This window comes from Budorcas taxicolor, chromosome 5, assembly GCF_023091745.1.
Source record: "Budorcas taxicolor isolate Tak-1 chromosome 5, Takin1.1, whole genome shotgun sequence".
In the NCBI taxonomy this organism is placed as follows: domain Eukaryota; kingdom Metazoa; phylum Chordata; class Mammalia; order Artiodactyla; family Bovidae; genus Budorcas; species Budorcas taxicolor.
Window position 1 is genome coordinate 89416689 of NC_068914.1, and position 101816 is coordinate 89518504.

The following is a 101816-nucleotide window of genomic DNA, read 5'->3' on the forward strand; positions in this document are numbered from 1 at the left end:
AACGCGTGTCCTCTGCATTGCCAGAAAAGATTCTTAACCACTGGACCACCAGAGAAGTCCAAAGACACTTTTTTAAAGAGCAGTTTTAGGTTCACAACAAGATCGAGAAGAAGGAGGTACAGGGATTTCCCATACAGTCTCTGCCCCTAAATGTGCATAACCTCTCCAGTGTCAGCATCTTTCACTAGAATAGTAAATTTTCTATCAAGAATGAACCTACACTGACACATCATAAACACCCAATCATCCATAGTTTACCTAAGGGTTCACTCTTGGTGTTGCATATTCTGTGGGTTTGAACAAATGCGTAATGATGTATATCCATCAGTATAATATCATACAGAGTATTTTTACTGCCCTAAAATCCTAGGTACTCTGTTTATTCATCCCCCACCCCTCCAAACCCTACCCTGGCAACCACTGATCTTTTTACTCTCTCCAAAGTTTGGCCTTTTCCAGAATGTCCTATAGTTTGAATCATATACTATGTGGCCTTTTCAGATTGGCTTCTTTCTCTTAGCAATGTGCGTTTAAAGCTCATCCGTGTCTTTTATGGCTAGACAGCTCATTTCTTTTTAGCACTGAATAATATTCCACTGTCTAAATGCACAATAGTCTATCCATTCACTTACTGAAGGACATCTTTGTTGCTTCCAAGTTTTGACAGTTATAAATAAAGCTGCTATAAACATCTCTGTGCAGTTTTTTGTGAGGCCATAAGTTTTCAACTCATTTGGGTAAATACCAAGGAGCAAGATTGCTGAATTGTATGGTAAGAATATATTAAGTTTTGTAAGAAAACACCAAACTGTCTTCTAAAGTGACTGTACCATTTTGCGCTCCCACCAGCGATGTATGAGAGTTCACAACCTCATCAGAATTTAGTATTATCGGTGATCCTGATTTTGCCCACTCTGACAAGTATGTAATGATATCTCAGTATTAAATTTACATTTCCATGATGACTTGTGATGTGGAGCATCATAAGTCATATTAAGCATAAACATATTATAAACATATTATAACATATTATAAACATATAAACATATTATATATAAACATATCATAAACATATTAAGCATCTCTTAATATGTTTATTTGCCATCTACATCCCTTCTCTTGCAAAGCATCTGTTAAGATCTTTGGCGCATTTTAAAATCAGATTGTCCCTTTCATTCTTTGCGGTTAGAGGAGCAAGGTCGTGAGGCAAGAAGCGGTAGTTTTGCAGCCGCCATTTCTTCCGCCTCCAGTCTCTGGATCTTTTGTAGGGCGTCCAACAACAGCGCTATGTTGGGACAGAGCATCCGGAGGTTCACAACCTCTGTGATTCGTCGGAGCCACTATGAGGAGGGTCCAGGGAAGAATATACCATTTTCAGTGGAAAACAAGTGGAGATTACTAGCTATGATGACTTTGTTCTTTGGGTCTGGATTTGCTGCACCTTTCTTTATAGTAAGACACCAACTGCTTAAAAAGTAATCCATGAGAAAGATAGGAAGAGGAGCATATTAAGAGGTGCAGTCTCTTAAAAGGATCAGTCCCTTGAACTCAGCATCCTAAATATGTTTGTAAATAAACTTATGGCATAAATCCTTAATGCCTCTTCTCTGAAATATGGAACATGATAATTGAACATGGGCTTACATTTTGTTTGGGTAATATTGCATTATTAGTTTCTTTATTAAATATGTATTTGATTTAGCTTGAAAAAATGAAAATAAAAAAATAAAATCAGATTGTTTACTTTATTATTGTTTTAAGAGTTCCTTGTATATTTTATATAACAGTCCTTTATCAGATGTGTCTTTTGCAAATAATTTTTCCCAGTCTGTGACTTGTCTTTTAGCTCTCTCGATATTGTCATTTTGCAGAGCAAAAGTCTTTAATTTTAAAGAAGTTCAGGTTATCAATTATTCTTTTTGTGATTCATGGCTTTGGTGTTGTGTTGGGGAGGAAGAAATTTTCCTCTATCCTTCTATCCTATTATTCTGTGTTTAGCCACTCAGTCATGTCTGACTCTTTACAACCCCATAGACTGTAGCCTATCAGGCTCCTCTGTCCGTGGGATTTCCCAGGCAAGAATAATGGAGTGGATTGCCATCTCCTCCTCCAGGGGATCTTCCTGACCCAAGGATGAAATCTGCATCTCCTGTGTTTCCCCGATTGCAGGAGAATTCTTTACTGCTGAGCCATCAGGGGAAGCCCTAGATTCTTCTGGCTGGTCTAAAAGTTAAATTGACGTGAGACACATTAACAGGAGAAAATCAAACCAAAGTTTAATGATGTGTATATGTGGAAGAGACCAGAGAAACTGAGCCACTTGCCAAATGGCTGAAGCCTCATCTTGAATACCTTCCTCAGTTACAGACAAAAGATGTTGAGGGTGGGAAGAGTCAGTTACAAGAGGTTACTGACAGGGATCCATTTGTTTAATCTTTCACCAGTACCTCACTGTCCTGATTATTGTAGCTTTATAGTAAGTCTCAAAGTTGGACTGTGTTAGTCCAGCTTTGTTATTCTCCTTTAAGTAATTGTGTTGGTCCTTCCTTATGCCATTTCAAATTTACTTTAGCCTCAGTGTGTTGATATCTACAAAATACTTGCTGGGACTTTAATTGATATTGCATTGAATCTACAGATCAAGTTAGGAAAAACCCACATCCTGACAGTATTGAATTTTTCTGTACATGGACGCCGAATCTCTCTCCATTTATTTAGTTCTTTGATTTTGTTCATCAGAGTTTTATAGTTTTCATCATATAGATCCTGTACATATTTTGTTAGATATATACCTAAGTATTTCTTTTGAGGGGATGCCAATGTAAATAGTGTTGGTCATTTAGTCACTAAGTCATGTCTGATTCTTGTGATCCTGTGGACTGTAGCCTGCCAGGCTCCTCTATCCATGGAATTCTCCAGGCAAGAATACTGGAGTGGGTTGCCATAATGGTATTATGTTTTAAATTTTAAATCCTACTTGTTAGTATGTAGGAAAGCATTTGATTTCTATATATTAACCTTGCCACCTGCAACCTTGCAACAATCACTTCTTAGTTCCAGGAGATGTTTTTGTTTGTTTTGTCAGCTCTTTCAGATTCTCTACACAGATAATCATGTCACTTGTGAAACAAAGACAGTTTTGCATCTTCCTTCCCAATTGTGTTTAATTTATACTTTTTTTTTTTTTTTGGCCTGATTTCATTAGCAAGGACAGTCAGTAAGATATTAAAAAATAGTGGCCAGAGGGGACATCCTTGCTTTGTTCCTGATCTTGAGGAAAACTTTACATCTCTTCTCATTAACTCTGATGTTAGCTGTAGGTTTTTTGTAGATAGTCTCTAGTAATTTGAGAATGTTCTCTTCTATTTCTAGTTTACTGGAAGTTTTTAATCAAGAATGAGGTTTGGGTTTTGTCAAATGCTTTTTCTGCATGTATTGATATGATCATGTGGTATTTCTTTTGTTAGTCTATTGACATAATAGTTTACCTTATTCAGTTTTCAAATGTTGAACCAGCCTTGTTTACCTGGCATAAATCCAACTTGGTCATGATATATAATTATTTTTATACTTTTTTTGGATTCAACCTGCTAATATTTTGTTGAGGACTTTTGCATCCATGTTCATGAGAGATAACAATCTGTAGTTTTCTTTTCTTGCAATATATTTGTCTGATTTTAATGCTGGCATCATAGAATAAGTTATGAAGTATTCCCTTTGCTTTCATACTCTAAAAGAGATTATGGCAAATTAGTAAAAATTCTTCCTTAAATATTTGGTGGAATTCACCAGTGATCCATTTGGGCCTGGTTCTGTTTATAGAAGGTTATTAGTTATTGATCAATTTCTTTAATAGATATAGACCCAAACTTGTGTTTAATAAAAAAGAAATTTAAATGTTAACTTGTAGAAAATTGGTAAGATGCTAATTTTTTTTTTAATGTAAGGAGGGCATGGCAACCCACTCCAGTATTCTTGCCTGGAGAATGCCCATGGACAGAGGAGCCTGGCAGGCTACAGTCCAGGGGGTTGCAAAGAGTTGGACACAACTGGGTGACTAAGCACGATTTATTTATTTATTTTTCATTGCACTGGGTCCTTGTTGCTGCGCATGGGCTTCCTCCAGGTGTGGCGAGCAAGTGTTACGCTCTAGTTTTGGTGCCCGGGCTTCTATTTGCAGTGGCTTCTTTTGTTGTGGAACATGGGCTCTAGGCAAGAGGGCTTCAGTAGTTGTGGTACACAGGCTTAGTTGTCCCAAGGCATGTGGAATCTTCCCAGACCAGGGACTGAACCCATGTCCCCAGGATTAGCAGGTGGATTCTTTACCACTGAACCACCAGGGAAGTTCCAGAGCTAATTTTTTTGTCTAAAAGAGATACAAATAATTTTTGTCCTTTATAGATGAAAATGATTTCTACTCTGTAGAGAAAGAAAGAAAGTGAAAGTGAAGTCACTCAGTCGTGTCCGACTCTTTGTGACCCCATGGACTGCAGCCTACCAGGCTCCTCCGTCCATGGGACTCTGCAGGCAAGAATACTGGAGTGGGTTGCCATTCCCTTCTCCAGGGGATCTTTCCAACCCAGGGATCGAACCCAGGTCTCCCACATTGCAGGCAGAGGCTTTAACCTCTGAGCCACCAGGGAAACCTTAGTACCAAAGGTTATAGTTTATTACTATGCAGGAATTTAATCAGATTTATATCTAGCAATAATTTAGAATGGTTTCAATATTCTTTTTTTCTTACACTGATATATATAAAATATTACTTCCCATATCTTTCTTTGAAACAGCTTTGTTTCCTGCTGACTTCTTCAATAATAAGCTAAAAGAAAAACTTGACCTAGGGCTTCCCTGGTGGCTCAGGGGTGGAGTCCACCTGCCAAGGCAGGAGACACAGGTTCTATCCCTGGTCTGGGAGGATCCTACATGTCGTGAAACAAACGAGGCCTGTGTGCCAAAACTACTGAGTCTGTGCTCTGGAGCCTGGGAGCCACAACTACTGACCCTGAGTGCCTGGAGCGTGTGCTCCGTAACAGAAGTCGCAGAAGTGAGAAGTCCCTGTACTGCAACCAGAGAACAGCCCACGTAGCAAAGAAGACCCAGCATAGCCAAGAATAAATAAATAAGTAAAATTATTTTTTTAAAAATAAAAACTTGACCTATGTTTTCTCTGTACTTTTACTCTGTGTGAGAATTTTTTGAACATTTTAAAATTATACTTTTGACATTTTATCAGAATACAGTTTGGCCAAATATTTAAAACTGCATGTCTAAGAATTGATCCTAAAGAAATAAGGATGTGCTCAAGAATTTAGTTCTAAGACCGTTTACTGTGTATAAGGGTAAAATATCAGAAGCAAGTATACTGCATTAGGGGACTACTTAATGCCTAAATATATTTTCAGAATTGTTGTTACTGGGTAAGTGGAATTTGTAGATTTTAAATATTTCTTTACCTTGTTCATATTTTCTTGTGACACTTTTGAAAGAAAGGAAAAGCAAGATTGAAGGTCACAAAGTCTAGTTTCACTGGTCTGCCCATTCTTGTTGACAGTTATTGTGGTATTTAACCCCTGACTATAGTCACTAGTCACCAGGCTTCCCTGGTGGCTTAGTGATAAAGAATATGCCTGCCAATGCAGGAGGCAGGGGTTCCATCCCTGGGTGGGGAAGATCCCCTGGAGAAGGAAATGATAACCCAGTCCAGTATTCTTCCCCAGGAAATCCCATGGACATAGGAGCCTAGTGGGCTACAGTCCATAGGGTTGCAAAAGAGTTGGACACGACCTAGTGACTAAACAACGACAGCAACAAAATATTCACTATAGTCTTCCCTTCTGCTCTGATTCCTGCCACTACCTTAGGGAATTTCAGAGTCCCATGACAGCATCATCCACCTGCTCCCCAAGCTTTTAAAATTCCTTAATATCCCATTTCCAATGTCCTTCTTCGCTTCTGTAATTCACTCCAAAGAAAGTTTAGACCTTGTCTTCATTGAGAATTGTCTATCTCTGACACTTCTGTGCTTTTTGCTCTTTCAGGTGAAAATGCCTTCATTGTTTTTCTGATGAAAAGAAGTAACACATGTATAACTGCAACTTGTTTTCAGAAAATACAGAAAGATTTTAAAAGAAAAATCAGAACCTTGCAACTCAAAGCTTACCACTCAGCAGTTTGTAACCCTTTAAACTTTTTGCTAGGAATAGTTCTGTTTGTTGGCTTGCTTTCCAAAGTGGGAATTGACTATTCATTTACTTTTACAATCTTCTTTTTGCCACTCAATAACTTATCTTTCCAAGCCAATAAATACAGACCCACATCATCAATATGACTGAAAAAATAATTTATTGTAAGGCTTCAAGGAGATCAAACCAGTCCATCCTAAAGGAAATCAGCTCTGAATATACATTGGAAGGACTGATGCTGAAGCTGAAACTTCAATACTTTGGCCACCTGACTCATTGGAAAAGACCCTGATGCTGAGAAAGATTGAAGGCAGGAGGAGAAGGGGACAACAGAGGATGAGATGGTTGGATGGCATCACTGACTTGATGGACACGAATTTGAGCAAGTTCCAGGAGTTGGTGATGGACAAGCAAGCCTGGCGTGTTGCAGTCCATGGGGGTGCAAAGAGCTAGACACGACTGAGCGACTGAACTGAAGGCTATAATATTCTTCATCTAACCCAAGGTCTCTCAGTCTCAACACCAGAATTTGGGGCTAGTAAATTCTTTGTTGTGGGAGGCTGTGTTGTCACCGAAGAATGTTTAGCAGCATTCCTGCCCTCTACCCACTAGATGCCAATAGCACTGTCCTCCTCCCCCACCCCAAGTCAATCAAAAATATTTCACACCTATTCCCAAATGTCACCTGTGGCCACTATTAACCCCCAGTTGAGAACCACTGATATAATCAACCTGCCATTGTTTATCTACTTTGTCACAGTTGAAAACAGGTGCTTTCACAAACTCGGCTCAATGTTATGCAGAAGCCTGGATGGGAGGGGAGTCTGGGGAGAATGGATACATGGATACATGTATATGTATGGGTGAGTCCCTTTGTTGTGAAATTATCACAACATTGTCAATCGGCTATACCCCAATACAAAGCAAAAAGTTAAAAAACAGTGGTGCTTATAAATATCCTAACATATAAATTTAACACTCCTCCAAACTACTTCTATAGCTTAAGTTTTTATCAAAGAAGAGCATATTTTAAATTTTTATGTCCATTCCCCAGATTTCCTCCCAGAAATATTGTAGCAATTTATAGTACCATTAAAATAGCAGGAATGTCATTTTCCCAGATCCTGTCCATTTCTAGGTACCATCAATTTTTTAATCTTTCTTGGTGATAAGCAAAACAAAGTATTACTTTGCCCTTCTAATGTGTAATTCTTTGATTGCTAAGCAGGTTAGTAACTTTTACTATGTTTATTGACCATTTGTATTACTTCTTTGGTGAACTGCCTATTAATGTCCTTGCCCTTTCTTGATTTTGTAAGGGCTATCAATTCTTCCAGTTTGCAATTTTTCTGGTAACCTTTGAGATTTCCTGAATAAAATGTATACATTTTTATGATGTGAAATTATCTGCCTTATTATGGTTTTACCTATAGTGGTGTCGTGCTTAGAAAGATCACCTGTGTTAACTGTAGTGTTTTAATCTTTTATGCCAACCTTATATACCTCCATATCTTTCACACTCTAACACTAAGCCTTTTTGACCTGTAGACCACTGCAAATAAAATTTGAATGTACATAAGGAAATGGCAATCCACTCCAGCACTCTTGCCTGGAAAATCCCATGGACGGAGGAGCCTGATAGGCTACAGTCCATGGGGTCACAAAGAGTCGGACACGACTGAGCAACTTCACTTCAGGGATCATCTGGAAATCTTATTTAAATGTACGCTCTGATTCAGTAGGTTTGGAGTGAAACAAAGGATTCTGCATTTCCAGCAAACTCCCAGGTGATGTCAATGTTGTCTGGACCATACTTTGAGTGGCTAGGTTCTGGACCTTCAGCCCTCAAATCCCTATTCTCCCTACCTCCTTTCTCTGATTGGCTTTCTCCTGAATTTGCTTCTCTTCCTACCGACTATGAACCCCAAGCACAGCAATTTCAACTATACCTCACTCCTTTGTTTATCTGGAATAAGAACCCTGGCAATCTCCATCCCAGTATGGACCAAGCTACATCTTCTCCAGTCTCCAGCCACGTCACCGCTAAAAGAAATCACATAACTGCCACTTGCTTCTGTACCAAATGTATGATTTTTAACATCAGATCAGGAATCCTTGACAGTTCCCTTCCCCATTCTTTACAATTATCTTGCCTAAATTTAATCTCCTCAACCCTATTCCACCTCCTTTCAGGACCCTGACGAATGAATGACAAAGAACTTCTTAAAGTCATACAGTAGAAATAATAGAAGAGTAACTGCTGCACACCTTTTTTTTTTGAGTCCGCTCAGCAACTCAACAACATCATCATAAGATTTTCCACCTCTTAGAAATTTTGCTTAAAGATGTATGAATTAAACTAGGTTATTTACTTAATAGACATCTCCCAGTTATTTAGGTAAGTACAATGATCATTTCCATCTTACAGACTAGGAAACTAAGGTACAGTGAGTTGACACAACCAATGAGTGTCAGAGCAAGGACAGAAACCCAGATGATGATGCTCTTAAACCTCTCTACTCTGCCTCCTGGGAAGGTTCCTAAATGCTTGGTCTATCTATCTATCACAAAGAAGAGTGACTAGCAATTTTCAACTCTGGAAGGCACATTCCATTCACATTCCCAGGCCTCAGAAATTCTGTTTAATTCGTCTGGGGTAGTGCCCTGGCACTACTGTTTTTAGTCTGTTAAAGGAGAATGTTATCCTAAATCAGTGCTTTTCAAACGTTTTACATTTACTGGGCCGTTGGCACAAGTTTCCTGTTACCCTGACAGATAATGCATAACAGGTGTGTGAGGTGTTTGCCCTCCCCACACACCCTCTCAGGTTTTGGTCAAGTCCTTGCTGTCGCTAGTGCAAACACAGACCATTCCATCCTTCCAGAAAGAAGCATTTTAGGCCCTGAAGCTGACCTGGGCAGCGTTGGTGGAGGAAGCGTCGACATTACAATGATGACTCTGATGCCTTCTCACACATGGTTTCCAGGTTGTCAGTGTTCAATTTAACTTTGATTTAGTCAAACTTCCCTGGTGGCTCAGCTGGTAAAGAATCTGCCAGCAGTGAGGGAGGCCTACTGGGTTGGGAAAAGCCCTTGGAGACGGCAACGGCTACAGACTCCTTTACTCTGGCTTGGAGAATCCCACGGACTGTATAGTGTCCATGGGGTCGCCAAGAGTCGGACAAGACTGAGCGACTTTCTCTTTCTTTCATACACTATAAATATTTGTCGGAAAATTTCCTGGACTCCACAAGATCCATTTAAAACTTCTGAACACACGTTCTGAAACGCCACGCGACCGCAGGGCTGGGGGCGCCTGGAGCGTCTGAGAGCGTGGCCCTGGCGAGTGGAAGAGCATAAGAGCCCGCCTGCAGCTGCGGCCGCCCGGGACTCACGGCTCATCGTGTGGCTCCAGGTGAGCCCCGGGCTTGCCGGCCCGCACCGCCCAACGCGAGCAGTCCCAGCCCTTGCTGCAGCTGTTGGGCGGAGCGCAGGGGATCCCTACATCGGACGGAGCCCTGGCCGAGGTGAGGATACTTTCAACCTAGGGCGCCAGCGAAAACTAAGACCGCGCAAGGTAACTCAGTTTCGGGAAGCTCTGCCGCGCCTCGGTACAAGCCGCCGCGCCCTGGAATCCTCGCGCCGCGTGGGCGCCGGGGGGGTCAGGTGAGAAGCAGGCAGAGGTGCCCGGGTCGCCAAGCTAGACCCCGCCCCGGAGTGCCTCGGGCGGTGTCTGAGTGGGCCAAAGCGACGTCAGTCAGATGTCGAGGGCGGGACCTGAGCGCGCCCGCCCCCCTGGCCCAGCTATAATGTCTGGTCTCGGGAAGCGGCCGCAGCCAGGCGGCGGTGTGCGCCTGGGCAGGGGTGAGGTTTGGGGCGTGCGGGGTCAGGCGCAGCTGCTGCGACTGACGGGCGATGGAGGGTGGTGGGGACTGGGGGAGGGGCTGGGTGGGCTACGGGATGGTGGGCACCTGGGGCTGCCGGTGCTCTGGGTACGCTAACTCCCGATGGTGTTGCTTCCAACTTTTACCTCTTTCGGAAGCAGCGAGCTTTAGTGTCGGGAGATCTGATACTAGAGAGCAGAGCGGGAGCTAGTAGCATTCACATTTTCCCTCCACCCCACTGCCTGCTTTATCTGCTCAGCTTTATTATTTTTATTCATCTCTAGAACATGGACTGCGCCCGCCTCTGGCTAGGGCTGCTGATGCCTGCGGTAGCTGCCCTGGACTTCAGCTACCACCACCAGCCAGAGATGGAAGCGTTTCTGAAGAATGTTGCCCAAAACTACAGTTCTATCACTCACTTACACAGTATCGGGAAATCTGTGCAAGGTAGGGTGTGTCTCCTGCACTTTTCAAAACCCCTAGTCCTCAGTTTCATTCATCAAATATACCTTAGCTTCCTGTCCCCTTTCTATGAAGCTACTCATAGGGGCTCCAGGCGAATCCATCACTGTCTTGCGCGTAGATTGTTTCTTCCTTTGTGTGTTGCGTTGCTTTTTGTCAGGGGAGTACTAAGATCTGAATTTTACTAAGTGTCTCCGCTGTCATTCGGTGTCATTGAATGCTTTGCGAGAATGGCGTTCTGATTTTGGATTTTGCAGACAGATTTCTTGGAATGAATATTTTAGCCTTTAGTTCTCTAGATAAACTTTTGCAAAGAAAGTCTGTTTACCCATCTCAAGTTTCCCTTTTTGATGGCTTCTTTAAATATGATTCAGACTGTTAGGATCCTGTCTTCAAGTCTCTTTTAAATCGAAATAGTGCAGTTCTATTGGTGAGATTTCTATATCGTGTATATATGGCTTAAAGTTATGTAAAAAATAAAGTGACTCTGGTACTGATTAAAAGGCTTTTAAAAATTATTCATTGGAATAAGACAATTGTTGAATAATAAGTGTACCATAGCAGTGACTGGTATTGCTCCTAGTATTTTCATGCTCATCATTTAAATATTTTAATTTGGAAGCCATATATTGAGTATAAACATTAAAATGTATATTATATTAATTCTTTTTTAGTAGATAGGAAAACTGAATCATAGTGAAATTAGTATCTTGCCCAAGAACACCCAGATCACGAGTTAGTTTTATAACCAGGATTGGCATTCAGATCATTCTGCTTCAAGGCTTAAATATTTGGGGGAAAAGGCAAATAATTTTACCACATATTATTAATCTTATATTGGTACTTCCCCCAAAACATACCAGTTGACTAAATACTTAAGTTTTGTCAAGTGTATGTAATTTGGATCTCAACTCTTCTTTTTTTTCCCACACCAGAATAATACTTTAACAATCTGCAAATCTGTTCTTTTGGTTTTAAGTCCTGCAAAATGAGTGGTAAATCAAAGATCTGTGCACGAGTCTCTTGGATCTCAACTCTTTATAAGGTGTGTTTCAACCCCAACTGAATTTTAGCTCTGTGTTTTTCAGCCAATTTGGCAGTCTCTTAAACACCATCTTCTGAAGTAATCATTTCCCAAAAACTTAAGGCCGTGGTTTATATTGTAAGCAGTGTTCCATAAGTTTGGTTATATGCAATGCAACAGAAAAATCCTAGGCTTGTGTGTAATGGCATCTTTGTTTTTAAACAGCATTGCTAAAGAGTTGGTGCCAGAATTATTCTATATTGCTCTATAATCCAAAATTATAGAGACTGAATGTATGAGAAAGCATATCTTGAATCAGCATATGTATATAGCCTTTTGAAATTGTTTTCCCCTAGGGGTAAAGAAGAGCAACTTTAAAAGATCTAAGAATACTAATTATATCAATAAAGGAAATACAGAGCACAGCTGACTTGAGTTATTGTTCAGTCATCATTTAAACCACAAGGCAATGTGAATGTTGTTAATTTTTAAGTACTAAATGAGTTAGCTTCTATTTTTTCAAGCACAAAGTGCTTGTGCAAGAAAATCAGGGACTCTCTCAATGTCAACCAGCTATTTTGATCTACCCTGCATGCTATCAGACTACAGCAATAATGAAAGCCAGCAAGCTTAACTGTTTTTACCTGTGTGCACTCTTGTAGTTAAAGGACTGGGGAATTATCATGTAAAAACTACAGTGATGCTAGTTTAGGTCAAAGGTTTGTATTGAGTATGCTCTGAATCATTACTCTGATTAAGAAAAATCCCAAATCTGCTATTGGGTTCCGAGCCAGAGGTTAAACTGTGCACTGGTAACTGGGAGCTGGTTGCCAGGGCACCCTTGTATGATTGTTGGTACTCTTTTTGCTAGATGGACAGTTTTCCCTGGCTGTCTTGCCCTCTGATGTAAGATGCTTACTTAGCAAACATGATTTACCATATGTGTTATTTATTTTTCTTTTTTTATTATGAATGTGGACAGCTTACCTAGAAGGGAAAGTAATATTTCTACCTTGCCAATTTATTTTTAGCTTTTGTAAATGCCTGTCACATGTATTTTCACTGCTGTGATCATGGATTATAGTCTGCTTTCTTTCTCCCAGTTCATATCATTTCATTATGTATTTCTATGAATTGAATGGTTTGCTAGTGTGAATTGGTTGCTGCTGCTGCTAAGTCACTTCAGTCGTGTCTGACTCTCTGTGACCCCATAGACGGCAGCCCACCAGGCTCCCCCATCCCTGGGATTCTCCAGGCAAGAACACTGGAGTGGGTTGCCATTTCCTTCTCCAATGCATGAAAGTGAAAGTGAAGTCGCTTAGTCGTGTCCGACTCTTCACGACCCCATGGACCACAGCCTACCAGGCTCCTCTGTCCATGGGATTTTCCAGGCAAGAGTACTGGAGTGGGGTGCCATCGCCTTCTCCGGAATTGGTTGCTAGATAATATTTTACATTGATTATATTAATTTCTTAGTCATTCATCTTTGAGCCATCTATATAGTTTCTGGTGGCCTCTGTTATAAAACAGTGATGCTAAAAAAATTGCATGTCATGATTAATGGCCTTCTATTATAGTTGATTATTTTTCCAGTTTTTAATTTTGAAATGTTGGAAACCTACACAAAAGCTCTGCATACAACATCATTCATTATTAGAGAAATGCAAATCAAAACCACAATGAGGTACCATCTCACACCAATCAGAATGGCCGTCATCAAAAAGTCTACAAACAATAAACACTGGAGAGGGTGTGCAGAAAAGGGAACCCTCTTACACTGTTGGTGGGAATGCAAACTGGTACAGCCACTGTGGAGAAGAGTGTGGAGAGTAGAACTACTGTATGACCCAGCAATCCCACTGCTGGGCATACACCCTGAGGAAACCAGAATTGAGACACATGTACCCCAGTGTTCATTGCAGCACTATTTACAATAGCTAGGACATGGAAGCAACCTAGATGTCCATCAGCAGATGAATGGATAAGCAAGCTGTGGCACATATACACAATGGAATATTACTCAGCTATTAAAAATAACACATTTGAGTCAACTTTAATGTGGTGGATGAAACTGGAGTCTATTATACAGAGTGAAGCAGGTCAGAAAGAGAAACACAGATACTATATATTAACACATATATTTGGAATTTAGAAAGATGGTAATGACAGTCCTACATACAGAGCAGCAAGAGACACAGATATAAAGAACAGACTTGGGCCCTGTAGGACAAGGAGAGGGTGGGATGATTTGAGAGAATGGTGTTGAAACACGTATATTACCATATGTAAAATAGATGACCAGTGCAAATTTGATTCATGAAGCAGGCCACCCGAAGCCAGTGCTCTGGGACAACCCAGAGGGACAGGGGTGGGGAGGGGGTAGAATCGGGGTTCAGAATGGGGGAACACATTATACCTGTGACTGATTCATGTTGATGTATGGCAAAAATCATCATCACAATACTGTAAGTATCTTCTATCTTTTTAATTATTCCTACTCCCTTTGTCGAGTGTGTTTGGCACATATTCAGTGATTTTTATGTTTGTTTAGTGGCTTGAATATTTGCCAGAGGAAAGTCTTCAAGCAGAAAAGTAGGCCATTTGTGTCCTGCCATCAGATAGCCCCCTTTAAAATACAAATGTATTTGTTGTATCAATAGACTCCCCAGCTTTTCTCTTCACGTCCCCTCAAATTAGTTCTAGGACCATTTAAAATAAGATTTCCTACATCTATTCTAAGAATCTTGTCTTTCCTCTTGCTAAGTCTAACCTTTATCTGAATAAGGAAGGTTGCAAAGATCAAGGATTAGATAACAATATGTTATAAAGTGCTTTCCACATATTGGGTGTTTTAATACGTTTTTTAAATCTCAACATCTCAAAGTAGGCATTAACATCATTTACGGAATGGGTCCAATGAGGTACAGATAAGTCAGTTAACTTGCTGAAGATCACACAGCTGACAAGTGTTAGGTCTCAAGCACTTCTTTCTCATCAAGGAAACAGTTCCACATAGATGTGGTTGCATGGAGATTGTGGTAGTTAGTGGAGAGTTTCAGAGTCATGTTTTGGGCACATTTGATCTGAAAATAAAGCTTCTGCCAAGATCCAACGCAGTAGTTAGTTGCCACTTGTCTATTGAGCAGTTGAAATGTGACCAGACCAAATTAAGACCAGCTAAAAGTGTCCCATGGACAGAGGAGCCTGGTAGGTGGCAGTCCATGGGATCGCTGAGGGTCGGACGCGACTGAGCGACTTCACTTTCCCTTTTCACTTTGATGCATTGGAGAAGGAAATGGCAACCCACTCCAGTGTTCTTGCCTGGAGAATCTAGGCAAGTGGGATGGGGGAACCTGGGGGGCTGCTGACTATGGGGTCGCACAGAGTCGGACACGACTGAAGTGACTTAGCAGCAGCAGCAGCAAAAGTGACTCTGAGGATTTTAGTTCCAAAAAGGAAAATAGTCCATTAATATTTTATATTGATTCCTTGTTAAAATGTAATATATTTTAAATATATAGGCGAAATAAGACATATTTAAAAATTAACTTCACCTGGTTTTAATTTTGTTAACATGGTTGTGGTTTCTAAAACATTTTAAATTACATATGACTTGCACTGCATTTTGGGCCATGCTGATCTGGACAGAAATTTGTTATGAGCAATCTTTTTTCTGAGTACAAAAGGAACTCAAGTTCATTTAGAAATTTGGGAAGTTATAACAAAGCACCAAGAAGAAAATTAAAATCTCACCATCCAAAGGAAACATGTAGTAAACTTGAAAGACTATATGCCCTTTGTGTCTTTCTCCCCTTCCACTGAGCCAAATGACTTGCTTGCCTGTGCAAACATATTTCTAAAACTTAACTTTTAATGCCTGCTATGTGTCCTATCAATGGATGTACTACTGTTTATTTAACTTAGACCCCACTGATGAACATTTCATTTGTTTCTAAACTTTTCCTGTTATTAAAAAAAAAATGGAGGCTCAAAAGGGAGGGGACATATGTATACCAATGGCTGATTCATGTTGATATATGGCAGAAACCAACACAATATTGTAAAGCAATTATCCTTCAATTAAAAATAAATTAATTAAAAAAAATTTTAATGCCATAGAGAACATCTTTGTAGCTAAGACAACTGAAGTTGTCAGAGTGCACACAGGCTTGGTAACCACAAGGCCCAAGTTCAAATTCTAGATTCTCTATTTTGTAGCAGTGTGACCCTGGGTGGTTAGAATAATTCCTGGAGCATGGTAAAGTATTACATAAGCACTGCCGTTCAGGATAAGACCTGCTATTGAGGATACATTTCTAAAAAGGAAATTACCAGCGCTTAAAGCAGTTTTATGTATTTGATACATGTAACCAAACTTATTTCCTAAAAGAGTGTATTGATTTGATAATCGCACAAGAAATGTATGCTTAACTCTTCTAAATCTTATATCAATGATAAATCAGGCATTAGTGGCTTTAAAGATTTCTGTAGTATTTACCAAAGGGTACAGAGTTTCGGTCATCAGGATGAATATGTCCTAGAGATCTACTGTATGGGGGAGTGCCTATAGTTAACAATATTGTTTACTTTAACATTTGCTAAGAAGGTAGATATGCTAAGTGTTTTGATGATGATGAAAGATAACTGTTTTCATGATTCTTTAAAGTATAAAGGAGAATTTATTTCTCATGCATTTACCTCACGAACTCTCACTGTCCTATATTCCTTCAACAGATATTTTATTGAATTTCTCTGCCAGGAATCTTCATAACATTGCATGTGCTTAAAAATCTTCCTAAAATTTGGCTTGGATTCCAGCCCCAAAGAGTTGCACTGTGTTTCCGTATATAGATCTCTCATTGTCTACTACCCTGGACTACTACTATCTCTATCTCTCATTGTCTACCATTGGCTAGCAATTTACCCTCAGAAAGGAACATTGTATTTGAGACTTTTGCCACCGTATTCAGTTTTCTGTCACTCTGTTCATTTCTCAGGTGTGATCGGACAGCCAGTGTGCTTGAGATCCTGCTTAAGATGCTTTTTGTGATGTAAATACTGACATATTGAGGACCAAATACCAAGAAGACCACTAAAATCTAGGAATTTCAGCTGTAATATACATGTTGTGGTTTCAGGTTACACTGAGTTCGCCTTTCTCCTTCTTTAACTTGAAATGTAAAGTCCTTTTCTGAAACATCTTAGGAATATCAGCCTTGTTTTATAACCACTCAGTTTGTTAACAACACTGCTTTTTTTTCTTACAATGAAATGATTTAGATTTCCACCATATTTGTAGGATGATGTTTGAAGAGGATGAGATAGAATTTCCAAAAAAATAACAGAATTTTACTCTGCTTCTTGCGTCTAGGAACAATTTTTGTTCCAAATGTCAAATATATCCAAACACCAATACTCTAGGGCCATTTGAAACTTAAAGGATAGTGACAGCCAACATTGATTGAATTTTACTCTTTACCTAGCACTTTACATATACACCTCACCTAATCACTCTAGTAAGAGTGTGAAATACCATTATTACCCTTCAGTTCACATGGGAAGAATTGAGATTGAATGAATCATCCATAGTCAGTAAATGACAGAGGAGTGATTGAAACCAAAGTCTGTCTTGCCCAATAGTGAACCCTTAAAAGCACTTTGCTGAAGTGAAAAGTTTCTCCCGTTACCTTTCTCTCTTTTTGTCCCTTCCCCTTACCCCACACATCCTTGCCTCTCCCCTTGCCCCGATCCCTATGATTCTGAAAAAGTTGACGAACATACTGTATCATCCAAGAAAAGGTCTGTTTTAAATGGTTTTTTATGTGCTGAGTGATAGTTTGTAGAATTCCTTGACCCCCTTTCAATATTTGCAATTTCATCCAAAGCAGTGTGAATTCCATATTTTGGTGTAGACTTAATTTTTTTCTTTATACCAAAACTGTTTGATTATGAGGCAAAAGGAGAAGTCTGAAGTTCTGGTTTGCACACTTTGGGGACACCCACCCACCTAAATGCCATCTCCGGAGTTGCTAATAGTGTTTCTCATTAAAAGCAGTACCGCCCCCTAGGGGGAATTTTGAAAATTGAGGGGCGGTTTAGGCCATAACTTGGACGTCTTTGGATGGGGGACCTTGCTGATAATGCATCCTCCTGGTGGTGTTAACAATACACAGAATTGTCATGCATAGTGAAAAATCGTCCCCCGTACTTTCTAATGTCTTCCATAAGTGAAAGACAAGCTTACCATCATCTGAACCTAGAACCAATTCTTTTATTTACAAATGCAAAATATTTTCCTTCACAATTTTAATATGTAACAAACTTTCCAGGGATGTAACTGTAGGTAAATTGAGGAAAATTTTATTATGTTTTTCTCTGAACTTGATTTTGAGATATTTCACATAAAATCCTGACACCAGTGGGCACACAGCTCTATCAGTCTACATTTGTAATAAATGCCTTCACTGTGGGTCTCAAGAATTGATATAAGCATCTTTTTCATTGTGTCTTTTAGTGGATGGTGCCCAAGTATTTACATATTGATAATGTTTTATTATAAATTGCTTTCTTTTTATTTTTCCTTGATATATAAATCTTTTTGAAATTACATAGGCAAATATTTTCTGTGAATTTTATGCCAGCATAGTAAATAAAGGAAGAGTTGCAAAATATTGGGTATGAAAAGAGGCATCAATTGATAGGGTTTAGAACTGTTTGTCTAAAACCACAGACGCAGAGAGCTGATAAGAACCCTCTTCCGATTTGTGTAGCCAGCATCCAAAAGGTATGTGGTTTCTGTTCTTAACCAAAAAGCTGTGTGTCTGGAGGTAACACCACAGTGACAAATAGAACCTAGAGTTGAGAACTAACTGCTGTTCACCCTGTTTCCTTCCTTTATTTTGTGCATTTAGAGTGTCCCTTTCTCAAAGAATACAAAGTCAGAAAGTAAGATAAGGATATTACAGTAAAAAAAAAATTGAAGTATAGTTGAGTTACAATATTGTATTTCAGGTGTGCAGCAAAGTGATTTAGTTTATATGTACATAAAATGTGTGTGTGTGTATATATATATTTCAGATTCTTTTCCCTTATAGGTTATTATAAAGTTAAATTTTTAAAGATTATGCCAAATACCAACATGCATTTGGGTTAATGGAAAGAAATTAAATTGGAACTTCCTATCTAATGATTTAAAGCAATTGGTATTCTTTCTAGCTCTGTAGTCATTCAATGCAAGATAAGATAGTAGCTTGCTGAGAGGGTAGGAAATCCTTATTTGAGTTTGTGTGCAAATAAACAGACATTAAATAAAAAATACAAAAAAAGACATAAGTTCCACATTAAAAGAGTTTTCCCATGCCTGTTTTGTAAGGACTGCTGCATGTCAGATGGTTAAAAAATGCACATTTTCTGGTCTGTGGCCTTTCACATACATAACTCTATCAACAGCTCAACTGGAGGTTTAGTCTCCATGGCATCACAAAAATGCCACCAACTTCAAACAAGTTGGCTTCAAACTGGCTCCTCAGACTTAGGCTCCTTAGGCTCCTGAACCTCCCCAGAGCTTCCTGAAGATAACAGCCTTCATGGTAGGGTATAAAGGCATTAACAACAGGGTAAACCCTTCAAATATGCAGGCACTGTCACAAAGTCTGGGAGAAGAAAGCAAACCTTCAATCTGTATAAACAAAGAGCTTTCAGTGAGTTGTTTACTCAGTTTTAAAAAATTGCTCTGATAGAAATCTCTCTGAGGAAACTAGAACCATACTAGGGAGCACAACCAAAGTCACCTGAGCTGACAGTCCTCCTGATACATAACTGGGCGCCCCTTTCCAACAGAGTGCACAGGAGTACTACGAATGTAGTCAGGTGAACGTTGAGCACACTGCCACATTTTCAGAGCAGGAATGGGTGTTGGGGACCACTTGATCATTTATTCCGTTGATTGAGCTGAATTCAAAGTGTCATCTCCTCCTGGAAGCGTTTTTCTAGACGCTTGGGCAGAGGCAGACTCTTCCTGAGCATCTTCCAGCCCCTCTGTCTTTATTGCACCTGGATGGCAGGGACCAGGCTTTGATCATCTGTGTATCATAGTCCCAAATATGTGCTGATTATATGTGACAGGCACCCTGAGGGTCACAGCTGAAGAGTTTTCCCATGCATTGTAAAGGAAACTTTAATGTAAATACATTTTTATACAGTATAGTATATAGTATGCTATGTGTATGTATATAAGATGTTTATTTTTATATATACTTTTATAGACATTTATGTAGTTACACATACTATATCTAACTTTGTGCAATGTTATGTAGTTACATACATAGTATGTACCCATAAGTGTCAAGAAAATGAAATTGTTTTCTGGCCATATAAAGTATTTTGCTCAAACTACAGTAAAATATTATGATAACTTGGAGTAGTGGTAATGGAGGACTCACAGAGAGTCACTGGCGTGTAGGAGGAGGCAATAGGGATGTTAGTGTCCTTCAGGCAGTAAAGGGGATAACTGAACTGTTCACTGTCAACTAAAGGGGTTTTATCCCCCTCTCCACTCAGCCCCCCAGACACTAACCAAACATGTGTTAAAAGAGTAAATACAAGAGATACACACAGAGAGACCCCCCCTTTCCATTAAGAAGAGTTTAAGTAAATATCCCTGGTTTTATTTGAACAGTGCAAAAATAATTCAAGTGTATTTAGAGAATGTAAAAAAGGAGAAAAGGACCATGTGATGAAGCCCTCTCCACCACCCACCCCCCCACACACACACACACAAATGTTAAGCAGGTACTTGGAATCCCTTAATTTTAAGAGTCTTTTTTTTCCTTCCAAACTCAGCAGTGCTTTACAGATTTAAGATGTACAGGTTTTGGAAATACAGAGGTAGACAGATTGAAGGTTGAAAGCATCTTTGATTTTTAATCCCTATTAAATATTCATTCCCTGTTCATTGTTCGTAACTCAGTCAAGCCCATCTATTAAAATTCTTTTAAGGGGACTGTTTACTCTTGTGAAAGTGTAGACACCTGGGGACGTGTGGAGAGTATAGATCATTTTAACATGGAGCCCTTCCATAGAAATTTCCCCATTATATTAATAATTAAATATATTTGCACCTTGGTAATAATACCAAATGGCAACCCACTCCAGTATTCTTGCCTGCAGAATCCCACGGACAGAGGAACCTCGAGGGCTATAGTCCATGGGATCGCAAGCATTGGACACAACTTAGCAACTAAACCACCAAGCCACCACCAATAATACCAAATGCATGTGGAGTTAAAGCTGAGATGCAGGTTGCTCAGTTGAGGAACATACTTACTCTTAGAGACTGAATAATCTTGCTGTCCTAGAGATAAGCCTGGCAGGGTTATCATTTGTTACCAGTAAAGTCCTTTCTGCTTATGAAAAAAAAGACAAATTTGGAAATACCACATTGTAGCCTTAACAAGCATTTAGTTGGGCCTGGTCATCTTCTGAGTTTTAGGAACGTATACTTCTAAATGTACAGAAGGTGCCTTCAGATTCAGCAGCATACTCTAGCTCACAGTGTAGGGGTGGGCAGAGAGGGAGGAAGTTTTGAGGGCAGGGGAGTCTACTGTATTCCAAGAACAGAAACAAGGCCAGTGGCACTGGAGCACAGAGAGCAGGGGTAGAATATTTTGGGTGTGGCTGGAGAGGGGTGCAGGGGACAGTCCATAGAGTGCCTGGTACACCGATTCAAAGAAGAGTTTGAATTCTCTTCTGATGATAACAGGAAACTACTGAATGGTTTTCATCAAAATGATGTCATCTGATGTGGGTTTAGAAAAATTGTGACTTTGGCTGCTGTTGATGTTCTCAGTCGCTAAGCCGTGTCTGACTCTTTGCGACCCCATGAACTAGGGCACGCCAGCCTTCCCTGTCTGTCACTATCTCCAGGAGTTTGCTCAGATTCATATCCATTGAGTCAGTGGTGCTATCTAACCATCTCATCCTCTGCTGCTCTCTGCTCCTTGGCTGATAAGTAGAGAGTTAATTAGAAAGAGGAAAGTATAGACGAAGGGAAAATAATTCAGTTGTAATAATCCAGGCACCGGTTAATGGTGGTATTTTGGATGAAGATGCTGTATTAGAAATGGTGAGAAGCGGAGGGATTCGAGATTTGCTTTGAAAATAAAACCAACAATACTTGCTAATGGATTGGAAGAGAGTGGGCAGGGATCAGGGAACAATAAAAAATTCAGGATGACTTTCAGTTTTCCAGCTTGGGCAGCTGAGTGTCTGAGGTTTTATTTACCAAGATAGAAAACACTAGAAAAGGACAAGTTTTGGTTGAAACAAAGAGCTCTGATTTAGACAGTTTTTAGAAATTTGAAATCCTTAAAAGATATCCAGTGAGAATGTCTAGTAGACAGGTGTATAGGTGGAGTCTGGAGGAAAGTTTTGACTATAGAAATAAACGAGAGTCATCAATATGTAGATGGCATTGAAACCTATATGATTAAAAAAAAAATCTAACGAGAGTAGAGATAGAAGAGGGCCAGAATAGAGCTGTAGGATACTGTAATCTTTTGAGTCTGATAGAAATAGAAGCCAGCAAAGGAGTTAGGAAAAAAATCAGCAATGAAGTAGGAAAAAGATGAAAAGCAGTATCATAGACATCTCAAGGGCAGCAGTTCAAGAAGTAGGCTGTCTTGGGGTCCCATGACCACCCACTAGTAAATTGCCAAAGGACCCGTGACTCTACAGAGTCTCATACAGACAAGATTAATGAAGCAAAGACACAGTGCAGGCACCGCAGAATAACGATACATTAGCAAAGACTAGAGAAGTCAGCATAGGCTTACCTGCTCTCAGTGAGGGTTGCACAGATGCATGCTTCTCTCCAACCTGAAGTCTGTCTCCACTCACAGAAGCCCACTCGAGTCTTGGAGGCCCAGAGTTCTTCACAGGAGCTAGTCACATGACTATCGTGACCAGCCAAGACACATACCCACACTAGGTATCAGGTACCCATTATGAATATTACTGTTTACTTTAGACAATGCTTTAGGCCTGGTATATACTGACCCTCTGTCTTGCAGGTACAGAATAGCATCATTAATTAGAGAACACTGAAGGAGTTTAGTGCTCAGAGTCTGGTTAAGGGCATTATGATAAGTTTAAGTGTTCCAGAGATAAGCAAGGAGGGAGTAAAGCAGGCCAGCTATGTTTCTTTCCTTGCAGAGGTCCTGCCCAACCATGTTGGGTGCAGTTATAAGTGAAGTTTCAGGGCCGTAAAGTGATAGATCCCAAAGTTGCATTAGCTAATCTCTATCTCTAGACAGATTCACTCAATTTATTCAGCAAACGTGTACCAAATGCTTAATATAGTTTGTGACATGTGCTGGCATAAAAATATAGAGGTAAAGAAGTCAAATGTGGCCCCTGCCCTGATAGAGCTGATGATCTGAGACGTGAATGGGAAGGAAGAGACATCCTAATGAATGCAGATAGGATTCACCTTGGGGGAGTAGATGGCAGGGGAACTGAAGGATAGAAGTGAGTTAGGTGAAAGGTGGAAGTTAAGGCTGTAAATAGTGTGTTCAAAGGTCTGGTGGTGAAGGGGCATATGGGCCTTGTGGAGCAAAAGTTGAATGTGGCTGGAGAGGAGAGAATGCAGGGGCGACAGGAGGCAAGATGAGCAGATTGTGGAAGACCTGGCCTACCTTGTGAAAGACTTCATGCTTCACCCAAAGGGAGTCGTCATCATCCTAGGGATTCCTGCCTGATAGGTTTGCTTTTTACGCAGAAAATTTCTGATTATTTTACAGTTCACTTTGCATTACGATAAAGATTCTCTTTAAGAAGTAAAGTGCAACAGCCATGTCTGGAATAAGAAAAATAGTGACAAAATATAAACAAGCCAGGGTCAATAAACCAGAACACCAACAAAGCATAATATTAAATCTACAAAAATAAGAATCAGTTCAGTTTAGTCGCTCAGTCATGTCCGACTCTTTGCGACCCCATGAATTGCAGCACGCCAGGCCTCCATGTCTATCACCAACTCCCAGAGTTCACTCAGACTCATGTCCAATGAGTCGGTGATGCCATCCAGCCATCTCATCCTCTGTCGTCCCCTTCTCCTCCTGCTCCCAATCTCTCCCAGCATCAAAGTCTTTTCCAATGAGTCAACTCTTCACATGAGGTCATCAAAGTACTGGAGTTTCAACTTTAGCATCATTTCTTCCAAAGAAATCCCAGGACTGATCTCCTTCAGAATGGACTGGTTGGATCTCCTTGCAGTCCAAGGGACTCTCAAGAGTCTTCTCCAACACCACAGTTCAAAAGCATCAATTCTTCGGCGCTCAGCTTTCTTCACAGTCCAACTCTCACATCCATACATGACCACAGGAAAAACCATAGCCTTGACTAGACGGACCTTAGTCGGCAAAGTAATGTCTCTGCTTTTGAATATGCTGTCTAGGTTGGTCATAACTTTTCTTCCAAGGAGTAAGCGTCTTTTAATTTTATGGCTGCAATCACCATCTACAGTGATTTTGGAGCCACAAAAAATAAAGTCTGACACTGCTTCCACTGTTTCCCCATCTATTTCCCATGAAGTGATGGGACCAGATGCCATGATCTTCGTTTTCTGAATGTTGAGCTTTAGGTCAACTTTTTCACTCTCCTCTTTCACTTTCATCAAGAGGCTTTTTAGTTCGTTTTCTCTTTCTGCCATAAGGGTGGTGTCATCTGCATATCTAAGGTTATTGATATTTCTCCCAGCAATCTTGATTCCAGCTTGTGTTTCTTCCAGTCCAGTGTTTCTTATGATGTACTCTGCATAGAAGTTAAATAAGCAGGGTGACAATATACAGCCTTGACATATTCCTTTTCCTATTTGAAACCAGTCTGTTGTTCCATGTCCAGTTCTAACTGTTGCTTCCTGACCTGCATACAGATTTCTGAAGAGGCAGGTCAGGTGCTCTGGTATTCCCATCTCTTTCAGAATTTTCCACAGTTTGTTGTGATCCACACAGTCAAAGGCTTTGACATAGTCAATAAAGCAGAAGTAGATGTCTTTCTGGAACTTTCTTGCTTTTTCCATGATCCAGCAGATGTTGGCAATTTGATCTCTGGCTCCTCTGCCTTTTCTAAAACCAGCTTTAACATCAGGAAGTTCATAGTTCATATATTGCTGAAGCCTAGCTTGAAGAATTTTGAGCATTACTTTACTAGCATGTGAGATGAGTGCAATTGTGCAGTAGTTTGAGCATTCTTTGGCATTGCCTTTCTTAGGAATTGGAATGAAAACTGAGCTTTTCCAGTCCTGTGGCCACTGCTGACTTTTCCAAATTTGCTGGCATATTGAGTGCAGCACTTTCATAGCATCATCTTTCAGGATTTGAAATAGCTCAACTGGAATCCCATCACCTCCACTAGCTTTGTTCATAGTGATGTTTTCTAAGGCCCACTTGACTTCACATTCCAGGATGTCTGGCTCTAGATGAGTGATCACACCATCGTGGTTATCTCAGTCGTGAAGATCTTTTCTGTACAGTTCTTCTGTATATTCTTGCCACCTCTTGTTAATATCTTCTGCTTCTGTTAGGTCCATACCATTTCTGTCCTTTATCGATACAGTCTTTGCATGAAATGTTCCCTTGGTATCTCTAATTTTCTTGAAGAGATCTCTAGTCTTTCCCATTCTGTTCTTTTCCTCTATTTCTTTGCATTGATTGCTGAAGAATGCTTCCTTATCTCTTGCTATTCTTTGGAACTCTACATTCAGATGCTTATATCTTTCCTTTTCTTCTTTGTTTTTCACCTCTCTCCTTTTCACATCTATTTGTAAGGCCTCCCCAGACAGTCATTTTGCTTTTTTGCATTTCTTTCCCATGGGGATGGTCTTGATCGCTGTCTTCTGGACAATGTCATGAACCTCATTCCATAGTTCGTCAGGCACTCTGTCTATCAGATCTAGGCCCTTAAATCTATTTCTCACTTCCACTGTATAATCATAGGGGATTTGATTTAGGTCATACCTGAATGGTCTAGCGGTTTTCCCTACTTTCTTCAAAAATAAGAATAGTTCATCAGAATTAATCAGCATAAAGAGTTCTGATTTAAATACCGTATTTGGGTCTGATTATTCATTTAAATCTAAAAGATCATTTATTTTTAATCATACAACTTAACTAGAAGCATTTTAATGATGCATTGCACATAGTGTCTTTTTTGCCCTCACAGAGCACAGATCACACAAAGATTTTTTTTTTAATCAGTCATTTTGGAGACAAATCATAGTTATGCCAGACTTATATACTGAAAGTATTTAATAATAATTAAATCTAGAATTCAGAGAGAAATGTTAGAGTACCTAGGAATAGATACTTAAAATTTTTTCCCAACTGTATTGAGATATAATTGGTGTATAATTTTATGTAAGTTTGAATTGTGTGATGTGATGATTTGATACACATGTACTGTAAAATCAGAAAAAGGTTGGTTAACATCTCCTCCTCCTCACGTTTATACTATTTTGTTTTGGTGGTGGTGAGAATATTTAAGTCTGGTCATTCATTCAGCAACTTCATATAATACAGTATTATTCACTATAGTTACTGTGTGTGTTAGTCACTGAGTTGTGTCTGACTCCTCTTGCAACCCCATGTGACTGTAACCTACCAGGTTCCTCTGTCTGTGGAACTTTCCAGGCAAGAATACTGGAGTGGGTTGCCATTTCCTACTCCAGGGCATCTTCCTGACCCAAGGATTGAACCCAGATCTCCTGTATTGCAGACAGATTCTTTATTGCTGAGCCATCGGAAAAGCCTGTAGTCATTGTACTGTCTATTAAGTCCCCAGAATTTATAACTGGAAGTTTGTTTCCCTTGATCAACACCTCCCCATTTCCCCTCCTTCCCAGCCTCTGGCAACTGCCAATCCACTCTGTTTCTGTGATTCCAGCTTTTTCAGATTCCACATATAAGTCAGATCATTGCTGTGTCTTAATTCACTTATCATAATGCCCTCATTTCCTCCATGCTGTCACAGGTGGCAAGATTTCCTTCTCTTTTATGGCTGAATAAAATTCCATTCTATGTGCATACCACATTTTCTCTATCATTCATCCATCTGTGGACGTTTAAGTTGTTTCCATGTTTCAGCTATTATGAATACTACTGTTTTGAACTTGGGGGTGAAGATACCTCTTCGAGATACTGATTCTGTTTCCTTCAAGTAAACACCCAGAAGTGGAATTGCTGGGTGATTCGGTAGTTACTGGGGCTTCCCTCTGGCTCAGACAGTACAGAATTTACCTGCAATGCAGGAGACCTGGGTTCAGTCCCTGGCTCGGGAAGACCCCCTGAAGAAGGGAATGGCAACCCACTCCAGTATTCTTGCCTGAAGAATCCCCACAAACAGAGGAGCCTCACAGGCTATAGCCCATGGGGTCACAAAAGAGTCGGACATGACTGAGTGAATAACACTTTCACTTTACTTTTTCTTCATGGTAGGTATAATTTTAAATTTTTGGGGGGAGGGGGGAACTCCGTATCATTTTTTACAGTGGCTGTACCAAGGTATATGCCTACCAACCATGCACAAGATAGAAAGTGTTTCTATTTTAAAACAATATTGGAGTTATCATGAAATACAGTTGACCCTTGAATATCATGAGCTTGAACTGCATGAGTCTGCTGTGGGTTTTTTTTTTAATAGTAAATACTACCGACTACATGATCTGCAGTTGGTTGAATCCTCTGAAGAGCCACAGATACAAAGGACTGACTAAGTTACAAACAAGACTTTTGATTGCTCAGAGGCTTGGCACCCCTGACCCCTGTGTTGTTTAAGAGTCGACTCTACAACCACTCAAACTTTTCAAGTGTTGTATAGCAGCACAGAGAGGGAACTTAATCTTGGTCTCATTTTCTAGCAAATTGTTGAGTAGGAGCAGCGAGGATGAGAAAATGAAAGACCTGCAGCTGCTGTTTACTGAGTACCTGTGATGTGCCAGGCGCTCTGCTAGGCCGTTTACAGATTTTCCTCACTTAAGCTATGCAAAAGCTCTAAGTTATCTACATGCCTATCTTAGAGCTGAGAACAAACAGATTTCATAGATGAAGGAACTGATCCAGAATTGTGTCTTGGTAACTGATAGATTTGGGTTAATAATCCAAATGTGTCTTCCAGTAATTCACTTATATACTCAGTCAACAATTGATTTATTGCCCTCCGGTTGTCTATCAGAACCTTGGCAGAAGGCTGCAAAGAACCTGGACCTTTCTTTTTAGGAACTAGGGCCAGGGACTTACACCTAGTCACCTTAATGGGAAAAGTACCATAACAGGGCTGTAAATGTTGAAAGGCCTGGTATCCAGGGTGCTTGGGAAAGTCGAGAAAGGTTTATCAGGGAAGCTGATAATTGGACAAAGCTTTGACTATTCCCAGGCAGACAGGTGACAGGGTAGGAATTCTTGGTAAAATGAATGGAGAAAATAGACTGGAGTAAGGGGCAGGGTGAGACTGTCCTGCAAACAGCATCTGGGGCACTGAATGCTGCCCTCATACACAGTGAAGGATAAAGAATTGACAGTGGTTTCCTGTTTTTTTTTCCCTTACTTTTTAAATTATTTTTTATTGGAGTATAGTTGCTTTACAATGTTGTGTTAGTCTCTGCTCTGCAGCAAAGTGAATCAGCTCTATGTATACATATATTCCCTCTTTTTTGATTTGCTTCCCATCTAGGTCACCACAGAGCGCTGAGTAGAGTTCCCTGTGCTAATACATTGGTATAAAAGTAATTGCAGTTCAGACCATGAATTTTAAATCATTACAACTAGGCTCAAACACATCTTTATTAATCAAAATAGGAACCATTACAATCAATACATTTTTGCCAATGAGAAATAAGTTTGTTTATTCCTGTAGCATAAAAACCTATGCTTTGGGATTCCATAAACTCTTAGAAAACATTTTCTGACTCCTGCTGCTTGTGATATTGTTTCCCTGCAAAAAGTTGTTGAGATGCTTGAAGAAGTGGTAGTTAGTTGGTGAGAGGTCAGATGAATATGGCAGATGAGGCAAAACATCGTAACCCAATTCATTAAACTTTTGAAGCACTGGTTGTGAGACATGCAGTTGGGCCCTGTTGTGGAGAATAATTGGACCCTTTCTGTTGACCAGAGCCAGCTACAGGCATTGCAGTTTTCAGTGTATCTCATCAACTTGCTGAGCATACTTCTCAGATGTAATGGTTTCACCAGGATTCAAAAAGCTGTAGGGGATCAGACCAGCAGCAGACCACTAAATAGTGACCATGACCTTTTTGGTGCAAGTTTGGCTTTGGGAAGTGCTTTGGAGCTTCTTCGTGGTCCAACCACTGAGCTGGTAATCACTAGTTGTCATATACATTCCACTATTCTTTACATATCACAATCCAATCGAGAAATGGTTCGTTATTGTGAGGAGTAAGAGGAAGATGACACTTCAAAAGAATGATTTTTTTGATTTGTGGTCAGCTCATGAAACATCCACTTATCGAGCTTTTTCACCTTTCCAATGTACTTCAAATGTCACATGACCGTAGAATGGTCGACATTGAGTTCTTCAGTATCTTCTCATATAGTTGGGAGAGGATCAGCTTCGATGATCCTCTCAATTGGTTGTTGTCAACGTCCGATGACCAGTCACTATGCATCTCACCTTCAAGACTCTCATCTCCTTTGCAGACTTCTTGACCCACCACTGCACTGTACATTTGTTAGCATTCCTGGATAAAATGCATTGTTGATGTTGTGAGTTGTCTCCACTGCTCTATGACCCATTTTGAACTCGTTTAAAAAAAAAAGTCGCTCAAATTTGCTTTTTGTCTAATTTCATTTCAATAGCCTAAAATAAATATAAAATAGAAAGTAATAAGTCCTTAGCAAAAAAAAAAAACAAAACAGAAAACGAGAAATGTGCATAAAAATGCTATATAACATAACCACATTATGCTTAAGAATGTATTCCAATATCTAACAGCAAATTTCAACAGTGCAAAACTGCAATTACTTTTGCACCAACCTAATATATAGTAGGTTCTCATTAGTTATCTATTTTATGCATAGCAGTGTGTTTATGTAGAATTGATGATTTCTAATATGTCTTAGCACCTAGGGTATCTTAGTTTGTGCTCACTGGAAAATACAAAATTTTAGGAAGATTGTGTCTTTGTGAGTTTGGTTATGGTTTTTTGGAAACAGATTGTTCAAAGAACAGTGATAAATAGGGAAAATATTTTGACTCACGTAACTCTTCACTAAAGTTGCATAGTTAGTAGCCCCTAGGGAACTGTGATTCCACAGAACATTCTGTTCTTTGTCCTTGGGAAAATATGCTTAAAAAGGAATAGGGACTCCCCTGGTGGTTAAGACGTCACCTTCCAATGCATGGGGCTTGCCTTCAGTCTCTGGTGGGGGAGCTAAGATCCCGCATGACTTGTGGCCAAAAAACCTAAACATAAAACGGGGGCAATATTGTAACAAATTCAACAATGACTTCAAAAATGGTCCACATTTTAAAAAAATCTAAAAAGGAATAAAAAGGGGTTTTTGAGCATTAAAGTTGTATATTTTATCGAATGCTTGCTACATACTAGCTACTTTCACATATTATTTTAAATCCTGATGTCAATCTGGGAACTAAGTAATGTTATCCCTGTTTTAGAAGCTTCCCAGCTGATGATATAGTGGTAAAGAACCTGTCTGCTGATACAGGAGATATTAGAAACAGGGGTTTGATCCCTAGGTTGGGAAGATCCTCCAGAGAAGGACATGGCAACCCACTCCTGTATTCTTGCCTGGAGAATTCCATGGACAGAGGAACCTGGCGGGCTACAGTCCATGGGGTTGCACCGAATCCAACATGACTGACACAACTTAGTATGCACGCATCCTCTTTTACAGATGGGAATCTGGGGCTTGGGGAATAGTTGCATAAGGCAGTTGAGCTGGTAGGCAGCAGAGCTAGGAACTCAAACCTAGGATCAAAGTTCCAGTTCCTGCAGTTTTCAAATGGTCTCTAGAACCAGGAAACTTCTGTCAAGGTGACTTGGCATACTTCAGGGGGTAGAAAGACAACAGGTTGGCTCCTTAAACCAGAGCAGTTCAGCTTAACTTCTTACACTAGATTTTTACATAAGAATCTATTGGAATAAAGGTTCGGTAACCCAGGGACAGGTAACATGAAAGCTACCACATTGACTATGGAACCTTTGCAAGGACAGACTGAGAAAGTGCCATAAGCAAGGCAAACACACCAGACTCTGTCAGGTGCCAAGGATGATTAATTCCTGCCATTTGGAACATTCTCTTCTAGTTGGACATATATGTGTGTGTGTGTGTGTGTGTGGACATATATATATGTGTGATGCTTTACAAAGGGGCTTTTCAGGACCTTCTGAAACTGATAAAAATAAGATTTTTAGAAAATACAGTATTTTGTATTCCATATGTTAAATATATTCTATCAATATCTTGGCTGATCACCTGTATGTTGAAGTAGGCAAAAAATCCCACTCTTGAGCCTCCACATGCCCACATCATTACTGTATTCTGGGCAGGCGTAGCCTCTCTTGTTGTTGTTCAGTTGCTAAGTCGTGTCCAACTCTGAGACCCCATGAAAAAACTGTTCAATTTTGAGGTGGAAACTCTTGGGAAATAAAGTAAGCTAATGAAACAGAATACTTTCCCAATATGAGAAAGTAATGACCAAGCATTTCATTTTCAAAACATCATATACTCATAGGAATCAGTGTGATCTTAGGGGCCATGAGTGACCAGTGAGAAGTTTAATAATGTCCTCTCTTAATATGCACTCTTTTTATAGCTGCCTTTAAAAACGTTCTCATTTGGCAGTCATTTAAAAAGATGTTTTAATGCTCGCTTCAGCAGCACATATACTTAAAAAGATTTTAAAATTAGGTAGTAGAGTGAAATTTGAATGTTCTATCAAAGTAATCTTAGTAAGATCTTGGTAAGAAAGGGTTGTTACTATCAGATATTGAAACTGGAGAGCTATCAGAATAGGGTGGGATACTGTATTTATATCCATACCAATAAATACAGATATTTGTAAATAACAATAACAGTTTAGGTAGTGGTTAAGAATATAGACCCTATAGAACAGAGATTGCCTGAATTCAAATCCTGGTTATGCTATTCACTAATTGTGATCTAGAATGAGTTTCTTACCTTCTGTGCCTGTTTCTTTTTTTTTTTTGTAAAATGTGAGTGATAATATTTGCCTCATACAGTGTTGAGAGGATTAAATAAGTTAATAGATGTTAAGTGCTCAGAATGTGATTTTGTTGTTGTTCAGTTACTGAGTCATATCTGACTCTTCGCAATTCCATGGGCTGCAGCACACCAGGCTCCTCTGCCCTCCACTGTCTCCTGGAGTTTGCTCAAATTTATGTCCATTGAGTCGGTGATGCTATCTAATCATCTCATCCTCTGTCTCCATGTTCTCCCTTTTCCTTTTGTCTTTGCAGGCATTGGGGTCTTTTCCAGTAAGTCAGCTCTTCGCACCAGGTGGCCAAAGTATTAGAGCTTCAGCATCAGCCCTTCCATTGAATATTCAGGATTGATTTCGTTTAGGATTGACTGAATGTGATTGCCGCATTATAAATGCTACAGAAGCATATTCTGTTATATAAGTTGGGGTATTTAGCTACTTGGAACCATGGCACTGACACATGTTTTGGTGTTTAAAACACTCAAAGCTACCCTTTATTGAAGGCATCTTTGATGTCAGGCACAAGGAGGCAGTATTTGTGCTTTATCTCATTAAATCGTCACAACACCCTGTAAGGTAAATACCAATTGACAGCTTTCAAGACTGACTTTCCAGCAGTTTAGTAACTTGCTCAGGGCCCCAAAACAAGTCACTGGCACATTCAGACCTGAGCTTTCAGTCTCTGGAGGTTGGCTCTGGCACACCTATGGCTTTAGGCTGACCTCATTCCTGCCAGCACAACCTTGTGACCTGGGCCATACAAGTGCTGGCGGCCAGGCTAGACCCTCCATTTTACAGAAGAGAGACACAAAACCATAGGATTATGTGAATTTCCAGAGGTCACCCTCTAATCAGACTGTGAAGTTCAGATTAGGAAACCTGATAAGGCTGTGTCCAGTGCAGGGTCCAGTGCTTGTGGTATGTTTGACCAAAAATTTCAGGATAAGCTGTCAGAGAGCAGATAACTGATTCCATTGTCTAGCATATGCATGTTCAGATACTGGGGGACAGACCATTCTTTGCTTTAACTGGCTTGTATTTATATACTTGACAACTTGAATGAACTTAAGATGCGGAGTTTTTTGTTTGTTTACTTCTGCATTTGCTTTGGAAAATCCCTTATCTCTCTCAGTTCGGTTCAGTTGCTCAGTCATGTCCAACTCTGCGACCCCATAGGCTGCAGCACGCCAGGCTTCTCTGTCCATCACCAACCCCGAAGCTTGCTCAAACTCATCCATCAAGTCAGTGATGCCATCCAACCATCTCATCCTCTGTCGTCGTCTCCTCCTGCCTTCAATCTTTCCCAGCATTAGGGTCTTTTCCAATGAGTCCGTTCTTTACATCAGATGGCCAAAGTATTGGAGTTTCTGCTTTAGCATCTGTCCTTCCAATTAATATTCAGGACTGATTTCCTTTAGGGTGGACTGGTTTGATCCCCTTGCAGTTCAAGGGACTCTCAAGAGTCTTCTCCAACAACACAGTTCAAAAGCATCAATTCTTCAACACTCAGTTTTCTTTATAGTCCAACTCTAACATCCCTACATGACTACTGGAAAAACCATAGCTTTGACTAGACAGACCTTTGTTGGTAAAGATCCTTATCTTTAAAGAGATAGAGTCCTTACCTTTTTAGAGGTTTAAAATCACATTTAACAATGATGTAGTAATCTTTGGAGAAGACTCACACATATTTCTATCACTGGTACTGAGCAGATGAGAGCTTTCTATCCTGTTGTTGTTTGGTCACTCAGTCATGTCCAACTCTTTGCAACCCCATGGACTGCAGCACACCAGGCTTCCATGTGCTTCACCATCTCCCAGAGCTTGCTCAAACTCATGTCCATCGAGTCAGTGATGCCATTCAACCATCTCATCCTCTGTCGTCCCTTTCTCCTCATGCCTTCAATCTTTCCCAGCATCAGAGTCTTTTCTAATGAGTCAGCTCTTCACATCAGGTGGCCAAAGTATTGGAGCTTCAGCTTTAGCATCAGTCATTCCAGTGAATATTCAGGATTGATTTCCTTTAGGATGGACTTGTTTGATCTTTCTGTAGTCCAAGGGACTCTCAAGGGTTTTCTCCAACACCATAGTTCAAAAGCATCACTTCTTTGGCACTCAGTCTTCTTTATGATCCAACTCTCATATCCATACATGGCTACTAGAAAAACCATAGTATTGGCAAAGTGATGTGTCTACTTTTTAATATACTGCCTATCCTGTAGAGGAACACATGTGCACAAAGAACGTATGAGGATGTATGTTTACAGAATTTATTTATAATAATAAAAGATAGTCATTTAATTAATGCTATTGAACTGTATACTTGAAATGGTTTAAATGACAGATTTTATGTTTTATCACAGTTTTTAAAACTTAATAATGAAAAAAAGAAAACTACAGGCCAATATCACTGATGAACATAGATGCAAAAATCCTTAACAAAATTCTAGCAATCAGAATCCAACAACACAGTAAAAAGATCATACACCATGACCAAGTGGGCTTTATCCCAGGGATGCAAGAATTCTTCAATATCTGCAAATCAATCAATGTAATTCACCACATTAACAAATTGAAAAATAAAAGCCATATGATTATCTCAATAGATGCAGAGAAAGCCTTTGACAAAATTCAATAGCCATTTATGATAAAAACTCTCCAGAAAACAGGAATAGAAGGAACATTCTTCAACATAATAAAAACTATATATGACAAACCCACAGCAAACATTATCCTCAATGGTGAAAAATTGAAAACATTTCCCCTAAAGTCAGGAACAAGACAAGGGTGCTCACTTTCACCACTACTATTCCGCATAGTTCTGGAAGTTTTGGCCACAGCAATCAGAGCAGAAAAAGAAATAAAAGGAATCCAAACTGGAAAAGAAGAAGTAAAACTCTCACTGTTTGCAGATGACATGATCCTCTACATAGGAAACCCTAAAGACTCCACCAGAAAATTAGTAGAGCTAATCAATGAATATAGTAAAGTTGCACGATATAAAATCAACACACAGAAATCCCTTGCATTCCTATACACTAATAATGAGTAAGTAGAAAAAGAAATTAAGGAAACAATTCCATTCACCATTGCAACAAAAAGAATAAAATACTTAGGAATATAACTACCTAAAGAAACTAAAGACCTATATATAGAAAACTATAAAACACTGGTGAAAAAATCAAAGAGGACCCTAATATATGGAGAAATATACCATGTTCATGGATCAGAAGAATCAATATAGTGAAAATGAGTATACTACCCAAAGCAATCTACAGATTCAATGCAATCCCTATCAAGCTACCAGCAGTATTTTTCACAGAGCTAGAACAAATAATTTCCCAATTTGTATGGAAATACAAAAAAGCTCAAATAGCCAAAGCAATCTTGAGAAAGAAGAATGGAACTGGAGGAATCAACTTGCCTGACTTCAGGCTCTACTACAAAGCCATAGTCATCAAGACAGTATGGTACTGGCACAAAGACAGAAATATAGATCAATGGAACAAAATAGAAAGCCCAGAGATAAATCCACACACCTATGGACACCTTATCTTCAACAAAGGATGCAAGAATATACAATGGATTAAAGACAATCTCTTTAACAAGTGGTGCTGGGAAAACTGGTCAACCACCTGTAAAAGAATGAAACTAGATCACTTTCTAACACCATATACAAAAATAAACTCAAAATGGATTAAAGATCTAAATGTAAGACCAGAAACTATAAAACTCCTAGAGGAGAACATAGGCAAAACACTCTCCTACATACATCACAGCAGGATCCTCTATGACCCACCTCCCAGAATACTGGAAATAAAAGCAAAAATAAACAAATGGGACCTAATTAAACTTAAAAGCTTCTGCACAACAAAGGAAAATAAAAGCAAGGTGAAAAGACAGCCTTCAGAATGGGAGAAAATAATAGCAAATGAAGCAACTGACAGACAACTAATCTCAAAAATACACAAGCAACTCCTGCAGTTCAATTCCAGAAAAATAAATGACCCAATCAAAAAATGGGCCAAAGAACTAAATAGACATTTCTCCAAAGAAGACATACAGATGGCTAACAAACACATGAAAAGATGCTCAACATCACTCATTATCAGAGAAATACAAATCAAAACCACAATGAGGTACCATTTCATGCCAGTCAGAATGGCTGTGATCCAAAAGTCTACAAGCAATAAATGCTGGAGAGGGTGTGGAGAAAAGAGAACCCTCTTACACTGTTGGTGGGAATGCAAACTAGTACAACCACTATGGAGAACAGTGTGGAGATTCCTTAAAAAACTGGAAATAGAACTGCCTTATGACCCAGCAATCCCACTGCTGGGCATACACACCGAGGAAACCAGAATTGAAAGAGACACATGTACCCCAATGTTCATCGCAGCACTGTTTATAATAGCCAGGACATGGAAACAACCTAGATGTCAATCAGCAGATGAATGGATAAGAAAGCTGTGGTACATTTACACAATGGGCTATTACTCAGCCATTAAAAAGAATACATTTGAATCAGTTCTAATGAGGTGGATGAAACTGGAGCCTATTATACAGAATGAAGTAAGCCAGAAAGAAAAACACCAATACAGTATACTAACACATATATATGGAATTTAGAAAGATGATAACGATAACCCTGTATGCGAGACAGCAAAAGAGACACAGATGTATAGAACAGTCTTTTGGACTCTGTGGGAGAGGGTAGGATGATTTGGGAGAATGGCATTGAAACATGTATAATATCATAGAAGAAATGAATTGCCAGTCTAGGTTTGATGCAGGATACAGGATGCTTGGGGCTGGTGCACTGGGATAGGGAGGGGGGTTCAGGATGGGGAACATGTGTACACCCATGGCAGATTCATGTTGATGTGTGGCAAAACCAATACAATATTGTAAAGTAAAAATAATAATAATAATAAATTTTTAAAAAATTAATGATGTAATATTCCAAAACCATTGAATTATATACTTTAAGTGGGTGAAATGTGTATTATGTGAATTATACTTGATAGAGCTGTTCAAGAACAACTGTACATTCATCAGTAGGGAATTGATTAGGTCATGCTATACCTGGTCAATGGAACATTCCACAACCTTTGTAGAAGAACAAGTTAGATTTTTTTCTTTTGACATGGGAAGATTCCAGAATATATATGAAGGAAAAGATGTCATATCCAAACTTTTTTCTATGCATTTATGTAGAGAACATCATATGCACATGTCTACAGTTTTGTTTTATGGGTATTATTTTGTTAATATTGTTATGCAGCTTGCCTTTTTTGGGCATGAGGCAGGCATGGATTGGTACCTGTAGTCATACCTCATTGTTTTAAACTACTCCATACTATTCATGGTTTGACTTTACCATAGCCTGTCACACAGAGTCAGACACGACTGAAGCAACTTAGCAGCAGCAGCAGCATTCGTCGCTTAACAACTTTCAGTTATCTCAAACAGTTCTGTGACTGATACCCTTTGAACGAGCACATGAGCTCAATAATTTCCTGAGGTTGGCATTGCCAGATCAAAAGGTATGTGCATTCTTGTACTTGGTAGATGCAGATGTCTATGGGGCTTCCCTGGTGGCTCAGTGGTAAAGAATCTGCCTGTCAATGTAGAAGTTGCAGTTAAGATCCCTTGGAGAAGAAAATGGCAACCTAGTCCAGCAGTCTTGCCTGGAAAATCCCATGGACAGAGGAACCTGGTGGAGTACAGTCATAGGGTTGCAAAAAGAGTTGGACATGACTTAACGACTAAACAACAAGAATGTATATTTTACACTTCCAGCACCACACAAGTGTGTACATTTCCCCACCTCCTAACCAAAACTGAAATTTTTTTCCAATCCAATGGGTAAAATATGTCTCCATTTAAAACTGTGATTTCATGATTGAAACTTAAAAGGAGCATGTTTTCACATTTTACTTCACATTAAATAAACATTAGGGTACTGCTCTAGATTCTGGAGACAGCAGTGAGCAAATTCCTGCTCCTATGGAATTTACATTCCAAGTTTATTGGCCATTTTTATTTTCTCATGCCTAATGCCTATTTTTCTACTTATGTGCAGGCCTTCTTAGATATTTAGGATAGTCTTTATTACACATGTGGCAAATATTTTCACCCATCTTGTGGCTTGTCTTTAAATGTTATTTTCAACATCTTTTGCCTTATAGAAGTTTTAAATTTTTATGAAGTCATATTCATCAATCTTTTTCTTTATGCTTTTTTGTTTTATGTCTCATTTTAAAAGGCTTTCTTTACCCCCAAGGTCATAAATATATTCTATACTTTTTCTAGTACTTTGTAGTTTTAGTTTTTACGTTTAGCACCTGAATCCATCTGGAATCTATTTTGGTGAATGGAGTGGTGTGTGGATGGATTTCACATCCTACAGTATATATTTTTAAATGTTCAATTTTTTAAACAGTCTGCATAATTTTTGTAAGCAAAAAGAGTAATGATGATTTTGAAAACATACTTATAAGTGGACTCCGGAGGAGGAAAGGTAAAGTGATGTGAAAAGAGGGCTGTGGCCTGTGGAGTGGATTTGGGTCATAATGAATCTAGATATGGACAGAAAGAAGAGCTCTGGCTGACCTTGTGTCCTGGGAGCTACAGAAACTCAGGAAATACATGAGTCATCTCAAATAAACACTATGTCAACTTCAGAACAGAAGAATGAGAAAACAAGCCAGAGTGAATCAGAGATTGGATTCTTCGGTGTTTCTAGTAGTAATATAATAGAATTTATTAACTCATCATCTGGGACAAAAATGAGTTTGGGATAATATCCTATTTAAAAATAATCCAACACTGCATGAATGATTCATTTCATTCCCATTAGTTGTGACTACCAGTGGTTAGTAAAAGTGGTATATTGATTAACACTCTTTTAGATATAAGAAAGCAAAAGTGGCAGAAATAGGGTAACAAATGAACAAAATTCAGGTAGATAATTCTTTAAAGCGGGGGACGGGTAGAGTGTGATCTAGTCTGGGCTAAGCCACGCAAAGCCACTTTGATACCCTTCTTCCCTTTGGCGTTAGATCCATATGATCCTTTAGCGTCTGTGTTACACTGATGAGTTTAAAAATACCAATCCATTCATCAAACATGTATGTTGATTGCTATGTGCCAGGCTCTGTTTAAGTGCTTTTCAAATATTAGCTCACATACCCCTCATAACAACCCCATTGAGATACAGAAATAAGCCTTATTTCACACATGAGAAAACAGGCTCCAGAGCTAAGGAGGGGCCCAGCGTTACAGAGGAAGTCACAGAATCACAGTCTGGACCTATGTGGTCTGGCTCCAGGTACACATAACTGCTCTGTGGCACATCCATGCAGGGCTGGTGTGCTGCATTCTGAAGGAAATGGTTCTCAATATGGTTTGCATCATAGGATGGGATACTACACAGCCCTGAGAAGGAGTTACATTTACATACAACAATATGAGTAAATCCACAGTTGGAAATGGAGAGTGTCTGGGAGTAGGCACAAGTGTGCTTCCACATGCTGGCTGGACATCTGTGTGTTCAGTTTGCAAAATCCACAGTGAGCTATAAAATGTATAGTGTCCTGTATGTATACTGTATTTTACCGAAGAGGTTTTTTTTTTTTAATGGTGTATATTATAGTCAGCTGAGGAATTAGGAAAAATGCAAAGTCCTGAACTTATATCTAGAGGTTCCCATTCTGGATGGGGCCCACAAGTTTACAGTTTTAACAAATACCCTGGATAACACTGCTGCAGGAAGCCCAGAGACCTGCTCATAAGAAACACAGTGATGCTACCAACCTACTCTGCTTTTGACCTACTTAACCCTGGCCAGCAACAAGACTATGCAAGATGAGCAAAAGAATTATTCATGGGACCTCCCTGGTGATCCAGTAATTAACATTCTGTACTTCCACTGCAGGGGCACAGGTTTGATCCCTGGTTGGGGAACTAAAATCTTACATGCCACAAGGCATTGGCAAAATAAAAATAAAAATTTTTTGAGAATGATTGAACTCACGCTATAGGATATAGGGTAGATAGAGATGTATCTTAATGACTTTAGAGTCACAAAAATGCAGAAACACTGTATAACATGCCCACAACAAGGTTTGTCTGAATCATTTTCATGCTGGCATGAGAGGTATCTAAAAATCCTCCCGTATGTTAATAGAATGAGAGTAAACTCCAAGCCTAGCTCTTTTCTATTCAAGTTTATCTCCTTTAGATAGAAGTCCTTTGTACACAACTATCACCATTCACATCCTCCACTACCTCTTCTTCCCCTTCTATCCAAATGCACATGCCTTGGTTAAAGCTGTTCTGCCCAGCTTCCCTGGTGGGCCCCTCGCATACTATTTCATGCCCACTTACATGTGGGTTAAGTGGGGAGGGCAGTTTGAAGAGCACGTAGTCACTGGCCTTCAAGAGTGCACCTGATTCTGAGAGGATGGTTGAGCACATCTCAAGGTGTTGCCCTATTAGTAATTCTGTGGCCCAGCTTGCTGGCTTGTTGAGCAATGAGAATTCCTGGCAAATCTTGTTGCCCATCCTTTCTTAAGAATCTGCCTCATGTGTAACAGCCCAATTATTTGACTGAGAGTACTGAAGTGAATTAGGTGACAGCTTGATTAAGGGCCCTGTCTCCAAACGTGTTAAACTCAACTAAAGTAAACACAGGCAGAGGGGATGAAGGCCAGCCACCATGATGATAAGTGCAGAGCTGTCCCTGTCCTAGGAGATGTGAGATGCACCAGGGCCACACTGACCCGTTGTAGGAAAGTGTCTAATATAGTCAAAAAAGGGGTTTCTGGAATGGCTCCTTACAACTATTGGGAGTTTTCACTAAGATTCTTGTGTCACAGTCCCTGAAAAAGAGGGTGCCTTTCAAGAGACCGGACGTGCATCATACACTTATGTGATTGATCATAGCTTTTGGACATGGCATCTGGCCCACTCTCTCTTGAGAATAGTTTGCCAGTGAGCCACGTGCTATGTGAGCAAGCTGCCTCATATCATTGTGAAATTGGAAAGGCATAATTGTTCATTAAATACACATAAACTAACAAAGATCAAGATAAGATGTCCTTTAGTGGGTGAGTAAACTTTGGTGGCTGATTAACAGCTGCATTTCCTCATGCTTCTTTAGAAATGGGCATTGCTCAACCCACATTTTAAGGTAGAAGCTGACCTGAGATACAAGATGATTATATAGTCCGGAGCAGAAAAGTTGGCTCTGGGAGATTTTCTGACCTTGAAGTGTTCAGTGGCAGCGATCCATGTAATCTTGGGTCTGCTCCAGCAGACAGCTCAGGGCCTGAGCATACGGTGTTGTTCCCTTGGACATATTGAGCCAAAGCTGCAGCTATAGGTACAAGATGGCATTGTTAAAGCTATGATCTTCAGCTTAAGAGTCATGACCAGTCAGTTGTACATACACAGCCAGAGAAACAGTTGGGAAGCTTAGCGACTTCCAAAATAAATGATCATTTCTTTGTCCATGTGGACGTAGGTCCACTTTGCAGATAACGTTGACTTTGAAGGGTAAGAAGGGTCTCACAACCTCTTCTAGACACCAAAGCACATTACACTCCCAAAGCTTCTTAATTAATGAGTCTAATGCCATTATTGGAGAAGTGACTTATTGAGAATTGCTTCTGTTGGGAGGGGAGAGTGATGTGGGAGATGAAGCTGTAGGTTTATTTTGGGAGTCAGATGCCTTATAGATTCAGGAGTTAGATGCCTCAAGTTCTTTGTCCCAAGGAGGAGAAACAACGATTGCATCTAAAATGGTAACAGAGGAAGTTCTACTTCATGTTGAAGGAGCAGTGTGGAGCAAACATTAATCTAGAGTAAAACAAAAAGCTAGTTTGACTCCAAGCCGTCAGAGCCTATTCTTTCAACTGTAAAATGAGCAAACTACTTGCCTTACCTATCTCATGGGGTTTTTGCTGAGGATTAAGTGATAAGATGACATGTGGAAGTATGTGAAACACTTTGGAAATTATGTAAAATATCAGGATTTTAAGCAGATATGGTTTCCTGAAATCTCTGAATTCTTCCTCAGATTCCTTGATTATGACATCATTTAAATACGCTACTCCCTCTGTCATCCTAATAATCAAATTCTTAGTGCAACACTAGAGAAGTCCCAAATCAATAGAAATTCCTACTAAAGCAGCTCACCTTCTAATGCCCCTCAGTGAGTGACAATTGTTGATGGGTCTGCTGAAAGCATCATTGCTGACTCTTGTAAGCTTGAGAAATCCATTAATAATTTCTGAAGGTTAATTTGCAGATAACACCCAGATAATTTCTGGGCGTTGCAGAGATGTGAATGCCAAAGCAATGATTCTTGTGGTTTTGTTTTGAAGTAAATATTTATATTTGTATTGACTTTGCAATGCATTTAACATGCTGCTTTGTTACAGAAGTTAATTAGCACCAGTTGATGGCTTAAATGATGTAGAACTATAATGTTAAATATACTCATATTCTTCTTGGCTATGTCAAAAATAAATAGAAACAGGGACTTGCCTGGTTGTCTAGTGGTTAAGACTCCATGCTGCCAATGCAGGGGGCATAGGTTTAATCCTTGGTTGGGGAACTAAGATCCCACATACCATGCAGCATAGTCAAAAGATAGAAAAAAAAATAAATCTCATACTCACCACTCTTGAAAGAGGTTGAGTGATTATCATGTAGCTTAAGTTTGTTGACAACAAATTTATGCTGTGATTTTGTCAAAGGATAAATGAAAGGACCCTTGAAAGCCAGAAACTTTCCAAGTTCACGTTCACAGTCTCTTTCTCATCCTTGCCTTCTCAGCAGCCGGGGCCTGTGCCTGCCTCCCCTCTGCTTACTCCCTGGTAACAGTCTTACTGCTCGTTCTACCCAAAGCCCGAACAGGAGTGGTGACCAAATTCAGGCAGAGAGAAAAGTTCCAGCCATCTACATCTTTTTTTCCCTGATCCAAAGCCCAATCCCGAGGAAGACACGAAACTCACGATTAATGAAGCCCACCAGCCAAGCTTCTTATTCTATGTTAATCACTTGACCTTTGCTAAGTTAATGACTTGGTGACCAGAAAACGCAGTGATCACATAAATCATGTGATTTAAAAATATTTCTTTAATTTTTTTCTGGTTGTAATAGAAATTTAGAAACATCCTTTAGTTAACGTTCACATTTGCATCGAGATGATTTTTCTTTGTCAATATATATGGAGACTTAATAAGCTATTGTGGGCTTTTCCCCCGTAGTCCAGTGGCTAAGACTCTGAGCTCACAATGCAGGGGTCCAAGTTTGGCCCCTGGTCAGGGAATTAGATTCCACAAGTCACAGCTAAGAGTTTGCATGCTGCAGCTAAGACCCAGTGCAGCCAAATAAATTTTTTAAAAAATAAGCTATTGTGTCTCGGTTTGGGATAGTTTACATAGTAACTTCTTAACCCCCTTTCTAGTATAGTTTTGTGTTTTCATCAGGAAGAGGCAACCTGTGAATTTCTCACCTTGGGGCCTCCATCCCCCACCTACCCATGACTTCAACTTTCAGGTGAATAACCCTGACCTCTTCTGACCCTGCATCTCACTTTGCAAACTACAGAAACCAGTGAATCAGGCTATGATTTTTTTTTTTTACCATTATCTTTTACAAATCCTGTCCCCCCCCCCAGCTTTTATTTTGAAATGTTTCAAACCTATAGAAATATAAAATGTTGCAAAAATATGAAATATTCAGTTTTCATTTATATGTCCACCAGCTGTTAATATTTTGCTACATTTGCTTTCTCTCTCTCATGAGCTCTCTCTATGGGTTTCAGTTAACTATTAGAAATGGTAAATAGCATGCTTACTCACAAACATCTAAGTATACACCATCTAAATATGACTTCTTCCTAACCACAGCACATCATTATTGAATTAAGAAAATAATTAGTCAATGAACAATATAGTCCATGTTCAAGTTCTCCAATGGCTCCAAGAATGCCTCTTATAACATTTTTTTCCCCTTAGAATCCAAACAAACACTGGAAACACACTGCCTATAGTGTTCTATCTCTTTAGTCTTGTAATCTGGGCCAGTCCCCCTGCCTTTTGTTGACATTGACCATCTCCCGTTGGACCAGTTTTTTGTCATTGACTGATTCCTAATGAACCAGTTCTTCATCTACAAGCACTGCGGTTGCCCGCCTACAGTGATGAGTTGCCATCTCTCCACGGCAGGACCAGACTGGGCATCTTAACATGATTTCCAGCCTCTGTCTCCTGGAGACTATTAAAACCTGAGTGATGGCTTCAATCACTTTGCCAACAGACCACGTAAGAACACATTGTGAAAGATGCTCTTACGTTTCAGCAGGGCTGGCCAAGGCAGCCTGCTTCCTCACTCTCCTTGTGGCAGTGCTGCTTTCAGGCTCAGCACCAGCCTCAGGCATTTTGCTCTGGGAGTTCTGAATGAGGTTCGGTTCTTGGGCTTAAGTAGATTCACCTGATGTCTGGTGGTATGACCATTCACGACAGTTTCCATGCTGTCATCATTGATTTTGAAGGACATGTTTTCTCAAGACAGCCTGTTCATTCTGTGAATCCACACTTCAGTTTTTGAAAAAACTGTAGCTGATTTTGGTCTACCTGAACTGATCTGCACATGTTCTAAAAGACACATTTTGGGGGCATGATGTTTCTGTCCATATGTTAGGGACACCGTTTACAGTTGAAATTTTTCTTTCATTGCTCTGACGCTGCATCATCTCCAGGGCCTGTAGTGGTGGTGGTGATGGTGGTATGGTCACTAAGCTGTGTCTGATTCTTTGCAACCCCATGGACTGTAGCCCACCAGGCTTCTCTGCCCATGGGATCCTCCAGGCAAGAATACTGTAGTAGGTTGCCATTTCCTTCTCCAGGAGATGTTCCTGACTCAGGGATCGAACCCAGGTCTCCTGCGTTGCAGGTGGATTCTTTACCAACTGAACCACCAGGGAAGTCCTTAGGGCCTGTAGTATCACCCGTCAATTCAACTCAAGGCCCTCAAACAAACATGTGCTCATCATGTTTCTGGCACTGTTTATAAAGTTTGTGAGGATTAAATGAGATAGAAATCCCATGAGGTACAGGTACCATCAATCCTATAACATAAAAACTAAATCCACTCAGCAAGACTGAGCAATTTACCCAATACTGTATGGGTAGTAAGCGGCAAAGCTGGGGGGTTTAAACCCTGGCAATTTGATTCTAAAACCTGCACAAGGCATCGTTACATAAGGTGCCACTGGAGGGACATTGCATATCTTTCAAGAGCTCTCAGATGCTATTTGGAGGCATATGTTGTGTTGAAATTCTGGTTTAGATGTACTTACTAAATTATTGACCCAACTGTGAAACTTAAATCTCAGAATGGTAAAACCAGCAAGAAAGGCTACTTTTGTTAATCCCACAAAAGCACCAATGGTCCTACTTTTAGGTCAAGTTTAGACCTTAAAGGAACCTCATTTTGGCAACTTTGGGGCTCCTCCCACTGTCAGAAATTCAGCATATTTCTGTCTGAACCCTGGCTTCCTTTACTGTCAAATGAAAGCCTTTTAGGTACAAATGCAACAAGTAGGATGACTGAGAGAAAAGGTCTTTGTTCTTCTAAACAGCTTATGAGAAAACTAGTAAAGAAATTGCCATTATTTCTTGCCACTGAAGGATGAGTTCTTATGGTAGCAATAAATAGGCAATTAGGATAAGCAGGCCTCCAACAAACTGGAGTTTGAGGGAGGGAGCATGGAGGAAAGGCCCAAATGGATCTGAATTGACCTCATTGTAAAACACAGCTGTGTGACACCTCCAGGAATGTATAAGAAGTAAAACCACCAACTGGGAAGAAAGAACCAAAACACGAACACTGAACCGGAATGCCCCTGGAAAACCTTAAAAGAGAACCCACCAGTGGACAATAAACCTAGAGCCAGCCATAATGATTGACCTTTTAAAATAGCATTTTTTAAAAATCTCAAGCACTTGTTTGTACTTTAAGATGATATTTAATTTGGCTGTTAAAACTGAGCCACTCTTCAAGAAGAAGATCTGATTTTGTTTGACCTCTCCCCTAAGGGACCAAAAGCGGAAGTTCGCTGCTTTTTATAGTATGAGGCCTCTAGAGATTTTCACTTTGGGGATTTAAAAAAAGTTTCCTGTCTATGAAAAAAAGACTAGAAGGGAACATAAAAAAATTAGGGCGGCTGGGACATGAGAATTATGACTAGCTTTTAAAACTTAATTTAAAAAAAAATTCTCTTAATTTTATAGCTTAAAAATTAAAAATTTTTAGAGGAAGTGCAACAGATTTATCGGCTTCTGACCTGGGAATAGAGTGGGAGGGATAGAGAAGGTAGAGTTGAAAGAGGAGGAAGGCAGAGGAATTTCCTGCCATCTTCTTGTTTGGGTTGATGGTTGGTGATTAATGAGACAAACACTCAGCTTCTCTGGGAATCATGACTAGTCTTGAAATTTAAAAAAAAAAAAGGAAGGAAGGAAAATGTCTTCCAATTCAATACAACTTCAGGTTTTTCCTCTCTCTCTTCAATTGAAAATGATAATGTCCCCAAGCAATCAGAAGAATTTCTGATTTAGAAATTGAAACCCCCAAACTTCCCTACTGACTTGTTCAGGAAGCAATAACATGAAACTAACATCTCCATTTCTCAGGTGTTGTTTCACAGCATTAGTGCCACGGGGACAAATAAGTAAGCAAATGAAATCCCATCTCCCCATGATGATGGAAGTCTAACCAGAAGCCAGATATTTTGTTTGGATCTCAGCAGTCTCTTGTATGGAAATATCCCCAAGAAGGTCTGAAAACCCTGGGATTGATCTAGAAATTTGGAGCTTTTTCAGAGCCCACCCCAGATAGTTCTCTAGACTAGCTGTAAGCCTTTTCTTCGGTCCTGGACCCTGGCTCCAACTGAACTTCTTTATTTGATCATTTTTCCAGCCATCCATTCATTTATCAACCATTTATGGGCCACCTACTACATCTTTGCCAGGCATGACACTAGCCACCGCAAGCACAGAGATGCACAATCCCTTGCCTGCAGGAAAACCTGTGGTTTTAGTGTTAGGAGAGGGGTTGCAGAAGCATGTGGGAGACATTCAAAAGAGAGAGCAACTCAGGCTGGTAAAATACAGGATCAAGGAAGAAGGGTAAGAAAGGTGGTAGATGGGAGGGGGCTTTTGGTTGAGCCTTGGAAAGGCAAGAGGAAGCTGGCCGCTTTGATCAGGCAGATAGAGGACTATTCATGCGGGAGCAAGAGCACACATTTATAGGCATCAAGGCTGATGGTAGCTCCCATTAGAAGCACACATGATTAAGGCTGCCTGGAGCACAGTGTAAGGAATTGTGGTAGGAGGCTAGAGGCAGCAAGGCCACAATCCATGAAAGGCTGCTTGCCATGCTGAGGGGCTTGGATTATACTTTGATGTCATGGGAGAAAAGGGGACCAAAACTCGGGGTCCTAGCTAGAACTTAGAACTGCCGGAGGCAAGAGGCAGCCCAGTCCCATGGCTGCTTTCAAGCAGAGCAGGGCACTTGCTCTTGTCACAGTAGCAGAAGGACCTCTAGGTCGCCTGATTTCTTTCTGCACCGCTGAACCCCTTCTTGACAAGTTCCTCCATTCAGGAGCAATGTCAGGAATTCCGAGCCCACTACACTGCTGCTGCTAAGTCACGTCAGTCGTGTCCGACTCTGTGCGACCCCATAGACGACAGCCCACCAGGCTCCCCCGTCCCTGGGGTTCTCCAGGCAAGAACACTGGAGTGGGTTGCCGTTTCCTTCTCCGATGCATGAAAGTGAAAAGTGAAAGTGAAGTTGCTCAGTCGTGTCCAACTCTTCACGACCCCATGGACTGCAGCCTACCAGGCTCCTCCATCCATGGGATTTTCCAGGCAAGATTACTGGAGTGGGGTGCCATCGCCCACTACACAGTAAATGGCATTAAAGCTCCAGAATGTCATGTGGCTGACTGGGGATTGGAATCATTGCATCTTACCAAGGATGGGTTCACAGCTTTGCATGTACAGAATCAGACAGACTGGGCATTCACATGGGCTGGCCAGACTTCTCAATTCAATGCAGAAGCCCCAGTGACTGCTGGGCCATTTGCCATGTTAGGAGAGTGTGTGTGTGATTTTTTTTTTTTGTCCCAGAAAAGGTCTGAGTAGAGCAGATGAGTTTTGTCCATGTCTTTCCTCCTATTGCTATTCCACCTACGCTATTTTTCAGCCTAGTCAGCTTAGCAGACAGATCTCAGAAGTAGAGCTGTCTCCAGATTCCACAGCTTTGGGGCAGAGCCTCTGAGGCTTACCAGTAACCCTTGAGTAGAGCAGTCTGGGGACAAGCTGGTAGCGCACTAGTTTGCAGACCAGCCTGAGATTTGCACCCTAAAGGAAGGAGATGATAGCTTTAACTTCTCAGACCATCCTCATAGGGTCCTCGACACCTCCTCCTCCCATTCCCAGTTCTCCAGAGGGGAGAAAGAAAAATCTCAACACCAGAAATGGCACATGGCAATTTATGGGCACAGGGTCACGTTTCTTTGATCTTTTCTGACCCCTAGGTGACTGGAACAGTGCAGCCTAATGGTTAAGAACAGAGCAGCCTCTGAATAGGCTATCCAGCTCCATCCTTGTTTACTATGGCTCTCAAGCTTTATGTATATCTTTAATTGAAGGATAATTGCTTTACAATATTGTTGTAGGGCAGAAACCAACACAATACCAATCAGCCATAATTATACATCTATCTCCTCCCTCCCCTCTCCCACCCCACCCCTCTAGGTTGTTATGGACTGCCAGGCCGGGCTCCCTATGCCATATAGCAGCTTCCCACTAGCTGCTTTACATGTGATAGTGTAAATACGTCAATGCTACTTTCCCAATTACGTCCTAGCCTCTCTGTCCCCCACCGTGTCCACAAGTCCGATCTCTGTGTCTGTGGTTCTCGGACTTTAGTGTGCACGAGGATGCCCTGGGGAGCTCCTTAAGACACAGACTGCAGGTCCTCCGCCCCAGGGTCTCTGACACAGTACTTAGGGGTGGAGTCTGAGAACGTGCATTTCTAACAAGTTCCCAGAGGACGTGATGATACTGGTCTTGGGACCACACGTGAGAACCATGGCCTTATGAGCTTCCCTAGGATAGCGCCTCCACCTGTGTGAAAGGATAATCTTTGTACCTACTGCTTATGGTTGTCAGGGCCAAGTGAGTATAGATAAAATTCTCTGAACTGTGAGTCATGCTGCCATGCAAACATAGCCATTCTGGAGACTTTGTCCCTGTTTTGTTTGCAGTTGTTTGTGTTGTTTGTCATAAACCACTTAGCAGAAACTTCCTCTTCCACTTCCAGGCCCGAGGTCACGGAGATTGCATGTTTAACCCGACCGAAGTTATGTGCTACTTTTCAGCTCCTCTGGGACATTATTTGATGCCGGGCTGTCACTGTGTGTGTAGTAATGGGAAAGAGCATAAGTGAGATTGAAGGTTTGGTGTTGGAGCATCGGCTTCTTTTTTAGGGAAAACAGGAGGAACTCGCCAGCAGTCTTGCCAATGGAGCTGTTGGTCCCTCTTACGTATGAAGACGCAAACTCATGCATCAAGCAAGGTCCCCTGAGCTTTGACTTAGGTCAAAGGGTAATTGTAAGGGCACAAAGAGAAATATTCTAGTCTGGGAAACAACTGATCCATCACCCTGGAGACTGGTGCCTCGTGGGTTGGACCTTGCATATCACCAGCCTTGTCATCACTGCAGGTCTGCTCCTGGGACCAGGCCAACCACACAGGGATTCCATTTCTCTCTGGGTGTGTGTCCAGAGAGTAGAGACACACTTGGAGTAGAGAGAATCTAATGGGGTCATTATGTCAACACCTAGTATGGACCATCCCTGTAGGGCAGCCCTAAGTTCAGGTGTATTGCTATGGCTCAATGGTCATAGACAGGTAGCATCCTGGAACTTGTTCCAGGGACAAATTATGGCAGTGTGATGCTGAAAGAACTGCTGGGGAACTATGCCCCCAGAGTGGGATTGGCCCTGACCTACCTATTACTTTCAGGAAGAGCCTGGAGTCATCAGAAGAGCTCAGATACTGGAATCAGACAGACCTGGGTTTGAATCCTGGTTCTACCACTTATATCAATGAATTGTGGGTATCACCCACCACACAGAGGTGTTGTAAAGATCAAGTATTATAAAGTGTAAAGATCAGGTATTATAAAGCTCAGCACACAGTATCTGAACTTAATAAATAATAAGATTTAGTGTTTTATTTTTAAAAACTAGAAAGATGGAAAAGTGAAAACAAAGTCTTGGTTTTAGAACCCTATCACCTAGCCCATTTTTACTGACAGTGTGCTGGTTTCAATTCTTATAGGGACTCATGAATCATTTCATTTAAGGCTTTATATGCTTTGGAGCTGTTTCATTCCATGGTATTTTGTTGGTGAATAGTCTGCTTTCAGTTCAGTTCAGTCACTCAGTCGTGTCCGGTTCTTTGCGACCCCATGAATCGCAGCACTCCAGGCCTCCCTGTCCATCACCAACTCCCGGAGTTCACTCAGACTCACATCCATCGAGTCAGTGATGCCATCCAGCCATCTCATCCTCTGTCGTCCCCTTCTCCTCCTGCCCCCAATCCCTCCCAGCATCAGAGTCTTTTCCAATGAGTCAACTCTTCGCATGAGGTCGCCAAAGTACTGGAGCTTCAGCTTTAGCATCATGCCTTCCAAAGAAATCCCAGGGCTGATCTCCTTCAGAATGGACTGGTTGGATCTCCTTGCAGTCCAAGGGACTCTCAAGAGTCTTCTCCAACACCACAGTTCAAAAGCATCAATTCTTCGGCGCTCAGCCTTCTTCACAGTCCAACTCTCACATCCATACATGACTACTGGAAAAACCATAGCCTTGACTAGACGGACCTTGGTCAGCAAAGTAATATGTCTGCTTTTGAATATACTATCTAGGTTGGTCATAACTTTTCTTCCAAGGAGTAAGCGTCTTTTAATTTCATGGCTGCAGTCACCATCAGCAGTGATTTTGGAGCCCCCCAAAATAAAGTCTGACACTGTTTCCACTGTTTCCCCATCTATTTCCCATGAAGTGATGGGACCAGATGCCATGATCTTCGTTTTCTGAATGTTGAGCTTTAAGCCAACTTTTTTACTCTCCACTTTACATGGTTGTAATTATATAGTTTTGTACTCTGATTTCTTTGCCATGGTAAAATATTTTACATTAAAAATTCTGTACATAATGTAAGTGGACATGCTGTAATTTACATAAATTATTTATAGTTGGACCCCTAACCATGGAGCATTGTTGAATGAATGATACCGCATTTGTGTAATAAAATATCAAACAGCCATTTTTTAAAATTTATTTATTTTGGACGCTGTGGAAGAGGGAGAGGGTGGGATGATTTGGGAGAATGGCATTGAAACATGTATAATATCATATAAGAAATGAACCACCAGTCCAGGTTCGATGCAAGATACAGGATGTTTGGGGCTGGTGCACTGGGATGACCCAGAGGGATGGTACGGGGAGGGAGGTGGGAGCAGGGTTCAAGATGGGGAACACGTGTATACCCGTGGCAGATTCATGTTGATGTATGTCAAACAGCCATTTTAAAAGGTGTAGTCAAAGTATATTTGTTAATATAGAAACATGTTCATGATTGTATGTAAAATGAGATGATTTTACCCCCCAAATCTATCTGGACATTCACTGCCTCAATCTGAGCAGCTTCCAAACTCTAATGGGCCTCAGAATCACCAAAGGAGACTGTGAAGTGCAGGTTGGGGGCCCTCCCCCTAGAGTGTGATTTAGGAGATGGGGCTCAGGGATTGGCGCTTTTCCAAGGATCCAGTGATTCTGGTAGAGGAATAACACTCTTCAGTTTCTCCCTGTTGACACTGTACGTCATTTTTCAAGCTTCTCCTCCTACTCTCTCCTGAATGCCTAGAGTCTTCAGTTTCCTTGCCTTGTGGATCTTTGTGAAGCCTTTTGAATGGTAACACTTTTCTGGTCCTACAAGCAAACCCAGTTAGGTGCCCAGTTGGGCACCATGTCACATCCCTGGGCTTGGGGTCAAGCCCAGAGAGGGTTCCTGGACATAGAATCTGACAATTTTGGAATCCAGGTTTTCTTTGTAGTGGAGAGAAAGTGGCTGAGCATTTCAGAGCTCTTGAGCACACCTGGTGCTCAAGAGTTCAAAGTTCAAAGTAGGTGCTCAAAGTTCAAAGCAGGAACTTGGAGGGATAAAGGCAGCCTGTCCAACCTTGATAGAAAAAAAAAAATCTTGTTTAAATTAGCCTCACTTGGCAATCAAGCTGTGAAAAGTCAATAGTCTGTCCTTTGTGCATTTACTCGAGTCTAAGCCAGAGATAACCAATGTTTATTGGAGAGGCTGGTTTAAAACTTTCAAGAGGCTTAGCTTTCCAAAAGCATTGGGTGAATATCTTCAGGTTTATGGGTTGGTTTTCATCCTCGGGCTTGGTGCCATGGAGGGTTATTCAAGGTAAGTTTCTCATTTTGCTGTTCACTTAGGAGCCATTCATGCTAAAACTGAGATTGAGTTACTACCAATATTTCTTCATTTAGATTTTATTGGTTTGATTTCGCTACTTCCTTGAACCAAATCATACACACACACACGCATGTATTTTTTTGGCTGTGCTGGGTCTTGTTACTGCATGTGGCTTTCTCTAGTCACAGTGTGTGGGTTTCTCATTGCCCTGGCTTCTCTTGTTGCGGAGCACCAGCTCTAGGGTGAGTGGCCTTCAGTAATTTTGGGCACACAGATTCTAGGGTGCAGGCTTAGTAGTTGCGGTGCTATGTGCTTAGTGGCTCTACAGTATGTGGACTCTTCCCAAACCGGGGATCAAACCAGTGTTCTCTGCATTGCAAGGCAGATTCTTAACCTCTGGACCACCAGGGAAGCCCTCAAATAATGTTGAATACCTATGTCAAGTCAGGTTTTTCTTGTCTTACACTATCCTTTATATTACAGGTCGGCTTTGCCAATGCAGAGTTAGAAAACAATTGAGGAACATTATGGCAAGGTGTGGGCTTCCCTGGTGGTTCAGTGGTAAAGAACCCGCCTGCAAATGCAGGAGACATGGTTTGATCCCTGGGTTGGAAAGATTCCTTAGAGAAGGAAATTGCAACCCACTCCAGTATTCTTGCCTGGGAAATCCCATGGACAGAGGAGCCCGATGGGGTATAGTCCATGGGGTAGCAAAAGAGTCAGACACGGCTTAGCAGCTGTAAACAACAACAATGTCAAGATGATGCTGAATATTTTTCCTTGCTTGTGAGGGGACCAGACCATATTCTATACAAATCTGTGGTTATTCTAGCCTTGAAAGCATTAATAGCTACAGAAAAGAATCCCCCAAAAGGAAACCACATTTAATAGAAAAAAGCTCTTATTTGCTTCACATGAAAAACAGTAACATGCTAAATTTGAAGCCCTAGGTGATCTGAGAATTGGTAATATGGGGGAATCAAAGATTCTGGTTAATAAAGTGGTTCTGGTGGGAAACCACCAAATGGATTGTACTGATACTTGCCCACATGGCTAACTTGGAGTCACTGTTCAGAACCCTGGTCAGAAGTCAGCTCTAAAACCCTATGTCTGTAAAGTTTTATGTGATCCCACTCGGAAAAGTTTCTTCCTTTATTCTACAGTCACACGAGTACCTTATACACACTCTGTGATCATATATGTCACAGTCCAGTGTAATGATGTTCTTGCATGCTGTTCTTCTCTAGATCAGAGACTCACTGGGTGTAGAGAGCATAACTATCTGTAGGGTTAAATGCCTGAATATAATAGTACTAAATAGATGGATGTGAATGAATGACCTGAGTAGTCAGCACTGAACAAGTGGCATCAGTCAGATAAGCTGCCCTTTGGGGATGTTTTTTGACAATCTCTGCAATTACTAAATTCAAAGCATTACCCTGTCGAGATGAATTGTCCTACAATTGTTATAATAAATTAAGAATTAATGGTAGAAAAGACAAGTCCACTATCTGCTTCTCCCTGAGTTCTTTATGGCAAGAGAGTATTCCCCCACTTATGAGATCCCCAGATTAAAGGAACTACACTAGAAATTCTGCAGAAACGGGCTCCACATTAGCCCACAGGCTGCTGTTAAATTCCTTTCCTGGCTTCTTTAATTCCACAGAAGGTTTAGCTATTACAGATGTGTGAACTTTGTATCTAGGTGCTAGATATCAAATATACATTTCCCCAATCTCTAGTTTTAAAGTGTATTTAAAAAAATGTGATTTCAGAATCGAAAGAAACCTCTTCATTTTGCTGATTAGGACACCAAGCTTCTTGAGTGACAGGCTGTTTTCATTAGTGTTAAGAGCTCTAGAATTGAGTCATTTGGGCCAGAATTCAGGTCTTGGTTCTGGGGCTCAAATCACAGCCTCTTCCTAGCTGTGTGATCTTAAGCAGTTTATTTATTTTTTGAAGGTCAGTGTTTTCATTTTGTAAAGTCTGGTTAAAAATCTATCTTACTGGCTCGGGACAAGGGATTGCCTGAGTTAATATAAACCAAAGATGCAATGGTAACATCTGCCCAGAGCGAATCTTCAATGATGTTTAGTCTCTGTCCAAATCTCACCATCCCTGGCAGAGTTAGGACTTACAAGTTTTCCTTGAGGCATTGTCAGCATTGTTTGTGGTTCCCAGCTTATACGACAGGACTCCGTGCTCATCAAGGACACTCACTGCTGAGAGCCTTTGTTACATGATCATTTGAATACAACAAGACTCAGGATTTACTGTAAAAACAGTCTCCCTTCTGAGTTTCATGTTTTCTTGCTGTTGGTTTTTTCATGTTCCTTGCACTGAGAGTTATGGCTCCCTCCCAGTCAACTATCAATTATTATTTCTGTGTTATTGTGTGAATTAGCAAGATCACTTCTATAAGGCACCAGGAACTCAGAGCACACTTTTTGGAAAAATAATTTTGGAAAAATCAGATCTATGTAACCTACTAAGTCTACTAAACATTTTGGAAGAATAAGATCTATGTAACATACTAAGCCTTCAATTTTTAAGTCACATTCTAGAATACAAAGTTAAATATTTCTGCTGATTGAAAGGATTTTGGCTGGCAGCAAACTAAAAGCGTTCCAGGCATGGAGGTGTTAGTTGCATGAACTGAGCTGGTCATGAAACAGTCATCAGGTGGGAGAAGTAGCATCATTGTTCACTATTCTCGTTCTACCAGAGTTCAGTCGTCATTTCAAAAGGCTACTCATTTTTCTGTACTTTCTCCCCCGTAAAGGCAGAAACCTGTGGGTTCTCGTCGTGGGACGCTCTCCAAGGGAACACAGGATTGGGATTCCGGAATTCAAGTACGTGGCAAATATGCATGGAGATGAGGTATGTATGTGGTTTGAACACGTATCTGACGTGTCACCAAAGGACCTCCCCTCGGGTCTCTTGCACTCTGTGTAAATGCAGAGGAAACAGCCAACACTGTAGCAAAGAATCTGGAAGGGTCTTCCTGTAAGGCCTTCTGAGAGGACTGAAGGAGCCATGACCCAAAATCCATCACAGCCGTTTGGTTGTTTACCCAGTGCCCTGTGCAGGTAACCGGACCTTGTTTTTTGTTTGGGGACTGGAAGAATGACAGCTGTCCAAGTCCCTGAACGCCTCCTGGGTTGGTTTTCCCCACCTCCTGCTCAGCATCAAGGTGACCCAGCAGAAGAGTGATATATTTGAACTAAGAAGGTCCCAACTGGCTATCCAGCCTCCTACTAGCTGGCTTTTTAATGCTTTTGTCACTTTCTCTTAATCCAAAACTTAGCATTTTTGACGCTTTAGACCATCAAGCTTAGGTCTCTGTCATCCCCACCTTTCCACAAACCCTTAAATTCCATCATAACATCTTGCTATTTTCCAGCTTATCAGAGATCAACTCTATTTTGTTTCATTTATGTTATTTATCTTATAATTTGCAAAATACCCTTTTACGACTCCTGGCTGCCCAGCCATTCTAGCCAGGCATTTGAAGATGTTCCAAAAAATTTCTCACCTTACTTCCTCAGAGTATGTTTTTGTATGTATACTTTTATATATATGTTTAGTATATACTTTTGTATATGTATTTTATGTACAATAAAATATATTTAATATATATTTATACATACTTTTCGATATATATTTTAGTATATACTTCCTCAGCTCTCATATTTTTGAGAATGTGACAGCTGCAGGATTTCCTGTTTCCCAGGACCCCACACAACTGGGCAATCCAGTGGAAGGGAAAGACAGTCTCCAGTCTTGACAGTAAAGAAAATTGACATATGATCTGTGTCACACCTTATCAAACACACTTAACTTTAGATGCATAATCCTGTAAGTACGACCTGCTGACTTGTTACAACACTTCCAGATCTGCAATAGTGTGGCAGCGTCCACTACTCAAATGCTGCGCTTCCTGTTCCGACTCAAGCCTCCCCAAACCTAGGCTTTATAGGAACAGGCTCCACCCTGCGTGACACACGCACAATTCTGCCTTTCCTGTCCAGACATGCTGCTCAACCTGTCCTGACCAGCAAGGGGACTTCTTGTCACTGGAGCTCAAATACAAACGTTTGTCTCTGAGAAAGTGGCTTGTCTTGTCTTTGAATTTGATTTATGGGTGGGTGGAAGTTACTTTTTTGAGCATAATAGGCTGTGCTCAAAAAGGCTTGATATTGCTGGGAGTCTGAGCAAAGTTGTTTTTAAAAAAACAACTATTCATGATAGATAGCAGCCCAGACTTCCTTTCCCTTTTGCTATCTGGTCAGTTGATCGGGTCCCATGGAACCCATTTTTAATAAGAGACATGTGGCTCTCAAATGACTCCAGTAGCTTATTTATTGAATTCCTAGCATTTCGAAAGGTTGCAGTCTGCTGCTCAGAATTTAATCCTTTCAATTGAAACTTCCAAAGAAAAGCAAAAGTCCTTCCTCTTGTTCACCCCTGAATTTGCTTGTGCTTTCCCAAATTTCTGACATCTTGCTCTCCAGGTAGTTAATGTATCCCGTCAAAGCAGGTCTCACTCATTTACCTTGATTCTTTGATGACTGCCAAGGACTGAGATTATGCAAGGAGGAGTGTCAGTGTGTTTTGGGTGTGGAGACCTGAAGTCCTGTCACCCTCTGTGTGTCCCAGCTGTTAACAGTGTCTGACAGCTTTGGGGGGCCACTGAGAAACTTGTTATCCTGAATTTAGATCTTGTGTGTTCCGCCCTCCTGGTGCCACCAGGAGCTAGGGAAAGGGATGGCTTAACCCAGGAGCAGAAGGGTCACTTGGATTAGCTCGGTCTAACCAGCTTCTTCATCCTTCTTCTCTTAGAACTTTTGGGATTAAAGAGCATTTTCAAGGCCCACTATTAAAAACAGCATATATAACATTTGTGGGCAGTGGTTCTTAACCTTCTTTGGGTGGATTCCTTGCTATTCTGGCACACTAGCTTTGAATGCTGTCCTCAAGGTGCATGGATCTTCTAGGAGTTTGTGGACCTCAACACTCAGTCTTACACAATACACTACCCAGTTGTGGATTTTTGCTTCAACATTTTTTTGCAATTGTTCTTATAAGTGCTGGAACACTCATTTTCATCTATCTAGCAAGTTCCAACTTGACTGAATTGAAGTAAAACTGATAGAGATTTATTTTCTGCTTCCTGAGTTCTTGCCATCTTTTTCTAAAAACTTTTAATTTTACCTTGGAGTATAGTTGATTAATAATGTGTTACTTTCAGGTGTACAGCAAAGTGATTTACTTATACTTGTATCTATTTTTTTCAAAGCCTTTTCCCATTTAGGTTGTTACATAGTATTGAGCAGAGTTCCCTGTGCTATACAATGGGTCCTTGTTGGTTATCTGTTTTACATATAGTGCTGTGTGTATGTTAATCCCAAACTCCCTAACTATCCTTCCCCACTCTCCACTACATTCCTCCCTGGTAGCCATAAATACGTTCTCTGTGGGTCTGTTTCTGTTTTGTAAATAACTGTATCATGTTTTTAAAGATTCCTTTTATAAACAATATTATACAATATTCCTCTTTCTCAGTCTGACTTACTTCACTCACTATGACAATCTGTAGGTCCATCCTGGGGTATTGCCATCTTAATGACCAGATGAATTATCAGAGAAACACTCCAGAAGCCGGTGTGCTTACCCAGCCTTTCAGGCTCTTCATTAGGGATTCTCCACACTCTCACAAAAGGAAGCAAAAGCTAAATGAAAGGCTGGGTAAGTCCATGGAAACACTTTTGACCACATTAAAAAAAAAATTTAGTCTCTCTAAGGTCTCATGTTCAAAGACTTAATTTTAAATGAAGGGAGGCCTATACATAAAACATGAATGAGTATTTGAGACATTTATATTAAGGTTGAGAAGAATTAATTTGAATAATATGTGACATAAATTTGCTTTTACAGAGACAAGAAAATATGGTCCAAGAAAACGAAAGGACTTTGTTTAACTCTCTCCGAAATAGTATCAGTTTACCTCACAAGTTTTAAGATTATCTGACTCTTAATCAGTTCTTTATCATACCTCCAAGATTTTTATTTCACCCTATGCAGTTAAGAATTTGTGGTTTGTTTTGGAATATGGAGGCAAACAGAAGATACCTTGGTCACACATTTGTGTCCTTGAAAGAATCACGATTTTGTTTTTTCAAAAAGAACATAGGTTTTCTTTCATTTAAAAGAAATAGAAAAATAAGTGTAACAACTATTCAAGATACTGTCACTCAGAAATAGTCGTCATTATTATTTGCCAGATGCTATTCTACGTATCTCTTTATTTCTGTAGTAATAGAATGAGAGGAATCAAAAGGAAATAAAATGTGTCGTATGTATTATCTTTAAGAAGTATGAGATTTAATAACTTTACTTGAGCTTAACAGAACTGAAGTTGATGAAAATGAAAGTGAAAATGACTGGTGAACTTGTTAATTTCTCAAAATAAGAAATTAATTATCTTATTAATAAGATTCTTCTGAATTCAAAAAATTAGGAAAAACTGAAATTATAATGATTTTATATAAATATATATATATATATTTTAAACTTTGGATAATATCCTATGACCCATTGCTATGAAAAGTGAAAAAATTAGCACTTTGAAAACTCATCTCCCCCCGTCCCCTAGCCCTCACCCTTGCTGTTAACTATAAACCTCAACTTTTACCTTCTATCCTATACTCACACCACCACAGTTGCTTAATTTAGTTGTATAGCTTAATCACAGCTTCTTACTCTTTGTTTTCATTTGCTTGTGGGTGGATGAATTTCATTGCCAATTCCTGTCTTGAGTTCAAGCATGCTTGAGAATGTATGATTCAGATAGTTAAGAGGAAATTTACTTTTAGAATCACGTGGGGACTCCAATATGGCTCACTTCATGCTTGACCTGGGACTCAGATGGGCCTCAGGTTTTTCCTGGTACATCCCTCTAAAGGGCAGCATCTTGCAGTCTTGAACCGGCATTTAGAAATCTCACTTCCTCCTCCCTTTCCTTGACCCTTTTATCTTCCCTTCCCCTTGCCAGGAAAGCCCCCCTTCCAACCAACCACACATCCACTTGTAGAGCCTTTCACAACTTAAAATTACCATCCCCTCCTCCTCTGGTTTTAGGGAAGGCAGTAAGGAGCTTGCAAATGTGCTTGAGCTTCCAAAACACCGAATTGGAAACCCAGTGTGTGACTCACTGGACTTTTTTAGTCATTAGTTTGTAAGGACCTTTTTCAACCTACAATTTGGACTATAAAAACAAAAATCACAGTAGTGGAAGAAGACAGACATGAGTGGGAGAAAAAACAAATGAAGTCAGAATGGAATTTATTTCCACTCTAAATTTTATGGCTATGTATAAATATATAATTCACATATTTAAATTTTTCTTAGTTCCATTTTCAATTATTCTGTGTCCATTAGGATACCAGATTCATAAGATGTGATCTCTTTGCTTGCCAGCAAGGAATATAGAGTGCAGCATTGTTCCTTCTTTGTCACAGCCATGAATTGCTACAATGGAGTCATAATTGTTGCCCGTGGCCTTCATTAATGCACTGGCAGCACCATCCCTATTTAACACCTGCTGCACTGATTTCCCATATCCTAACCCCTCAACAACATCTGATCACATGCAAGAGGTAAATATTCCTTACTTAGAAGCAGAATCTTTGAGGTCAGGTTTACAGGGGAAAATTAATGTAGGCTAATCAGATCTTTCTGAAGGAGATTAGCCCTGGGATTTCTTTGGAAGGAATGATGCTAAAGCTGAAACTCCAGTACTTTGGCCACCTCATGCGAAGAGTTGACTCATTGGAAAAGACTCTGATGCCAGGAGGGATTGGGGGCAGGAGGAGAAGGGGACGACAGAGGATGAGGTGGCTGGATGGCATCACTGACTCTATGGACGTGAGTCTGAGTGAACTCCGGGAGTTGGTGATGAACAGGGAGGCCTGGCGTGCTGCGATTCATGGGGTCGCAAAGAGTCAGACTGAGCGACTGAACTGAACTGAATCAGATCTTTACAGAATAAGGCTGAAAATGTGAATTCCTTTTTTTCCCCTAAAACACGTGACCATGTTTATTTTCATAGTCATGCTTTTATTTTACTGTATAATTAAAAACATGAAATCTAGCAAAATGCTAATTATACAAAGTTTATCATTTTTAATGTAAGTAAAAAGCGAGCCAATTTATAGAAAATGAAAACTAAATAATAGTATAGATAATATGGAGATATGGCAAAAAGTTGTGAGGATGATGTGCCAACCAAACATGGGACTAGAAATCAGAAGTACAGAGGTATGGCAAAAATTGCACAAGTGTGCAAGAGGGGAATTTGAAAATAGAAGAGCTTGGAAATAGGGGAATCTGGAAATCAGGAACCTGTTTAAATTATGAGTATTACCGAGTTGGATTTTTCTCTGTTCAAATCTGCGTGTCTGCTGCAGGGGTTCTCCATGTACCATCCACCTAGACACGCACCACAGCCCTCCCGTGTGTCCCATGTGCTCGTGAAGATGCTCAGCTCCCACGCCTGATTTCTAGCTCTGCCTCTCTCCATCACTCCAAGAAGCAGTTGGAAGACAAGCAAATTGAAAACAAGATAATGAGAAATAACCTTTACTCCACTCCAATTCATTTTTTAAAAGTAAATTATTAGATACTTAAAAAAATTTTTTTAAATATTAAAAAGATTTTGCAGCATACTAGTGTGGATTGCCATGCGCCTGAAGAAACGGTGGTCTGACAACTGGTTTTGGTTTTAAGTATTATCTGTAGTGCTTCTTGTTGGGGAATTTGTTCCTTGGGGACTGTTTTCCTTGTTTTCCTCAAGTAGCCTCTTCTCTGTTTTAACACCTACAGGCTGTAGGGAGGGAACTGCTGCTCCATTTAATTGAATATCTTGTAACCAGAGATGGAAGAGACCCTGAAATCACAAATCTAATCAATAGTACCCGGATACACATCATGCCCTCAATGAATCCAGATGGATTTGAAGCTGTTGTAAAGCCTGACTGTTTTTACAATGATGGCAGGTAAGAATGGGCCCGTCTATGCAAAAGATAACAAAACCACAAAAGGCCCCCATCAGATCGGACACCTTGGCCCTGCCAAGAGGAATTAATGAAACATCTCATAGCCTGCGCCATGTCACTGCCATGCTGGAAACTCTTCAGGGCCACCCATGGCTTTAACTGTGAGAAGTGAAATCCTGAATAAGGCTGGTTTACTCCTGTGCCTGCCCACCCTCCACTGCTTTGGCTTTATTGCTTTTCCCACTTGTCACCCTGCTGCAGCCACTTAGATCCCTCTTCACCCCTGAAACTACAACTACAGGCTTCCTTCTCACCTCTGGCATTCTCACCCCCCATTGGCCCCACCCTGGCCTGTTGCAACAGCATTTCCTCAAAGCCTCCTTCCCTAGCCTATCGGATATTAGGTCCCCAGTTATACTCATATCACCTGGCCCTTTACCGTCACAGCACAATTTTAATGTCTCATTTCTCCTTTAATGCCTACCCGAGGGCAGGAGTCCTGCCCATAGTGTTCATCACTAGGAAATCCCAGGGCCTAGTATAGAACCTGACCCCTCGATAGGCAGGTTGATTTATTCAGCCAGGCCAATAACTAACATAAAGAAGAGTGAGTCTTATAGTATTTCTGATTTAAAGTTTATTGTATTTTAAATGGCCTCAGGGAGTTTGGAATTTCTCAAATGTCTGAATATTTTTTTAGCATATTTAAACATGGCCAAGTCTTCCCAGGTGGCTCAGTGGTAAAGAATCCATCTGCCAAGCCAGAGACACAAGTTTGGTCCCTGTGTCAGGAAGATTCCCTGGAGAAGGAAATGGCCACCCACTCCAATATTCTTGCCTGGGAAATCCCATGGATAGAGAAGCCTGGCTGGCTACAGTCCATAGGGTCGCAGAGTCCGACGGGACTTAGTGACTAAACAACTATGGCAACAGAGCCAATCCACTTTTCAGAAATATATTTGTATAAAATAGCATGTTCCTATTAATTCTGATAACAATTGCTATGGAACAAACTGCCCCAAAATTGAGGAAACAGCCACCTTTTCTGTAAGTTGGGAATTTGGGCAGGGCAGAGCAGGGTCCATCTCTATGCCACGATGACTGGGACCTCAGCGGGGGTCTGTCTGGGACCCTGTGTCTTGAGTTTCAGTTCTGGATCTCACCTGGGTCCCTCATTCCTTCATGTGGCCCCTTGATGTATCTAGCAGTGAGGTCTCAGGGTTCCAAATGGGAGTGTTCCCAGAGCAAAAGCCCCAAAACACAAAGCACTTATCCAACCTCTGCTTATATCCGAATCACTCCTGTCTCACTGGCAAGAACAAGTCACATGGGAGGCAACAACATAGTGCGTGAATACCAAGTGCAATTCGTTGGAGGCTGACAAGGCAACCATCCACCACCTCCGTATTCATATCTGGAAAAACAGCTGGAGCCCAGAGCAAAGGTCTACACTCTACAGGAATTTGCTCCCTCATATACAAACAGTAAACCCTTAAAACTTCTTTCTTTTAAAGGGATAATAGTAACCTCTATGACCTGAATAGAAATTTCCCTGATGCTTTTGAGCTTAATAATGTACCGAGGCAGCCTGAGACCGTGGCAGTCATGAAGTGGCTGACTACAGAGACCTTTGTCCTCTCTGCAAACCTCCATGGTGGTGCCCTGGTGGCCAGTTACCCATTTGACAATGGTGTCCCAGGTAAGCACACAGGGGCCCTGCTCTTGCCCTCTAAGTCCAGAGTGAGACTGCACACTTTCCACCTCTGAACGGGGATACACTCTTCTCTCCCTACTTAATTTTTCTGGCAGGGTTGGAAAAACGCCTCATTCTCTCGACTCTGAGCTATCCTTCCTACAATTTATAAACAGTAGATGGGCAAGCTGTCTGAACTGACAACCAAAAATGGGATTACTTGACATTCATCAGTGAAATAGTAAAATTGTAATTTATATTAGCACACAAGAGACAACATGACTGAAAAAAAAAAAAAAACTAATCACATGAATAATAATTCCTGACTCCCCTTAAAACTGTAGGATAAGGTATGTACCAAGGAGCTAAAATATTCTAGTGGCTTCATTTAATCCCTACAGTACCTAAGGAAAGTTTACTGATCTCCTGGAATCAACAAGAATGACTAAGAAGGTATTTAACTTTTAAGCTGATTGAGGAGGAGCTTGGACATGTACATGGTTATTTTGTGTGATATCCCTTCTGTTATGTCCATCAGAAACTGGGAATAAGAGTAGAGAGACATTCCTGGAAGTGGGTAGAGGATCTCTCTAGGAAATGAGAGCCTTTGTGTGGAATTTGATGATGCAGGGGCTAATGTACTGTATACTTCCTCCACATCAACTAAAAGGTCTTGGTCTGTCTTCCATGTACAGCCACTGGAACATTATACTCTCGGAGCTTAACCCCTGATGATGATGTTTTTCAGTATCTTGCAAATACCTATGCTTCAAGGAATCCTGACATGAAAAGGAATTCATGTAGAATTAAAACAGGGTTTTCTAATGGAATTGTAAATGGATACTCCTGGTATCCACTGAAAGGTGAGTTTCTCTTCATTCTACTACTCTAGTTGTCTTTACCTAGAGGTGCCAGCTGGCCTTTGTTGACCCCAGTAGTTGCCAGAAGTTAGTCAGGCACAGTGCAGTACCTTGTCATGTCTCTGTCAGCTAATAGCACAGAGCCAGGAGGGGGATGACCGTTTGAGAGATGCTCAGACATGTTCCCTACTGCCAAAGTTGCCTGAGTTCAGACGCTTGTTTAGCATTCACTTTGGAGCTGGGAACTGTGCCAAGAAAGATGAACAGGACACAGATATTAAGCCCAAGTTTAACAGAGAAGAGCAACATTTAAGTTAATTATGATGGCAGTATCATATGAATAAGAACAGAGATTTAGAAAAGGCACAGTGTACCACAGGGATGGAAAGCCAAATCACAGCAGGAAGTAGTGAAGGCCTTGGAGAAATGTAATTCTTATGTCTCACCCAGTGGGGACAGTTGCTACTTGTGTGTTAGTCACCCAGTTGTGTCCAACTCTTTGCAACCCATGGACTGTAGCCCACCAGGCTCCTCTATCCATGGAATTATCTTGGCAAGAACACTGGAGTGGGTTGCCATTTCCTTCTCCAGGGGATCTTCGTGACCCAGGGATCAAACCCGCTTCTCTTAAGTCTCCTGCAGTGGCAGGCAGGTTCTTTACCATCTGAGCCACCAGGGAAGCAGGGTGTTGCTACTTACATCCAGGTAGTTACTGCCATGCAGCAGTAGGGGGCAGTACTGCCAGATCTTCCAGGTTGTGAAGCAAGATGGATGTTTCCAGGAAGTCTCCTGATTTTTCAAGCCACTTTGCAGACTGAACAGAAGAGCACTCTAGTCTTGCTCCCTTGGAACAGGATAGCCAGGCGAGGGAGGAAGTGAGGAGTTTACCATATAGGGAACATGGCAGAGGGGATGTTCTCGTCAGAAGGAAGAATATCAGCAGAAGCCCAAGGGTGTCATAGTCCTAGCCTGGAAACTCGAGAGAATAGGAGGGATGGAGGACGGAAGGGTGAGAGGGGAGACAGTGGGCAGGGAACAGGTTTCCACCACCTCAGTGAAAAGTGCCCCCTTTCAGACTGCTCAGCAGGTCCGGGCAGCAGCAGGCGCAGCCTGCATTTCCACACTCGGGCCACTTCCTCCCTTGTCAGCGTAGATGCACAGGCAGGTAATCTTGCACAAGCTGGGACTTTTATATCTGGGCAGGTTTCTGCCAGCTTTCCAGGCAACGTAAATAAGCCTAGACCATGACTGGAAGGCGGCAGGCCCAGCCGATGCCACAGTGCCCCAAACTTCTCTCCCATGTCTGAGAGACGGGCAGCCTAGTCTCCGCTGACCACTCCACACAGGGGAAAAGACCCTCCTGCCCAGGGCCAGCTCTGTCCTTCAGTGTGCTATGTGACTTCCCAAGACAGATCCAGATGCGTGGGAGATTGACTAGGAACCTGGTTTTGCTGTTGTGAGTAGTTCCCAAGTGTGCCTTTGTTGGCCAGGCCTGTCTGGCTTATCCAGAGCGGCCCACACTCTCCACAGCTGGCGTTCTCTATCCAGTGTGCTTTCCACACCTGTTTTGCCATTTACGTTCTTTCTACCTGAGACAGTCATCCAGTCAAAGGCTTTTGTTTTGTTTCATTTCTTTCTTCCTTTCTTTCCTCTTCTATTTCGTGGTGAAAATAAGCTTAGAAATACAAAACTTGCAAGTAAAGGAAAAGGAAGAAAAGAGTAATTCTCCCTGGCTAAAACTGGGACCTATGTGCGTGCATGCTAAGTTGCTTCAATAGTGTCCGACTCTTTGCAACCCTATGGACTGCAGGCTCCTCTGTCCATGGGATTCTCCAGGAGAGAATACTGGAGTGAGTTGCCATTTCCTTCTCCAGGGACCTACATGAGTATTACTTAATAATTATGTAATATTTTGACCATTTTCCGACCATAAATATTTACTTCATGACTTCCCAAATACTCTGATGGACTTGAAAAAACTTATTTCACTAGGCAAATATCAAGTATAACTAATTAAAATCTGGCAGAGACTAATTCATTCAAAGATACCATACTTCGTCAAATCTAAGATGCCAGTGATTGTAAAATATGTCCCACCAAGAAAGAAAAAAGTTTCCAGCTGAACTAATAACACAATGATGCTTTTCAGCCATCAAATTTAAGATGCTTCCCAATTCAGAGATTTTAAAATAGAAGTTTTGCATCTTAAAAAATATAAAATATGAGTATAACCATTTGAAAATAGGGTGTTGAGAGGTAAGAACTAGAAAGTGAGCATGGGCAGTGGTAATCCCAGAAGCAGCAGGGGCCTGGGTCTTCCCCTGCTCCCCAAGAATCCACATGGCACCATGTCTCTCATCCACAGATGTAGTGTGGTGTGATGGGTAAGAGCACAGGGCATCTAGGAAGGTGGCATGTGCTCTGGTTTCAGCCATTCACTGGCAAGAATCCCTGGGTACATGACCTACCATTTGTAATTAAGTTTCTCACCTGTAAAATATGGGTGATAATTACTGTGAGGGTTAGAGCTGACAGTGAAGTTCTTCAAACAGTACCTAGCAACAGCAAACACTAAGTAAACATTGGCTATTATTCCTCCAAATTCATGTACTTCAGTTGCTCAGTCGTGTCTCTTTGTGACCCTGTGGACTGCAGCACACCAGGCTTCCCTGTCCATCACCAACTCCTGGAGCTTGCTCAAACTCATGTCCATCAAGTCAGTGATGCCATCCAACCACCTCATCTTCTGTTGTCCCCTTCTCCTCCTACTTTCAATCTTTCCCAGCATCGAGGTCTTTTGAAATGAGTCAGTTCTTTGCATCAGGTGGCCAAAGTATTAGAGTTTCAGCATCAGTCCTTTCAATGAATATTCAGGACTGATTTCCTTTAGAATTGACTGGTTTGATCTTGCAGTTCAAGGGATTCTCAAGAGTCTTCTCCAACACCACAGTTCAAAAGCATCAATTCTTTGGTGCTCAGCTTTCTTTATGGTCCAACTCTCACATTCATACATCACTACTAGAAAAACCATAGCTTTGACTAGACAGACCTTTGTTGGCAAAGTAATGTCTCTGCTTTTTAATATGCTGTCTAGGTTGGGCACGGCTTTTCTTCCAAGGAGCAAGCGTCTTTTAATTTCATGGCTGCAGTCACCATCTGTAGGGATTTGGGAGCCCCCAAAAATAAAGCCTCTCACTGTTTCCATTGTTTCCCTTTCTATTTGCCATGATGTGATGGGACCAGATGTTATGATCTTAGTTTTCTGAATGTTGAGTTTTAAGCCAACTTATTCACTCTCCTCTTTCACTTTCCTCAATAGGCTATTTAGTTCTTCTTTGCTTTCTGCCCAAAGGGTGGTGTCATCTGTGTATCCGAGGTTATTGATATTTCTTCCAGCAACTTTGATTCCAGCTTGTGCTTCATGCAGCCTGGCATTTCGCATGATGTACTCTGCATATAAGTTAAATAAGCAGGGTGACAATATATAGCTTTGACATACTCCTTCCCCAATTTGGAACAAGTTTGTTGTTCCATGTCCAATTTAACTGTTACTTCTTGACCTGCATACAGACTTCTCAGGAGGCGGGTCAGGTAGTCTGGTATTCCTCTTTAAGAATTTTCCACAATTTGTTGGGATCCATATAGTCAAAGGCTTTGGTGTAGTCAGTAAAGCAGTAGTAGATATTTTTCTGGAACTCCCTTGCTTTTTCAATGATCCACCAGATGTTGGTTCCTCTGCCTTTTCTAAATCCAGCTTGAACATCTGAAAGTTCACAGTTCACATACTGTTGAAGCCTGGCTTGGAGAATTTTGAGCATTGCTTTGCTAGCGTGTGAGATGAGTGCAGTTGTGCAGTCATGAATTCCTGATTGCCAAATTCAGACTCAAATTGAAGAAAGTAGGGAAAACCACTAGACCATTCAGATATGACCTAAATCAAATCCCTTATGATTATACAGTGAAAGTGACACATAGATTCACAGGATTAGATCTGATAGAGTGCCTGAAGAGCTGTGGACAGAGGTTCATAACATTGTATAGGAGACAGGAAACAAGACCATCCCCAAGAAAAATGCAAAAAGGCAAAATGGTTGTCTGGGGAGGCCTTACAAATAGCTGAGAAAGAGAAGTGAAAGGCAGAGGAGAAAAGGAAAGATATACCCATTTGAATGCAGAGTTCCAAAGAGATAAGAAACCCTTCCTCAGCATTCAGTGCAAAGAGAGGAAAACAGTAGAATGGGAAAGACTAGAGATCTCTTCAAGAAAATTAGAGATACTAAGGGAACATTTCATGCAAAGATGAGCACAATAAAGGACAGGAATGGTTTGGACCTAACAGAAGAGGTGGCAAGAATACACAGAAGAAGTATACAAAAAAGATCTTTACGACCCAGATAATCACGATGGTGTGATCACTCACCTAGAGCCAGACATCCTGGAATGCGAAGTTAAGTGGGCCTTAGGAAGCCTCATATGAACAAAGCTAGTGGAGGTGATGGAATTCCAGTTGAGCTATTTCAAATCCTAAAAGATGATGCTGTGAAAGTGCTGCACTCAATATGCCAGCAAATTTGGAAAACTCAGCAGTGGCCACAGGACTGGAAAAGGTCAGTTTTCATTCCAATCCCAAAGAAAGGCAATGCCAAAGAATGTTCAAACTACCACACAATTGTACTCATCTCACACGCTAGCATATACTTACTTTTACAGAATAAATGTGTTTATGAAAGGCTTGTAGAAATATTTTAAAAGAAATATCACTCTAGTTTCTCTCTGTTTAAAATGTAATTTAGGAAAGAAACGTAATATGAAGAATTTTGTAGTTGTGATTTTTAAAAAGGACCCTTCCCTTACTTCTCAGTTAATCTGGATGCATAGATGAACATCAGTCAGCTCTGATTCAGTTACCCATATGGGAGTATTTAGGATTGCTTGGTCATGTCTGGATAATAAAATGTCAAGCTGCAATTGTACATGCCAATATGTCAAATTCATCTTTTCCTGTTTACATGTCCTGTCATTGCAACTGTCTAATTCACCTGTCTCCAAGATATGTGATACTTGACTTCACTCCAACTTCATACTTTTTAAAAGACTTAAATATGTTTGTGTTTAGGTGGAATGCAAGATTATAACTACATCTGGGCCCAGTGTTTTGAAATTACGTTGGAGCTGTCATGCTGTAAATATCCTCGCAAGGAGAAACTTCCAAGCTTCTGGAAGGATAACAAAGATTCGCTGATTGAATATATAAAACAGGTGCACATAGGTTTGTAAGATTTTATTAATTCCTATTAACATAAAATATAGCATCTGGCAAAACCTTTGGGTTGAGAAAATGCAAGCCCCTATTTCTGTTTTCTGGGTCCAGCCTCATTTTTAGCACCAAAACTAATGGTTCAGAATTCTGTCTGCATGAGCATCTGCAGCATATGAAAAATGCAGCACCCATCAGCTCATATAAGAGAGAGCATGGTGTGTGTTACTTTAATATGGGGGTGTAAAATCCAGGGTACTTCTAGTTTTACATGTTGAATGACCTGGAAATCTGGCAAAAGATCAATAAAACAGGCTGTAACTCTGTTACATCATCGCCCATTTAGAAAGAAGACAAGTTTGCTTGTCATTTGCCATTCACTACCACAGACCCAGAGAATGTTGGACATGCCATTTTACATTTTTTTCTAGAACTGGGTGGTGACTTGGCACCATTAGCTTCAACCCCTCCCACCTCTCAACTGTGCCAAATGACCAGGCACTGGGAGTCTTTGCAGCCTGTTTTCTTGATGCCTGTCTGACCTTTATGACAGATGAGCGGACGGTGTGTGACAAGAGCAGTCATTCTCAGACATGTGCAACTGACTCACCAGGAGGGTTTGTTAAAACATGGATTGCCAGGCCCATCCTCAGAGTTTCTGATTTAGTGGGTCTGGAATGATTGACATCTTCCCTGGTGATGCGGACGCTGCAGGTCCAGGGACTACTCTTTGAAAACCATTGCATGAGAATAGCACATCGCTTGTGGTGATGGTGGAACCTTGGGCAGGGTGTGGAAGGCTCTTCTGCATTGCTCATGTTATTCTTCTCCATTCAGAACCGTTGGGGGAAGCAAGGCATCAAGAATTGGAGTAGTGGTTATGAAGCCAAGTGGTGTGTGTGTGTGTTGAAGTTTTCATCATGGACCTATTGCATAATTGCAGAATTCCTGGATTTTCTGCATGCTTCACACCAAAGTTTCCCACCTGCTGCAAAGAGATGGTGTAGTTGAGGGGTACAGGGCTGAGTGCAGGGACAATTAGAAGCTTCTCTTGGCCATTCGTCCCGAATATGGATATTCCTTCCCCCTTTCATACTTGACCCCCAACCTCTTGCCATCCCAAAACACAAGTGCAGAAAGATTATGTATTTTTAAAATATTTATTTTTATTTATTTGTCTGCACCAGGTCTTAGTTGTGGCATGCAGGATCTTTAGTTGCGGCATGCGAACTCTTGTGCGCATGTGGGATCTAGGCCCCCTGCCTTGGGAGCACAGAGTCTTAGCCACTGGACCACCCAGGAAGTTCCCAGAAATATGATTTTTTAATTGGCAGGACTGCATCTAACTGGCTGAGACATTAATGGAGTAGGTTGATGGGGGTTATTACAAAATGTAGTATTACCAGCATCTTAGTGTACTTTAACCAGCATCTTAATAATTTTTATTGAGCTTATTATTGGGTCTTTTTCCTTTTTCATTATGTCACCAGACTCTGTTCTGGTGTTTCTCCTTTTGACTTTCTTCACAAGGCACATTTCTACTTTGGCTGTAGCTTCTACCTATACCAATCTTTTAGTGTAAACTCTAAAAATTCCTCCTTTAGAAGAGTAAAACTGGGAATGCAACGGAACACAAAATACACTCTATGAATTTCAGACTAGTTGGAAAGGTTAGGGTACTACTGGGCACTGAGTTAAGGTGGGCTCTGAAATATAATGCTGAAATAATATCGTCAGTGAAGGAGCTTTGTAAACTGTTAGAAAACATACAAATTATGGCCTAAGTGTTATTGTTATTAATTTAAAGCATTTACAAGTCCAATTAACTAGATTTTATAAAGAATATTCATCTCTCTGCGTGTCCCTATAATCAGATGTGCACAGTTCACTTAAACCATATGTATGAATATATATTAATACATCAGCACTGCCCCCTTGTGGTTTAAGACAGGGTTTTTGTTTTCCTCCCTAGTTTAATAATCAAACTCTATTTCAAAATACTGATACAGCATGGTTACTGTTACCTGATAGAGAGCTTCTCTCCATATTGGTGCCCAATGGGAAGCCAAAGAGTATGTTTGCAGATAACGGAAACAACCATTTCTTTACCGTTATTGCTCTGGTTTAAGGAAATTATTGAGGTTTGTCAAGGTGCCTCACATTCATTGGTTCAGTTTCACCACTTGCTATGATGCTAAGATCTGAGATCTCCAGGTGGGTCAGAGACTCTGGTAAGTCTGGGAAGGAAAGGCCTCTTACTCTAATGGAAGAACCTGGTCTAGAGCAGGGGTCCCCAGCCTCTCTAGGGCCTGATGATCTGAGGTGGAGCTGGTGTAGTAATAATGGAAATAAAGTGCACAGTAAATGCAATGTGCTTGACTCATACCAAAACCATCCCTCCACCCCTGGTCTGTAGAAAAACTGTCTTCTATGAAACCAGTCTGTGGTGACAAAAGAGTTGAGGCCCACTGGTCTAGAGGGCAGGAGCCTGGGTAAAGCCTAAGCTGTTCTGTTATCTGCCTGTGTGAAACCTCTCAAGTCACTTGTCTCGACTGTTTTTAGTCAAATGATAGCTGGGACGGACAGCATATGCCTTGCCTCACCCTAGCTTATTCTAAGGTTCTGATTGGTCATTCTTTCAATTAAATCTCACCTCCAACCTCAGTCTAAACTCAGGCTCTTTATTGCTGCGTCGTCAAGCTTAAGAGGGTTGACCAGGCTCAGGTTGAGATGAGGGTAAGGCAGACATTAAGGTGAGTCTGAATTCTAGGGACCTGGAATGTCCCAAATGTTCCCTCTCTGGGGAGAAGTAAAGAGGAGCAAGACATGACTTCATCTGCTGCTGTCTCCTCCCCTGAACTCCTTAGAGCAGAGCTGAACCCAGAGGTTAGGGGATGGCCCACAGCACCCAGAAACCTAAGCAACCTGGGCCCGAGAGAATCTCGTATGTGCTGAGTGCCAGAAGCCTGAGAGACACAGATAACACATCTGTCATGGGATCCAGTCAGTGACACCTGTGCTGTGCTCATCAGGTGGGGGCATGGGAATGGACAGTCCCCCGAAAACCACCATCTCAGACTGTGCTCTGGCCAGTTCTTGCCCAGAATGTGCTTTTCATCCATGAAGTTTGATACATCCCCAAGGGATGTACATTTATTTCTCCCCCTCATTTCCAGGTGTGGCCACAAAATTTGTCTCAGATTTCATTCTCCTTTGCCTATTACATGAACGTTTTTTAGAATTTTGCTTTTTGTTCCCCTGATGTCATAGTGCTGACTGTTATCTGCAAATCTTTGGATCTACTGGTCTTTTTTTTTTCCCATTTTCAATTTTAACATATCAAAATAAATCATCTCTTTTAGTAAAACAGTCACTTATAAGTGAAAAGTTTGGTGGTGCCTGGACAGAGTATTGAAAAGACATATAAGATCCAAAGGTAGCTTACATTTGGCTGGTGGTATGGGGTTATCCTCTAACAGAAATTCTGTAGTTACGCATGGTCTATGTTTGTTCAGTAACAGTGATATTCAGATATTCCCAACTTGAACTACTGTCTCTAGGTTTGGGTAAGGGATATACAGAAATGAATCTTTTAATCTTTAGAGGACATTGAATGAAAGTCAAATTTGAATATGAACACTTTAGCAACTGACCTGAATTCAAATTACTCTTCGTTTCCCCATACTTGAGGATAGGCAGACTATAGGTCCCTGGAAATCTTTCTTCAGTTTCACAGATGATATGGGGGGCTGTGTGCATATCTAAGGTCATCCAAAAGCACTGTTCATAGGCTGTCAAAAAATTCAGATCTGTTCTGTTAAAGCGTAGCAACCATTTCCAGCCAAGAAGGAAATGCTAACTTTTTTAAAATTTGAAGTATAATTGATTTACAATGTCTTAATTTCTGCTGTACCGCAAAGTGACTCAGTATTATATATGTATATATAACATATAGTTTTATATATTTTTCATATTCCTTTCTGATTTAGCAGAGGATATTATTCATAGTTCCCGGTAGGACCTTGTTGTTTATCCATTTTAGACAGCTTGTATCTGCTAATCCCCAACCCCCAGGACATCTCTCTCCCACCCCCTCACCCTTGGCAACCACAAGACTGTTCTCTGTGTCTGTGGTCTGTATGTATATACAGCATCTTCTTTATCCATTCATCTGCCAAAGGACATTCATGTCTTGACCTTTGTGAATAGTGCTGTTAACATAGGGATACATGTATCTTTTTGAATTTTAGTTTTGTCTGGATACATGCCTGGGAGTGGGATTGCTGGATTACATAGCAATACTATTTTTTGAAGCATCTGCATACTGTTTGCCATAGAGACCGTACCAACTTACATTCCTACCAACACTGTAGGCAGGTTTCCTTTTCTCCATAACCTCTCCAGCATTTGTTATTTGTAGACTTTTTAATGATGGCCATTCTAACCAGGGTGCTGCTGCTAAGTCGCTTCAGTCGTGTCTGACTCTGTGCAACCCCATAGATGGCAGCCCACCAGGCTCCCCCATCCCTGGGATTCTCCAGGCAAGAACACTGGAGTGGGTTGCCATTTCCTTCTCCAGTGCATGAAAGTGAAAAGTGAAAGTGAAGTCGCTCAGTCATGTCCGACTCTTAGCGACCCCATGGACAGCAGCCTACCAGGCTCCTCCGCCCATGGGATTTTCCAGGCAAGAGTACTGGAGTGGGGTGCCATTGCCTTTTCTGTAACCAGGGTGAGATGGTATCTAATTGTGGTTTGATTTGCATTTCTCTAGCAATTAGCAATGTTGAGCATCTTTTTATGCCTGTTGGCCATCTGTATGTCTTCTTTGGAGAATTGTCTAGTTCTGCCCATTTTTCTTATATTTTTGAGTTGTATGAGCTGTTTATATAGGAGGTTTAGTCACTAAGTCATGTCCGACTCTTGTGACCCCATGGACTGTAGCCTGCCAGGCTCCTCTGTCTATGGGATTCTCCAGGCAAGAATACTGGAGTGGGTTGCCATTTCCTTCTCCAGGGGATCTTCCTGACCCAGGAACTGAACCCAGGTCTCCTGCATTGCAGGCAGATTTTTTTTACCAACTGAGCTACAAGGGAAGCCCCGCTGTTTATATATTCTGGAGATTAATCCCTTGTCAGTTGGATCATTTGTAAATATTTTCTCCCAGTCGTCTTTTCATTTTGTTTATGATTTCCCTTGCTGCGCAAAAGCTTGTAGTTTGATTAGGTCCCATTTGTTTTGTTTTTATTTCTATTGCCTTGGGAAACCTAAGAAAACTGCTATGATTTACATCAGAGAATGTTTTGCCTATGTTCTCTTCTAGGAGTTTTATAGTGTCATGTTTTATATTTGTCTTTAAGCCATTTTGAGTTTATTTCTGTGTATGATGTGTGTTCTAACTTCACTAATTTACAGGCAGCTCTCCAGCTTTCCCGACACCAATTGTTAAAGAGACTGTCTTTTCTCCATTGTGTATTTCTTTTGTCTCCTTTGTTGAAGATTGACCACAGGTTGGTGGGTTTATTTCTGGGCTCTCAGTTCTGTTCCATTGATCCATATGTCTGTTTTTGTGCCAGTACCATGCTGTTTTGATTACTGTTTGCTGATTTTTTTTAAGTACCATGGAATTTTTTTCTTGGTATCTTCTGCCTTACATCCTGAATCTTTTTAAATTTTTTATATTGGAGTATAGCCAATCAACAATGTTGTGATAGTTTCAAACATCCTGAGTCTTATTCTAGCATTATCTTAGATGTCAAAGGATGGTATAAAGTCAGTTTCAAAGATAGCTTACTTTTCTATGAGTTCAGTGTTGTTGTCTTTTTTTTTGGTTTTGAAGAAGATGAAAAATACAGAAGATGCCAACACACATACTGCCAGTACCACAAGCTATCTTGCATAAATGCACAGATTTTCCAAGCAGTAGGAAGACTAGAAGCTAGTTCAGAGGCCTAAGGAAGGAAGACCTAAGCATAGCTTCTTTCCTCACATATTCTTGCTCCTGAGGAACAAAGTTGAATTGAGATCCCAGCAATTTATGTAGTGTATCTATTCAACTTCAGACTTACATAGCTGTGGTCTTTCTATTCCTTTGTATCATTTTTCTCATCCAAATAAGAAAGAGAAGGATTAAGAAATGGATTAATATTTGTTGAGCCTCCTCTTGTATTTGATCTTCATGACAATCCTGGAAGGTATATACATATTATGCCTATTTTATAGGTGATGGAATTGAGGCTTGGGAATGTTTAGTGACTTGGGACATAATGTAAATCTCTCTTCAAAAAATGAATGCCACTGAAATTCAATGAATAAATGCAGAATCAGGTTACTAAATTATGACTGATTTTAACAGTTGAGTACTACCTAAAGATCAAAAGGATACATATGACCCTTGAACAACACATGTATGAACTGCATGAATACACTTATATGCCACTTGCATTGTTCAAAGGTTAGCTCTAGTAGGAATAAGTATAAATGGAACCTATTTTTTTAAATGCAAAAGAGGAAAAAATCAAAGTGGAGGTTTACATTTGATTACATTGAAAAAAATGAGAAGGAAATATGGAATTTAATAACTTTTATCCTTGTGGCCTCTTCTCATTTATGTCATTAAGATAACATGACTTGTCAATGAAATAAGACAGACTGAGATGGGAAAATAGGATTTAAAATGAGTGGAGTCTTAAAATATATATGGCCTTTTATTAACTGTATTCTTGAAATTTCAAGGTGTCAAGAATACAGCTTGGTCTAATGTATCATTTAAGGCCTATGTTTCCTTATTGATTCTCTAACTGATCTGTTCAGTGATGAAAGTGGGGTATTAAAGTCCCCTACTATTACTGTCAATTTCTCCTTTTATGGCTGTTGGTATTTTCCTTATATATTGAGGTGGTCCTATGCTGGGTGCCTATGTATTTACAGTTGTCATATCTTCTTAGGTTGATTCCTTGATCATTTGTAGTGTCCGTCTCTGTCTCTTACAACAGTCTTTCCACCATTCTGTCTTCTGGCTTACTCATCCATCCTTCTGCCTGTTACTCCATTGATTCCTTCTAGGGTACTGTTTCATTTCATTGATTGTGATTTTTAATCTCTTTGTTCTTTAGTTCTAGGTTTTTGTTGAACATTTCTTGTATCTTCTCAATCTATGCCTCCATTCTTTTTATGAGATCTTGGAATATCTTTTCTATCATTACTCCAAATTCTTTTTCAGATAGATTGCCTATCTCCCCTTCAATTAGTTTTTGTCCTGGCATTTTATCTTGTTCACTCATCTGGGACATAGTTCTCTGCCACTCTGTCTGACTTTCTGTGATTGCAGCTTCCATTCAACAGGCTGCAGGGTTGTAGCTCTTCTTGCTTCTGCTGTTGGCCTCCTGGTAGATGAGGCTGTTTAAGAGGCTTGTACAGGCTTCCGGGTGTGAGGGACTGATTTTTGCCCATTGGTGGGTGGATATGAGTTTTGTCCCTCTGGTGGGCAGGGCTGTGTCAGGGGGTGTGGTTAGTGGGCAGCTATGTGCTCAAGAAGACATTAAACAGTCTGTCTGCTGATGGGTGAGGCTGTATTCCTACCATTTTGATTATTTGGCCTGAGGCTTCCCAGCATTGGTGCCTACAGGCTTTTGGGCAGGGACAAGTCTTGGTGAGAAAATGGCAGCCTTCCAGAGGGCTCGTGCCAATGAAAACTCCCCAGAACTACCACTTCCAGTGTCCCTGTCCCTGCAGTGAGCCACAGCCATCACCCCCACCTCCACGGTAGACCCTGCAATACTGGCAGGTAAGTCTGGCCCAGTTGATTATGAGGTCTTTGCTTTTTTCCTGGGTTCTGGTGTGTATGAGACCCTGTGCGTGCCTGCCAATAATGGAATTTTTGTTTCCCCTAGTTTTGTGGAATTCCTGCTATCAAACCCCACTGGCCTTGAAAGCTATATTCTCTAACGATGACTCCTCCCCATTGCCCAACTCCCAGGCTGGGAAGCCTGATACGGAGCTCAGAACTTTCAATCCTATAGAACTTCTGTGGTATAATTATTTTTCAGCCTATGGGTCACCCACCCAACATGTATGGGATTTGGTTTCATCAGGATTGTACCTCCCACCTGCTGTCTTGTTGTGGCTTCTTCCTTTTCTCTGAAGGTAGGGTATCTCTTTTGGTAGATTCCAGGGGTTTTTTTTGTCAGTGGTGTTTCCATAAGAGGTGAGCTTGTCCTTCTACTCCACCATCTTGTCACCTAATAACAGTGAATTTAAATGTGCAGCTCTAAAGGTCAGAAGTTCAATACCAGTCTCGCTGGGCTTAAAGTCCAGGTGTCAGCAGGACTGGTTCCTTCCAGAGACTCTTGAAACATATAGCTTTGAAAATGAGAGGGCATGCATACATGAGACCCACAAAGCTATAGCAAACTGAGAAACGGTTCTTCAAGGAATCACACAGACTTACCTGGCTATCCCCCAGGACCTAGTGCTAAGGCAGCTGATGGAAAAGTGCCCAGCCTTTCTGTGAAAGAAGCCTAGTTGCCTGTCTGAAAGCTTCAGCCTGAGGGGCAGTCATTTCATTTAACACATATCTAGGGGTCAGCTGAAATACGCTCCGAAGATGGAGGCTGCCATCTCTGCCCTGTCCCTCCACCTCCCTGCAGGATCCCAGTGTCTCCTGGAAAGGAGTTTGTGCACTTGTCTGGTGCCCTGTTTTCTACAGTTGCCACCCCTTCATTTCCTGGTTCTGTTTGACCAGCAGGGCTTTTGTTCATGGATCCCACGGGACTGTAACAAACAGAAAAGGAATTCTTAACCAGCTGTACCCAGGACACAGTGGGAGAGGCAGCAGTGAAAAACAAAAACAGTCTTTTGGTGAAAGAGGACTATTAGTTTATCTTCATAGTTGTGGCTTAAGGAGCAGGCTTCTAATTAAATTTACATCTAGTGGCTGACTACAATCATCTCTAGATGTCACTGGGCACCATCTTCACTCTCAACTTGTCTTCAAGAAAGGAGCTTGTATACCTTTCTAGCCCCTTGGCTTTTGTGGCTACTACCTAGAGAACACTTTCTTTCCTGGCCTGATTCTCATGCGTTCAAAGAGATGATATCAAACAAAGAAATGGTTCTTAACTGGCTGTCACCCCAGGGCTCAGTGCAAAGGCAATAGACAGAAACACTCATCTCCCAGCCTTCCCCGAAAGAGATATATTTGTATACCTTCAAAGCTGCTGTCTGAGGGTTTGGCTTCCAGTACACCTGAACCTTTGTGCAAAATATTCCCCTTTGAGACACTAACAGGCCTTGGCACACTCTCAACTATGGGAGTCATTAAGACTAAAGTAAGCAGCTTGGGTAATCACAAAGATTGGAGACAAAACCCAGAGCTGGGGTAGGGTTGAATAGTAAGTTCATCTCTTACATGAACCCACTCCTTCAAGACTGGGAGCGATGGTTGTTTTATCTAATACATATAAACCAACACAGTGTCAGCACAGAGGACTACATTCCAAATCAAAGAACAAGATAAAACCCCAGAAAACAGCTTAATGAAATAGAGGTTAGTGATGTACATGATAGAGTTCAAAACAGTGGTCATAAAGATGCTCCCTGAGTTCAGCAGAACTATGCATGAACACAATAATTTCAACAGAAAGAAAATATAAGAAAGTACCAAATAGAAGTCAGTGGAGGGGTTCAACAACACACGAGATGAGATGGGAGAAAGGAAAGTAAATCCAAGGACAGGCCAATGGAATTCATCCAATCATAGCAGCGAAAAGAAAAAGAATGAAAAAGAGTGAAGACGGCCTAAAGAACTTATGGGACAACATCAAGCAGGCCAACATTTACATTACAGGAGTCCCAGAAGGTGCAGAAACAGAAAACTTACTTGAAGGAAAAAAAGGCTGAAAAGTTCCCTAACCTGGAACTTCCTAGAAGGAAGCAGACATCCAGATCAAGGAAGCCTGGAGAATTCCAAATAAACCAAAAGAGACCCACATCAAGACATATTGTAATTAATATGTCAAAAGTTAAAGACAAATAAGAGATATCACCTTACCCCTGTTAGAATGGCTGTTGTCAAAGGACAAGAAGTAACAAGTGTTGGCAGGGATGTGGAGAAAAGAGAACCCTTCTGCACTATTGACAGGAATGTAAATTGGTGCAGCACTATGGAAACAGTATGGAGCTTCTAACAAAAACTAGAAACAGAACTACTATATGATCCAGTAATCCTACTTAAGGGTATTTATCCAAAAGAAATGGAAGCAACTTAATCAGATGGATAAATAGGTACAGAAAATGTGGTATGTTTAAATAAGTCCTGGGGAGGTAGTGTACAGCAAGCACGGTAAATATAGTTAATACTGTATTGTATACTTGAAATTTGCTAAGAAAGTAAAATAAAAGTTATCATCACGCAAAAAAGGTGTAACTATGTTAACTGAGCATATTTTGGTGAATATTTCACAGTACATACATTTAGCCATGTTGTATACCTAAAGCTAATATGTTTTTATTATATCTTCAATTTTTTAAAAAAGTTTACCATCCCTTCTCAAATACTCTATTAACTCAGAATAGCTAATACATATTGGGCTTATTTTTCTCAACAATTATAAGAATTTTTTTTTTCTTACGCCATAAAATGTGGTATTAACACTTCATTCTTTTTTTGTCTTGCAGGTGTAAAGGGCCAAGTGTTTGATCAGAATGAGACTCCATTATCCAATGTAACTGTAGAAGTCCAAGACAGAAAACATATCTGCCCCTATAGAACCAACAAATTTGGAGAGTATTACCTCCTCCTCTTGCCTGGATCCTATGTAATAGAGGTAAGAATACAATGCTAGTTACTGTTATTAAAATACTATAGAACTCAATACTTACTCACCTAGAAAGAATCTAAAATAAGTCTGGAATATGGAAAAGGAGATACATCAGGACAGAATAAGAAGTCAATGTCAGATTTGCATCTGTCAGAGGGAGTGGGTAAAGTGGCAATAGTAAAAACAAACTCAAAATCATGTTTTCTCCCCAACTGGAAATTTTTAAAATAGAAGCCAAATCACATTTCTCATGATAAAAAATGGAAAAAACCCTATAGAAACAACCAACATAGTCAAAGTTCTTCCAAGGTTCATGAAATACCAGTTTAACACCTATTCTATGAACCATAATTTCTACTATTAAAAAACTGACTGGGACACAAGTTCCTTAGAATTCATTACAAATAAAATTTGATCCACAAAGTCTACCAGTATACTAAGTGACACATATTTTTGCAGCCTTCTCATAAGCAGATGAAGGTCAGTTTTCAATCAATCCAAGTAAAATTCCAGATTTTAATTCTATTTAGATGAATGTTTCTGAGGCTTTTCTTCTGTAAGGATACATGGCCTAGTTTGAAGCTGAGTGGGTTTATGCAAATGAACTAAATGAATAAGTAGCTGATTTAGTAGGCCGGATTGTGCCTCCCTCTAGAATGTCAAGTTATATCTAGTTTGTTTAATGGGTCTAATGCCAGCCATAGCATACATTCCATACAGAGCTATTCCTGAGAAGGTAGTCATTTATTCTGTAGTAAAAACTGGCTTTGTAGTTACTTTGTCTTTAGGACATTAAAAAAGGCATGATTTTCAGTTCGTACAATTCTGTAGGATTAGAAACTCCCACTCCAGAAAGTGAAAGTGAAGTCGCTCAGTCGTGTCTGACTCTTTGCGACCCCGTGGACTGTAGCCCACCAGGCTTCTCCATCCATGGGATTCTCCAGGCAAGAATACTGGAGTGGGTTGCCATTTCCTTCTCCAGGGGTTATTCCCAAAGTGCCCAGCACACTTGGAGTGAGGTACTCATCCTTTTCTTGAGTGTCTCTCCTCCTACTGAGGAGATAAATAGAACTGGAAAGACCCAACTTACTATGAATCTTTGCCTAAAAAAGGCCCTTTTTTTCCTGGGACATTTTCATTATATGAAAAAAAAAAGGGTTTTCCTTGTGGTGAATCTAAATTGTTTTTATGCAGTCCCATAAATAAGCCACATCTTGCATATATGTATATGTATAACAGATTCACTTTGCTGTTCACCTAAAACAAAAAACTTGTAAATCAACTGTACTCTAATAAAATTTAAAGTTATAAATTGTTGACTTCCAATTAGTTAGACTAACGCAGCACAAATCAGCTTTAGTCTAGGACAAAAGGGAAAGGTAAGACTGTGGAAGCTGAGATGAATAACTAAATACAGGCTGGTTAGTGGTCATGTAAATGTTATTCCCCATTCTCTTCTCCCGCTACCATATATAATGAAAGCATTTCTCAGTAAATAACAGTCCATAGTTTAGCGTTTGTCATTGTTTTCCTGATCATTTCCTCCACCAAAAAGATAAATCTAGCTGAAGATTCAGATTTGTGGACAAAACCAAGTAAAATCAAAGCTTTTTAAGGAAGCAATAACATTTATATATATATATACACACACACACACACACACACACAGAAATATATAAAATCAGTTGCAGGAAAATGGAATAAATTGAGAAAAGATTTCCACGTAAATAATCTAGATTCCGAATCAGGATAGCAAGTAGAGATTGGGACAAAGAGAAACAGTCAACTCTTTTACCTTTGCAATCCATGATAAATGATGGGGACAGAAATCAGTCTGTTGCTTTCGAATTCTGACATCTCCAGATAAAGGAGCTGTCTTTATTTCACTTTGTAATTCTCAGCAACGGCATTAACCACAGTACTCCATATCAGCAGGATAACTCATTCAGCGAGCAGGACTGACGCTGTTTCTACGCCCGGGGAGACCTGGCAGGTTGTTACGTGTGTTTCATGAAGGCTGCATTTTAGTGGATATCAGGGTTTTCAGTGCTGGCACCACAAAACATCTGAAACCACTCAGATAACTGTTTCTTGTTTCCTCTCAGGTTACAGTCCCTGGACATGATCCACATCTCACAAAGGTGACTATTCCCCCCAAATCCCAGAACTTCAGTGCTCTTAAAAAGGATATTTTACTTCCATTCAGAGGGCAACTGGATCATATCTCAGAATCAAATCCTTTATGTCCCAGGATTCCTCTTTACAGTGAACTACAAGGCCACTCAGCTGCAACAAAACCCAGTCTGTTCTTATTTTTAGTGACTCTTTTTCACATATTGTTCAAATAAAGCAAAATGTGAAACTCAACCCCCATCATCACTTGGAATCAGGGATTAATCATGCCAGGTTACTGCAACTCTTAACTCCCTCTGTGGGACCTTGATTGGATAAACTCCATGATCCTTTCCTAAGAAGAGAAATGTTTGTTTTCAAATCCTGCAATGACCAATGTACGGTGATAATGAAAGGAATGATTTAGTCTTAATGTGGAAGCTACCTGCCCATCAAGTACTGCTCACTTACACTTAATCTTGAAGTGGTCTTAGAAATTTATAAGAAGTTAATCTTGAGAAGCTAAAAAAAGTTCCTGCAAGGGAAAAAAAAAAGAACTAATTTTGTATACAGACAGCCATTTGAATATAAGCAATGAAGATGAATATTTATTGATTACCTATTACATACATGGGTTGGGAAGATCCCCTGGAGGAGGAAATGGCAATCCACTCCAGTATTCTCGCCTGAAAAATCCCATGGACAGAGGAGCCTGGCGGGGCTACAGTGCAAAGGGTTGCAGCGTGGGACACAGCTGAGTGAGCATATAGCATACTGCTAACACATGCAAGGCCTTGCCACATGTGCTCCGTGTGAAGAGATGGTGCCACATATAATTTTCAGTACAGGGAGAAATGACATAGGACTGGGAATATTAAGTTCTGCCAACGTTCTAAGGAAATGTAAGAGAAAATAGGCAACCATGTCCCAGAAGCCCAAGAAAATACAGACCTGATGGGATGACAAATTTGTCTACAGAGCCCCCAAAATAATAGGTTAAGTAAGGGTCCCTGCCTTTCTGAAACCAGATGCCACAGTCCTCAGGTATGCTGATGACCCCCAAATGCCAGACTTCAGATTCAGGTCTGACTGCCCACTGGACACATCTACCTGGATGTGACCCATAGATACCTCAAATTCATTATGTTGAAAAATTGTACATACTTTTCTCCCCAGAGCTGCTTTCCCCCCTGCATTCTCTGTCTCAGTTACTGATAGCACCAAACTAAAAACCTGGAAGTCCCTCTTAATACCTCCTCCTGCTCCTTCATCCCCTCTATTCAGTCAGTCCCTGACTTTCATTTACAATAACAAATAACAAAGATTGTTATCAAATAACAATATGAAAGGAATTTTAAAGGATTCAAATTATTATTATTCAAATTCAAATATGAAATCATTCCTTTCATATGTTATCAAATAGCAAAGATTTCAAATAGCAATAAAGACGGTTGATTGTGTTGGCTGATTCTACATTCTCTTCATGGCTACTAACCCCGCCAGGTTTAGGCCATCATAACTCACCTGCGCCACAGCAACAGCTTTACTGGCCCCTTGCTCCCAGCCTTCTCCTCTTCAGATGCAACCTCCATGTAGCACTAGGGAAAGGGGTCTATTTAAAACAATCAGCAATCAACCGCATGTAGTTCCTACACACATAACATGCCGTGTGTGTTCCGTGTGTCTGGCAGTGCCATTCTGACCCGCTACATTTTCTTTCCCACTCCACCTTTAAAACTCAGTTAAGGCTGTCTATTGGGTGCAGAGTTTCTGTTTAAGGTAAGGAAGTTCTGAAAATAGTGATGATGGGTGTACAACGTTGTAAAGTATTTAATGCCATTGAATTATATACTCAAACTGGTTAAAATGGTAGATTTTATGTATAAAGACAGTAACTATTATATATTAAAATAATGTTTCATAAGGTGCTTTGTGATAATGTACTCTACAAAGTGAAGGTTTCAAGGCATACATGCTAAATTAAAAGATGTAAATTACATCTTTCTTACTTGCTGATGTGAAACTGTGACAGAAATAAAGACTAGTCTGTAAAAGATCGATGATTCCCTTTAAAAAAAAAAAAAGGAAACCTCAGTTCAGGTTTCAATTCCCTTGGGAAACCTTTGCTGCCCGTTGTCCCATTTCACTTCTCAGTTTCATTGCGCCGCACGTCCCCCCCACCCACCCACCCACCCACCGCCACCCGTTGATCTGAGGGCCCTGCCTCTCTGCTCCCCAAATCACACAGGTTACTTCTGTTATGGGACTTACCACACTGTATTATGATCTGCTTCCATGGCTGATTTTCTCTGGTGTGAGGTCTTTGAGACCAGGGTCTACTTAATTTGTTTGGAAAATTTATTTATTCTCAAATCCTAGCACACGGTGAGAACTGAATAAATGAACTAAATGCTCCAGCAAACTGCTATTCTTAAAACATTATATATACAAATTAGGTTAAAGGGGTCGGGCGGTTATCAAACAGAAAAATATAGCAACTGTAGCAAGCAGATTTCTGACTGCTGTGTATTCCTCATGGAAAGTGAGTTGCTTTAGTTCTTATTTTAAATTGAAAGTTCTATACGATCTGGAAACAAAATATCTTTTCCTAGGGAATATAGAAAAATGAACATAGCATACTGTCTCACTGTAACAGGGAAAGTTGCTTATTGAGAAATTTGGTTCTTATTCTACACAGTGATAATACAGTTGATGCCTATTTTATGACTGATTTAGACTGGGTGGAAGGGGAGAAAATTTTGGTTCAAGAGAAAAAAGTTCACAGCACCTAAAGCAGAAATTTGGGGAGACGTCTAACTTCATTACAGACGTTTACATTATATCACTGATAAGTAGGCATTGTACTGTATTGACCATAAATTGTTTTATCATACTTTAGCATATGAACTACTCCATAGCCTTTTATAGATATTGCATAAGATGATTTTACAAGTTTTCGCAGTGACTTTCTTTTGTACTATAATTAAGAAAACATACAAATTGTCTAAGACTATAAAGTCTTGTTGGGTAGGGGTCATGACTACCTCTGAATTCAGTAAAAATCAGAATATTTCTGATTCTCAATAAAGAATTAATATTCCTATAAACAATGAGTGCTGCTTCTTTCCATTATGTTACTTTGAAACCACATACTTACACCAGTGTACAAAGTCCACATACCAGAAAGAACTGATTGTCATCAAACAAAGCCTGGGAAAGACCAAATCTAATGACCTTTTATGTGGCAATAATATTGCAATAACTCTTCAAAGCCTAGATAGCCCTTCCAGGAGAGCTTACATGACATATATTCATCCAAATTAGTTTGTGCATGGGTCGGATAATGGATGAAAAGTATGCCTAGTGACACAAAAAATCAAACACACACAAAAAAATCAGACAAAAAACATACTACATGCACAAAAAAATCTTTGGAAAATTCCCAATGCACATTAATGTAGTAAAGGGTCTGAGAAATCATGCAGGAAAAAAGTGGATTCCTCCAACAGACTCAGCCATGGAACCTTTGCTTGAATAATTTAGGCTAGTGCCATCTCTTAGAACTGACTTATCCAGATTTCCAAACATATTTTGGGAAATGCTGATATAGGGAAGGGCCTTTAGTCCTAAATAATGTCTTATTGATTTCAAAGTGCTTTTGAAACAGAAAAAGAATTTGCCTCTTCTAGAAGTTAGAAAACTAATAGCCCTAACCCTCATTCCTTCATTGATGCAACCTCTTAACATTGAATTTCTAGTCATAGGGCAGAGAAGTTGGACGTGTCTATATGCCCCCTGAAACATGCTAAACAAATAATAGTTTAAATGAGACAAGACTGAGGAGGAACTAATTTATAGGTACCAATTATTTAAAAGTGATGTGTCTCATTTTAAAAATAAATTGGGGACAGTTTTTCTATTTTCAGAAGGAAAGGAAAAGGAAAGAGCTTCCCTGGTGGCTCAGCTGGTAAAGTGGCTGCCTGCAACACGGGAGACCTGGGTTCAATCCCTGGGTCAGGAAGATCCTCTGGAGAAGGAAATGGCAACCCACTCCAGTACTCTTGCCTGGAAAATTCCATGGATGGAGAAGCCTGGTGGGCTACAGTCCATGGGGTCACAAAGAGTCAGACACAACTGAGTGACTTCATTATATAGACATGCCTTTAGCAGTTTCCTGGTATATCTTACCTAGACTTTGATACTTAAAAAAAAAAAAAAAAAATTCTGGCTGCATCACAACCAAGGTGAGATCATAGTTACCCAACCAGGGATTGAACCCACACCCCCTGCAGTGAAAGTGTAGAGTCTTAAACACTGGACCCCCAGAAGTCCCTGGATTTTGATACTTAAATTTGCAGCTCCTTATAGCATTCTTTACTCCCATTACACCTTCCAAAGCAAAATACAATTTTTAAATAAGTTTTAAAACAATAGACATAGAGGAAAAAAGTTAAAGAAGGTAAATTCTAAAAAGGATTAGTCCAGGGGGTTTTTCTGGAGTCTCAGTGGTGGCGTCTGCCTGCCGATGCAGGGCTCCATCCCTGATTCGGGAAGATCCCACATGCTGTGGAGCAACCAAGGCTGTGTGCCACAACTATTGAGCCTGGGCTCGAGAGCCCAGGAGCCGAAACTCCTGAAGCCTGCACGCCCTAGAGCCTGTGCTCCGCAACGAGAGAAGCCACTGCAATGAGCAGCAGCCTGAGCACTGCAACTAGAGAGCGGCACCCACCCGCTGCAACTACAGAAATTCTGAGCACAGCAACCAAGATCCAGCACAGCCAAAAGTAACTAACTAATGCATTAGTCCACATTTGGGGATGGTAGTATGTGTTTGTTTTTCCTCCTTCATTTTTGAAATTTTCCACTTGCTACTTTTGTAATGAAAGAAGTGTTAGTCACTCAGTTGTGTTCAACTCTTTGCAATCCCATGGACTGTTGCCCACCAGGCTCCTCTGTCCATGCAATTCTCCAGGCAAGAATACTGGAGTGGATAGCCATTCCCTTCCCCAGGGGATCTTCCCCATCCAGGGACTGAACCCAGGTCTCCCACATTGTAGGCAGATTCTTTACTGTCTGAGCCACCAGGGAAAGAAATACGACTGATTTAAAGAATGGAACCTCAAATTTCAGAACACCAGCTTATACAACTGCTACACATTCTTACATATTCATGGAGATTTCCAGAGCTTATATGAAAGTAATAGTTGATTTAACTTAGGTTAAATTTTTTTCTAATTGATCAAGTTAAGGATATGTTCTTCAACATGAAAGCATAGTATTATTACATACAGTATTTATCTCAGGAAACCCTTAAGGATGACTAGTGAAGGATTTATGTGTAATAGAATTTGTATTATTTCTTTGCTTTCTAGTCCGGCAATCTGTCTTGTGGGAGTATTCTGTGCATACTGTTAGGAGTCTACCTACCATTAGTGATGCCTTCTGAGAATGCCCAATGCGGTGCTTGCATCTGGTGGTTAAAGGAATTAATTACAGAGATTTGGTTTTCTCACATGTCTCTTAGGAAAAAAAAATAAACGATTGTGAGAAAAGGTGAAAAAAGTATTAATACAGAGAGATGCTCTGTTTTTAACTGGGAAAGTTATTCTATTACACATCTGACACTATATCAACTTTTTAAGATCACCTTCATTAGAATGTTTCTCGTCATTTAAGTAATAATTTATTGCATGGACAATAACAACTGTCTTTTCCTCTTGTAAATTTGAGAAAGCTGCACAGCTGATTTCCCTGCCAAGCAATATCCTTTACTGAATGCCTACTGTGCACAGGATACAGGACATGAGGCCCCTGGGGTTAGAAGAAAACTCAAAATGATGTTATAATCTGCTGTGGAGAGAAGATACAAAGCAGCAAGACAGTGAATGTAAATGTGAGTAGAGTACTCAGGCAACACAGGTGAAAAAATGGGGGCGAGTTGAGTTCAAATCTAGATCAGTGGACTTGTGGTCATAATGGATGCAAGGAGAATATGATTAAAAGAAGTCCCTCCCACTGGCCAGACTCCATTCCAGGATTTGTGTATTTATTGTCTCTAATTCTAATTAAAAGATGCTTACTCCTTAGAAGGAAAGTTATGACCAACCTAGATAGCATATTCAAAAGCAGACATTACTTTGCCAACAAAGGTCCATCTAGTCAAGGCTATGGTTTTTCCAGTGGTCACATATGGATGTGAGAGTTGGGACTGTGAAGAAGGCTGAGCGCCGAAGAATTGATGCTTTTGAAGTGTGGTGTTGGAGAAGACTCTTGAGAGTCCCTTGGACTGCAAGGAGATCCAACCAGTCCATTCTAAAGATCAGTCTTGGGTGTTCTTTGGAAAGAATGATGCTAAAGCTGAAACTCCAGTACTTTGGCCACCTTGTGCGAAGAGTTGATTCATTGGAAAAGACTCTGATGCTGGCAGGGATTGGAGGCAGGAGGAGAAGGGGACGACAGAGGATGAGATGGCTGGATGGGATCACCGACTCGATGGACATGAGTTGGTGATGGACAGGGAGGCCTGGCATGCTGCAGTCCATGGGGTCGCAAAGAGTTGGACATGACTGAGCGACTGGACTGAACTGAACTGAACTGAATTCTAAGGCCACTAAGGCAAGTAAGTACCAGATCTGCTATCTGAATTTAGCCTGTCCCGCCCCACTAGGATGAAAATGAAGTCATGAGAAACTCAGGAGGCAAATGAGCTTTGCTGCAGCAAGAAACCTGAGAGAGAGAGAGGTGAAAAGAAAGCTTTCATAGAGAGCTCTACAAGTCTAGAATGACTGGGCAAAATCTGAGATAACGTCCAACAAGCAGGAAAATTACTGAAGGGTTTTTTTTCCAATATTTAAATCAGGGAAGTGACATGAAGATATCTGTAAATTATCTATAAATGAATTTTTTTTTAATGTGGTAAGGTCAATCTAGGCAGATGTTACTGTGATCTTAGAGGAAGGCCTAGTACAGGATGTGGCCTGGGAAGGTGTGAACCAAAAATAAGCATATAAAAATACTGAAACTTAACTGAGAAATAAATGAAATTCACCTAACATGATAGTAAAAAAATCTTCTGAAAAGGTTGACATTTTGAAATTTGGAATATGAAAGATATTTTGATAAGCTGACCTTAAGTAGTTGGGTAAATATCTAAATAGTTGTATTCTGAAGGCAGATCTGTAGGACTGAAACAAGGATAAGAGGGCAACATTGGGAACTCCCTGGTGGTCCAGTGGTTAAGACTCCCTGCTTTCACTGCCATGGACCCAGGTTCCATCCCCGGTGGAGGAACTAAGACTTTGTAAGCCATGCTGAGAGAGAGAGAGAAGGTAATATCTATCAATTTTTTAAAACAGGAAATTTAAAAGGAGAGTTCTAGAAGAGAATGGTAAGAATTCAAGGATGTTTTCGGATCACCACGCTCCTAAAAACAATCAATGATGGTGCTTTTATCCAAAATAATAATTTGTAACAATATATTAATATATAATTTCACATGCATTTCATACAAACTACTAACCACACGGGGACTCTCACAATTGCTTGTCACTTCACACTGCCCTTGTTCTATTTTCTGTTTTCCTTTGCTAGTTCCTGTTAATAGTTCATTATATAATTTGCCATTATATTAAACACTTCTGAGCAACTTCTAAATGTGCTGGTGCTTTCAGATATTTATCTTTTTAAAGCAGTATTTGTAAATGTCAAAAATTCCCTATATTATAGAAAACCAGCTGTGTGATAGACAATATGGCCACAAACTTTTAAACCAGTTTTTAAACAAATTACTAAAATATAATTTTTGTAAATAAGTATTACTAATTTTTTTAGTAAATCAAATAAAAAAATTTAGTAAACTAAATCAAAAAACACAATTCAGAATCCAAATAACCAGAAAATGCAACTATCACCTTTTCACAATACAATGAATATTTGCAGTTACTGTCATGAACCTACAGATCTAATCAGTAGCTTTAAAACATTTATTAAAAGTACTCACCTAGAGCCAGACATCCTGGAGTGTGAAGTCAAGTGGGTCTTAGGAAGCATTACTATGAACAAAGCTAGTGGAGGTGATAGAATTTCAGCTGAGCTACTTAAAATCCTAAAAGATGATGCTGTTAGAGATGTACTCAATATGTCAGCAAATTTGGAAAACACAGCAGTGGCCACAGGACAGTTAAGTTTTCATTCCAATCCCATAGAAAGGCAATGCCGAAGAATGTTCAAACTACCATACAATTAATTCATTTCACATGCTAGCAAAGTAATGCTCAAAATCCTTGAAGCTAGGTTTCTACACTACCCCAACCAAGAACTTTCAGATATACACGTTGGATTTAGAAAAGGCAGGGCAACCAGAGATCAAATTGCCAACATCTGCTGGATCACAGAAAAAGCAAGGGAATTTCCCCAAAAATCTACTTCTGCTTCATTGACTATGCGAAAGCCTTTAACTGTGTGGATCACAACAAACTGGAAAATTCTTAGAGATGGGAATACCAGACCACCTGACCTGTCTCCTGAGAAACATGTATGCAGGTCAAGAAGCAACAGTTAGAACTGGACATGGAATGGACTGGTTCAGAATTGGGAAAGGAATGCAAAGCTGTATATTGTCATCCCGCTTATTTAACTTATATGCAGAGTACATCATGAGAAACGCTGGGCTGGATGAAGCACAAGCTGGAATCAAGATTGCCAGGAGAAATATCAGTAACCTCAGATATGCAGATGACACCACCTTAATGGCAGAAACCAAAGAGAAATTAAAGAGCCTCTTGATGGTGAAAGAGGAGAGTGAAAAAGCTGGCTTAAAACAACAATCAAAAAACAATGATCATGGCATTCAGTCCCATCACTTCATGGCAAATAGAAGGGCTGAAAAAGTGGAAACAGTGACAGAGTTTATTTTCTTGGGTTCTAAAATCACTGTGGACAGTGACTGCAGCCATGAAATTAAAAGACATTTGCTCCTTGGAAGAAAATCTATGACAAACGTAGATAGCTTATTAAAAAGCAGAGACATCAATTTCCCAACAAAGGTCTATATGTAAACCAAAGCCATGGTTTTTCCTTTTCATCCTGTTTGTGGGGTTCTCAAAGCAAGAATACTGAAGTGGTTTGCCATTCCCTTCTCCAGTGGACCACATTTTGTCAGGCCCTAACTAGCAGGGACATGCCCTTCAGATTGCCAATATCAATAACCTCAGATATGCAGATGACACCACCCTTATGGCAGAAAGTGAAGAGGAACTAAAAAGCCTCTTGATGAAAGTGAAAGAGGAGAGTGAAAAAGTTGGCTTAAAACTCAACATTCAGAAAACTAAGATCATGGCATCCGATCCCATCAATTCATGGCAAATAGATGGGAAAACAGTGGAAACGGTGGCTGACTTTATTTTGGGGGGCTCCAAAATCACTGCAGATGGTAACTGCAGTCATGAAATTAAAAGATGCTTACTACTTGGAAGGAAAGTTATGACCAAACTAGACAGCATATTAAAAAGCAGAGACATTATACTTTGCCAACAAAGGTCCACCTAGTAAAGGCTATGGTTTTTCCAGTAATTATGGACTATAAAGAAAGCTGAGCACTGAAGAATTGACACTTTTGAACTGTGGTGTTGGAGAAGACTCTTGAGAGTCCCTTGGACTGCAAGATCAAACCAGTCCATCCTAAAGATCAGTCCTGAGTGTTCATTGGAAGGACTGATGTTGAAGCTGAAACTACAATACTTTGGCCACCTGATGCGAAGACTTGACTCATTGGAAAAGACTCTGATGCTGGAAAAGATAGATGCTTGAAAGCAGGAGGAGAAGGCGATGACACAGGATGAGATGGTTGGCTGGCATCACTGACTCAATGGACATGAGTTTGGGTAAACTCCGGGAGTTGGTAATGGACAGGGAGGCCTGGAGTGCTGCAGGCCATGGGGTTGCAAAGAGTCGGACACGGCTGAGTGACTGAACTGAAGCTTCAATACTTTGGCCACCTGATGCATAGAGTTGACTAACTGAAAAGACCCTGATCCTGGGAAAAATCGAGGGCAAGAGAAGGGAGTGACAGAGGATGAAATGGTTAGATGTCATCACTGACTCAATGTACATGAGTTTGAGGAATCTCAAGGAGATAGTGATGGACAGAAAAGCCTGGAGTGCTGCATGTCATGGGGTCACAAAGAGTTGGATACAACTTAGCAGTTGAAGAACATGGTTTTTCCAATAGTCATGTATGGATGTGAGAGTTGGACCATAAAGAAGGCTGAGCGCCAAAGAACTAATGCTTTCAAATTGTGGTGCTGGAGAACTCTTGAGAGTCCCATGGACAGCAAGGAGATCAAACCAGTCAATCCTAAAGGAAATCAACCCTGAATAAGTACCTTAGCGACTGAACAATGAAAAATAAAAGATCAGACTTACCAACTGAACAAAGTTAAAAACCCAAACTAAGTTACGCCAACAGCTAACCTTGGTTTGGCTTTGGGACCCCCAATCTCCTGCTTTAAAGCCAGCTCAAGACTCATGTCCCAGTGCTTAGACTTATTCAATATCAACTCCTATTAAGCACCTGTATGTATATCCCAGTCAAGAAGACATTCTTGGCCTCATGGAATTTAGGTTCACAGACAACACAGAGAAGTCACATGCGATTACAACAGTGCCTTTCATGCTGACAAGTGACAGGGTAGCTAATCCTAGTCCCATCCATGCCCTAGCTACATCCCTTTCAGACTGTTCAGAATTACCACTTGCTGAGAAACTACTTAAGCCAGCCTGCTGTATGGTAACAAAAGTGAACAAGATAGGGAGACAACAGCATTTCGTGGCCCTACTAAATTGTGTCATTATTCTCAAGTTGGTCTTATTCCATGCCTTACAAGCTCCCAGCTGGGTCACGCTGCCCATGTATGTGTACTTCCATAGTGGGCAGGCATGGCCATTCTAAAAGCAGCAGCATACTTACACTAGTGCCTTTGATTACCCAAATAAATGATATTCAAATATAATTTTTAACAAAACTCATTATAATGGAGATGTGGCCAAAATAGCCACAGATAGGAAGACCCTGAGCTCACCTCCTCCCACAGGCACACCAAAATTACAACAGGGAAACTACTGATGAGAAAAGCTGGAAGACTAGCAGCAAATATCTTCAATCAAAGATCCAGAAAAGGAACTGTAACAAGACATGTAAGAGGGCAGGTGATGCGATATAGCTAAAACTCATACCCCCAGGTGAATGACCCACAAATGGGAGGATACTTAAAGTTGCAGAGGTTCTCCCATGGAGTGAGTGGTCCAAGCCCCACAATGGGCTCCCCAGCCCAGAGAATCCTGCACCAGGATGGGCCCTTAGAACATCTGGCTTTAAAGACCAATAGGGCTTACTTCTGGGAGAGCCAAAGGACTGTGGGAAACAGAGACCCCCACTCTTAAAGATGCACACAAGCCCTCACTACTCCAGGACTGGCCAGAAGCAGCAATTTGAAAGGAGCCTGAGTCAGATCCACCATCTGATCTTGGGAGTTTCCTGGTGAGGCAGGAGGCAACTGCAGCTTGTCCTGGGGACACAGACACTGGCACAACTATCTTTGGGAGCTTGTTCTATCACATGAACACTGGTGCTGGCAAGTGCCATTTTGGAGTCCTCTCTCCAGCTTATTAGCTTCAGGATCCAGCCCCTCCCACCAGCCTGTTGGCATCAGTATTGGGATGCCCAGGCCAAGCAACTAACCAGGTGGAGAAACAGTCCCACCACCAACAGGCCTGCTGCCTTATGATCCCGAGCCCATAGTCAACCCAGGACCTGGCTATCTCTATCAGAGGGCTCAGACCCTGGCTGGGTCCACCAATGGGCACTACTCACAGGACAAAGCTCACCCATCAGCAGGTAGAGCCAGGATTCTATGGGCACCACTCCACACACCAGCAGGACAAAACATCAGCTCTGGGATCTCCAGGACCCTGGGCTAAAGACCTCAGGGGCTGGATCTACCTCCCAGTGAATAAGCATTAACCCCAAGACACCCTGGGCCTTGGCCCTGCCCACCAGCAAGCAGACACCAGATCTACTTCAGCCCTGCGCCCTACCGTATCAAGATCCAGCCCACCTACCAATAGGCCTGTACCTGCCACAGGACTCCTTGGGCCCAAGCCTGCACAGCAGCAGGCTAAAACCAGCTCTGGGACACCTTGGGACCCTCAGTCAGCTGGTCCAGGATACAGTCCCACCTACCAGCAGAACACTACCAGCTCTAGGACTTTCGCGGCCTTGCAGCCAGAGACCTGAGAACCCAGTTCTGCCCACCAGTGAGTTGGCATTAGCTCCAGCACTGTCTCCCTGCAAGACACCACCAGCCCCAAGAAGCCCCAGTCCCACCCACCAGCAGGCAGACACCAACTCCAAGACACCTGGTAACCCTTAGCCAGCTGCCCACTCATTCACCAGTGAGCCAACACTACACCTCAGACCTGGCAGCCAGCTATGTCAGCAACTGGCCCCGCCCACAAGCAAGCCAACATTAGACCTGGGACACATTTACCCCGTCATTCCCCACAACCCCCCACACCACTTGACTCACCCCACCGGTGGACTAGCTGGAGTCCAGGATCCCCTAAAGCTCCACAGCCAGCAGCCTTGTAATCCAGCCCCGCCCACCAGCAAATGGCAGCCTCTGCACAAGGCAAGGCCTGGAAACCAACCGAGCTTGGGCCAGCCACATCCATCAGACAGCCCACAGTAATCAGCCCACCACAACAGAAGAGTTCAGGCACAAATAGGGGACGCCTCTATGGCATACAGCCCTAGTCACCAGGCAATGATCACAATGATGTTCCGCACCTGAGACAAAGTGCTGTGGGTGAACAGAGCAAAATGTTAAGAGAGTTTTAACAAAGCATGATAAACTATAAAGAGGAGCCAGAGACGAAGAATATAGTAACTGAAATAAAAAATACACTAGAAGGAATCAATAGTAGATTAGACAATACAGAGGAATGGATCCACAAGCTAGAAGACAGCAGCGGGACTCACTGGAGCTGAATGTGAAAAGAGCAAGCAAACAAAAAGAAATGAGGACATCCATGTTCACAGCAGCATTATTACAATAGCCAAGGTATGGAAGCAACCCAGGTGTCCATCGACAAATGAACAGGTAAGATATGGTGTGTACACACACACACACACACAGCGGGATACCACTCAGCTGTAAGAGAATGAAACTGCTGTTTGCAACAACATGAATAGACATGAACCATGTTATGTTTAGTAAAGAAAGTCAGAAAAAAGCCAAAATAATGTATGCTATCACTTATAAGGGGAGTTTAAAAAATAAAACTTGTGAATATAACAAAAAGAAACATATAGAAAACAAGCTAGTGTTTACCAGAGGGGCGAGGGGAAAAGGAGGAGGGAGGACAAGATAGGGGTAGAAGATTAAGAGGTCATCTGCGTATCTGAGGTGATTGATATTTCTCCCGGCAGTCTTGATGCCAGCTTGTTTCTTCCAGTCCAGCGTTTCTCATGATGTACTCTGCATAGAAGTTAAATAAGCAGGGTGACAATATACAGCCTTGACGTACTCCTTTTCCTATTTGGAACCAGTCTGTTGTTCCATGTTCAGTTCTAACTGTTGCTTCCTAACCTGAATACAGGTTTCTCAAGAGGCAGGTCAAGTGGTCTGGTATTCCCATCTCTTTCAGAAATTTTCCACAGTTTATTGTGATCCACAGTCAAAGGCTTTGGCATAGTCAATAAATCAGAAATAGATGTTTTTCTGGAATTCTCTTGCTTTTTCCATGATCCAGCGGATGTTGGCAATTTGATCTCTGGTTCCTCTGCCTTTTCTAAAAGCAGCTTGAACATCTGGAAGTTCATGGTTCACGTATTGCTGAAGCCTGGCTTGGAGAATTTTGAGCATTACTTTACTAGCATGTGAGATGAGTGCAATTGTGCAGTAGTTTGAGCATTCTTTGGCATTGCCTTTCTTTAGGATGGGAATGAAAACTGACCTTTTCCAGTCCTGTGGCCACTGCTGTTTTCCAAATCTGCACTTTGACAGCATTATCTTTCAGGATTTGAAATAGCTGAACTGGAATTCCATCACCTCCACTAGCTTTGTTCGTAGTGATGCTTTCTAAGGCCCACTTGACTTCACATTCCAGGATGTCTGGCTCTAGATGAGTGATCACACCATCATGATTATCCAGGTCATGAACATCTTTTTTGTACAATTCTTCTGTGTATTCTTGCTACCTCTTCTTAATATCTTCTGATTCTGTTAGGTCCATACCATTTCTGTCCTTCATCGAGCCCATCTTTGCATGAAATATTCCCTTGGTATCTCTAATTTTCTTGAAGAGATCTCTAGTCTTTCCCATTTTACTCTTTTCCTCTATTTCTTTGCATTGATCGCTGAAGCACTGTAGTGCATTGATCTTCTCTCTTCTTGCTATTCTTTGGAACTCTGCATTTAGATGCTTATATCTTTCCTTTTCTCCTTTGCTTTTCACTTCGCTTCTTTTCACAGCTATTTGTAAGGCCTCCCCAGACAGCCATTTTGCTTTTTTGCATTTCCATGAGGATGGTCTTGATCCCTGTCTCCTGTACAATGTCACGAACCTCATTCCACAGTTCATCAGGCACTGTATCTATCAGATCTAGGCCCTTAAATCTATTTCTCACTTCCACTGTATAATCATAAGGGATTTGATTTAGGTCATACCTGAATGGTCTAGCGATTTTCCACAGCACAAAACAAGTTTCCATAAATTTAACAAAACTGAAATCATATCATCTTCTGACTACAATGTTACGAGACTAGAAAATACATACAAGGGAGAAAAAAACTGCAAAAAAAAAAAAACACAACACACAAACATTCCAAAACTATTAACAAAATGGCCATAAGTACCTATCTAATCACATTAAATGTAAATATGATGCTAAACAACATGCTACTAATCAATGGATCACTGAAGATTATCAACAAAAAAAGGAACTTAAAAATACCCGGAAATGAAAACAAAAACATAACAATCCAAAATCTGTGTGATGCAGCCAAAGCAGTCCTAGTGGAAGTTTACAGTGCTACAAGCCCATCTCAGGAAAGGAAAAACCTCAAATAAACAACCTATTCTTACACCTAAAAGAACTAGAAAAGGAAGAACAAATAAAACCCAAAGTGAGCAGAAGGAAAGGAATTAAAAGATTAGAGCAGAAATAAGAGACAGAGATTTAAAAAACAAGAGATTAAGGAAACTAAGAGCTGGTTCTCTGAAAAGATAAAATTGATTAACCAGTCTCAACGAGAGAGAGCCCAAATCAATAAAATCAGAAATGAAAAGGGGAAAGTTACAATTGACACCACGGAATTACAAAAAGGATCATAAGAGATTACAACAATTATATGCTGATAAATGGACAACCTCAAAGAAACGATAAATTCCTAGAAATGTACAATGTCCTCAGACTGAACTAAGAACAAATAAAAATGTGAACAAACCAATTACCAGGAATAACACTGAATCAGTAATAAAACAACTTTCAGAAAACAGAGTTCAGGACCAGACTGCTTCACAGGTGAATTCTATCCTCCAGAGAAGAGTTAACACCTATTCTTCTCAAACTATTTCCAAAAAACTGTAGAGGAAGTAACATTTCCTCAACTCACTCTACAAGACCAGTATCATCCTGCTACAAAAACCAAATGAAGATAACACTAAAAAAGAAATTTACAGGTCAGTATCACTGATGAACACACATGCAAAAATTCTTAAAATATTAGCAAACAGAATTCAACAATTCATTAAAAGGATCATACACCAAGATCAAATGTCATTTATCCCAGGGATGGACTAATACCTACAAATTAATCAAAGGGATACACATTAACAAACTGAAGAACAAAAATCATATGATCATCTCAACAGATGTAGAAAAATATGACAAAATTCAACATCCATTTATGATAGAAACTCAACAAAGTGGTATAGAGGAAACATACCTCAAAACTATATAAGGCCATAAATGACAAGCCCACAGCTAACATCATACTCAATGGTGAAAAGGCAAAAGCATCTTCTCTAACATTACAAACAAGACAGTGATGTCCACTCCTGCCACTTTCATTCAAGATTATCACTGGAAGTCCTAGTCGTAGCCATCAGGTAGGAAAAAGAGAATCCAAATTGCAAAAAAGTAAACCGTCACTGCTTACAGATAACATGATACTATACATAGAAAATCCTGGGAATTCCCTAGTGGTGATCTAGTGGTGAGGATTTGGTGGCCCTGGGTTGGATTTCTGGTCAGGGAACAAAGATCCTGCAAGTCGCACAGCACACCAAAGAAAAGTCTCAAGATGCCAACAGAAATTACTATAGCTCAATGAATTTGGTAAAGCTGCCAGAGACAAAAATCAACATACAGACACCTGTTGCATTTATATACACTAACAACAAACCATCAGAAAGAGAAATTAAGAAATAATCCCATTTAGAACTGCATCAAAAGGAATAAAATATTTAAGACTAAGGTAACTAAGGAGGTTAAAGACCTGTACTGAGAAACTACAGGACATCAATAAAAGAAACTGAAGATGATATAGATAAATGGAAAGACATATAGTGTTCACGGACTGGAAGGATTTCTTAAAACGACTATATACTACTCAAGGAACTCTACAGATCAATTCAATCCTTATTAAAATATTAATGGTATTTTTCACAGAACTACAGCTAATTAAACAACTTGTATGAGAAAACACACACACACACAATGGTATTTTTCATTGAGAACACACACACACACACAGACACCCTGAACAGCCAAAATGGTATTTTTCACTGAGAACACACATGCCCTGAACAGCCAAAAGTCTTGAGGAAAAACAAGCAAGCTGAGGGCCTCACACTCCCTGGTTCAAACCATACTATAATGCTATAGTCATCATAACAGGATAATACTGGCACAAAAACAGACACATAGGTCAATGGAACAGAATACAGAGTCCAGAAATAAACCCACACTTATCGTCACTTAACCTATGACAAAGTGGCAAGGATATACAATGAGAAAAACACAACCACTTCAATAAGGGGTGTTGGGGGATTCCTTGGTGGTCTAGTGCTTAAGAATCTGCCTTGCAACGCAAGGGACACCAGTCCAGTCCCTGGTCCAGGAAGATTCCCACATGCTGCGAGGCAACTAAGCTCATATGCCACCAACTACTGAGCCTTCGAGCCCTAGAGCCAGCGCTCAGCAACAAGAGAAGCCACTGCAACGAGAAGCCCTCGCACTGTAACTACAGAGCAGTCTCCTCTCACCACAACTAGAGAAAGCCCATGTGCAGCAACCAAGACCAGCACAACCAAAAATAAAGTATTCTGAAAAAGCAGTGTTAGGAAATCTGGACAACTACATGCAAAAGAAACTGGCCTACTCTCTCACACCATTCGCAAAAATAAATTCAAAATAGATTAAGTTCAATAAAAACAAGCCTACTGAAAACTGGGCAGAGGATCTGAACAGATGTTTCTCCAAAAACGACATACAGATGGCCAACAAGGACATGAAAAGATGCTCAACATCACTAACCAGGGAAATGAAAATCAAAGTCTCAATGAGATCTCACCTCACACCTATCAGAATGGCTATTATCGAGACAGCAAATAAGGTGGAAAAACAGAGCTACCATATCATCCAGCAACTCCACTCCAGGCATAGACCTTGAAAAGCCAAAAGCACCCATTTAAAAATCTACATGCGCTTCAATGTTTGCAGCACTATTTACAGCAGCAAAGATATGAAAGCAACCCAAGCACCCATCAATGCACAGAGAGTAAAGATGCAGAGATGTAGTGTACACGCTGCACAAGACTAGCCATAAACAAGATCTTGCCATTTGCAAGAATATGGATGGACCTAGAGGGTATTATGCCAAGTGAAGTACGTGCATGCTTTCACTATATGTGGAATCTAAAACACGAACACAACATCAGAAAGTGGTGGTTGCCACAGAGATCAAAGGAGGAAAGAAATAAGTGAAGGAGATTAACAGGTACAAATACTTAGTTGCAAAGTAAATGACTCAGGTGTGAAAGGTACAGTGTATGATTAACAGGCAATAACTATGTAACATCTCTGTACAGTACATGAGACATTGTATTCGTTTGAAAATTATAGAATACCACATGACTTTGTTGTGTAACAGGAACACAGTATTGTAGGTCTTTATAGTTCCCAAAAAACCCAAATAAACAGAGAAAGATTTGTGGTTATCAGGTGGGGAGTTAGGGGAGGGGAAATGGATGAAGGCAGTAAAAAGGTACAAACTTCCAGTTGTAAGTACTAAAGATATAATGTACAACATGATAAATGTAATTAACACTGCTGTACGTTCTACATTAAAGAGAATAAACCCTGAGTTCTCATCACAAAAGTTTTCTATCATTATAATTTATCTAATGGCTGTTCACTAAACTTACTGAAATAATCATTTAGTTATTAATAAGTCAAATCATTATGCTATAACATCTTACAGCAGAGTACTGTATGTCTATTAAATCTCAATAAAACTGGAGTAAAAAACTCATTCTGGGAAAACTGCTTATAGGATCCAATAGCCACATTTTTTTAAACAATTCTTAAGCACTCAGTACATCTTTTATTTGTAAATCAATAAATACATATGCTACATCAAAATATTTAGACAATCAAGACTGCATTAGTAATCCATGTGTATGTTGAATGAAATTATTTGGAGCAATTTCAATGTTTTGTAAGGAGCATAATCATTGAGTTACATTCTAAATGTACAGCTGTCCTTCAGTATCCATAGGGGACTGGTTTTAAGATTCCCCCTGATCCCTGGGATACCAAAATCTGATGCTCAAGTCCCTTACATAAAATACTATAGTTCTGCACATAAACTTTGCAACGGTTCTCCTACCATATACTTTTAATTAAATCTCTAGATTACTTAGAACACCAAATGTATCACAAATGCTATGTAGTTGAGACGGTACAACAAATTCAAGTTTTCTTTTTGAAACTTTCTGGTATCTTTTTCCTATTTCCAAACCAAGCTAAAATTCATGGATGTGGAACTCACAGCTATGGAGAAGACTATACGGTGTTTATAATTTTTCTCCTCAGAGATCAATTCTACTTAGCCCTAGCTTAAGTATTATAAACCCCAAATTAAGCTTTACTCTATCTGAGGAACACTCTTTGGCTAAGTACTGATCCATTCAGTCATTACCTACCTATCTATATACATGGGTAAGTTGTATATGTGTGTGTGTGTGTGAGGGGGTTATTTTTAAAGTTTAACACCATATTCTGTAACTGGCACACAAACTTGCTGTACAAAATTACCGCTCAGTTCTATCTTAATCATAGTTCAGTTGATTTTATTATCCTCACTTGAGTATGTACAACTGTCATATATAGGAGAAAAACACAGGGACCTTGTAAATCAAAGTTACTTTCACTATTCTGTTGAAGATTTAATATAAATCAAGATGTTATTCTACAGTTTGAGAGTTATTTTAGAATGTTATGTTCTGTTCTGTTATTCTTAAAATAATGTATAATTTTTGGACAATTTAGAGAGGTTATGACATTTT

General features: G+C 40.6%; 1 protein-coding gene across 1 annotated transcript; it reads left to right on the forward strand.

The window, feature by feature from the left end:
- Positions 1-10355: 10355 nt before the first annotated feature.
- CPM (carboxypeptidase M) lies at positions 10356-82751 on the forward strand. Its single transcript, XM_052639668.1, has 8 exons — positions 10356-10515; positions 55172-55269; positions 61273-61445; positions 62960-63144; positions 63834-64001; positions 69115-69267; positions 79930-80078; positions 82178-82751. Exons 1-8 carry the CDS (start codon positions 10356-10358, stop codon positions 82418-82420), a joined length of 1329 nt encoding a protein of 442 aa, XP_052495628.1. The 3' UTR covers positions 82421-82751.
- Positions 82752-101816: the final 19065 nt, after the last annotated feature.

What these genes read in the sequence shown, in the direction of transcription:
- CPM (XM_052639668.1), top strand. Translation starts at nt 10,356, where the DNA reads ATGGACTGCGCCCGCCTCTGGCTAGGGCTGCTGATGCCTGCGGTAGCT. An exon ending in CTCCTGGTATCCACTGAAAG is followed by an intron (nt 64,002 to 69,114) that starts GTGAGTTTCTCT and finishes GTTTGTGTTTAG; the next exon opens with GTGGAATGCAAGATTATAAC. An exon ending in CTGGATCCTATGTAATAGAG is followed by an intron (nt 80,079 to 82,177) that starts GTAAGAATACAA and finishes GTTTCCTCTCAG; the next exon opens with GTTACAGTCCCTGGACATGA.